Source organism: Phytophthora cinnamomi (assembly GCF_018691715.1).
Source record: "Phytophthora cinnamomi strain GKB4 chromosome Unknown Contig119, whole genome shotgun sequence".
NCBI lineage: Eukaryota > Oomycota > Peronosporomycetes > Peronosporales > Peronosporaceae > Phytophthora > Phytophthora cinnamomi.
This window is the reverse complement of record NW_027151052.1, coordinates 457,430-581,349: the sequence shown is the minus strand read 5'-3', so window position 1 is coordinate 581,349 and position 123,920 is coordinate 457,430. Positions and strand designations below refer to the sequence as shown.

Below are 123,920 nucleotides of genomic sequence, written 5' to 3'. Positions count from 1 at the left end.
TTTCTCGGCCGAGTCTTCGTCAGGTCGCTGCAAAATGCCCTTAGGCATCGGGTAACTCACCCGTTCCACCGCTGGAGGCTGCTTGGCCAACCATTGTTGGTAGAGTTCCGCCTCCCACTTGAGTAGTGTCTTGTCCCGTGCGGCAGCGTATGCGAGTACCTGCCGTTCCTTGTACTTTGCGGAAACTAGCCGCACGTAGCCTTCAGTCTTCGGTAGCGACCCGATCGGAACCCAGGCTATCACCGGGAAATGCACCGGACAATTCGCCAGCCTATCCGTGGCGTTGGTAAGTCGAATCCTGACCGGACGTCCCCTGTAGAACCTGGTGACAGTCGAGATGAACGTCTCAGTTCGGCGAATCCAAGGCACGTGAGTCGTCGGCTCGGGTTGTCGCCGCTGTAGCTTGAACTCGTCCCATTCGTGGCCCGGTACTTGCATTGGTTCTGTCGGACCGTACGCGACGTGGCTTCCTTCGGACTCGTCCATCATGTTTTGAGTCTTGATCAGCGGGATCATTCCTTCGTCGGGAAGCTTGGTCGTCGCGTTTAGGAGGTCCAGCCGGATACCGGCCGGGATCATAAAGTCGGTGCCAAGCACCACCTCTACCCCGGCGCAGTAGTCCATTATCCAGACCTCAAAACATAAACGCGCTCCCATCCAAGGGTGACTTTCACCTTCGCTCGGCGAGTCGTCATCATCTTGCCCTTGGTGATCCCTTGTACATCCATGCAACGTCCATGCCCCACTACTTCGCGGAGTTTCAGTCGCTTGGCAAGTTTCTTCGAGATGACACTGACGTTTGCCCCAGTGTCCAGCAATATCCTCGTGCGCGAGTCGTTCACGGCTCCGTTCACCAGTGCCCGCATCCTTACGCGCTTGTCAAATTTCTGCGCCGACCACCATCCCATCCGTTCTCCAGCTAAGCGTCGTACTTCCGGAGCGAGTCGTCGGCGTGAGTGTCCCCGCACTGCACTTGTCAGCCAGTCTTCAACAGTATCTTCAGTCTCTTCCTTGTCGTCTTCTTCACATAATACACCTCCACCGAGGCAGTCGCCTCTCTCCTTTTCCAGTTCCGTCGTTTTCATGTCGTTATCTTGTTCAGTCTTCGTCCATTCGCACCCGCCCACAAATGCAAAGATGCACTCTGCTTCAATTCCGGGCTCGGTTAACTGTGGCAGCCCGATTGGGACCAACCCAGTCGTAGTTGGCGGGCTGCCTAGTTTAAATGGTCCAAAAACAGTAGTTCTTGGAGCTCGGGTGTGAGGTCTTTCTTGTCCACCTTGGACTTGACGATCTTCGTGATTTCTCGGAATACTTCGCATTTTCCGGCGTCGTGCACTTGTTTGCACAGCTTGCACCGGCGCCGGCAGTAGTGCGCCGAGTGATAGAGGCCTCCGCAGGCTGCGCACGGCCCATACTGGCGAGGTTTCTCGTCGCGGTAGCCGCGGTTCTGGAACCGATTGTCCCGGCCTTGGCTGCGCCCCGCTGAGTCACCCCTGGGTTGTTGGTTGTCAGACCGGGCGTACATGCCTTCAGCGGCGACTCGGCGTTCGTTGTCGTTGGCTGCTGCAAGGTAGTGGTCGCTTCCATCTGACGAATAGCTATCACCCCAGTCTTCGCCGTAACGCTGTGAGTCGTCGCTGCCGTGTTCACTTCCATCTTCGCTGTTGCTGTCGTCATTACATCTGTGACGTTGTTGCTGCAGCTCGCTCCGAGTGTCTCGCGTGTCCCGTCCATGAAGTTCGGCTACGATGTCGGCGACAGATGCTTCGGCTAGGCTCACGGGAGGCATGTTGCGTGAGTCTTCGCGACGACACTCATTATCTCGTTCGCGTCGGTCGCGGCGGTTGTAGGCATCTCGCGAGTCGTCGCGGCGGCGGCGATCACGTCGTCGAGTGTCTTCCGAGCGCTCGTGGCGGCGCGAGTCATCGCGACGCCTGTCATCACGTCGTCGGGAGGCATCCCGAGCTCGAGAGTGAGGCAGCGACGACTCGCGGGACGAATAGCGCTCGTCAATCTTCGATATCACTTGGATCATCTCTTCCAACTCATGTATATCTGAGATGCGCAGGTGGCACAGGCGCCGTTCGAGTCCTCGGTCACCGCAAGTCTCGAGGAACCGCTTGACGTGATCGCGTGCTTTGCGGCCGTTGCTCTCAAACCGAATTCCGGCGTTCCTGGCATAGCCATTGAGCCGGTTTAGGTAGTCGCAGACATGTCCTTGTCTTCGCGCTTGGCTGAGTAGTAGCGAGTCTCCGCTGACTGGCTGAACTGGGAGCAATAGTATTTGATGAAGGCCTCACTTAGGAGGCTCCACATTCGCTTGATCTTCTTGGGCAGTTGTCGGTACCAATGCAGAGCGCCTTCCCGAAGACTCAGCTCGAACGGCATGTACCATTCATTGGGCGATGCTCGCGTCCCTTCATCTCGTAGACAAAGGCGTGAAGCCATTGCATCGAGTTCTCGCTCTTGTTCCTGGTGCCCGAGAACGCTTTAATCTGCCCCAGTGGGCGATGAGTTGCCACCTCGATCCTCGGAGTCGCGTTAAGCAGCTCGGATTCGGTCACCTCACGGATTTGACGCAGGTATTCGCCCATCTGCGCCCCTCCATCACCGGTAAAGTCCGCTTCTTCGTCCGACGAGTCGTCGGTGGACTGGTAGTGGCGGCTCTTGCTCTGTCCTGAACTGCTTTTCGTGCTCCTGGCCGATTTTGAGTCATCGGTGGTGCGCCCAGCGCGGTCTGAGTAGCCCGTAGTTGGTGGAGTCACCATGTGGGAGTCTTGGAAGTACGGGGATCGCTCTCCCGACGCGCTAAACACCCCTCCGGTGGGTTTTCGGCTGGGGTTTTCGCGGATTTCCCTCTTCGGAGTCGTCGGCAGCGGTACGCGAGCCGGGTCGACCACTTCACGAGTCGCACGAGTCGTCCGCGAGTCGTCCAGAGTGAACGAGTTCACGCCAAAGGCGCTTCTTCCATTTCCAGAGCTCCGCGTCCGCTTCGGCCAGCATCCAGCACTCCAGAGTCGACGGCAAAGGGTGCTCCAGAGGCCGAAGCCCCAATGCTTTCAGAAATCGCTCGGTTTCCGTCACCACTTGTTCGATTGTCACGGAACTCACTGGGCGAGCCAACTCGTGACACAAATCGGCCCAAACCGCTTGGCGAGTCATCGTTGGCTTGAATAGCTCACCCCAGTCGCTTTTCTTCATCTCTTCGTAGAGGCGACCGAGGACCTTGTTGGCCGTCGGCGTGTCACTGTTAAGTGGCAGCCGGTTGCTGGAGGTTGCTCGGTCACTTGAGTCGTCAGGACCGGTGACCTTGAGTCGTCGGCAGCGTCCTCAAAGTCTTCCAAATGTGAGATTGGGTTTTGACTGCGGAGTGGAGTCACCGGACCGAGGTCTAACGGCATCGAGGCTTTGAGAGGAGAAGACCGAGGTCTCCTATTGGCTACTCACATTTACCGCACCAGAGTGACAGAAAGCTAGTTAGTGACTGTGGGGCACGGCGGGTCCTAATAGATCCCCGCCGAGCCCTCCAGGTAGTCATAGTGGATACCCTTTTTGCCTCCTATTAGGAATCCGGACTTAAGACGAAGGCTCGTCCGGTTGTAGGATTAGACCGAAGGCTCGGTCTATATTAGATATTTGTATAGACATTAGGGATTAGTTATAGTCGAGGCCTCACCGCCTCTAACTATTAAATCAGAGCAGAATATTCCCCCCAAGCCATCAGGGTCAAGTCCGTCTACGGTAAGTCTAGCTAGCTTCGCTGTAGGGTCAGGATACGCTCGGCCGACGCGGGGTATGTCTGCCGGTGAGCTTAAGGTACATTGACCGAGAGTTCGCCCTGGTAAGGCCAAGAGTGGATAGTGGCCGAGTGTTGGGAGGTAGAGAGTCCTCCCCGTACGTTTGTACGTTGACCTGGGTGCGTGGCGTGGCCCCCCAGTGTGTTTGATCTTTGGCCGAGGTTTCACCTCGGCGCCCCTGTTAAAGGCCTTGACCGGCCCGGTACCCTTCCTTTCTGAGGGACCACAGTGGGTTTAGCGCGAAAGCGTTTATATTTACGCACCCCAGCCGTTGCTCATGGCTGGCGGTGCCTGTGTGTGGGCTTTACCTACCTGACCGATACTTCAACACAAGGCATATTTCCAGCCCGGTGTAAGGGATCGGACCTGGTCTTCAGGTTTAATCCCAACAATCATCGCCGACCTTTCGAGGGAAGCGTGTGTTGTTGGTAGGACTCGTCCCATTTGTCGAGGCTGAGGGACGAGGACTCGTACAATCGTGAATTCCTACACGACAACTGGTGCCGCGATCCGGGATTGGTGTGACCGAGTGTTTGTTGTTACGGTCTGTGTAGGTATTGCCCCTTAACGAGCATTGAGGAGAGAAGGAAGACAAGGGAACAAGAACAAGAACAAGAAGAACAAGATGGCGAACGGATCCAAGTCAGTGGTACCAGCAACGCCAGCAAAGTCGACGCGCGGACCCACCGAGTACTCGTCAACCGTCGCTAGCGACTTGACGTCTCGGTTGTCGGTGATCACCGAACGGTCGGTCAGCTTCGAAGAGTCGGTGGATGAAGATTCCGACGCCAAGGATGAAATGATGGACTATGATGACCTGGAAGAGAAGTCATCTGCAGTGATGCAGGAGACGGACGACCAGGAAGACGCGATGTTGTCCGCGGGACACAGCGGGGTTCCCCGCTCGCTCTCGCGAAACCTCGTCGAAGAATTTGATGAAGTGGCGGAGCAGGACCACGCCTACGACGACTATGAGGACGGCACCGAGGGCTCGAAAGCCCTGGTGCAGGTTACTAAGGGTCCTCAAGTTGTCCAAGGCAACCGACCGCCGATGAATGGCAGCACTCCAGCTGCAAACAAGGTGCTTGGACGAGTGTTCAAGCAGATGATGGAAGAAAGCGAGTGGATGCAGCAATTCCCGCCCAAGTCCATCCGACAAGCCATCTGGGTGGAGTTGAAGGGCGAGCTGACCTGGCCAGTAAACTCTATCAGTACCATACAGGTGGCCGAGGACACGGTCTCGCTCCTTCGGGCTATGGGGTGTGAGCCGCAAACTCACCCCTCGGATGCTGCGATCCGTGACTGGCCCCCTGCCATAACTGGCCGTGAGCTCCAGAAGTAGAAGCGCAAGCTCCGTCTGAGCTTTGGCACCACAGACATTGGCCTGGCTGGCCAAACCAAGGCCTCGGCGGAGCAGGAGGAGGACGACCCGTCGAAAGTCCCACTCCCGCAGACACCTCAGAAGAAACCAGAGAGCTCGACCAGACGGCAGACTACTGATGGTGTGTTTTCGGTCCGTACCGAGGGTACGCCGTACTTCCAAGATTCGCACATGGTGACTCCCCGGTCGACGAGCCGCGCGGAACGCATTTCGCGCACCGAGGGGTCGAAGCCCACTCGCAGTACACAACGCGGGAAAACAGACCGACGGTTCACCCCTCGATCGGCCTCCTCTGACGAGGATGATGACGAGGATGATTACCTGGACCACGTTGACGGCCGCGACAGTCCTAGTGACGAATTGGCCCGCCAGGTCCGGGAGGTGAGCGAGATGGAGCGCTTGAGCTCGACGCCGAGACTTGAGCTCGCGACCCACCGACCCCTCGCTCAGATCAAACATTTTTCCGGAGCCCGCAACAAGAGTGAAAACTCGATGCAGTGGCTCCGAGCTTTCGTATACGAGATGAAAGGCACTCACACACCGCCCAACGAGTGGTGCATGGCGTTTGAGTTAAGCCTTCGGGATGGTGCCCTTCACTGGTACCGTCAACTTCCGAGGAAAACCAAACGTCAGTGGAAGTTGCTCAGCGACGCCTTCATTAAGTACTACTGCTCGCAATTCAAGCAGTCTGCTAAGGCTCGGTACTACTCGGCGAAGAGGGATGGTGCCGAGCACATTTGCGACTACCTAAATCGACTGAATGGCTACGCTCGCAACGCTGGCCTCCAGTTCGAGAAGGGTGGTCTCGATGCGAAAGACCATGTGCGCCGATTCCTCGAGTCGTGTGGGGACCGAGGGCTCGAGCGGCGGCTCTGCCACGTTCGAGTGAAGGACATTCACGAGTTGGAAGACATGATTAATGACATCTTGAAGTTGGAAGAGCGTGGACAGTCCCGCGAGACTTCGGCTTACCCACCGAGAAGCCGTGAGAGTACTCGCAGACGCGATGACAAACGCCCCGAGGCTTCGCGGGACAGTTACCGACGCGATGACCGACGCACCGACTCTTCGCGTGACGGTTACCGTCGCGACCGATACGATCGTCGGGACCGAGACTTTGACCGCCGTCGCGATGACTCGCGCCATGTGCCGCGAATCTCGTTGGCAGAGGCTTCGCTCGCCGACATGATGACCGAACTCCAAGTCCGAGGGTCTAGGGGTGGCCGTACCGAGCGTTCGTCACCACGCCGACACTCGTACAGCAGTAGCGAGAGCGAAGCTGGCAACGGCCTCTACTCTGAGGACGATCAAAGTGGCGGCGACTATAGTGATGACTACAACTCCGAAGATGAAGGTGGGCACGTAGCCGCGGCGAACGATCATGAAAGACGTGCAGCGGCAGACGGGACCTATGCCCGCTCCGACCACCGTCAGCGCAAGAATGGCGACTTCGGTCGAAACGTCGACCGAGGAAATCGAAACCTCGGCCGCGATAACCGCGAGGGTCGCCCCCGTCAATATGGACCGTGCGCTGCATGCGGAGGGCTCGGTCACTCGGCCCACTACTGCTACCGTCGCTGCAAGCTATGTCAGCAAGTGCATGATGTCGGAAAATGTGAAGCTCTGCAAGCGCTCACTTCTCTCCTTCGAACGAAGGTTGAGAAGAAGGACCTCACCCCCGAGCTCCAAGAACTACTGTTTTTGGACCATTTAAACTAGGCAGCCCGCCAACTGAAACTGGGTTGGTCCCAATCGGGCTGCCACAGTTAGCCGAACCCGCGATCGACGCTGACTGTGTCTACGCGTTCGTGGGGAAGTGCAAATGGCCGAACCATGACAAGGAATGTATGAACCCGATGGAAAATGAAAAGGAGAGAGGTGGAAACCTCGGTGGAGGTGAAATGAGCGACGCGAATGATGAAGATGAAGGTGGAAGTGGCACAGAGGCTTGGGTTTCAAGCGCGGTGCCGGTAGGACGCACCAGCCCAAAGCTCGGTGGAGTGCTGAAGCTACTCCCGGGCGAGAGGCTGGGGTGGTGGTCCGCGTGGAAATTCGACCAGAGGGCTCGGATGAGAGCTCTGGCCCGAGGCGCGGTAAATGATGTGCGCACCCGAGTCCTTTTGGACACAGGAGCGAATGTGAGTGTGATCTCGGAGAGATTTGCAAAGAAGTTGCGGCTGCGTGAAATTCAGGGTCACGGCCGCTGTATGGAAATACAAGGGTTTACCAAAGGAACAATGGCTACAGAGCGCCGAGCTTTGGTCAAAGTGACGCTCGGCTGGGAGCGAGTGTACGAGTTTGAATTGTGGATTATGGATCATGGCGCCGGTGTAGACATAGTCCTCGGCACCGACTTTATGATTCCGGCTGGTGTGCGCCTGGACATGTTCCACGCGACTGCCAAATTGCCGGGCGAGGTGAGCATTCCGCTCATCAAGACGAAGAATATGCTCGATGAACGAAGTCTCGGTCCGCACATCAACAGCGGACCCGCCGAGGATTTACTTATCCCCGGTCACGAGTGGGTTGACTATCGACCACCGAGGCGTCAACCCTCGGAGGAGACCCACGAGCTGTGGATACGCCGGACCGAGACGTTGGTGCCCACGGTGAAAGCGTTTAGACGGGGCGAGGTCTCTCGCGTACGAGTGACAAATGTGAGCGATCGGCTGTTGTCTTGCCGAGCTCACACGCCTCTGCTTCTGTGGGTCCCAATTGGGGACCTCCCGTATGATGAAGGGTATACTCGGTTGGAGTCGACCAAGTACCGAGAGTGGCAGGTGGCCGCATTTGAGGAATCTCGCGACGAGGATTTGCTCCAGCGCGAGTACGAACTCTACCAGAAGTGGCTCGCCGTGCAACCACCGGCAGTTGATCGGCCGAGTTATCCAACCCCGGCTGGAATAAAACCTCGGCCGCCTGATGGCTCACCGGGCCAGGCGTGCCGTTTAAGCTGCGCCGAGCTTTGGGAACAGGAACTCGCAAGGCGCGAAGAGATGGAGCAATTTGCCGCCGACGGCTCACCAGTGGGTGATGATCCGGCGGCGCTCCCTACTCAGTGCGCCGAGCTTGAGTACACTAGTACCGAGACCTCGGCGAAAGTTACGAACGAGGTCACGTTCGACCAGCCCAGCGACGATGGCTTCGACGTGAGCTCGGAACTAAGCGTGTCTACCGATGAGGCCCCAGAGGCGGCGGAATCCACTTATTACCAACGTAAGCCTGGGCTGTCTGAAGACTCGGCCGAGGAGTCGGCGGGTGAATACTCGACGGATACCCTAGAAGCGACGTACCTGTCTGTAGCTACTGCGTTGGCGACGGAAGAGGGCGCAGATGACGGGGGCGATCAACCCTCGTCGGAGCATATGCCCAATGAAATCAATTTAGAGGACTACGCTCACGAACTGGCGTTCCTTCCCGACCTGACGGAGACCTCGGTGACAGACCTCGACTACTCGGCGCCGAATGTGCGTCTCCCAGGAGTGAGTGCGGAACGCCAGGATCGCGTTGTGGAAGTGCTCAAGAAGCACGAGAAGATCATGATCTCTAGTGGAAATGCTTTGCCTCCACCCGCTTATGGGGTGGTGTGTGATATCGATGTGAACGAACACTCGCCCATCAAACAGAGAGCTCGGCGAGTGCCCCTTCGGCACCTACGGAAGTTGTACGAACTACTACGAGGCCTGCTCAAGGCGGGCCTGATAGCGTTTTCGAACAGCCCGTGGGCTTCGCCAATCGTGATTGTGTTGAAAAAAAACGGCGAGGACATCCGGCTATGCATCGATTACAAGATGGTGAATGCTATCACCGCAATCATGGAATATGCAATGCCTCTGGTCGATGACCTTCTCACCGACCTCGAGAAATATCTGTGGTACTGCTCGTTGGATGCGGCAAGTAGATTTTGGGCGATTATGATGACAACGAGGGCTCGCCAAATCTCGGCCTTCGTGTGTGCCCTCGGTCATTTCGAGTGGCTCAGGATGCCTTTTGGACTAAAGAATGCACCGATGATTTACCAACGCATGCTCGATAATGCACTGTCGGGGTTCGTACAACCGAAAGGTGGATGGAAACACTACGCAGAGTTGATGCGGTGTGCGGAGGAGAGTGACCGAGACCTTGGTCGAACCCTCGGACGGACCCTGGCTGAACCGTCGGACGATCCGTCACCTGACCCAAACCAAACACCCACGAAGTTTGAAGCAAGCTGCGACAGCACTCGGGCCGAAGACTCGGTCGCGGAACTCATTAATAGCCCGGCAGCCGACATGTTCACAACTGGAGAACCCGACGAGTCCTCGCTAGTCCCGGTGTTTGAGCGTCGATCATTTGTGGACGATATTTGCTTCGGGGGTGAGTCGTTTGACGACTGCCTCGAGACTTTGGACCGACTGCTCGCCCGCTTCGAAGAGTGCCGTATTAGTGTGAGCTTCACTAAGAGCATCTTTGTGCAGCCCAAAGTTGATTTTTTGTCGCATGAGGTGACGCGAGAAGGCATTAGAGCTGACCCCAAAAAGCTCAAGGCCGTAGCCGAGCTTTCATTTCCTCGGTCGAAAAAAGGGGTACAAGCATTCCTCGGTGCGCTAAATTACTACAGCCGGTTCATCCAAGACTTTGCAGTATATGGAGCGACAATATACCAGCTGAAGGACGAAGATTTCACAGACGGGGGTGACCTCAGTGCCGCCAAGCGAAGCTTTGCTGCATTACAACGAAAGGTCGGTGAGGCACCGATCCTCCGACACTTCGACAGTGGCCGAGCAGTCCACGTAACACTCTTTGCAAATGAGTGGGCGCTCAGTACATCGCTGATGCAAGAACACGGTGGCAAAATGCACCCAGTACGATTCTGCGGCCGAGTCCTCAAGGACGCAGAGATGAATTATCACCCGGCCGAAAAGGAGGTCCTGGCCCTGCTCCAAATGTTGAAGGTGTGTTACACCCAACTCGCAGGCCGGACCATCCATGTCTACACGCGATTTTCAACGCTCGACTGGGTCCACAAATCGAAGACTCTGTTTGGACGAGCTACCCAATTCGCGGTATTACTGTCGCCGTGGCACCTGGTGGTGCAGCGAGTTAAGGAGAAAGATTGCGCTTTTGCGCAACTTTTGCAGTCGACCATTACTAGTTTCGTCGACCTCGAAGACTCGCTGGCCCCGGTAACCCCACCGACATGTGGTTCCCCGATTGTTCGTATGGACCCCCAGTTGCTATATGCGCGACTACCCCGTGCACACCGAGGTTTTGTACTCTCGTTCGATGGATCAGCCAAAACCGAAAAACACGGTGGCTATGGCAGTTGTGCCTGGATTTTGTGGAAACTCCCGGAATGGAATATAGTGATCGCTGCGAGTGCTTTTCTCGAGACCACGACGGTAAACCTCGCCGAGTACATCGGCATGAATAACGGCGTCTCGGCGGCCCTAGAACATGGGGCCGAGGACTTAGTTATCGTGGGAGACTCGAGACTCGCAATCCAGCAATCCCTAGGGGTGATCGCTTGTCGTAAGGAGTCGTTACTGGCACAACTGAACAAGCACAAGGAACTCACGGCGAGACTTCGCTCGGTGAAATACCTGCATGCAATACGTCAATTCAATGCGGCCGCTGATTCGCTCGCGAGCGAAACATTGGAAAAGAAGGCCTCGGTAGTAGTGGACAGTGATGAAAGGAAGCAAGAATTGATGGAGTTGAATCGAATCCGAGAAGTTATCTACGAAGGCTCGGCGGACGCTTTGGAAAACTCGGCGGAAGAGACTACACGTTCTGTCAACTCAGTCCAAGTACTGACACCGCACGACCAAAACCGTAGTCGAACTTTTTTCGATTTTGTACGGGAATCGGGATATGTAGCCGCGGTGACCAGACGCCAAGCAAAAGAGCGGCGGAAACACTGAACGCTCGGTTAAGACCGTAATGCAGTCTGTGCGAGTGTATGCGGAGGACCCGTTCCAGCAAGATTGGGATGAGATTGTGGAAAAGCTCATCTTCGCTATCAACAATTCGCATGATGCTACAAGGAAGGACACCCCATTCTATCTCGTGCATGGTTGGGACGCTCGATCGAGTCTTCGAGCGATGTCTTCGTCTCTTAAGCGAGGGCTCGGCCGGCAGTCCAACGCCTTAGCGTGGCGACGTGAAGTTAACCGACAACAAGAGATCGCCCTGGCTATGGCTAAAGAGTATCAGGCGACCGAGAAGGCCCGGCGTGCTGAGAAGCATAACGCCACGTTGAGCGGACTGGAGAGGGCAGCCATGCCTGGGTCAGTACAGGACGACGTTTCCGACGGTGAACGAGGAGTCGGCAGAACTGATGGAACCGACGAAGAGTCGGTGGCGAACTCTCTGTTCAAACCTGGAGATCGAGTGTGGCTATACATGGAGCACGTGAAACCAGGGCTGACAAAGAAACTTGCACATCGCTGGCATGGACCTTTCCGTGTCAAGAAAAAGGTCGACGAGTATGCATATGAGTTGGAGCTGCCGGATCGAAGTGGATACCGGTTCTACCCGGTGGTACATGTGTCGCGATTAAAAGCTGTGAGCGAATTCGGCGGTCGACCGAGAACTCGGCTGACCCCAGAGGTCACCGAGGGATCGAGACTTGACTTTGACGAGGAGCTGCTGCCCGAGGACAGCTGGGAGCCAGACCAGCTCGCTGGCGAGTATGAGGTAGAGGCGATCCTAGACGATCGAGTTCCACTCTCGAACAGCACCGAGCGCTCGGTCAGAGAGTTCCTGGTGAAGTGGGCCGGTTACGACGAGCCCTCGTGGGAGCCAGCCGCCAACTTGTCTTGCGGCAGCCTGCTGTATGACTACTTGCGCGAGAAACGCCGCGACCGACGGTTGCAAATGGTCCAAGTCGCTGACGAGGACTAGCTGCAACCTGTCGCGAATGATGAACTGCCGGTGGGGCGATGCTGCCCACCCAAGCAGACGAAAACGACTACTGCACCAAAAATGATTGTATATTTGCATGTAATTAGAACGAGCTTACGAGTGGAGATTACGATTGGAGAAAGGTGATGAGATACGCAAAGATGATGAAAAGACGATTAGCGGAAACCTGAGAGCTAGCTACCCTTACGCTACAATCACTGAGTGACCCTGAGCTAACTACAGCTGCAAACATGAAAGCGGAAACGAGAGACCGAGGGTTCAGGAGTCCGAGTTAGAAGCGACCCGAGCCAGTACTGTGAGGCGCGCCTCTTGGGGCTCCCCGGTTCTGGGTTGAGCCTCCGACCCTCCAGCTTCCGGAGCAGAGCCACCGACCGCGCGCTCGTCGTCGAAGTCTTCGTCGCTCGAGTGATCGGCCGGAGGAACTGCACGTGCTCCCGAGCGAGGAGTGGCAGTTTGAGCCTCATCCACGTGACCGTCGTGAGCGTCCGCAGCCTCTTCAACGGAGCCATGGGCCGACCGCTCTGTCGACACTCCGCCGCGGGAACGCGCAGACTTCCCCTCCTCAGCCTCCGAGCCCTCGGCTGCCGAGTCTCCAGCCTCAGCAGGGACCCTAGTATCCGGCGAAGCGTGGAAGCGGGTGAATTTGCGAACCCACGGCGCGGTGACCAACTTGGGGTCCAGCGAGGGATCGACAGTGATAGCCGACGCAACTTGCTGTAGGGTCATCCCACGAGGAACGAAGACCGGGACCGCTGGGTTGCAGGCGGCGAAGATGGTGTTGTAAGGATGCGCCGCAGGCACATCCACCCAACAGTTCCGCCAAGGCTCGTGATCATCCAGCTCCGTCACCTCGGTACACCAGTCCGCAGTCAAAGGGGTCCACAGCAAATTATCCACGGAGTAAATAGGAACCGAGGGCTCGAACATGACTTCCGGGGTGCAGTGGATGCGCCCGTGCGAATCCGGGTAACACCGAGGCCACAGACGGTAGAGGATCCGGAGGCGGAGACGATCGGCACGCCCATTCCGGTTGGAATGGTAGTCTGTCCAAGCCTCGAGCGCCTCGACGTAAGCGGGAGAACCCTCACCGAGCTCTTCGGCAAGTTGCTGGAGCCATCGCTCGACAGCAGCCGGGGAAATCCAATGCGAGCGCTCGTACAAGGCGAAACCCAAGTCGTTCTTCTCGGTGGGGCCGTCCGCTCGGCCGTTGAACTGTCGCCAGAACTTGACCACCAACGGGAGACCATCTGCCCGTATCGAGATGCGCTCGTCCGGCATGAATTCGGCGGCGCTGAACAAACAAGGGTCAGCAGGGAGGCTCGCCAAGAATTGCTGGTACGGATGGGCCGAGCTTTCCCAATCCGCGAAGGCAGCAATGCCCTCGGCCGAGTACTCCACCGCGATTTCACTGTCAGCAGGCCGAGGCACCCGAACTTCCAATATTCTCTGCCAGCAGGCTCGAGCACTCGGGGACGTGAAAGGAGGCTCGAGAAGATCCAACGCGTCGTCCGGCGAGGTTTTCGTGGAGCGACCAGAGGTTTTCTTGGACGAAGCCAAGGTGTCGGTCTTCAGGGGTGGCCCAGTCGTGGCATCCTTAGAAGTAGTTTGCCGGCTTTTCGTAAGCTCGCCACGTTCACGCCGGAGACTCGGTGTAGTGGGTCTAACTTGACTCACTACTTTAGCTTACACGTTGCGCAACGTGTATGAGGAAGCGTAAGTACTTAGTAATTACTTAGGTTAATTATATTTGAATACACAAATATAAGTTAACTTAGACAAGACTCCAAGTAGCTAGTTTAAGGTAAATTGAGAACTGTATTGTTTGTAAATTGATCTTCCTCTAAAATCTGCTAAAAACTGTTTATCATCTATGAAAGGGTTGGCAGCGGCTGGCTGTCAGAGCCCCGCTAATATGCATGTCTCTGATTGGTAGAAAGATGCTGCTTTCTACCAATAGGATCTTTGGGTATGTGTGGACCACTCACTGTGGTGGTCCACTTCAATGTATCCATCGGTGTGTCTTACACCAATGTGAGGAAGTATCCAAAACGTTTAACAGATAACCTATCTGTTAAATTCACAAGTGGCTTGCAGCCACTTGTACGTGTAACCCCGTTACACTCGGTGGCGGCGATGTCTTGCGCTGCCGACGTTTCTTGGAAGGAGCTTTTGAGGGAGGAGCAGCAGGCTTCTTCGCCTTGCCCGGCTTCTGCTGCTGGGGAAACCTCTTTGACAGACTCTCCCTCCAGAAATTCTCGGACGGCTTCCCAAACCGAAACCCATCTCCAGCATCACGTCCAGTAAGGTCCGTGACCTCGGGCTCCGCCCCCGAAGGTCCATCGAGGCCCAAGACGAAGTCATCGGGAGCATTTTCCTGCTCGACTGATGATTTCGACTGGAGTGAGGCCACGGTAGAAGCAAGACGAACCGGACGGCCGTCCCGACGAGGCTTGATCACCACCGACTCCTTGAATGGAGAATCCCGGTCGACAGGGGCCGACGCCTTCTCTTCGAGATCTCGGCCAGCTTCCGACTCGTCGTCCGGAGACTCCGGTGGGGCCGGAGGCGAAGTTGGAACCTCTGCGTCCTCAGGCCTAGCTGGCGAGCCGGGCAGTGAGTTTGTCGAAGAATCGGACGGATGTGGCGATGGAGGCGCGTGGACCGAAGTGTCGGCGTCGACCTCCAAGATTTCCAGTGGTGACTGAGAAAGAGAACCACTACTCGCCGTTGAAGGCCTGTCGGCCGGCCGAGTCCTCGTGCTGCCAGTCCCGCCTCCACGTAGAGGAGACGACCCGTGCGGTGGCGATGACGAGTCCTGGGCCATGGGTCGCGGAATAGCACCAGAATCTGGCCGAGACTTGGATGCTTTTGCTGGTGCTTTGGCCCTTAGATCCACCGACGGCTTACCAAGGCGAGAGGTACGTCTGACTTGAACTTGGGACTTCGTTGCCGCAAGCGTCGGCGAAGGTTTGGTATGATACGACGGCTTCGCCGAGACCTTGGCTGAACGCTTCAGACGTTTGGCTGGCGAGGCAGTAATGGTCTCGTCGTCCGACAGCTCGACCGAGGAGTCAGGTGGAATGCTGATGCGAGCCGCCTGCGATGGTCCGGAGACCTTTTGGGAGCTAGCGACGCTTGAGCTGGTCGTCGAGGCCGAAGAGATCGGGTGAGGACGCTTGGATCCCACCGCGACCTCGGACAATCGCAAGCCCAGCTCGTCGAGCTCTCCGAGCAACGAGAAAACCACAGGCGGAAGCGACGAGTCATCGGGGAGGTCGAGGCCACACAAACTGGATCGTTGAGCATCTTGCTGGCGGAGGAAGGTATTAAACCTCTCCACTGCCTTCGTGTACGAAATTAGCCCCAACTTGAACCCCTTTCGGTCTTTCTTGATGACCGCCCGAAGTTCCCTGATCGAACTCTCATACTTGGAGCATCGAGCCTTCAAGTTGTCAGACATCTCAGCGCTCTGCCGGAGTGCATTCACCGCGATGTCCATCTTGCGAGAAAGGAAGTCTCGCTCCTCCCGAGTGACTCGAAACTTTTCAGCGAGCTGGTTGCGCTCGAACGAGGCTTAGTTGCAGAGGACCTCGAACTTGCGACGCTCGTCCACTTCTCGGCGTAGCAGCGCATCACTGTACGTGAGCTGTTCTTGGTAGTAACGAACCTCCGCCCGAAGGTCAGCCATCTCTGCGTCCCAGCCGGGGGCAGGCGACGGCGCATCTGGAGCCAATGCACGGATCACCGCGCCGAGAGTTTGGGCGTCCTCCAGGCGCTGGTCGAGATCAGAGTCGAGGCGGAGCGGAGGATGACGCACCAAGCCGACCATGAGGTGACCGAGGTCTGCGAAACGCTGCTCGGTGTGATCCTGCAGCTCTCGGACCATATCCTCGGCGGCGTCCCGGACAGCGTCTTCAAGAACATCACGACGAGGGTTTGGAGGGCGCCGAGAAGGCGCCTCCGAGACCTCACCCTCCTCGAGCCGGCAGTACTGAGTCGGGTTGGATGGAGTGCCGCCAGGCTCGTCCAACCGAGGGCTCCGCGGAGAGCAGGGATGCGAACCGTTGACGCGGCCCGAACCCGCGGCCTCAGAGCTCGTTACCACCCCGCTGTGCGAATCAGAGGCGGGAGTTGGTGGCGAACGAGCCGAGGCACTGGGGTTGGACGCAGCGTCACCTCTCGGTGGAAGGTCGTGCGCAGGAAATGATGGGAGACCTCGGGGTGCCCCGCTGTGCGAGTCAGAGGCGGAAGTTGGCCCCGCCGAGGCCTCGACCAACCTAACCGTGAACTCAGGAGGGAAGGGCACGATGAAGGCATTTGGATCATACTGTGGCATGCAAAGAAGACATGGAGGATTAGCATGAGGAAACCAGCGAAGGCTCGAAGACACTACATAGCTTACCCTGAGAGCGCGGCCGAGAGCTTCCGACGTGAAGACCCGCAGCCCTTGCCGAGGGCTCGGGGGAGCAGACATGCTGGCAGCAATGACGTGCACCACGACGCTCACCACCTGGCAGGTTCGCGTCGAGGTGGGGGCCGTTGTGAGATTGGGTTTTGACTGCGGAGTGGAGTCACCGGACCGAGGTCTAACGGCATGGAGGCTTTGAGAGGAGAAGACCGAGGTCTCCTATTGGCTACTCACATTTACCGCACCAGAGTGACAGAAAGCTAGTTAGTGACTGTGGGGCACGGCGGGTCCTAATAGATCCCCGCCGAGCCCTCCAGGTAGTCATAGTGGATACCCTTTTTGCCTCCTATTAGGAATCCGGACTTAAGACGAAGGCTCGTCCGGTTGTAGGATTAGACCGAAGGCTCGGTCTATATTAGATATTTGTATAGACATTAGGGATTAGTTATAGTCGAGGCCTCACCGCCTCTAACTATTAAATCAGAGCAGAATATTCCCCCCAAGCCATCAGGGTCAAGTCCGTCTACGGTAAGTCTAGCTAGCTTCGCTGTAGGGTCAGGATACGCTCGGCCGACGCGGGGTATGTCTGCCGGTGAGCTTAAGGTACATTGACCGAGAGTTCGCCCTGGTAAGGCCAAGAGTGGATAGTGGCCGAGTGTTGGGAGGTAGAGAGTCCTCCCTGTACGTTTGTACGTTGACCTGGGTGCGTGGCGTGGCCCCCCAGTGTGTTTGATCTTTGGCCGAGGTTTCACCTCGGCGCCCCTGTTAAAGGCCTTGACCGGCCCGGTACCCTTCCTTTCTGAGGGACCACAGTGGGTTTAGCGCGAAAGCGTTTATATTTACGCACCCCAGCCGTTGCTCGTGGCTGACGGTGCCTGTGTGTGGGCTTTACCTACCTGACCGATACTTCAACACAAGGCATATTTCCAGCCCGGTGTAAGGGATCGGACCTGGTCTTCAGGTTTAATCCCAACAATCTTCGCCGACCTTTCGAGGGAAGCGTGTGTTGTTGGTAGGACTCGTCCCATTTGTCGAGGCTGAGGGACGAGGACTCGTAAAATCGTGAATTCCTACACGACACAAATCGTCATACGCTGGCCCTGGGCCATCCACATCATCCAGTTCGTCCGCGAGGTTGCGCGCCACGGAGCGCACGTCATCGTCAAGATCAACCGCGAGGTTTCGCGACAACGAACGCGTGCCCGCGCTGCGTCCCGCAGACAGCACTGCATCTTCCGGAGTCTCGGGTGTCACCACCGCTGGCGCAGGCGCCTTCTCCTCCAGGTAATCGTCATAGTCTTCATCCATTTTTTCGTCCTTGGCGTCGGATCCAGTCATCGAGTCGTCGAAGCTGACGGTCCGCTCAGTAATCGGGTCGAGGAGCGACTTGATCAGGGCTGCAGTCGAGTCGTCGCCACGCGTTCCGCCAGCATTCATTGGAGTTGCTGGTACCGCTGAACGTGACCCTTTCGCTATTTTCTTCTTTCTTCGTTTTTTTTCTTTTTCTTCTTCTTCTTGGTTGTTGCTCGTAAAGTCGATCGACCTGCAGTAGCACGAAACACAGAAGGTCACACCAATCCCGGGTCGCGGCACCAGTTGTCGTGTAGGAACACGCACTAACTCATATATTGGCACACTTTCCCCACCAACAACACCCACCAAGTCACCGAAGACTCAATGGGCTTGTTAGGGTTAGAACCTGAAGGACCAGGAACTTTCCCTTGCACCGGGTTGATGTTTCCCCTGTGTACCGAGCTTCCGCTAGTCGACCGACTGAAGACTCAGCGTCACTAGCCACGAGCAAAGGTTAGCACGCTCTCACACACAAAATATACCTCGCAGGCCCTCAGAAGGAAGGGTCCCGGCCTTTTACGGCGTGATACGAGGGTGCCGGAGCTATACTCCGGCGGGAAGAAATAAATGGAGTGCGCTCTCGCTCCTCCAGTTCCTGGCGACGACTCGTCACTACCAATACACCGGCCACTAACTCTTGGCCCTGCCAGGGATGAACACACGCTACACTAGTAGATGTGCCCACCGACAGTCATAATCCTACCTACCAGGTTTACCTTGAGCTGCAGGTCGTTCACTGCAGGCACCGGTGTCGCCCTTGCGTGGTTGGGAGGAAAAGCTGTTCTGTTATTGTTGCCCGAAGGCTTATCTTGTCTTCTCTTCAGTTTCCTATCGATCAATACAAATATCAAGTATAAACGCGTCCGTTTTTGGACCGCCAGTTGTAACTCACGACTCTTCGGCGCTTTCTCTGCGACGTGGCGGCGTTACCGACGACTCAAACGGCCGCTGAAACGCCACCGACGACTCGGGACAGGCGCCGATGACTCATAGGTTCGGATCTTGCCAGTAGGTTCGCACCGTACTTAGCGAGCTGCAACCACCCGCTCTTGACTTGGGACCGTCGACGAGTCATCGTCACCGGCCTATTTAGGCCAATCAGCGATCGGGGAGTTTAGTCCCATGACTGGAGATGGGTTGTGACTTGCCAGTTAGCGCCAGCGCCTCGAGTCTTCTTCGCCCCTCGTCCCGCCTTTGGGTTTTGGCTTCGGCTTCATTTCCCGATACCACAGAGACCACGCTTCACCACATCTTGAAAGACTCCATGTGAGATGAAGTCTTGATTTTTACCGAGATATTCACAGAGAATGGCATTACTGTTTTGCTGTTGTCCTACCTGCAGAGTTGATGCGGCCTTTGCCGTCTTCTTTCCAGCTCTCATCCTGTTCTACTCGTTTTTCGTTTTCCAAGACGATCTCAAGGCTGTCAAGATCCGCCAGATGTTCTTCCCACCCCGCATGTTCGAGTGTAAAGCTCGAAACTACGCCAGCCCCAAGCAGCTGAACATGTTCAGCACAGATTTCGAGAGCCTGTTGATCCGCAGCGCCTGGGACGTTTTCCTTAAGTTGAGCTTCAGTTTACTTACTTGCTTTCGCTGGGGCAAATCACGATGCTCTTTCTTGAAAGAGAGCGCAAAGGAACTTCGTCACCGCACCCAGTGCTCAGGAGTTTATCTAAAGATGGCCCAAGCCCGGCATTAAAATCATCTAGAAACTGCAAAGCAGTGGCGCCAATACAAGGCCCAGCCAAACAAGGTGTTGACCCATCCAAAGCCCGTGCGCACAATCTAAGGCGTAGACTTTGGACGACTGTCGGCCTCTTTTTCTTGATCTACGGGGTGGGGTGCGTCGTGTACACGCCTATTGCTGTGCATATATCGCAATCGTTGAGCTCGCCGTATCCCCAGTGTGTTCAATTTGGGTTTTTGTGGACACCTGCCACTTCAAATGAACTGTGTAAGTGTCTCGCATACGTCGATCGCGACATGGCGCCTGCCGATTCCGACAACCTCACGTATGTGACCCAGGCATTAGCAGAATTAGCTGCTGCAGGTCAGCTTCAGACCGTGCAGCTCGTGAATCGGAAGATAAACGGATCGCTCCCCAATGAGGCCAAGGACTTCGAAACCTGTAAGTTTTCAAGTTTACTTGCTTTTTATGGCTGTAGCAGGATTAATATGGTGTACTTACTACAGAGTGCTCATTCACACCGGGGTAGAAGTGTTTCCATCGTGGACATCAACCTCTTTCACCAAAATGGAGTACCTGTACGTTGCTGTAGCGTCTTACATGCCCACCTTGTATCGTACTAACAACCTGATTCCACCGCCACCGTTAGCCATATCGAAGGGAACACCAGTGACACAAATCTCGTAGAACTGCCGAGCGATCTGTTCACTTCCATGATGAATCAGCACACGATCCACCTATCCTATCACTCGAGCCTGCCTACTCTTCCTTCTCTCGTTGGTCTTCCAACTCTCGAATGTGTCTACTTCGGGTACCTAGACAATGTCAAAGCCTTCCGTTTGTTCGTTCACTCCTGGACGTTGCTCAGTACGAGAGTACGCTAGAGATGGTGTTCATGCAAGACGTACGTGCATGTTGCAGCGGGTTTCTGAGTGAAGGCGACTGCAATACGACTTTCCCAAGCTGTTGCGGGTCAGATGACAGTCCCGACAACAGTAGAACTGAGACCGCGTCAAACAAAAAAAATGCTTACGAACCTACGTACGAATCGCTATTTAACCGCAGGAATCGAAAGAGCTGTGTCTTATGCTTCTTTTAAGCTATTGGTGTGGTGTAGCAGACGTGCCAAAATCGTTAGCTTCCCACTCCCACACCAACAACACCTACGATCGTCGAGCGTAGGCTTGTCGGGTGATCCGAAGATCGCCCAGTCCGTTTACAGCGGTGTAGTGGCTCCTTCCCAGACACCTGCCAAGCCCTTCCTGGAGCCGTGCCACGAGCACACAGCACGCTCCCCTTTTGTCGTCCACCTCTTCTTCTCCTTCTACTCCTTCTTCTCCTTCTCCTCCTTGAACCCGTGCCCTCCGCCAAAGGATGGACGGCGGCTTTCGCCTTGACGGGCCGTCGGTGCAAAGCCGCACCGACCTTAATTCACTGGCGGACCGAAAACCCGCGCTCGTACGTTCGACGAGCTCCTTGCCCTGGGGGCAGATGTCCAGAAACCACCACACACTCACACACGCTTCTTGGACTTGCCGGGTGGCCGAGATCACTTCCGTCACTTCGGTAAGCCGATCTCAGCGGTGGGCATGATCTAGTTCTACGGTCGTACCTCGAAGAGTCGCCGAGTGCCGCTTGTGTTGGACCCCGAAAATTCCACTCTGTATTTATATTTGCTTTGCGGGGCTCAACGGCCCTCCCTAAGGTCCCTATACAAATGTCTAATGAAAATGGGCTGTTACGGCCTCTCCCATACTAAAACCAAGTCACTTCGCTGACCGACCCTTTAGCTCGCCGATCTCCTCGGCGAAATTCCTCGGGTCGGTGTCACGTGTACAAACTTGGGTCGGACTGGTTCTGGTCACCGAATTAAGTGCCTGGATGTAGACTCAGAGATCGCTTCACCGCACAGGCTTAGCTCGCCGACGTTGGAACATCGGCGGAATACTTGACCTTCCGCTGTAGGCAGCCTCGACGACGGGCGAGAAATCACTTCACCACATTGATCGTTATAAAATGTTTGGAACTCGTGGAGTTACATCGGCCGAAAAAAATATCTCCATTTCCTGACCCCCGAAAGCCGGGACTTTATTTGGGGCGTGTGACCTCAATATTTTTTTCAATTTGAGCGTATTGTATATTGTCGGAAAGCCCGTGTAAAAGGAAATCGAATTAGAGTTTTTTTCGCTTTCTGCGAGTGTTTTTAACTTTTAGATTTTTGTTGTCCGGTTATGTACGAATTTTGATTGGTCAACTTTAAGCGCGATTATCTCGATAACTCTAAATGGTGGCTATCACCCCGAAATTATGCTCGACGTAGGTGTTCACGGTCTCGTCGTTGAGCCAGACGAAGAAACCGGCCGGGTGGCCGTAGTGAGCGGGCGGCGCAGCCGGTGCGGCGGCGGCATCATGAAGGTGCACTCTCCCTGCAGCGACGAGAGCAGCACGTCCCTCATGAACCACGAGTTGTCGAATGTCGAAGTAGTCGTAGATCTCTGGACGACTGCAGGCGCTGATGTTTAACCGCCCTGTATTCCAGAGATGGCTGGTGTTGCACCTATGTTACTCGATGACATCCTGGGGTAGGAGAATGTTGCACCAATGTTACTTGATGACATCCGAAAAACATCCCCAAACGACAGTTCTTCGAACTGCGAATTTTCACTGAGATTCGTTAAAAAGATTGTGAAAAAGGCAAACTACTGACTCAGTGATTTGGGTGGTAGTACTATTAATACAGTAGTACTGTATCGGTACTATCATATTCTTGATCATAAAATGTGGATCGCTGGTGTACATCATTACTCCGCTCCATGCAGGGATATAGTGTAGCTGGCACCTAGCACCCAGCCTAGTCCCCACGCCCTAATCAATGTAGTGATGCACAATACGTAACGTACCGCGCTGACAAGTATGTGCCTTTAATATACATGTTTGCAACGTGCTTGCCTGTTTGCCATCCTATTGGCAAATTCGTTATTCGGATTTACTGCTTTTTAACCGAATCCGTTTCCCCCAAGTTAGTACTGACGGTAAATGACCCACGTTGGGCTGCACCAAATACATCCACGTCAGCGATACCAGTAGTGTAAATCGTGAAGTACAAATCCACAGCCAAGCCTGTCAAGCATTGCGAGGGCTTCACGATGGTTACCACAAAGCATATTCGAGCAAACAGTTTGCAATCGCTAGTATCTACCACACACCCTAAACTAAAACTAAGTGTCTACAAATTCTCAAATGGTTGTGCGAATACTAACTACAATCCTGTTATCGATATTTTGCTTGTGCTAAGCTGGCCAACTGCACCAGCTGATAGTTTTTGTCTTATTTCTCTTTATGAGTCAGTACCCCTTGTGGCCCCCCCTGTGTATCCTGTGTATCCGTGCTTCTAAAGCCAAAGCTCCAAGCAGCAATCATTCTCTAGTAGAGAGCTTGCTGCGATGAGGCTGGTCCCCACGATCGGACTATCGTACCAGAAGCCTCTTTTCTCGTACTGTTAATCGACAGTAGCGAACATTCTGGCGAGCTCTAGGCACACGTCAGGCAAAGACGGAAGCGTAAAATGGCGAGCTCTAGGCGCCCGTTAAGGGATTAATATGTCGAGTCCAGGTAGCGTCAGGCTTCACTAATAAATCACGTACGGAGACGGAATTTGCTTTGATTCCAGGACAAAACCTAAGTGGTCCAGGTTTCACTACTTTTTTTTTTTTTCAAACCAAGCTCACAACGTGTCATTACTATAGTAGTATAATTTGCAAAACCAAGAACCAACGTACTATTTTTGGCGAACAATACTACTGATTGGATTAACTTGACATGTGTATGTGAGTCCAATACTAAGGTTGATCTAGTACAAACCAGTAGTTCCAGACAATTATCACAATCTTTTTGACGAATCTCAGTGAAAATCACTGATTTATGGAAATTCCTCACAACTTCACACGTCACGTCCCATGTACAGCCCCACGAACCACCGTTTAGACGCAGCGAGACCTGCGTCGAAACATTGGCCACGCGCTCGTCTTGGCGGCTTTGACTAAAGCGGACGGCGCGATTAGTTTAACGCTGTTCGTCAAGAGAAGGAGACCAAGGAGCATGTTGAAGTGGTTTGACAGTTGAAGTTGACTTCTTGTTATGGGGCTTAATACGTGTGTGTGGGGGGGGTCCTACTACTATCCTTGCTAACTACAGCACGCTTAGGCCGACGACGTGGAGTTGCGCACGTAGTACGGCTCCGACTGGTACTCCTCGTGGCAGTACGGGAACGTGGCGCTGTCCGAGTCCGGGTTGAACAGGTTCTTGCCCGCGTAGATCATGACGTACACGCCGAGGATCGTGGTGACGACGATGATCAGCATGGAGCCCACGCGCTCGTACACGGGGAGTTTGTTCCAGAAGAGCTTGAGGTAGAACATGAGCGGTAGAACGAGACTACCGGCAGTGACGGCGGAGGCACCGGTGAAGTCGACAAGGTCGAGGAAGTGGTCGCGCAGGAAGATGGAGGCGACAACCAGCAGCGCCAAGATGCACAGACGCAGCACGATGTAGCGCAGCATGTTGAGCTTGCCCCGGTACTCGGCGAACTCGTCCTCGTACGTGACCACCACCTGGAGGTTGTCCGTGTAGTTGCACTCGATGTCCGGGGTCGCCGGCGACGCAATGGGGACGGACGAGAGCTTCTCGGCGATCTCGCCGCCTTGCTCCTGGTCGACTGCGGGTGCGTCCTTGTGCATGCCAAGCAGGAACCGCTCCGCCATGTAGAACGCAGGCATGACGATGGTCGAGAAGGCGATCACGATGTGCACGTGCATGAAGAGGTAGGCCATGATGACAGCGCCGCGGTTGGGGATGAAGCCCAGCGCGGACGTCGCGGACGGATCGGAGGTGTTGACCGCCGAGAAGAGCAAGTTACCGGAGAGCTGGCAGCCTCCGGCGGCGTACCCCGCGATGGCGATAGCCAGGAAGAAAACGGTGCCTACGCCCATGCTGACGGTGATGATGCGGGGCATCCGCTCCGGCTGCGAGTGCTGGCGCTGCAGGTCGGGGATCACAACGGCGGCGCCGTAGGCCAAAGCGAGGTTACCGAAGGCCGTCAGGACTTGGTGCAGCGAGGTGTCGGGCGTCGGAATCGACGGGTGGCCGCGCATTTCCCACTCCAGAATGCTCACGCCGACGATGTCGGCGATCAGCGTGCCGAGACAGCCGACCAGGGCGACCGAGGACGCCTCTTTCAGAGTCGGGATCATGCACACCGGCACGACCGTGACGGCCATGAAGACCATCCAGAAGATCTGACTGAACGAATCCGGGAACAGCACGTCGAGTAGCGTACTACCGAGCACAAGGAAGGCGCAAGGCAACAGCAGACACACCAGAAGCTGTGAGATCATGACGGCGTAGCGGCCGGGGGTGCCGAAGACCCAGGCCCCGACATCCGTGAAAGTTTTCACGGACGGCGGGGCCGCGTAGATGACCTTGGAAAGCGCGATGGTGGCGTAGATGTTCACGAACGCCATGAGCAGCAGCGCGATGGTTGCGTAGATCGGCCCGGCGCGGGCGTAGTTGGACGGCATGGACAGCGACCCAATGCCGCAGAAGCAGCAGAAGATGTTGAAGCTGATCTTGGCATCCTCGAGCGTGTAGAACGGAGCGGGCATCGTTGCTGGGTGGGGTGGGGGCGACCGAACGAAGAGTGAGCGGCCAGCACGCAGGCACGAAGCTCCACACCCGACTCGACTCCGAATCTGGCTGGCGTGACGCAACGAGGTGCAACCGGGGCAAGTGGAGCGACAGTCCCCGGCTGATCACCGCTCTCTTGTCCCGCGCGTGTCGGTCGCACGCGGTGTGCAGGCAGGACGCCTGCAGACCACCCGCTGCGAGATACAGATGCGTCCGAGGTGGACAAGGCACCGGAACAGTCCATCACCTCAAGGGATCTCACACATACGTCGACCTTCATCCCAACATGCTGTTTAGAGCCTGAGGAGGTGTCGGCGATCGAATTCATCCCAGCATGGTGCTTGGACGTACGCTTTGAGGAGCGACGTTGAACTGTTTTGGGGGTGTTGGCACCTAACATGGTGAACTACTGTAGATGTAGTGCAAGTCGAGTGGGGACCACCGCTGGATCCTGATAGAAATCTTGTTGGGCTTTGGTTAACATGAAAATCCTACGATGTTCTCTAACACTACGCTCAGCTCGAGGTGGTGGCGTTGCGCACGTAGTACGGCTCCATTTGGTTCTCCACGGAGCAGTAGGGGAAGGTGGCGCTCTCGGCGTCCGGGTTGAAGAGGTTCTTGCCAGCGTAGATCATGACGTAGCAGCCCACGATGCTGCAGATGATGACGACCAGCACGGCCACCACGCGCTCGTAAATGGGCAGGTCCTTCCAGAAGACCTTGAGGTAGAAAATAATGGGCAGCGCCAGGCAGCACACGGTGATGGCCGAGGCGCCCGTGAAGTCCACGAGGTCGAGGAAGTGGTCACGCAGGCCGATGGAGGCCGCCACGAGCACCGCGATGATGGCGAGACGCAGCGTCACGTAACGGAGCACGACGCCCGCGCCCTCGTACTCGGACAGCTCCTGCTCCTCCTTCTCCTTGCGTTGCTGGTCGGCCGTCAGCACGGGGCCCGGGGTGCTGGACGCGTTGTAGTTGCCCTCGAGGTCGGGCGTGGTCGGGTCCGCAACCGACAGCTTCTCCTGCACGGCGCCGTCCTGGATGGCGCTCTCCGTCGAGGTCTTGTGCATGCCGAGGATGAAGCGCTCGGCCATGTAGAACGGCGGCTGGATGACCGTCGAGAAGGCGATGACGATGTGCACCTGCATGAACAGGTACGCCATGAGCACGGCGCCGCGGTTGGCCGTGAAGCCCAGCGCGGACGGAGCCGTCGGGTCCGAGACGTTCACGATGGAGAAGAGCAGGTTACCCGAGAGCTGGCAGCCACCGGCGGCGTAGCCCGCAATGGCCACGGCCAGGAAGAAGGCCGAGCCAGCGCCCAGGCTCACGAGGATGATGCGCGGCATACGTGTGGGCTCCGAGTGCTGTCGCTGCAGGTCGGGCACCACGACGGACGCGCCGTAGGCCAGCGACAGGTTGCCGAAAGTGGTGAGCACCTGGTGCAGCGTGATGTCGGGCGTCGGAATCGACGGGTGGCCGCGCATCTCCCACTCGAGGATGCTCACACCGACCACGTCAGCGATGAGAGTGCCGAGACAGCCGACGAACGCGACGGTGGCCGCGGCCTTGAGCGTCGGGATCAGGCAGGACGGCACCACGGTGATGGCCATGAAGACGATCCAGAAGGTCTGGCTGAACGAGTCCGGGAACAGCACGTCGAGCAGCGTACTGCCCAGCACCAGGAAGGCGCAGGGCAGCAGCAGACACACGAGCATCTGGGACACGATCACCAGGTAGCGGCCGGTCTTGCCGAACACCCAGTCGCCCACGTCCGTGAACGTCTTGACGGACGCGGGTGCCACCAGCATGACCTTGGACAGCGCGATGGTGGCGTAGATGTTGGCAAACGCCATGAGCAGCATGGCGATGGTGGCGTACACGGGCCCAGCGCGCGCGAAGTTGGACGGCATGGACAGCGTGCCGATGCCGAAGAAGCAGCACACGATGTTGAAGATGGTGTTGGCATCCTCCAGCGTGAGGAAGGCCTTATGACGCGACTCGAGCGCCATGACGGTCGGTTGAATGGGAGCGAGGGAAGGCCGAAGGACTTCGCGCGAGCGTCCAGGCGGATGTTCGAAAGTGGCTGATCGAGATCGAGCCCGCGTGGATCCCGTCGCTGGTGCAGCTCGAATTTACTCGTGGACAAGAGCAGCAACGGCGCCCGCGTACGGGACATCCAGTGGCTGCACGTCGTTGTTGCACTTGTGCAGCTCTCGTCGACATAGTACCCGCCATCCAATCCGCGTGGTTTACCGGTTACATGTACTTTGAGATTTGCACGCCATCGAAGCCGCGGTTGAACTTGCAGCCGCGCTCGCGATGACGAGCCCTCGACTGTCAGCAAGCGAGACAGGCGAGTCGGCGGCCAACTTCGCGGCGTCGCCTGCGATTTCAGAGCTCGATCTCCGAGGCACAACTTGTGCTGCAACCTGCATCGTTCGATCGTCGCGCAGCTGCGGTGCAGCGCCGGGCTGCTTCAGAAGGTACGGAGCTGTCAGTCACGTCTCACTACACCAGGGATTTGTAGTAACGCAGATATTATAGTATAGTACTATTGAACAATAAAACCCAAATACTACTATAGTAATATGTATTAATAATTTATGTACCGTTAAGTACAACTGTAGCAATTCCAATTTCGGCGACGTAGTAGGCGGGCATCACGCACCATAAAGCCCGAGTACAGGCGGGTGGCCCAGACACCGCCACACACCCACGACCTTGTAAGATGTGCGCTTGGCCTCAAAGAAAGCACCAGCAGGGACTTGACCATCGCTGCTGCTCATGGTCCAAGCCGCGTAACGCGCGTATGTGTGCTATATTCTACTCAGCTAACAAGAACTACTACAGCACCAAGTGGCGACTTGGTCAACACATAGATCTACGAACTGAGACCGCTCTGCTAATCGCTAAAACCGCTGTCCTCCGCAGTCAAGGGTGACACCTATTGGGTGCGTCATCGTCACCCATTAACAAACAAATAATCAATTATTTGGAGTGTCCAGTATTTTTAGTAGCTAGTACAAGTGTAGTAGCAACCAGGTCGATTTATTACTATCAAAATAGTATCGCTTCAAATCTCTCGATATTATATTACTATTGCAATATATATTGCCGTTACAGTACCACTACGAACTAGCGGTGCACCGGAACGGCTACGGCGGCGACGTCACTCGGTTCAACTGCGACTGGAACCATCTCAAAAGCACAAGTACATGTACATGTATCGCGGGGGCACGGGGGTGGGGACGTCGATTAGAAGTAGATCAACAGGTCGCGCAGAGATACCTGTCGTGGCTCTGCCCTAACGCTCTCCTAATGCGACGGTCGTCCGCGATTCACGCCGAGGTGGACGACGACGTCGAGTTGCGCATGTAGTACGGCTCCGACTGGTACTCGGCCGCGCAGTACGGGAACGTGGCGCTGTCCGAGTCCGGGTTGAACAGGTTCTTGCCCGCGTAGATCATGACGTAGCAGCCCACGACCGTGCACACCACGATGACCACGAGCGCCACCGCGCGCTCGTACAGGGGCAGGTCCTTCCAGAAGACCTTGAGGTAGAACACCAGCGGCAGTACCAGGCAGCACACGGTGATGGCCGACGCGCCCGTGAAGTCCACGAGGTCGAGGAAGTGCGAGCGGAATCCGATAGCGGCGGCCACGAGCAGCGCCATGATCACAAGGCGTAGCGTCACGTAGCGCAGCACGTTGGTCGAGCCGCTGTAGTCCGAGAGCTGCGCCTCGTCGTGCTCCTTCTCCTCCTGCTCACGCTTGGCCGAGTTGGACAGCGTCTCATTGTCCGAGTCGTCGTTGCTCTCTAGGTCGCGCGCGACGCGGCCGGTTGTGAGGCTGGTCACGGGGACGTTGGAGGACAGCTTGTCGCGCAGCTCCTCCCAGCCGTCGTTGTCCTCCTTGTCCTGCTGGATCGAGGCCGCCGCCTCCGCGGGGTCCTTGTGCATGCCCAGGATGAGGCGCTCGGCCATGTAGAACGGCGGCTGCAGCACCGTGGACAGCACGATGACCACGTGCAGGTGCATGAAGAGATACGCCATGACGACCGCGCCGTGGTTGGGCACGAAGCCCAGCGCCGAGGGCGACGACGGGTCCGCGATGTTGACGATGGAGAAGAGCAGGTTGGCCGAGAGCTGGCAGCCGCCGGCCACGTAACCGGCGATGGCCACGGCCAGGAAGAAGACCGAGCCGATGCCGAGACTCACCACGATCACGCGCGGCATGCGCTTGGGCTGCGAGTGCTGGCGCTGCAGGTCCGGGATCAGCACGGCCACGCCGTAGGCCAGCGACAGGTTACCGAACGCCGTGAGCACCTGGTGCAGCGAGATGTCGGGCGAGGGCGCCGCCGGGTGGCCGCGCATCTCCCACTCGAGCACGCTCACGCCCACCACGTCGGCGATGATGGTGCCCATGCAGCCGATGAAGGCGACGGTGGCCGCGGCCTTGAGCGTCGGGATCAGGCACGCGGGGATGGCGGTGATGGCCATGAAGACGATCCAGAAGATCTGGCTGAACGAGTCCGGGAACAGCACGTCGAGCAGCGTACTGCCCAGCACCAGGAAGGCGCAGGGCAGCAGCAGACACACCAGCAGCTGCGAGATGCTGACGGCGTAGCGGCCGGGCTTGCCCAGCACCCACTCGCCCACGTCGCTGAAGGTCTTGACCGAGGGCGGCGCCACGAGGATCACGCGCGACAGCGCCACGGTGGCGTAGATGTTGGCGAAGGCCATGAAGAGCATGGCGATGGTGCCGTACACGGGCCCGGCGCGCGCGAAGTTGGAGGGCATGGCGAGCGTGCCGATGCCGCAGATGCAGCAGATGATGCTGAAGCTGATCTTGGCATCCTCGAGCGTGAAGAAGGCCGCGCGGCGCGGCTCGGCTGGCGTCATGCTGAGACTTTCAAAGGTGAACACGGCGGGAGCTGAGCCCGTCGACGTGGGTGCGTTCGCGGCCTGCGCTCCCTCGGGCCCCAAACAGCGAATACTCTCGTGGACAGGGCGACAGCTCGCTCAAGAGCGCGGCGGCAGCGTCTACGTCCGCATGTCACTGCGGCGCAACACCAGACTCCGGTGTTGCGTGACCAGAGCAGCTCGATTTCACGCCGCCCATAGTCGGGGCCCCGGCGACGTGACGGAAGGACGGATGAGGTGGCTCCGAAAGCTGCTGCTGGTCGGCGCTGGTGAAGGTGAAGGTGTCGGTGTTGGCAACACCCAGCGCCTTCCGTATGTCGATTAATTCAGACGTCGGCACCACCGCATGGAGCAGATTTGCAATGTCCTGGGTGGCGTTGGCTGGCTCAGCGACACATCTCGAAGAGCTTTTTGCTGCAGTCGATCCCGATTACAGTACACTCGATCCCCGATTACTGTACGTGTAGAGAGAGAGGAAGGATGCTTTCGGATGGTGCTTTCAGGCGATGTGCAGACTGCCCATTGGACTCCATCGGCGGCATCATCGAGGGTGGAGGGCTGGAGATGTGGCAGGTTCGGGGCGGCCACCGCGCTGATTGAAGTAAGCGGTGACCTCAGGACTGACCCGTGGAAGTTGTGTTTGCGCAATGTTGAGCAAAACTCGGAATATGAATCCAGGTATCCTGGACCAAGGGCTGGTATTTCACTCAACTCCCCCCCCCCCCCGTTATTAGGTGTCGTTGTCTGCAATTTCAACAAACATCACATCGAAAGCAACGTCGGTGTCGCTTGTCAGCATGAATACCACGGTATCGATACTAACTGAACCAGAGGCGAGGATAATGCCTCCATCCATTGCCAAACGCGGCGTGAGTGGCAACTCAGATTCCGGTGTAGGCGGTGTATACTCAGGAAATCGCTCAGCATTGGTAGTGGGGTTTGATCCATCGTCGACACCGTCGAACGCAGCCACATTGGCCCATTCCGACGTTCACGGAGTTCATCCTTGACTAGCTAGACGAATTCGAAGTGGGGGCCCACACAGTCATACTGCCCGCCGATCCGCCCGCTTGCTGAGTCGTGAAAGTGAAGCGTCGAGGGTGTTTCGGTCGGGGATGCCAGCGGCCAAAGCCGAAATAATCAACATACGATTCCGTTGTTGTTTGTCGCGAACCAGTTGAGCTCGTGGTACGAAGTCGCCCCAGCCACATCGTGCATGCTTGAGGTGATCTTTGATTTGACTGATGCGCGGAAGGATGGCAAGTGAAGTGGTGATCGGAGCTTTATTGTCGTCCACTGCATATAAGCTTACTCGCAGGTTGAAGATTTATTTGAGCTTAATTAACTAAGGCAACTATCATTACAGAAAATAAGGTCAAATTGCATGCTCGAGAACGCCGGGGGGTATTCCAAGTGTACACAATGTTGCAGCTCCTCCATTCATCCGGCCATTTTTAATGATTTATGAGCTGTTTGTGCTTGGAAACTGCGACTTGCGTTCATGGCCAATTCACTCAACTATGGTGTGGTGCCGACTTGCTACTGTAGTAAGCCACCACACGAACAGTCCCAACAATAATGGTATCCGATTTTTTACCTTCGTTATCCAGGGGCCAAGTCCACGCGGATTTCTAATTGGCATGAAGGATAGCTCGTCTCAAGCTGAATACAAAGCACACAGCTTTTAGAGACTTCGTCTCCACGCTATTGAAGTTCGTAGAGGCTTCATGTAACTCTTTTTTAACGTGCTGCGAAGGATAAAGATTAATAAAATGGAACTGCTTCACGAAATTACCCACTTATCACTGTAGTGTCGTTTGTGTCGAAGACGGAAACATGCAGAATGAATTGATATCGATAGTGCTATCCCTTGTGACCTACGTCTGGCCAAGCAACATGCATTGATAGACCCGACTCCGTTATTTAAAAAAATGACGGAGTCGGTCTTGCAGCCGGGATCCTACCGGATTGAGATCGGATTGAAGTTGCACGCAGACACAGCTCACTGCTGAAATGGCTTCCGGTCCCACGACACTGCTGGATCCTCCAAAGTATAAATGAAACACGACGTTGAGTCGAATCTTCAAACGAACGTCATGAATTGAGGGATTAAGTGCACCTCCCCGAAACGCTCGGATCCACCGCGGATCATCTGGGTTTACGATAGAATTCGCGCACCACGGCTTTCGAACTTTCCAGTACTATTAGGAAGAGCGGGGTTAGTCAAACACGCACGTTATGCTTTTAGCCTATACATGCTGTGAGCTACAGCCAGTGGCGGCCACTCGAGCCTTGCTTGTTTTGGTAATTGAGCCCTGCTCTGATGTTAACCGAGCATTGTGGCTCAACTGCGTTGCCTCGCGGGCTTCCGTACGGCGTCTAATCTACAACGTGTGCAAACTAGTGTGGACGTTGAGGAAGGTCAACTCGGCGACTTTAACTTCAACAACAACTTCAACAGCGGCATGTCGTTTGTTCTCTCGAACACGTGATACCTCCAAATTTCACCTGAGACCAAAACATACTCTGACTGCTGAGTATAACCATCGCGCAGCTGCTCATAGCGTTTGTGAACATTTACGCCACCATCGCTCTGTCCAAGGGTATTCTGGCGGCACCTTCGTCAGTGAAAACTTTCACGGATGTCGGGGCCTGGGTCTTCGGTCCCGCTGGTCGCTACGCCGTCATGATCTCGCAACTTCTGGACTGATCGACGTGCTGTTCCCGGACTCGTTCAGTCAGATCTTTTGGATGGTGTTCATGGCCGTCACAGTCGGGCCGGCTTAAGCGTACCACCAGCAAGTAGTAGTAATACCGGAGTATATACTTAGTACTTGAAGTCCATAACAAGACATATCAATTCATCGACAACATAACTTCAACATGCTCATTTGTCTTCTCTCATGTAATCACCTCAAGTTGGGGGTCCACAGACAGTTTCCATCCCGTGAGGCAGCCTTGTGCTAATAAGGGGATTTCTATACGACCTATACACTCTTTAAGTAATTCACCTACCCAAACAAATGTACATGTACCGAACAGCAACGGACAGAATGCAACTGCCGCCAACCTAACTGCCACCTGTCACTGCTATGAACAGAGATACAGCGCAACAAAATATTTAGCCAATGAAATGATTCCTAAATAATATTTTTAACCAATAGTCGTTGGTCTTGAAAAATGTAAATTTGTGGAGACCAGTCAGTAAAATGGAGGCAGCCAGCACGACAGAGGAGCCCCCCGACACGGCTAATGCCTCGCCCTCGCAGCTTGTAGCTGTATCGGAACTGATATCGGCAGGTGTAGTGCTGACGAAGCGACATCGTAAGCACTACACCATCAAGAAGGCAATAAAGGGCAAGACTGAACGAGAGGCTGCTCGGTCCGAGGGAATCCCGCGCTGGACTCTAAACGACTGGAGGAAGGACGAGGAGAGCATCTTCGCGTACGAGAGGAGCGAGAAAAACCTCTCGCGCGCACCAGGGCGTCCTGAGACGGTGCCGTTTAGCGGCGAGCTCATCACGTTCATGAAGGACGCCCGCCGCGATTCCGAGGTCCTGACAGCCAAGACGATGGCCTGCTATGTGCGGGACCAGTACCCAGAGTAGCTGGAGAGCTACATGGTCGGTAAGAAGGACGCTGCCACGGCTTATGAGTCTCTGCTTAGGCTGCTTAGGCGCTTTGCGTATCGCCACGGGTTCGTCTAGCGAACGCCCAGCGGTCTCAAGGTAATACGCTCTTATACTGTACTTACGCTGCTAAATCGTAGTCTTTTGCCATTAAAACGTAATATTTGCTCTTAATTTGTGTAGTTGACATTGTTATGTGTAAATTGTTGTCTTCTTTTGCACAGGAGAAACTTTCCGATCTCGTTGCGCTTCGCGACGAAGTTGGGGAGAGGTTTAAGGCAAAGTACGTCGGATACGAGGCTAGTACTGTGTTCAATACGGATGAAACGGGAATCTACTTCGATATGCCGCCGTCAAAAACGCTTTCTGAGAAGGGAAAGCTGGCTTCAATTACAGCCGACCAGAAACACTCTGCTAGGCTAACTGCCGTGTGCACGGTATGTGCAGACGGCAGAAAATTGCCATTGCTTTTCATTGTTCGAGGCGAGCCAGGCGGCACTATCGAACAAACTGAGCTTCCAACTTACCCAAAAGGTACACATTTTATTTTTTTATGCATGGAATATATTAATTTAAAGTATTTGGTTGTTTTTACTATATTACCGGTCACGTGTACACAGTTCAAAAAAAGGCTTGGATGGATGACCGTGTTTGGCTGTTCTATCTCAGATCCTTGCTGTACATTCACATTTCGGAGCCCTCGGTTTTGCTCGTTGATAACCTAGACTGCCATGTCTCTGAGGAGTCAGCGGAGGTTTTGGCCGACGAAATCCTGACCCACCTCCAGCTGCTGCCTAAAAACTCAACATCGGTCTGTCAGCCGCTCGATGTGGGCATCATGGGTCCTTTAAAGGCCAAGTTGAAGGCATTGTGGATGGAAGAACGACCGCCCCCACTAAAAGAAGGTAAAAAACGACCGAAAAAGATTGCAAAAGAGAAAAGCTGGAAACCATCAAGCGTGCCATCAAGGCGTGGGAGTCTATCGATTCTACTACGGTTACGAGGGCTTTTAACAAAGCCCTTCTGACTAACTTTTAGCAAAATATAGCTGCCTCCTTATTTTGCTTTAATTCGAATCATAATATTTAGGATTGTCAAATCTTGAAAGAAACATTTTAACCAATAGGGTTCTATGCACTTTCGTCACTGTTCAACCAAGGCTGGCAGTTACATTCTGTCCGTTGCTGTAGTGCCTGGACAGCTTATCCGTTTTTGGAAAATATAACACCAAATTTTACTGCAGCAAAAAAGAGTAAATCAATAGTATCTTTAAACTTATGAATAAATATGTATAATACAAGCCTCCCAAACAATATCAATTTCATTCTTAAAATTCAATGAATACGATTGTATTGATCATATTTCATAATATATATTAAATCGACAGCAGTTTCATAATTCCATCCAAATAACAACTCCACTTCAATAGTAGTAGAAGCGATTTTATTTGGTATATGATAGCAAGTTACATCAATTCAGCTGATGCCAATAATACTTTTTTCCATACATACAGTACCCGTAATATTGATATTATACATACATACGTTTAAACACCAATAACCTTAACTAGTGTATGAGATGTGATTGGCGCACACTTACAAATTTGACTGTAATACTGAAGTATTACATTATTATTCACATATTTGTACATATCTGCATAAGTCTGTATTATTTTTCCAATGCCCTGCAATCGTACCTGCAATCGTACCACCGGATCGGATCCGGTGGTCCTGATTGAACATGCACGCGCACCTCCAAACATCATGTTGAGACTCTCGAGAGCCACACTTCTCTACCCGCAAAGCATTTGCCCGAAACATCATGTTGAGACGAACCTGCGATCAAAATACTGTACATGTACGCCTTACGTCGTGCTCCGAACGCATCCTCCAAACTGCAGCTTCCGAGCGTTTAGGATACCTTATCTGAAGGCCTGTCTGAAGACCGTGATGCGCTCAACTTCAGACTTTAGTCTGTCAACACTTATAGTGTAGGTGGCAGCAGTTCTACTGCTGAATTTCAAGCACGTACTTGGCAAGTGCATGTATGTTGTCATTGGACGTCGTGTTAAACACGACGCGAGATCAACATGTTAAACAAAAATTGCTTGCCGCAACCCTGTCCTTCCCTAGACAGAGACGGACACGGTTGATACGCGGTTGCCGACGCGTCTAATCAAATCACAAAAAGTTTTGCGGCTTCAACTTCAACGGATTCTTCGGAAAGTCACGTATCAAGCAACAGCAATTTTCTTTTTGTTTGATTTGTACTATCGATACGTCTCGATGCCTCGGTGGCAATCTAATAGGAAAGGTGCACAATTCTATTTAAGCTTCACATTAAACAAGCTGTGTAAAGCAAAGCAAAAGTCTTGCTTCAAAATCCTAAAAAAAAAATCTGGTCTAACAATTTCCCTTTTTTGTTTATGTGGAGGTCTGAAGCCTCGTTGTTGAAGTTCAAAGCTGCCGTGGTTTAACGCGTTGCTGTCATCGGATAACACCTCTTGGAGAGAAAAGCCTACCGTTGAAGATGCACCGAGCTCCAGAGCCCCAGAGCTTCGCGAGTCCGTATATCTCAACAACGTCTGACGTGTTGAACCACAAGTGCAACTCAAACGCCACAATCAGGTGACTGTCAGCTTCACTTGCGCGCAAACCCTCACGTTGCTGAGCTAGCCGCTCACTCTTCATTTGGTCGCGTGCCCCACACAAATACGATGACCGCAATTGCAGCGCGCCGATCTCCGTTCTACACGCTCGAAGATGCCAAGATCAGCTTCAACATCTTCTGCTGCTTCTGCGGCATCGGGTCGCTGTCCATGCCGTCCAACTACGCGCGCGCTGGTCCAGTCTACGCAACCATCGCGCTGCTGCTCATGGCGTTCGTGAACATCTACGCCACTATAGCACTGTCCAAGGTTATTCTGGCGGCACCTTCGTCCGTGAAAACTTTCACGGATGTCGGGGCCTGGGTCTTCGGCACCCCCGGCCGCTACGCCGTCATGATCTCGCAGCTTCTGGTGTGTCTACTGTTGCCTTGCGCCTTCCTCGTGCTCGGTAGTACGCTACTCGACGTGTTGTTCCCGGATTCGTTCAGTCAGATCTTCTGGATGGTGTTCATGGCCATCACGGTCGTGCCGGTGTGCATGATCCCGACTCTGAAAGAGGCGTCCTCGGTAGCTTTAGCCGGTTGTCTTGGTACACTCATTGCCGACATTATTGGTGTGAGCATTCTGGAGTGGGAAATGCGTGGCCATCCATCGATCCCAAAGCCCGACATCTCGCTCCATCAAGTCCTGACCGCCTTCGGTAACCTCGCTCTGGCCTTCGCTGCGGCTGTAGTGATCCCCGATCTACAGCGCCAGCACTCGCAGCCGGAGCGGATGCCGCGCATCATTACCGTTAGCTTGGGTATTGGCACCGTTTTCTTCCTCGCTATCGCCATCGCCGGATACACCGCCGGAGGCTGCCAGCTCTCCGGTAACTTGCTCTTCTCGGCGGTCAACACCTCCGATCCGTACGCGACGTCCGCGCTGGGCTTCATCCCCAACCGCGGCGCTGTCATCATGGCCTACCTCTTCATGCACATGCACATTGTGATCGCCTTCTCGACCATCGTCATGCCTGCGTTCTACATGGCGGAGCGGTTTCTGCTGGGCATGCACAAGGACAAACCTGCGATCGACCAGGAGCAGGGCGACGTCGAGATCCGAAGAAAATTCTCATCTATCGCTGGTGCATCGCCCACGCCCGACGTTGAGTGCAACTACGTGCCAGCAAGGGACAGCGCTCTGCAGGTGGTGGTCAACTACGAGGACGAGTTCGCCGAGTACCGGGGCAAGCTCAACATGCTGCGCTACATCGTGCTGCGTCTCTGCATCATGGCGCTGCTGGTGGTCGCCTCTATCTTCCTGCGCGACCACTTCCTCGACCTTGTCGACTTTACCGGTGCCTCCGCCGTCACGGCTGGTAGTCTCGTTCTACCGATGATGTTCTACCTCAAGATTTTCTGGAAGAAGCTCCCATTGTACGAGCGTATAGGCTCCATGCTGATCATTGTCGTCAGCTCGATCCTCGGCGTATACGTCATGATCTATGCCGGCAAGAACCTGTTCAACCCGGACTCGGACAGCGCCACGTTCCCGTACTGCTCGGAGGAGTACCAGTCGGAGCCGTACTACATGCGCAACTCCACGTCGTCGGCCTGAGTGTCCTGAAGACTCATACATACATGTTAAACCATAAGTTCAACTTCCCTTCATTTCAGTGTTGACCATCCAATGCACCGTACATGATGTACGGCACCTGCGCCATGATCGTTAAACAAAGCTGCACCTAGCGCGGCCAATGTTTTGACGCTTGCTTGCTGCGTCTCAAACCTGGTGGTGTAAATGGGACGTGCCTTCGTTCCGTTCACGTAAATATTCAGACGAGATCACCGTCCAGTTTGATCGTTCCTCGAGTCGAAAACAATCACAGTCCTCATGCCCGTACAGACCAATTTCGTTCGAGCTATCTCTCATGGGTAATGCATTATGTTGCCGCAAGAATGACAATCGTGGAAGCGAAGGTTCTCGCCGTGAGAACGCGAAAAATGGAGTCGACCAGGTACAGAGCAAGGCAACAAAAACGCCCGCGTTGCAAACAGCACACGTAAGCGAAGAGAGCGAGGACTAGAAATGTACGATTCGTGTGACGATATTTGGATAGATCGTGCCTGGCTTGACGATCTCGCTGAACACGTTGTCTTCCAGCACGTCGATGGAGACAACTGTGGAGAATGCAACCCCGATTGCCACGATCTCGAACGTAGCGATTGCAGTGATTGCGGATGCGACTGCAACATAGCAAAATGATGAACCCCGTAGTTGACAATGACGCTTTTCGCTAAAGTTGAGTTGAAACCTTGGTATCTTGATCGTTCATGTACACCCAAGCCACGCTTCCTCGACCTCGACACAGCTGCAGCCAGCTGAGATTTCAGCCTCCCGCATATCGATGAGTTCTTGTGAATGCACGCACTGGACATACCCCATGTCTTGATTGAAACAAATCCCAGGGCCTTCAGACTCCGACGAGCACTCCCGGTAGAGTACACCAACGCATACGTCTTCTTCTTTGAACGCGAAGGCTTTCATGACATTCGGGCATGTCGCCTGGGCAGGATCGCAGAAGTTGGACACGTTGGCCGCGAATTTATGGAAAAAGACCAGTGTCGAGTTGGTCGCGAGGAGGTTGTCGTCATCAGGCATGGTAAGGCAGGTTGGTGGCAAGAGGACACTTGAGCTACTTCCATCCGTAGGCGGGGCGCAGCAATTTGGGAAGCTCGTGTTGCAATCGCCCTGGCTTAGAAACCCACTGCAACACGCAGGCATATCTTGCACGAACACCGTTTCCAGCATGTCTTCAAACTGCTCAACATTTGGAAGTATGCGAATCTGTGAAAGACCCTCGAGCGCTATAACTTGAATCGACGGAAGATCTCCAAATGCAGTCAGCTCTGTGATCGAGGCAAGGTAGCCCAGGTATACACATTCTAGGGCTTCGAGTTCCTCCATAGCTGGAAGACCAGATAAGTAAGCATGATAGGAGAGGTGAATTGTGTGGAGACTCATCATCGAACTGAATAGGTCACTGGGTAGCTCCATCAGGTTTATATCACTGGAGGATCCTTCGATGTGGCTAATGAACACAGTCGTAAACGATGTTAGGGCAAACTGGCATAGTTTGTAAAACATATAGCGCAAACTTACAGATATTCCAGCTTTGAAAAAGCCAAAGATGCCCATGAAGGAAATACTTCTACTCCAGTGTGAATCAAGACCCTGTGGATCACAAATACGAGTATTAAGCCTCATGATAATTGTGACGACGGCGTAAATATTCGTGACGTACAGGTTTCGAAGACCTTGGCAAGTTTGAAGCGTGTCAGGAAGCGATCCGTTTATCTTGCGGTTCACCACTTGCACAGTCTGTAGCTTCCCGGCCGACGCCAATTCTGTCAAAGTCTGCGTTACGTCGATCAACTCCTCCGACTCCGCGGGGGCTAATTCGCGATCGACGTAAGCTAAGCACCCACATACATCATTCGATGCCCCAGGGACCCACTGGTAAGCACATTGAACGCACTGCGGGTATGATAAACATGCAGCACGCGATACATGCACCGCAATAACTGCATACACGATACACCCGACACCAAAGATAACGAAGACAAAGCCAGCCATTGTTCGAAGCCCGAGCTGGAACAACCGCGTCGGTTCTGCAGCTTCAGGAAGCACTACTTCTTGTTTACCAGTGATGTTCAAAGGAGCTACAGCTTTCTCGCTTTGCTCCGCGAGTGTTAGGTGGCGCGAGGATGGTGAGCCTCGGGCCACATGAGAACTTATATGCTCGCGTTTGATCAGTAGTGTCGTGATCCTACTCCATCGCAAGCACGCCAGTACGCTGAAGCTGAGCTTGAGTAAAATATCCCACTTACTGCGAACCAAGAGGCTCTCAAAGTCTGTGCTAAACATGTTCAACTCTTTGGCATCGACGTAGTTTCGGGCTTTGCGCTCAAATACCCTCGGAGGGAAAAATCTCTGGCGGATCTTTACAGTCTTGAGATCATCTTGGAAAACAAAGAGGGAGTAGAGCAGAACGAGAGCGGGAAAGAAGACGCCAAACGCCGCATCAACGCTAACGCAACAAACAGCACAGCAAAACGAGAGTGAGTTTGTCAGAACGCAAACAAAGCATTCAAACCAACTCACATGGAGTCCTTTAAAATGTGATAAAGTGTGGGCTCGTTCCACCGGAATTGAATGGCATAAAAGGCGACAAAAGCGTTCACAGCCATCAGCGAAGCATAGCAATAGAGTAGGGACGGAGCGAGTCCTTGGGCCATGTATTCTTGCAGCGTGAGTATTTGCAAAACGATTTCTGGTACTTCCATGAGCACCTGCTGTAAATCATAGACGATCACCGTTAGTATTGTAAGATCGTTTGGTGAAGGGCCTAGTTTCCTTACCCACTCCCTACGATACTTGCCGTCGGTCGATACTATGTTGCTGTAGAGTTTGACAACCCCTCGACCCACCCACTGCACGATCATGATAATTGGCCGCTGCAAAGCTGGCTTCTTTTGCTCCTCGACTATTTTGTCTACCGTTGATATTTTCCCAAGAACTTGCTGTTTGTGCTTGGTTCCTCCCGGGCGAACACGACGTGATAGAGGTTGGAAGAGAAGTAAGTACAACAGATACCAATACACCCCAGCGATCACAACCAGTAGGGTTGTAGTCGTGGCGCGAATCGATGAGGGTGCCTTACGCGACTGCCAAAAGTGACCATTATCCAAATCCCCCGTGTGTAAAATGAAGTTCGCACTTTTGGTAGGCTCAAGGTTCAGGATGAGCAAGAGAAAACTCCATGCACTCGAAACTGAGAAGATAAGCACCATGAGGACTCCGTACCCCCACCCGATTGCGGAAAAGCGCCGTTGTCGCCATCGCCACCATGATTCACGACTGGAATTAACTCGCTCGGGGCTTCTCTTCGGGCTTTGATACGCCGCCAACGGCGTTTCTGGCGGGGTTTCTTGCGCTGCAGTCGACATTTGGCGCGATGCAACGAGAATCACAAGTATTAGCAATCCCAGCACAGCAACAATACACGCTCCTCGTCTCTAAAAACAACTTGGTGGCATTATTAGCCCTGAAAGCCAAAAAGGATAAGGATCGTGCATTGTTGGTCATCGGCACAATGCAAAAGCTAACTCCATGGAAATATGTGGTAGTGCGTAGCAACAAACTACCTCTAGGTTATTGCACTATCTCCCGATGAAGCTTGGCGTAGTCGCTCGTGCCGATAGCTCAGTGGCCATTTTCGGGTGTCGGGTGGCTGGCATCGGTAGCTGGTTGATGGCCTTGGATGGAAGCCCTCTCTTTGGTAGGCTCGGCAGCCCTGGGCTCATCGATCGATTCTGCATAGGCCTTGCTGCTTACATCGTCTGCGTCATCGTTCGACGGCGCCTTGCTGTCCTCCTGCTTCTTGGTCTTGTAGCAACTGGAAACGTTCCCCATAACTGATGATCCAAAGTATAGGGCTGCTAGAACTTCAGGCGAAAATCGGAAACTGAGCTGCCAGAAAACTTTGCTCCACGCCACCATCAATCTAGTTCTATCACTCAGTCATCGTTCGACCACCTCAGAGAGGCTGACAGACATTTGTCGAACGAGCCAGATTGACAAATTGTCGTTATTGCTCGGACGGTCGAATCGGGACGATCTCCAGCACCCCTTTCTCCATCGGCTTGTTCTTGATCAATAGCGATGGCCCGTAAACGCCCTTGCGCAGGCGCGTGAGAGGATATACAACCGTGTTCTGCTGAATCAAGGTGCACGGGTCAGTAACAGACGAGCAGCCGAGCTGGCTGCCGTCCCCCAGAATGACCCCCGCCTTCCTTCTGCCCGTATCGTAGGTGACTCCGTCCACATCAATTGTCAAGCTCGATCCTGAGAACAAGCTCAAGTTCGCCGTCGTCACTTGGTTGCCGAAATGACTCTTGAATCCACACACGCTGTCTCCACAGTACCCTGGGTGGCACAGCTCGGCGTCGTCCAAAATCACCGAGTTCTTGATTTCTCCTCTGAGCACGACGTTCCTCCCGACAACCACATCTCCTCGAATGTACGTGCCGCTCCTCAACGTGCTCCTCGCGCCAATAATCGCCGGCCCCTTAATATACACATCCGGTTCGATCCGAACGTGCTTGCCGATGTGGATCGACCCCTCCGACAGATCAAAGGTTCCTCCTAGTACATGAGCGTCTGGCAGCACAATGAGCCTCCTCTTCTCCACCTCCTCCTCTTCCTCCTGCGACACCGCCGACCTGGACCAGCCGTACGTCGGACGTCTCGCCGAGCCCGTGCTCTCTGTGGACGGGCGTCTCGCCGTCCTGCCCTGCCCTTCCTCCTCGAGGTTGATGATCTTCTGCGGGGCGAACGTGTGGGTCCGCACCCCCGGGTAGATCACGATCTCCGCCGTCTCGTTGGGGTCGAGCCACTCCGGTAGCCGCCAACGCGTCTTGATGCGCGGGTAAGACGACGAGCGTCCGCGACGCGGGTCGTCGCTGTCCTCCGAGTCGGACTCTTCCTCGGCCAGGGCGCGGCCGTCGCTGTCAAGTCGCGTGGAGCTCTGCAGCGTCGTGATCTGCGCGTTCTCGGCGCCCGACGTGGACAGCCACGCGTTGTCGGCGAAGAACTTGACCAGGTACGGGTGGATGGCGTCCAGCACGGCCAGAACATTGCTGCAGCCGTCGAAGAGCCGCGCGTGGTCGAAGTCCCGGAGCCTCTCGGGGGAGAAGTACGCGTCCAGCTGCAGTGCAACCGGCACGGTTGCGTTCTCCAGCGACTGGAGATCCAGCACCGGCCGGTTGTGCGCAGACCCGTTCACTGGGAGCGGAGATACATCGCTTTGACCGGATTCGGGGACCTTTCCGGACGTCGACTTTGCAGCTGGCTTCTGCGAGGGCGAAGAGGAATCGGAGCGATTCAAGCCTGAGTGAAGGTAGAAATGGATCAGCAGAGTGGTTAGCGCCGACGTGGCCACGCAGCAGAGCAGCACACTCGCCGCGAGCGCCGATGGCGCCGAGCCTTGCGCCATGAGATATTTGGTAAACTGTTGCGATCTTCCAGCACAAATACCGTGTACCAGAATATAGGTACGATTGTGGGTCATACATTAATACTGATGTGCGCCACACCAACTCAGGTGCACTTGGCGTTTGTATGCGAGCCGCCCGCAAAACGTGAATCGGATCGGAAAAGGGGAAGAGGAGCGCTCGTCTGCGTCTGTCGCGATGGATTCGGTGCGCGCCAAGCACGCGGCGGAGCTGGAGGCCAAGCGCAAGAAACTGGAGGAGATCCGCAAGCGCAAGGCCGCGGTCAGGTGCGTCCCTCTCCCTCCCTCTCTCTCTGCTCCGCTGCGACAAGTTTCCCCTCCCTGGCGAAGCTTGCCTTGAAAGACAACAGAGCTAACATTTCGTCTCGATGTTTGTATGGCCAACTGCACTATAATATGGAACAAAACTAATGGTAAAACCAGAGCTGCGGAGGAATCGTCGGCTGCCTCTGATAGCGTCAACCAGGCCATCGGCCAGCAGGAGAACAAGTTTGATGACTTCATCCAGAACATCCTCAAGACGTCCGGTGAGAAGGAGGAAAAAACCGGGGAGGACGACGCCAAGACCGCGGAGGACGCTGCAGTGTCCAACTCCCTGTCGCTCGCCGAGAAGCTGTCCTCCTTGTCCACCGTGGCCAGCGTGGCCGAGATGCACATCCAACCCACGCTCGTCGAGACGTACACCAAGCACACGGAGACGGACATCACGCTCGAGCACGAGATCTTCGTCAAGGAGGACGGCGCCACGGACATGGAGGTGGACGACATGGGGGACCATTCTCAGAGACGTCCAGGCAGTGTGGACGGATCCACGGGCGGCTCACCGTCTTCCCCACGCAGCCGCAACTTAACGGTGGACACGGAAATGTCCACCACCGGCACCGAGAGCGCTGCAACAGTATTGTCCGCCGAGGAAAGGACCCAACTCTTGCAGTCAGACGCCATGGAGGCGTTCTTGAGCAAGGCCTCGCGCGTCATCGAGCGCGCGCTCAACACGTCCAGCAAGTATGACATCATGATCGACTACGGCGCCGACGTGGAGCAGGACAGCGTCGTGGAGGATGCCACCGAGTCGCTCAAGCAGCAGTTCATCTTCGCAGACGAGAAGTGGTCCAAGCACCGCGCGGTCACCGACGTGGACGTGTCCCCGTTCTACCCGGAGCTCACGCTCGTGGCCTACACCGCGCGCGACTTTCTGGAGGAGGAAGACAAGGACGACGGCATGACATCGCAGTGGGACACAATGGGCAACTCCGCGACGGCGGCGCTGACAGAAGTGGCGTCGATCACGGAAGGCGTGGTGCTCTTGTGGTCGACGGCGCTGCCTGGCCGACCAGAGTACCGTTTTACGTGCCACTCACAAGTTACCAGCGCTTGCTTCAACCCGTTTGACCGTCATATTATCATTGGTGGCACGTACTCGGGCCAGATTGTCATTTGGGATACCCGAGCAAAGAGCGCTCCAGTGCAGAAGACTGCCCTGTCGGCGTTCAGCCACACACACCCGATCTACGCCATGGCTGTGGCAGGCACAAAGACCTCGTACACGTAAGTGACTTTTTGCTATGTTCTACATGCTTCGACTTAGAAACTGACAATTGCTTCTATGCTGTAGTCTGGTTTCGGCGAGTACGGATGGCCGCGTGTGCGTATGGGATATTGATCACTTGCAGAAGCCCCTGGATATGCTGGATCTTCGTATTTCGCTCTCCATTGTTTCCAACTACACTTCTGTAAACACCTCCGACAAGAAAATGGAAGCGTCGGTGACATCGTTTGCGGTCTTAGGCAAGGAAATCAAGGAGCTGTTTATCGGTACGGAGGCCGGCAAGCTATACTCGACAAAAATTGACCAGCAGAAGAACAAACCTGGAGCTGTCGACGATAACACCAGTGATGCTGACAAGAAAAACAGGAGTAGCCTCCTCGGAAGCAGCACTGGAGAATTGGTCCGTGAGGTTATCGTCGACGCAGTCTCGAAGGATGGTTCTCATTTCGGGCCAGTCACGGCGATGCACTTTAACCCGCTGATGCCGATGCACCGTGACAGCCTTTTGCTCACGTGTTCGTTGGACTCAACGGTCAAGCTGTGGAGTATTGAACACCCCGACTCCCCCGTTCTATCGTTCGAACCCTCGAGCGAATACATTAGCGATGTCCGATGGTCGTCGGTGCATCCCGCGTTGTTTGCGGTTGCTGACAGCAGCGGCACAGTCAGTATCTGGAACATCCTGAAGGACGTCGAGGTTCCCGCGGTTTCCGAGAAGATCAGCAAGAAGTCGCTGAACAAGGTTCGATGGAGTGCCGACGGAAGAAGTGTGATTACGGGTGATGCCGACGGAAAGTCTTTCATTTACGAAGTGCCTGCTGATGTAAGTACACGTGCTCAGGCTTGACGTTTGTTTTGTGCGGGATAGCTGACTTTATTGTTATGTGTGGCAGATCGCGCTCCCCCAACCGGACGATCTGTCTCTCCTGGAGGGCAAGGTGGCAACTTCGATCGCGGCAGCGGCACTCTCCAAGCCATGATGAGCACGTCACCGTGTTTTTATTCTTGGTAGACACGTAGATGCAAAGGTCGACGTTGTTGACTTGAAGGTGAATTTGAAGTCCGTGGTTTTGAGTTCACATCTTTTCTTGCTTGCTGTAGCTGTTTGTAGTGCAAAACGACTCGCGGCCGCTTCATTATATTACGCAGTGAATATTTATCCGAAGCCCAGACACATTTTGTCAAGCATGAAACTCGAGTGGGAACTCCTGCGAGTTATTGTACTTGCGGCACCACCTCTCGAAGGCCTCTCGGACGGGTGCCACCTAGATAACGGCAATGTGCGTCAGACATACAAGAACAATCACAGTACTTACGAAACATGATCGCAGCAATAACTTACCAAGTGCGGCTCCTTCACGAAGACTCGAATGCAATACTCTTCAAATTTCCGTGGACTGAACATTTCGTATGCACTCTCGGGAAGCCGGAAGCACCTTGCGCTAGCTGTAGCATTCTTCGAGTAAAATCGGATGTGCTGGAGCGGATCTTCCTTCCCTTTGCCGTAGTGCACGCGCATGAACTCCAGAATTACGTTCTCCTTCTCGTCCACTAGCGACCGGCGCTTTGAACACCGCAGCACCTCATTCAGCAGCATGTCCTCGTTCTTCTGCTGTGAATGATCTGTGATTGCAGTCTTGCCGACGAAGTTATAATACGGCTTGGAGTAAATGCGATTTAGCAGCAACCTCGCCTCCTCCAACTCGGGCGATTCGCTCTCTTGAACTTTCAGAAGCACGCGGTCATCGAAGTGCTGGTAAGCATCCATGGAGCACATAATTTCCGAGATACGCTTCCCTTTAATTGTCAAGTGGTCGTTTGCTGAGATCAAGATATCGCACAGCATGTAATCGATCGCGCGAACGCCTTTATGCTGGTATACAGACTGGTGAAGTTCATAGCGAGTGCGAAATGCCTGCATGATCTGGCCCGGCAACTTCTCAGGAAAACACACCACCATATTCTCGTCAGGATCCTCTCGATCGACCAACACTCGAGCATTGCGGATAAGCAAGTCCGTATCGCACGACATTTTTGCTCCGGTGTGAAGCGAGTCGCGCATGAAGTAGTCCAGCTTGTCCACGTCAAGGCCGCTGTGAGCGTTGTTTACGATGTCGTACAGAAAGCGCTGGTTGCGAGATGGTCTTCCACGAAGAACGCCATTCGAGTTCGGGAGAGGTCCACCCCAAACGAGCTCCTTGATGAAGATCACATCCTGCTGCGTCAACCCGTAGTCCTCGACGCAGATCTTGTTCTGTGCCAGCAGGAAGTCGAACATGTCCACGGATCCTTGCTCGTGAGACCACTTGAAGGACTCACCGATGAGCTTCTTCTTGCGCAGTTGGTCCAGGAACAATCCGTCGAAGACGTGGCTGAATGGTCCGTGACCAAGATCATGACACAGGCCTGCAATCTTGATACAGAGGACGTCTTCCTTGGTTATGGGCAGCCAAGGCTGGTGCGAGCGGATGCTCTCCAACATCTTCTCCGCCAGGTAGGCCACTCCGAGACAGTGTTCGAAGCGGGAGTGCGTAGCTCCAATGTACACATAGTTAGCAGCTCCCAGCTGATGCAGGTTACGAAGCCGCTGGAACTACAACGGTGCAGCCCACAAGTCAGTCCTCTCCACCCGTCATACTGCAGCAAAGTACAGTCACCTCACCTGCAACGTATCGATGATCTGCATGCAGATCGGCTCGAACGTCATCAGCCCGTGCACACTGTCCATGATCTACAGCACCGCAACACAAACGTTAACCAACAGCCAGCACTAGCCCAACCGCAGTGGAAAGAATCTTCTCGTCCTACTTCTTTTCTGTCGAGCAACTTCAACTTGTCCTTCTGCTGCTTCATCGTCTGCGTCTTGAGCTGCGCGTGGCTCCACTCCGCCGTCTCGAGCCTCTCGCTCTCGTCTCCAGCCACCTGCAGCACTAGAGAGCCAGTAGCAGCAGCTGCAGCGCAGTCGCGTTGCTCCTCAGCACCCAGCGCGTCCTCCTGCGACGAGAACAAGTCCGCATCCGTCAAGGTACCGGCGTCTGCGTCCTCGCTGGGCGTCGCCTGCTTGCGGCGCGGCACCGATACGTCGCCGGCGTCCTGCAGCTTCTGGCGCTTGGCTGGCGGCTGTCGCTGGCGCCCGAACGCCTTCCAGAGCGTGTCCTGCTTCCTGCTCATGGCGCCTGGGAGTGCGGAATGCGGAATGCGGAATGGGGAAAGGGTGCGCATGTTTCCTTTCGTACTTAGCGCGGACAGGTGACAATCACTCTCGCGTGACACTTGACTTTTGTATAGGATCTTCAACTTCCACGGAATCCAAGGTACTTCCCTTCCACCAGTGATGTGCATTCAATGACAAGAATCCCACGCGATATGAGCTTTTCCCACGGAGCTGTCTGCCAGATTGGTAGCCGACATCCGAGCTCAAGGCTCTTTCCCTTCATTGTTTGGACGGCTCGTCCGCACGGGGCGAGCCTCACCGGCTTGATGTCCTCGGAAACGCGGTGTAGTATTCCATGTGGTCGCTTTCTCTGATCATGTTGCAGCCGCAACCTTTGCAACATCCAGACATGTTGCCCATGTCTGTTGGAACGCGTGAGCTCAATGTTAACGTGAACTTGAGTCTCCAACAGTAAACTCACAAGTGAGCGCTGGACAAACCCTAGGATTGTAGGCAGCCCATCGATAATACAGCTACAATCAGATTCCCAAGTTGAAATCCAACCAGTTCAACCTTATAATACATGATACGTTATAATATATCGGCTATAAATTTGTGGACGAACTCGGTTAAGACGCCGCACCGCACCCGAGCCACGCTTCTTCCACGACGTCACAGGGAGGTCCCACTTTCCTCTGAAGCGCAGGCGTACATAATCGTCGTTTACCACACACATCAGCGCTTGCAAGCGGAAATTCATGCAGATGCCGAACTTGCCGCTATTAGAAGGAAACTCACAGCGACGATAAGGAACCCCGCCACAGACATCAATTTGAGACTGAGAAATGATGTCCACGATTTTGGCTTTGTCGAAGCCGGAGCGAATGCACAAGGTTGCATTAAACCGTTCGAACGCTTTTTGAGTGGCTGGAGTAGGTCGGGGAACATTTGCATCAAGGCATGACGACGACGGCACGTCAAATATTGAATTCCCAGCGCAGAACCAGCCAGTCGGATCGCAAGTGCTCTTAAACCCATTGCAGCAAACGGGGCATATGCCGGCAATCACAAATTCAACGAGATTCTGCAATTTCCCCAGGTTGGGAATTGTTTGAAGCGATTCCATGTACGGCATTACGATGTGCTGCAGCTTTGGTACTTTGTCAAGCAATGGTAGCTCTCTCACAAGGTGCTGAGTGGCGAGAGTTAAGCTTCGAAGGTTTGGCACTCCGTTGAGCGCAGGAAGGCGAATCAGATTTGGGTGCATGCCTATATGTATCATTTGGAGAGACGGCATATTGCTAAAAAAAATCGTCAGGCAAATAGACTAAGCTGGGGCGGAGCTGTTTCCCTTCGATATGCCTAATGCATGTGTCTATTGTGAATAAATCAATTCTCAGAAGTAGACACCGATGCCATTACGTACAAAAATTGCAGACGCGTCCACTCCTTCGCCCAATCTGGGAACGTCTCGGTCTCTGTGTAGATCATCGAGCTGTATTGTAATGACACATGATATGTAAGTGGAATCAGCATATGTGCTACCACTGTACAATACTACTTACAGATACTGGAGCCCTTTGCATTTCTGGAGTTCTTCTGGCCAGGCTGGAAGAGCACGATTAACCAGCTGTAAATTCCGCAGCTTACCCGCAGCGGATAATGCTTTTACTTTTCGAATACATTTACAGGGTTCGTCCATTCTTCGAACGTCTTCGGCGTGCGGTAGATATCCACGATTGTTCGGCATGGGCATATTTCACCAGTTTTCCAAAGATAAGCATATACCACGCACTCTGGATAACGAGCACACGCTGCTTGGGTACTGGATACAGCTCCGTGCGTGTAAGCGATGACTGCGGCTCCAAATGCGACGATAATAGCCACAACTGATCTAGGTACACGACGCTGTAGCCGGGATATCTCATGGAGGGTTTTCCACGTCAACCGCCCTGACTTTTGCGTTCTTGAGGTCTCCATCATCAGGATAACTACGGTGACGAAGCGGATGCAAAACGAAAAGTTCATGCTCAGACGCAACACCAGGTCGGAGTATGACAGAATTCTCAGTGGTCGAGACTTGTGCTGAATAGAGCTCGTTCCGCTGGATCGATGAACAGCCAAGCGCGATTTTCAAAACTTCCCGGTGGTAAAATCTCAATATTTACGCTGAAAAGCTTGCGGTCAAAATGAAAACTGTTGGCACTGTATAGCAGTACTAGAATCGGGTAAATCACCGCTGCTATTAAATCGAAACTACAACAATGCAAGACTGTGCGTTTAGAGCAGCATTTGTCTGCAAGCAAAAATATACAGTTACCATACAATGAATCCACTAAAATTTCGTGCAAAGCTGACTGGTGCCCAACTAAAATCGGGAACGCGACGGACAAAGCGTTCACACACAGAAATATGGCGAAGACAAGACTAACACCTTAGCTGAACCGTCTTGGAATAGTTGACGCAATATGATGCTTTGCATGGTACGATCGCCAGTCTTTTGAAGTAAGTTCTGTTTGATAGGCAACAAGAAGATGAGAGTCTGTCGACGGGTAGCTCAATCACAGTGCGCATTTACCCAAAATTTGCGGTACTTCCCACGAATTCCACCAATATCAGCCCAGTAAGTGGCAACGCGCTTGTATAGGACATGTAGAACTTTTAGCCGTCCTGACCACTGGCGGTTTTGTTCTGATTTTCCATATCTGCACAATACCAGCTTGAACAAGATGAAAAGTTAACATAAATCCACTACCGCGAGGCCGACTATGCTGAGAATTTTAAGACTATAGTCCGGGTCTACCATGAGCCAGAACTGCCCGTCTTCAAACTCAGCGGTGTTCACAAGGTAGTTGGCTGTTGCGTTCGGCGCGATCGCCAGCACAACTAACCAAATTGTCCAGGGTATTGAGATAAGAACGATAGTCACAAGTACAGGCCCAAACATTCCAAATGTATCCCAGAAGCTGATCCATTGTTCCAGGTCCCGAAACGAGAGCGAATTGAACCTGGTGAGCGATCCGACAGCAGGTAGAATTTGATCCTTTTTGGTGACCAACGAGACGTTAGTGGTGTTAGGAGCGCACTTCAAGTCGTCAGTAGAAGCCATCATGTATCCACCCCTGCCAAGCCACGTGTGAGTTCGATAGGGAAAATTGAGAACTGATTGAATGGTTAGTGCTAGCGCTCTCGCCCTCGTGGCTAGCTACAAAGTATACAACCCTGGAGTGCGTATCCTACCAGTGAACCCAATGAAGGTGATGTAGCCAACAACCCATTGAAGCCGGATGCAGCCGGGTGAGATGGAAAGATAGAAAGAGGTCTGGGGTCTTGTCATTCTCCCTCATGGCGAAGCACGCTTCAGCAGGGGAAAATGCGCCTGATGTTCACTCGCGACTCCGTCGTTCCGGTGTCCAGGATGACTGTTCCATTGTCGAAGACTGTCTTGATGAGGTAGGGCCCTTTTGCAACTTCCTCGACTTTGCCTCTGTCGCGAGCTGGAACCCGGAGCATAACTTAATCTCCAGGCTGGTAGAAGTGCTGAATGCGCTTTTGGTTTTCGCGATCGTTCTCCTGCATGATCGCCGCAAATCTTTGCTTAGACAGGAAACTCCAATTCGCGAAGTGAAGCTGTCGTGTAATTAAATCTTCTCCAAATAGCAACTGCGCTGGCGAAGCACGCAGGACCGAGTGGTAACTTGCACGAATAGAGTACGCAGCATAGTCCAGTACAACTTCGAGCTGATCACTGAGATCGGGTCTAGCGCGAATGATGTTGAGAATCTCGAGGTGGACGCGCTCGCATATTGCGTTTGCCTGAGGGTTCTTGGTCGTGATCGGCTTTGCTTTGATTGCCATCGTTCTTAGAAGAAGCTGGAACTCGTCGCCGGTAAACTCAGGACCTTTGTCGTGGATGACGAGTTTTGGTCGTGGATAGCGGCGCAAACAGGCACGCTCAAAGCTCAACGCAGTCGTGGCCGCAGTTCGTCCTCTCTGCATCATCACCTCCAACCAGCGAAATTGGCGCTCAATTGCTGTAAAACAGTAGAAGTCTCCTTCTAGTGGGCCAACGAGATCAACATGCACCACATCAAATGGACGATCCTCGTTGGTCATTGGTGTAGGCGGAAGGTGTCCGTAAGCTTGTTTTCCTCCATACAATTTTGCACGCTTGCGCTGCATGCACGCTTTCACGTACTTTTTCACAGTGCCTTCCATTCCGGGCCACCAGAAAGTTGACATGGATCGAAATTGCTTCTCTCCTCCGGGGTGAATCAAATAGTCATGGTATAATTCGACCAGATTTTCACGTAGAGAGGCTGGTACTACAACGCGCCTCTTGAAGTGAAGCAAAATGACTCCGAGGGCTGGCCGAAGGGCATAGTCAGGATCAGCTTCTTCGTTCTCCAGCCGAGAAATAATTTCTTTCGTGGTCGGATCAGCAAGTCGATTTTTTCATAACAGCGCCGTCGATAGCCACTTCTTCTTCTTCGGTAGCGTAGAGCTCTTCTTCGGTCACTTGCTCAACGTAGTCGTAGCGAAGACGTGAGAAAGCGTCAGCTCCAATATTCTGCGGCCCCGGAATGTACTGTACTGTGAGGCGATACTCTTTCAAGAGCAACTTCCAGCGCTTCACACGAAGCGAGTTTTCTTGAGGGTGGAGCTAATTCTTGTGGTCCGTGTGGATAACTACAGGAAATCCAAGAAGCATAGTTCGGTATTCTTTGAGGATCTCCACAACCGAGAGTAGTTCCCACTCCATAGTTGAATACTTCCTCTGCGCGTCTGTGAGCGATCGGGAGAAGCAGGCAATAACGCGCTTGCCTTGAACGATCACGCCTCCGATCTGGCGTCCGCTGGCATCGGCGAACACATGAAAATTACCGCTGTAGTCTGGAAAAGCGAGCAAGACATTGCATGCTAGAGCTGCTTTGATGTTGCGAAAAGCTTCTCCATCTTCTGGTGTCCAGACAAATGGTACATTTTTGGAGGTCGGCCGATTCAGACGCGCTGTGTAGTGGGTCTAACTTGACTCACTACTTTAGCTTACACGTTGCGCAACGTGTATGAGGAAGCGTAAGTACTTAGTAATAACTTGAGTTAATTATATTTGAATACACAAATATAAGTTAACTTAGACAAGACTCCAAGTAGCTAGTTTAAGGTAAATTGAGAACTGTATTGTTTGTAAATTGATCTTCCTCCAAAATCTGCTAAAACTGTTTATCATCTATGAAAGGATTGGCAGCGGCTGGCTGTCAGAGCCCCGCTAATATGCATGTCTCTGATTGGTAGAAAGATGCTGCTTTCTACCAATAGGATCTTTAGTGCGTGGACCACTCACTGTGGTGGTCCACTTCAATGTATCCATCGGTGTGTCTTACACCAATGTGAGGAAGTATCCAAAACGTTTAACAGATAACCTATCTGTTAAATTCACAAGTGGCTTGCAGCCACTTGTACGTGTAACCGTTACACCATCCCCCCATAAGGTTAGACGCGCGGGGTCCCCGCACGTCAATCTTTTGGAATTGACCATTCGTCAATTCTCCGCGTTTGGAGAAGAAATCCGCGCTCATTCAACGATGAGCGCGCCTCAGAAGAAGTCCACAAAGTCGGTGGGGAGTCATCTCTCCATCGACGACTACTTCGAACGCCAGAAGGCGAAGTACGGCGACGTCGTCGACTTCGACGACGACGATGAAGATATGGAGGGCGAGGAGGACTCGCCCTCAAAGCGTAAAGACTCAGTGTCGAGCGAATCGCTCGACCCTCACGCCAAGAACGTTCGTCCGCGTGAAGGGGACGAATCGGACGCTTCGAGTTCGAAGCGTTCGCGTACTGAGAGTGATACCCCACTCGCTTCAGCTGGGGCTCTCAGTACTCCGCGCTGCTGCTGCAGCGCGTGATGTTAAAGCTCAAGGCTCTCCGCGCGCTGCGCCTGCAGCGCGCGATCCATGGATGCCGTCCGCGTCCGAGATCGCGGACCGGTTTGGGAACTCGGTACCTCCGAATGAGGTGCCACTGTACGTATGCAGCGCCATCAAAGATGACGCTGTGGCTGCCAGCTGCACTTTGATGCGGAAACGCATCAAAGGCGCGATACTACATCGGACTCTTTCATGAGCTCCGATGGTTTCAAAGCAAGAAGACCTCTTCTCGCAGCAAAGTGCCCGAATGGCAGGCACTTTGTCAAGCTGGAACGCCTTTGTTGAGAACTTCAACAAGAGGCCGAGTGCTTACCGTGATCGGATTAAGCAAGCGCGTGATCGCTTCGAGACGTACTCGAAGCGTGGAAAGCTGGAGCAACTTCATGTTGCTGCTGAGAGGCAAATGTGCCGTGCGCTGTGCCCGAGGGCTTTCAGTGCACGAAGTGCTTTCAGGCGCGGTCCGCTTGAGCGACCGCGACCTGAACGGGTACACGTCGTTCCGTGTGCCCGAGAGTCTCAAGAGCTCTGTGCTAAGTTCTTAGCACGTGAGGGTTCGGGCGCTAGCGATGATCGCAGCGCTCGTGTTACTCCGCTGCGCCAGCGCGTACTGCTCTTCGTACGCCCTCACCATTTCCGGAACGTCCTCCAGCAAGACGTTCGGCGGCTCTATGTATCTCGATGGGGAGGAAATCCTCTCCAACGAATACGAAAACGAGCCTCTTGAGGGTTCGGTTTCGGGATACGATGGTCAACAATCCGCTCAACAATCCAGCGGGTTGAGCCGCGGGCGTCACGGATCGGCGGTGGCGGGGTGGGAACACGCCGGGTATGATCAGCCCCGGGCTGATCAGTATGCGCCTCTCCACGACCGGGTGACCGCCGTGGAGCGTCTGCAGGGCGCTGAGTTCGCCGCCCTGAAACAGGAGCTGGCGAACCAGAAGGCCCAAGTCGCGGCGGTCTCGCAGACCGCCTCGAATATCCAGGTCGAGCTGGGGACCCAGATGAAGGTTGCTCCAGCGCGTCCGCGCGCTGGAGGAGAGGTTGCTCGTCGCCGAGGCCAAGTCCTCCGCTTCTGCCTCGGCTCCTGCCGAGGCTTCGGGTCAGCCGAGCTAGATGGCTCGTGCTGCAGGTATGGCTTCAGCCGTCCGACGTAAAAGGTCGGATGGAGGCGCATGCTAGACGGTATGTCTAGCGTGTATGCGTTGCCGTGCCGTGCCAACACAGTGAACGGCCCGATGAAGCGCGGAGCAAGCTTGCTTGCTCCGAAATCCGAAACTGCATGTCTAGGCAGGTTTTGTGTAGCTAACAAAACTAACGAACCAACTTTAAATTCATTTGTGTTGCCTCTGCCCGCATTGTCTGCGTTCAGCTTCTGTTGATCAACAGAAGCTGCTATTAGTCTTGGACAAACCGAATCACGGCTTGTCTTTTGGTGATGAAACTGATTGCATCCGAGCTGAAGTCATTCAGCTCGCTCTCCGCTAGAGGCCCGGCCTCTGCGTGGTTCTGCGGTGTCTGCGCCCTGCGCAGACCCGTGGTCGTTGGCCTTGTTGTTGGGGAGTCTGCGCCCTGCGCAGACTCATGTGGTTTGTCCATTGTTGCAGCTGACACTGTGCAAGTGTCAGCGGTTTTCTGCGGCTGCAGTATTGCAGTCGTAGATCCTCCCCCACTTAAAGTGGGAGCCATCACTCCGAGTAAACTCGGTAGGCGTGGATGCCGCATGGCATTCACGTAGAACGGTGTATGCCCTGTTGAGGCATGCACTGAGTTATTGATGGCAAACTCTGCCATCGATAGGCACTCGCTCCAGTATTGGAACGAGTGAGCGTAGCTCTTCAACATATCGACGAGCACGCGATTCACGCGCTCGGTTTGACCGTCCGTCTGCGGATGATCCGCAGTCGACATGGAAAGCTGGCTCCCAAGAAGTGTAAACACTTCTTGCCACAGGTGCGCTGTGAAGCGCGGGTCTCTGTCCGACACGATGTCGGACGGCATGCCATGGTGTTTGAACACCATGTCGACGAGCAGACGGGCCGTCTGCTTCGCGGTTACCTCTGCTAGCGCCGCAGCAAGATGTACCATCTTGCTGAAACGGTCTACAAAGACCACAACACCGGTGTTTCCTTCGCTATCCGGGGGAAGACCAAAGATGAAGTCCAAAGACATGGACTTCCAACACTCCGACGGAGTCGGTAGTGATTGCAGTGGAGCCTGCGCGAATGGCGCAGGCTTCACGCGTTGGCATACCTCGCAAGCACGGATGTACTTGCGCACCCACTATACTGGTGGTGCCAGTAGAAGTCGCGCGTGAAGGACGTAAGTCTTCTCACGTCCGAGATGTCCCGCAGTCGGGGCATCATGATACTCGTACATGATCCTGAGTCGCAGGTCATGGTCATTTGGCACGACAACGCGATCCGCGTTGTCGTCGACTGCGTTGTAGAGTAGCAGTCCGTCGTGCACACGAAAGCGGTGTGCACGCGCTCGAAGGTGCTTGGGCAGCTTCTGACGGGACTTGTCAGAAGGCGCTGTGCCATAGGCCAGCAAGAGCTTCGCGTCCGCGTCGTGCGCGTACGCGGCCTTCACATCATCCAACAGAGATGATGTGGGTTTGCTCGATCGCATGGCGTCAATGGCATTGACGTCACCAGCTTCTGCATAGTCCGGCCGACGTGATAACGCGTCGGCCACCACGTTCAATCTTCCGGGTTTGTATTCGACCCGGAAGTTATACTCCGCAAAGAATGAGAGCCATCTCGCCATTCTTTGTGAAATGTGGCGACTTCACTGCGGTGCGCAGTGAAGCATGGTCGGTGTAGACCACAAATGGTCTACTCCCAAGTAAGTACACTCGGAACTTTGCGAGTGCATACTTCATGGCAAGGAGTTCCTTGTCATGCACCGGATAGTTGCGCTCAGCTGGCTTCAGCAGACGCGATTGGTAGTAGACGACACGATCACGGCCCTCGTGATCGTGCTGCATTAACGCGCATCCGATCGCGAAATCGGATGCGTCACACACTACGTAAAATGGGCGATCTTGGTCAGCCACTGCCAAGATCGGCGCCTCAGTCAAGTCCCGCTTGACTGCATCGAATGCCTTTTGGCAATCGGGTGTCCAATTCCACACAGCTTCTTTCTTAAGAAGCTGTGACAGCGGGCGGATCTTGCCCGCATAATCCTCCACGTACTTGCACAAGTACGTGGCCAAGGAACTGCCTCAGTTCCTTGACACTTGAAGGCGTTGGCCATTCATTTATCACTCTGACCTTTTCCGGGTCAGGGCGAACACCATTCTTCCCTACGAGACACCCGAGGACGGGTATCTCGCTCGCCCCGAAGATACACTTCTTCAGGTTCGCGTAGAGCTTATGCTTTCGCATAAGCTCAAGTAGCTTCCGGAGATGCACCCTGTGCATCTCTACGTCGTCTTCCGTCCACAGCCCGGCTGTGGATGAATACATCATCGAAGTAGCTCGGTGCGAAGTCGCGCACCGAGCGCAACAAGTGCGTCACGCACCTGTTGAAAGTCGCAGGGGCATTCTTAAGCCCCTGTGGCATTACTAGCCATTCCCAGAGCATGCCGTTTGGCGTGCTCACTGCCGGGAGAGGGATATCGCTCTCACGCATTAGGATTTGATAAAATCCATCTCGCAAGTCGAGAGCACTGTAAACGGTGCTCCCGGCCATCGAATCGATGATAACATCTTTTCGCGGTATCGGCGTCTGCGCCGGTACCGTCGCATCGTTCAGCTTGTTGTAGGCATGAACGATGCGCCATCCGCCCTGTGGCTTCTTGACACAGAACGTCGGAGCACTGTGCGGGGACTTTGATTCCCGCACTTGTCCTGCTTTACGACGACTTTCAAAGAAGTCGTCGATCGCTTTCACTTGCTCTCGCGGCAGTGGCCACTGCCGCGTGACACAGTACTTCGTGCCCGGCACGAGATCAATCTCGTGCTGAATGCCCTTATCCTGCGGAAGCTCCGCAGGAATGTCTTCCGGGAGTACGTCTTTGTACTCCCTCAACAATTCGTAATAGGGACTCGACTTCAGCGAGTCCCAACCTTATTCCTCGAAGCGCTCTCGCTTCGTCTTCGCACTGAGAGTGTCTTCACTCTCAGTGGTACTTCCCATGAAGAGCTGCCTCAGCTCTTCGCTCTCGCTCGCCGTTCTTTCGCTGTCCGAAGAACGCAGCCTTGCTCGATGCGTCCATCGTGCAAGTCGCGTGTAGCGCTTCCAGCTCATGGCTGGAAGCGAAGTCAACTCCGACGCCGTCGTCGGAGGACTAGCGAGTTCCATGTCACGATACTGGAATCCAGTATCGGTGCGCGTCAAGACGCTTAGCGTCTTGACATTCGGCGTCACCGCCGCAGTCTGCCCAGCAGACTGCTCTTGTTGCGTCTCGGTCCCGGACCGAGACTTGCGCAGCGATTTCCGCTTGCGCCGTCTTCTTGTTGTGCGGAGCCCGGCTCCGCACAGTTGTTCTTCTTGTCCAGGCCCGGCCGTGGACAGTCGTTCGCCGGCGGACCCTGTCCGCGGGCGCGCGGTATCAAGCCCGGCTTGACCGCATTTTCCTTCGTGCAGCCCGGCTGCACGGTAATGTGTCCTTCGCCGGCAGACCCTGTCTGCGGGCGCGCGATATCAAGCCCGGCTTGATCGCATGGCGCTTCGTCGTGCAGCCCGGCTGCACGACAGCATCTAAATTGCGTCAGTGCGGTACGTTTGCAACCGTCCGCACTGTTTGCAGCGTCAACTCCCGGAGTTGACACACCTTCGTCACCTCGACGCCATTCATTGGCGGAGCCCCTCATGACTGAGGGTGCGTCGGCTCCCGGAGCCGACGCGTCGTTGTCGACCTGACCGCTTCGGGTCAGGGACTGTCCTACACGCTTGAACGTGGGTGTTGGTTCCCGGAACCAACATATCTTTTCTTCTGACGTCGGCAGCATTGCCGACGTGGGTCTCACTTGTGCGCGCCCTCGCGCACTTCTTGGGACTCCGGGACAGCAGCATAAAGCGCTGTCTCGACTGGTGAGCCGCGCGCACCAGCAGGTGCGCGCGCTGCGGTAACAGGGCCATCGATCTCTGTTCCGCTGTCGCGTCCGAAGCGCACGAGCGTGCGCTTCTTCCAGTCTATCACCGGATCATGCCGTGCAAGCCACGGCATGCCCATTACCACGTCGAACTTATCGTCCAGGTCCAGGACGATAAAGTGTTCGACAAACACTCGTTGTTTGTACGAGAAGCGCACGTTCACGACGCGCTTCTCGGTCTTCACGATGGCACCTGTTGCCAGTCGTACCTCGAGAAGACTTCGAGGTGTATCTACCTCCTCGAAGTCAAGTCTCGACAGGCTTCGTAGTCGAACAAAGTTGTTCGACGCGCCTGAGTCTACCAATGCTCGAAGAGTCACTCGCTCTCTTCGAGTAAACCTCAAGATGACTAGGTTTGGCCTGTCATCTTGTTTCTGCAGTGAGAGCTGGTCTCACTGGGGCTGCAGTCTCAGTGTCGCGTGCCCGATGTCGGCACGCGCGACTGTATTACCAGTAGGGCGCCCCGCGCCTACTGGATGTTCGCGTTTGGTCCGCGGCGATGCCTAGCATCGCCACGACGGCCACCTCCAGGGGCATGGGAGCTGTACACTCCGTGCAAGTGACCGATCCTTCCGCAGCGGAAGCATCGCACGTTACCTCCCTGCTGCTGGTAACCAGCAGTTGTTGCGCTCGAGAGGTCCATTGGCTCCGGACCTCCCGTCCTCGCTACCGGGCGCGGTTGCGGCCTCGGTACGTTTACATGGAGTTTAGCTTGCCGCAGGCTAAACTCTTCTTGCATGGCAAGAGTGATTGCAGCTTCGAGTACTCGGGTACTCTCGGAAGAGATAGGTCTTCACAGGCCCATCTCTAAGTCCTTCATGAACGTGACGACCTTGGTCGCCTCGTCAATCGGGTTAGTCACGATATTTGATACCAAATATCGTGCGCGCTGCGCGTAAGCATGGACGTCATGCTTACCCTGCTGAAGGTCGAGGAACTCCGCCCTCGACCGGAACTCGTTTGCGGGGGCTCAAACGCTTGTTTGAGCTCCTCTTTGAACACTTCGTACGTGCTGAAGCACGTAGGATCGGAGAGTCGGCGTCCATACGCCCAACTCCTTGCGCGTCCGCCAAGGCAGGACATGGCGAACGCGACCTTCGACAGCGGGTCGACGATGCGTCGAGCCGCTATGGCTGTGTCGAGCTCGACTAGCCATCGGAGGAGAGGCTCGCCCTCTCTTCCCACGTAATTGCTTACGCTCAACTTTAATGGTTGAGTACGCGGTGTCGTCCCTGACGACGCCGTCACTGAGGAAGCAGCGTCACGCTGCTCCTTCATGATGAACCCCAGAGCAACACCATGTTGCTCCGTCGGCGATAGCGTACGCAGCATTGTAGCTATCGCCGCTTCTCCAATGACTGTTGACAGTCGTTGGAGGGCTTCCCACTCTGGGTCAGACAGGTGAGGGCAGTCTGCGCGTGCAACATGCGTTGCAGGCGTATTGGAGCTCTCCATGGGCACCTCCGTGCTCATGGGGTTCTCGGCACCGCGTTCGTACACCGCGTACGAACGTCAAGCAGTCGGTCGTTGGACGGACTACAAAGTGCTACCAGGTGTAGTGGGTCTAACTTGACTCACTACTTTAGCTTACATGTGCGCTACGTGCATGAGGACGCGGAAGTACTCAGTAATAACTTGAGTTAATTATACTTGAGTACACAAGTATGATATAAATCAAATAAAGCCTCCAAGTGACTTAGTTTAGGTAAAATGAGAACTGTATTGCTTGTAAATTGATCTTCCTCTAAAATCTGCTAAAAACTGTTTATCATCTATGAAAGGGTTGACAGCGGCTGGCTGTCAGAGCCCCGCTAATATGCATGACTCTGATTGGTAGAAAGATGCTGCTTTCTACCAATAGGATCTTTTGGGTATGCGTGGACCACTCACTGTGGTGGTCCACTTCAATGTATCCATCGGTGTGTCTTACACCAATGTGAGGAAGTATCCAAAACGTTTAACAGATAACCTATCTGTTAAATTCACAAGTGGCTTGCAGCCACTTGTACGTGTAACCCCGTTACACGCTGCCAATGCCGACTTGTTTGGCACCATCTCACGGTAGTGCGAAATCATTCCGAGGAATCGACGAAGCTCCTTCTTGCTGCTAGGCTCTGCAATTTGCTGGATCGCGTCGACTTTCTTTGATTGCGGCTGAATACCACTCGGCGTCAGTGTAAAGCCCAAGTAGTCGACCGATTCTCGAAGAATTCTGCACTTCATCGCGTTCAGCGTGACATCATGTTGGCGTAGACGCTCGAACACAATACGCCGGTGCTCAAGATCGTCGTTCTCGTTCTCCGAGAAGATCAGAATATCATCCAGATAAACGATGACGAACGGCAAGTCGCCCAAGATGCGCTCCATGCAGGCTTGTTATTCGTCGGGCGCCGTGGATATCCCCATTGGCAGGCGCTGAATTGAAATTTGCCGAAGGAAAGGCAAAAGGCAGTAGCCGCCCTACTTTGTCGAGCTAATTGCCTGGCGAAATAGCCCATGTTAGCGTCCAGCGTGCTCATGCACTTTGCCTTGTCGAGGCGCAGCAAAATCTCTTGGATTTTTGGGACGAAGTATGGGGAACGGCGAAGGTACCGGTTGAGACGGCGAAAGTCAACAAGCAGTCGGAGAGCTCCACTGGGTTTCACTAGGAAAAAAGCCGGAGCTGCTGCTTCTGAGTCGTAAATCTGTTCCACAACGTCCAGCTGCACTAGGCGATGCATTTCGCGGCGAGTTGCTTCTTCTTGACTGCGGGCAATCGAATACGGTCGCGATATTGAAGGAACGTAGTCGCTAGTCAATGGCAGTACGTAATCGGGCAAGCAAATCCTGCCTAGTCGTCCGTTGTATAAGTCGTAGTATTCCTCAAGCAATTTGAGATAACAGTGTGCCAAGGCTTCATCCAGGTACTGTGGAAGCAGGTCAGCGGGTTTCACCTCGCTTTCGTCTCCTGCAAACAGCTCATCAGCTTCATTTTCGTTGACTTCGACGAGACCACGGGCTGTAGACGTTGACATATCGTCCTCTCCGGTCTTAATCTTCATTTCGCTACCATCCCATTGCACAACACCAGCACGAAAATCAATGACAAGGCCGAGAGCAGCCATAATCTCACGGCCAATCACCATTTCATCACGGAGAGACGGCAGGACCTCGAACGTATGAATGATCACCGAGTCGCGTTTCAATCCAGGGATGCGAAAGCGAACTGTCATGGCTCCTTCACTTGATGTGCTTCCAGTAACGAGGTCGATGGACACTCTTGACGCCTTGAGTGTGCCACCTTGAGCTTGGAGGGTTTGCATAAAGTTAGTCCGGATAATTGAACGCGAGCATCCGCTATCGAGCAGAGCATGATAACGATCTTTGCCGTGTTCCAGCTTGATCGTTATTCTCATCGGGTGCGGAGTCGCCGTCGGCATGTTGTGGAGGCCCACAAACATGTACTCCTCGTCACTAGAGTTGTCAGACCGTTGGCTGCGATGCTCCACGCAAGTCTGAGGCTGTCGACGACCTCCGGATCCACGTCCACGAGCATGGTGAGCTTCATTTCGTCCGCGATTGGAGTCTGCTTGTTGATGTTCTTCGTGATGGTTATCTTGACGCAGTGCTCGACAGTCTTGTGTGTTATGCGTAGTCGTTCTGTGGAAGGTGCAGTACTTGTTGTTGTTGCTCGAGTTGCTACTGCTGTTGTTGTTCACTCTGCTGTTGTTGTAGCCACCACCTCGGCCGCGATTACCACCGCGCGGTTGGTGAGAACGACTATTTCCTCGTCCACCGGAATTGCCGCGACGGTTGGGGTGACGGGCATTGTCTTGAGCGTTATTGCGCTTGTCGTGGCCACCAGCGCGGTGCAGGCGCTGCTCACCTTGCTCGATCCTCTCAAAGAATGGGACGAGTGCAGCCACAGTTGAATAGATTTGGCCGCTGGCATCGTACTTGTTCTGCCAGTCGAATGGAAGGCCGTGCTTGTACAAGCGGCACAAGGCATCCTCGCGCATAGGCGAGTTCTCGCTTAGACGGGCGAGCGTGTGCTCATTGCGAACGGTAGCGCGAAAACGCTTGCTGTACTCTGCTAGGGTTTCGCTGCGAGTTTTCTTGATCTCCCAGAGCTCCTCCTGGAGCTTCTCGCTGTAGTCCACAGGCAGGACAACTTTGGACGCCTTGTATAGCGCGCTCCGGAAGTCCTCGTCCATGCGCACGTCATCGTCGGATATTGCAGCGTCTGCGAAGGCCTCTCGTAGATCGCCTTCCAGCAGGATTGTCGTGTTCAGGAATTTATCTTCAGCGTTCCAATGCTTGAGTTCCGCAAGTTGATTGAAGTGGTAGACCCACTCAAGAAAGTCTTTAGGGTCGCCGTCGATGAACTTCGACATCTTCTTCGTGACGACTTCTTCCTCTATTCCACGCTCCTTGTTGGCTGCGCGACGGTTATGGAGTAGGTAAGGTAGCGCTACTTGTCATCCTTCGTCAGGGCGCGGTTCATGGTGACGGGTCGGCGCGACCGGTGTACCAGGTCGCTGTTGATTTGAGTCGACTCAAAGTGCCAAGCCACGTGTGAGTTCGATAGGGAAAATTGAGAACTGATTGAATGGTTAGTGCTAGCGCTCTCGCCCTCGTGGCTAGCTACAAAGTATACAACCCTGGAGTGCGTATCCTACCAGTGAACCCAATGAAGGTGATGTAGCCAACAACCCATTGAAGCCGGATGCAGCCGGGTGAGATGGAAAGATAGAAAGAGGTCTGGGGTCTTGTCACCCCTGGGTTGGAAAAGGCTTTAGCAGCGGACAGTGGGGAAAGCTGATAAAACACGAACGGCTGAATTAACTGAAATCTATTATTGGCTTCCAACAATGACTGCTGGATGCGAAAATAGATTCCGTCATGGCTAACTTTGCCTTCTTACGGAATACATCTTACGATCAGACTCATACTGTGATGATGATGGAAGGCGTAAGTAAATTTACTTTTTCATGGGATGGTAGTACTGTTGTCAGCATACACATATATGTACTTGCAGGGCAGAGTGCCTTTGGTAAGATTTTATGCAAGCAGAATTGCCCTGTAACGAGGGTATTATATATTTGCCATAATTTTTCTTAGAAATATTTTTAAGAAAGCTTAATTGTTCTTTCAGATCGGTTGGGACTTTTTTTAGAACTTATATGCTTGAAATTAACACGTATTCATGAGTTCATCTTTGAATAGTGACGCGAGATATAGCTGAACAACTTCTTAGCACCGTCTTAATGAATCCAGCTTGATCTACCCCCACAAAGATCTCCACGACTCAATAAAGACAGCCTCCTTGTAGAGGCAATTGGCAAGCAACGTGGTGTTACCCATGTGAAAGCGCGATGTAGGATTGCGGCGACTACTGGTCCCAGTTTTTTTACGTGCTATCCGCACCCTCCTCCAGCACTGCATCCACCCCCGCCACCACCGAAACCTCCTCCACATTCACCTCCAAAGTCGCCACCCCCGTCGTAGCCTCCTCCAGTACCTCCTCGTGCATCTTCTTCCCCTGCAGCATTTCGTTTGGAAATTCTACCATAGCCTCCCCATCGATAACCTTGATAGTACCTGCCTCCACCGCTTGCACATATGCTAGAAGTCGAGATTGCTGTCGAAGCACAACTGGCGCCACTAGCATCAGTCTTCAGCTTTTGGGGGGCTTTTAAATCATTTGTCGCGCCTATTTCTTGCTTGACCCGCGGGAAGCCTCTCGCTCTCAAACACTCGCAATTATCACAGCACAACCTGGACCATGGAGCATCGCTGCTTTTGATTGCGTTGACATCGGCCCCCTTGCAACAACCCGATGCATTCCCCATACCCAGATTGCAGATGACGACTGAAAGCGCTCTTAATGTTAGAATGAGGCAAACGGAGAAGTGAGCAAGACGAACAATGCTGATATATTGCTGTAGCCATGGCGTGAATGGAGCCACAAAGTCGCTCAATGATTGGGTGAGAAGGGATTAGCAGGTGTATCGCGAGCTCGGGCTGCTGCCTGACGATGCACCCGAACTCAATTTGGTACGTGTAATACAGTTCATGTTCGTCGGTATTCATTTTCAATATTTTTTTATTAGCGAGGCTTCAAATAATAATACTGATCCGCACGAAAATTCGATGTGCCATATCTCGTTCAACATCGTCCTTGAATACGCCAGCCTCCGGGTCCTCTGCCCCCTGTCCCCGCGCGACGTGCGTCAACTGGATGCCCGCAACCAACCTAACCATTTTTCCACATGTGCTGACCCCGAACTCGATCGTGTTTCCTCCCAAGTCCTCCAACCAGGTGCTGCGGCTTCGTTGGAGCGTGTCGGCTTCAAGAGAAGAGCAAGGAAGGAGATCACGGCATGGCAGACCCAGGTGAACTCTCATGTGTCCAAGCAACTCAACCACCACCAAGCAAACGGACATCAAGCTTCCCAGAAATGGGCTTCAAGTTCACTAGAAAAAAAATCGGCATCAAGCCCTCAAGAACAATGCCCACCATGGCCAACTAGGCAGTGCCTACGATCTCTTCACCATCGATTCGATACGGGATACGTCTTCGTTCTTGAATACATCGACATTTTTCGTGTATTACGTTCTATCCAAACGCTCTTCAAAGGCGGTTAAGCTCGAAACTCAAGCGGATACACTTGTGAATGATTAAACTTGCCACACCACTTTTCAAACGCCTCTCGGACTGGTGCCACCTACAAGCCCGCACACACATATCGTCAGGCTCAATCTAGGGCATACATAGATCTCAAAACAAATACGTGGCCTTACCAAGCGTGGTTCCTTCACGAAGACTCGAATACAGAACTCGTCAAACTTGCGGGGACTGAACATTTCGTACGCACACTCGGGTAGGCGGAAGCACCTCGCGCTAGCTGTAGCATTCTTCGAGTAAAACCGGACGTGCTGTAGCGGATCTTCCTTCCCTTTCCCGTAGTGCACATACATAAACTCCAATATCACCTTGGCCTTCTCGGTTTCAAATCCACGGCTTGTGGAACATCGCAGCACCTCATTCAGAAGCATGTCCTCATTTTTCAGCCGGGAATGGTCTGTGATTGCAGTTTTGCCGACGAAGTTGTAGTACGGTTTTGAATAAATACGGTTTAGAAGCAACCTCGCCTCCTCCAACTCGGGCGATTCGCTCTCCTGGACCTTCAAGAGAACACGGTCATCGAAGTGCTGGTACGCCTCCATACAAGACATGATCTCCGAGATGCGCTTCCCTTTAATTGTCAAGTGGTCGTTTGCTGAGATCAAGATATCGCACAGCATGTAATCGATCGCGCGAACGCCTTTATGCTGGTATACAGACTGGTGGAATTCAAATCGAGTGCGAAAAACCTGCATGATCTGGCCCGGCAACTTCTCAGGAAAACACACCACCATATTCTCGTCAGGATCCTCTCGATCGACCAACACTCGAGCATTGCGGATAAGCAAGTCCGTATCGCACGACATTTTTGCTCCGGTGTGAAGCGAGTCGCGCATGAAGTAGTCCAGCTTGTCCACGTCAAGGCCGCTGTGAGCGTTGTTTACGATGTCGTACAGAAAGCGCTGGTTGCGAGATGGTCTTCCACGAAGAACGCCAGTAGAGTTCGGGAGAGGTCCACCCCAAACGAGCTCCTTGATGAAGATCACATCCTGCTGCGTCAACCCGTAGTCCTCGACGCAGATCTTGTTCTGTGCCAGCAGGAAGTCGAACATGTCCACGGATCCTTGCTCGTGAGACCACTTGAAGGACTCACCGATGAGCTTCTTCTTGCGCAGTTGGTCCAGGAACAATCCATCGAAGACGTGGCTGAATGGTCCGTGACCAAGATCATGACACAGGCCTGCAATCTTGATACAGAGGACGTCTTCCTTGGTTATGGGCAGCCAAGGCTGGTGCGAGCGGATGCTCTCCACCATCTTCTCCGCCAGGTAGGCCACTCCGAGACAGTGTTCGAAGCGGGAGTGCGTAGCTCCAATGTACACAAAACTGGCAGGACCAAGTTGGTGCAGATTACGAAGTCGTTGGAACTACCAAAGCGTACCGATTAGACCGTCAGCACCGATCGTCAGTACTGATACTGCAGCTAGGGGTGGCAGGGATGCAAACATGACGTACTTGTAAGGTGTCGATGATCTTCATACAGATCGGTTCGAATGTCATGAGCCCATGGACACAATCTTTAATCTACAGACACAACACCAATCTCAGAAAAAGCAGGAATTCTACCCAAATACCAGTCCCATCTTGTTTACGTACCGCTTTTCTCTCGTGGAGCCTTAGACCTCTCTTTTGCGGCCCCATTGCGTGCTCTGTGAGTTTACTGCTCCAACTTGTTGACATCTCGCTCGTCCTCTTCTTCTCGCCTGCATCCACGGGCGAATCAAGGGCTTCCTGGTACGAAAACAACGCGTCCGTCATGCCACCGGTGTCGTCGCTCGATGATCCATCGCTCAAAACGTCACGTAGTTCCCCTCTAGCTTCCAGCTTTTGCCGTTTGGTCGGAGACTGCCTGAACGTCGCGTTGACCTCTTCTTGATTCTTCTTGGTCATGTATCGATGTTCGTGCCTTCTTCAGTAAAAATTCGGAAATGGATAGTAGAAGCTGGAAGCGGCAAGCTTTCGACTCGGCTATTCTGCAAATCTACCCAAATTGATGTTTCACTTGCTGGCGTGAATGCAGACTGGGGTGTGGTGAGTGCGGAGAGATTGCGAGGACGATAGCAACTGACGCATGGCTTTCGTACCTAATACAGCAGGTAGTTGGTATACTTAGCTTTTGTATGATTTTCAGCTTTATCTGTCGATGGACTCCCAACTGATTATAGGACGACGTTGGATGGCGTGGTGAACCTTTAGATTTGCGTGTTGTCGGAGGAGTTCGTCTAATTGTCTAGTGTACGCCAACCGCAATACTTCCAGGGGGCTGCAAGTATCCTTTTCGTCTTTCCCTGAATCAGCGTGAAGTTTTGCATATTTAGGAGACGTCCAAGTCGCGTGGTGTTACGTGACTAATATGCTTGAAGGTCTTCACCACGTCTCCGAACTCGAATAGTTGGAGCTCATGCAAGCGGTGCTTCTAGTTCGGCTTTTGGGCTATGCGTGGTTTGTGCTCAGGGAAAATAACACTGCTCCAAATGGAAATGAAAACAAAGACACAAGGTACGGATCACTAGATGAAAAAAGACTTGACCGAGCGATTTTACAACAAAAATATTATAATTACTTCACGCAGTGACTCATTACGATCCCACTGGCCAGCAGCTCGGGCGGCCATTCGACCCAACAAGCGATGTCTTCACCGCTGCTGGCCGTCGAGTTGGTGCTTCGCCACCAAAACGAAGACGCTTCCTTTGATCACCTCATCGCCGACTACCTGGGCCAGACAGAGACCTGCGACTCAGTGACACCTGCAGTTTTGGATCCACAACGCTGCTGGACTGAATGTGGGAATGCACCCCCACCTCTGCTACCGACAGAACTTTCAATTGGTCGCTGATGAATTATCTCCTGTTGGACCGTCGCTACTGCCAGTATCAATTCTACCTATCGATATTGAACGCTGGCAGTAGTGGTAACCTGCCAGTGATCAAGTGGTTGATGAAACATTTCCCGGGCTGTGTGGTACTGGTACCAGTAGTTGTGTTGCAGTGTCTGCCAATCGTCGAGGCAGTGACAATCCCAGCCGCTGGAATAGGGAATTGGATATTGGAACGGGTGATACGGTGTCAACAGCACACCCCTACAGCTTGGAAAATGGCAGCGTGATGGAGTGGGGAGGGCATGGCAAGCTGTATGCTGCAGCTCGGAAGCACTACGACATCGTTCGGTTTCTCTACGAAAACTGACTTCATGGCGGGTATGATGCCCTATACGGTACAATCGCAGCCGTTGCTCGAGCTGGAGAGACGGATCTTGTGAACGTTTTGTTGCCTCCTGGCCAGACTGACTTCGAGTTCGAAGAGTACAGTGTATTCATCAGACCTCGTTGTGATCGAGCGTAGGCTAGACGTTGGCCTACTGGACAATGCGGTGCTCGCTGGAATCGCACTGAAAGAAGTCGCAGGATCTGGACGCCTAGACCCCTTGCATCGAATTTGGAAGAAACACGAGCATCTCCCTCCTACTGCACAATTGGATGGAAGGGATGTCAATGGCGTGCCAGAATGGAGATCTAACCATTTTGCAGTGGATAATGGAGCACGCTTTGCGTCGAGCGACGATCGAGATGTTCAAGATGTACGCATATGGCTTATCTCGTTTCGGTACGCAGCAACGAACGGAAACCATGTTGATGTGATGCAATACATCTACGAGCAAGGCATCGCTGTTGACTATGGGGAACCGTTACTTTGTGCAATTCGCATGGACAACACGGACGCTGTAATGTGGCTGCTGGAACATTTCCCTCCGTCGAAGAAACTACCAGAATTTTGTGTACTACATAGTACCAGTGCAATCTGCGAGGCTTGAGCGTGTGGGGATGCTGCAGTATTTCTAGAATGTGGAGGAACTGGAGGTGCCTGGGTTTCCTGGCTCAAACCCGTTGTCAATTTGATATTCACGAACTGAAGTCTCTTCCCTCGTGTTGGCGTCTGGACCCAATACGCACTCAAAGCAGCTCATACCCGATCTCGGCCCTCAAGCTGGCAACCGAAAGACGCCATGGATCACGCCGCAGTAAATGGACAACTGGAAACAGTCAAATGGCTCCACACAAATCGACCCGATGGGCAGGCCTCTACCAATACAGATATTTCCCATATTTCTCAGTAAATACGACCTCGTTTGAAGAGCAAAATATGGGAAATATGGTATTCAAAGTTTACCGAGCGATTGCAGGTCATCTACGAATCTAGAGTAGTTACACGGTGTCACTGCTCGTAATTCAAGCGCTAGGTCAGTTAGTGAAGCCCTCCAATTCGTTTTCTCACCCCCAATAAGTGAGACGTCTTACTCAACAAACTGTGGCAGTGTTTGGGAAGAAAGTGGCGATACTCCCACAGAAACTTGTAAATATCGGGAACCTGGAGAAAGCTTCGGCGAGTTCCCACATTGCCTGAAAGCTGGCGAGACGATGATCAAAAACTGTCGATCGCCGCACGAAGCGGCTTGTTACTGGTGTTCTCTCTGCTGAGACTCTTGAACTCCTGACCAATCTTGTTAATACCTTCCTCTCCATAGTATTGAAGAAGTCGGTCGTGACGACCTTCAATTGTCGCTGCGAGCTCCACTATCGTGCTCGTCGCAAGGTCTTTTGGGGTCACCGGCGGCTAATATCCATTTGTTTTTAGTCAGAGCGTGAATCTGTGAAAGCACTAAAACATACGTTATCGCAACTGCGTTGACCACGGTTTTCGTTTGCCCTTCTCAAAGTGATTTTAGATATGTGCACACCTACAGGTCGAGATTGATCACATAGGTCGTTGCAGCCGTGTGCGAAATTGCGAAGCTTCCGCTGATTTAGTATTCGTTGGTGTCGAGCTCTTCTATTGTGTTCTGAAAAGAGGGTCCATGCACGCGTACGTCATCTAAGGAAACTTTAGCAACTTAGCAGTTTTTGCATGCACCCAGCAAAATACGCAATTCGTTTTCAAATACTAATGAAGTTACCAGCGTATTGGCCGCAAATGTTGTTAGTATACCTATGCTCAAATAGGCCATGCACTAGTAGAAACAGAACTTCAACACTGCACGGATATTGAATAAGCCTATACATGCGAAACATGCACGAACACTAGCAGCGCTGATGCGTTTAGTCGCAGCTACTAGAACCCCCACCGTCGTAGCCCCCTCCCGTGTCGTACCCTCCCCCAACATCATAACTCCCACCAGCGTCATAAGATGGCCCGGAGTCATAACTTCCCCCAGCGTCATAAGATGCGCCAGAATCATAACTGCCACCAGCGTCATAGGATGGTCCAGTGTCATAACCCCCACCTGGGTTGTCGCCTCCACTGTCACAGGCCCCAGTGTTGTTGTCGTCGTTTCCTGGTGCCCCATCGGCGTAGTAGTTGTTACCGTTGCAGTCATTGTTGTAATCACTGTTGTGATAGTTGTCTCCAGCGCAGTTGTCTCCGTGGTGGTGGTCGTGGTGATGATTTTGAACGGTGTCGGGGTTGTCGTAATAGTAGATGTTGTCGTATGTCCCGTAGTATCTGTCGTTCGTGTGCACCGATGTGGCGTCACTACAGTATCTTCTTTCTTGGTACGTTTGCGCGCGGATGGGATTCTGTGTCGACCTCGCAGGCATTTTTATTGGCAACGCCGTTGTCGGTCTCACACCACGGAGATGCTGAGTCGAGGTGTCTAGTTGTTCGTCCTCAACGACGTCGCACAGAGCGGCCAGGGTTTCGTCGATGGGGGTAAATGTCTTGCCATCATAGTAGCCATGGTGGGGGTCTTCGTGTTCAACAGCGTCATAGACTCCACCCAGCGTGTCATCTATTGGCACCGTGGGAACATAGTTCGGCATGTACTTGGTGAAGCTCTCCTTTCTTCCCTTCCTTGGCTCTGTAGAGGTGGGTCGCGTTTTCTTCTTCCTCCGCTTCTTGGCCGATGAACCTGCTGCCTTGACGGTGTCTTCACGTTGGTTGGTATTGCCTTTCTTCTTCATTTGTCCGGTTGACTTGTCACCAGATCTTGCCCCACCTTGTTTCTTGCTGCCATCCTTGGCCGATTGCTTGGTAGCTTGATCCGGGGAAGCGAAGAGCCCTTGATGCATCTTTTCCACCATCTTGCGGGTATTCGAGTCGCTGTGCCTGCCGTGCCGCACGGCGTTCCCCATGGTTGTTTGCGGTAAATTGGTGACTGGATCCACTGCGTGTTGGTCCACCACAATGTACGCACTTGAACACTTGAAATACCAGCAGAATCCAAGGCACATGGATAAAAATGGGTGTAGTAAGTTTCAGTTTGTGTCATGTCCTGGTGCGTTTTCTGTTCGTACTCGACAGATGCAGGTCACGAATCGTTGCATACGATAATCATACGTGTAATATATCAGGCTATAAAATCCAAGACGGAATTTTGAGGACAGCAGAAGGTGTACTGTAGACTCGCTACCCCGTTGACGCAATGCCAACTCTCGAGATTCTGGAGTACAGAGTAAGTTCGTTGAAAGACAACGTGTTTCAGATAGAAGCGCGTGGATTTGATACTGTTTTCGCCAAAAGTCGCTAGGTAAGTGGCTGGCACGGCTTCAGTAGAAATATCGATTGAGCACGTATTCATGTGCTGGTACGATTGGGTTTTATCTTGCGGTTCCGATTTCTTGCAAGGACTCGTCGTCCAGCAGGCCAGCGTTGAACAGTATCTCGATCACCATCGGGTCGCAAGAGGGCAACCAGTCCTCTAGTCGTCTTCAGCCAGCAACAGCGCCAGAAGACTCCTATCGTCAGTGTGCAGCAGGGTCTCGATACTGCTGCATGAGTCACTTGGCGGATCGTGCGGCGTGTTCTCGTAGAGAAACCGAACGATATCACGTCGCCTCCCACCCAGAGCCCTCACCATACTGCGACCGCTCCACTTGACCACGTTACCGCTAGAGTCGGAACCAAGATATCGTCTGTTCCAGTTTCAACTTTCCTCTTCTTTCGACTGGGAACCTCCTGATTTTCTCGACTAACGGCGTGCTCCAGTAGAAAGCGTAGTATATCCAGTCGACCTTTATCCGCGCGATCTCCACCACAGCTGCCGGCACTTCACACCTCGGGAAATGCTGCATCAGCCACTCCACCACTCGTAATTCCCACTTTTCAACAGCGACCGATATGGACTTGTGGAATTGGTATTGGTAGTAGTGCGGGTCCGACCGAAGATAATTCATCAGCGACCAATGGGAAGTTCTGTCGGTACTGAAGGTGGGCATCCTTCCCACATCCAGTCCAGCAGCGAAGTGGATCCGAATTTGCAGGCGTCACTCAGCGGCAGGTTCCTGTCGGGACCCAGACAGTCGGTGATGAGGCGTCCGATATGTCGAAACTGGCATCTTTCTGGTGGTGGCGGAGAACCCGCTCGACGACCTGCAGCGGAGTAGATATCGCTGCTGGAAGGCAAGTTGTCGAATGGCACGCTTCGGCGGATCGGAGTCGAGTTGTTGACCAGTCGTCGTATGATAATGAGTCATTACGCAAAGTTGATGAAGTTGTTAAGAAATAACCGATTGTGCGAGGATTTAGTACGTTAAAGGTCAGGTTTAATAGCACGTCGCCCTTCCTTCGCCTACATCCACTTGTCATCAACAGAGGTCGCTGATGGGTCTATCCGATAGCCCAGGATTTTAGCTTTCTGAAAAAAAGTTTAAGGTTTTGGTCGTCGGGTCTTGTTGCCTCGGGCAATCGGCCGTAATTTCTCTTCTACTTCGAGTTTAGATGTCCTAGAGGAAGCCAAGACGCCGCGCTTTCGCCCAGTTGTCGTCGCTGAAAAACCTCAAAACCACGATAGTGCTACATTTGACGACTGCTTTTTCCCCACATCGGAAGAAAGCAAACCCAGGACAGGCGGGTATACTAATAACCTCTATACCAACCCGTACATACGCCATAGTTCGCAACCAAAACCGCAGAGTGTATTTTTCAAGATGAGCCGGGTAATGTTCTTCCAACCAGCATGGAAGGTGTGCCAACAAGCCATGACATCTATAATAACTACTGTTCCTTAATTTCTGCAAAAACCATGGTGGGAGCACGTAGTCGTCACGCGAATGCAGATAAAGCAGCACCTCGAGAGCGTTCGCAGAATCCCATGAACTGCTCATAGGCGCTAGCTCTCTATGATGCTCCAAATAGTCACCAATTTTGTAATCGGGGATCCGTAGCTGCAGCCAACACGCCACATGCAAATGGCCCGATCTAACGGCTCGGTCGATCGCCATGCGTGTATGAGACCTCGGACAATTTTCATACAGCCACTTCACTGTTTCGAGATGCCCGTATTCTGCAGCACCGTACATCGCAGAACTGGTGCATCCTTCAGAACGATTACAGTGCAGCCACTGCACAACCTCCAAGTGACCGTGGCGCGCGGCCCAATCCATCGCACGCTGTGTGCACCCCTCGGGTCGGTTCAGGTGAAGCCATTCCACCACTTTCAAACGACCATAACGTGATGCAATATCCATAGTGTCGGCCTCGCACTTTTGCACGCGGTTCGCTTGAAACCATTTGAGCACTTCTAGATGGCCACCTCTTGCAGCCCAGAACATAGGGTCTTTTACAGAAGACCACCACGAATCCGTTCGATTGAGCCGTCTACGTTTATCTCTTTCGGCTTCGATTGACAAGCTCCAGTCATGAAAAGCCCTTAAAATCTCGAGATGGCCATACTCGGCACATTTGTCAATTGCTCTGATCTTTGGTATAAACTTGTCATCATAGGAGTAAGCGCTAAGTAACCACTTGACAGAGCTGACCTGTCCTCCTTCAATCGCTGCGCGCATAGCGGCATAAAATCTGCAAGTGAGGCCTTGTTTGTAAAGGAAATCCATCGCCTCCACATGACCTCTCTTCGCCGCTACAGCAACTAAGTCGCGGATTGACTTTTCTTTCGATAGCTGATCCAACGCCCCCCTCCCCAGGGGCTGTTCTACAAGCCACTGCAACATCGAAGTGTTCCCACATGTGCCTGCCTCGTAAATAGCGTGAGCCCAATAAGTTTTCCAACGCTCACCATTATCTGCAAGAGGGGAATGAAGAAGCAAAACTTGCTGCGCGAGACCCAAACTTCCACTGGATGCCAAACCCGGCAATGTCGAGGCAGCTAGTTCTTCATCGCGCCGCAAATATCCACAGGTCAGCATCCATTCAATCATTTCGACCCTTGGACAACCAGCACCATAGTCTAGCAAACATCGACCGCTGGGGAGCATCCGTTCTGCAACACGAAAGTCCCCGACACATAAAGCATGCTTGATAGCAGTTATCCGAGACGTGTTGTCCAGAGGTAGTCCTTCGTTCAGATATTCAACGAGCTCTCCGTTCTCGATGGCTTTTATTATTGTTGCACTGGCCCAGAAATTGGTAGCACCATTGAAGTTCACTGTGCCCTCATTTTTAACAATAGGATTGCTGCCTTGGCATCGAGACAGAGATCTATGGGCCAACAAGCAGTGCAACACACGGAGATAGCCGTTCTCTTTCGCTCTGTCGGCCACAGTTTCTGGGGCTTCACATCCCGGAAAGTGGGCAAAAATCCACTCCACCATTGGCAAATCTCCTCGACTGGCCGCTGCTTCCAGTGATTTGGCGAACTGCCAGTTGCGGTAATGCGGGTCCGATCGCAAAAAGTTCGAGAGAGACCACCCGGGTGCTCTGTCGGCAGGACGAGTGCAGCTAGCATCCCAGATCCATTCCAACAGCGCGATGGAACCATACTTGCACGCATCACTGAGTGAGAGATACGGTGACGGACCCAAGAAGTTGGAGATAGTATGGGTACTTTGCTCCACGGCGGCATTGGCGGGGTGATAGCGCAGCACGAACTTCAAATTAGTGAGCATTGCTCCAGAAGATTTTCCTTACGGTTTCTTGTGCAACGTACAACAGGAACTGAGAGAAAGAGCGAAGTATCGGCTTCGCAATTTTCTTGGTCCAAGAACCTCAATCTGAGTGTAACTTGATAATCTGATCAAGAAATTCAAATTTCAGCATAGAATGTAGCAATACATCTGCAAAATCAGTTTGTGACGTGATCGACTAAAAGTGTCCCCAGACGTCCCCCTAGAACCACCGCTTGTAGCCGCTGCGGACCTCGTAGGTGCAGGTGTCCTCGCCCGTGAGGTGGTTCCTGCGCTCGAACTTGACGTAGAGCTCGCCCGAGGGCAGGTGCTCGTAGTAGATGCCCCCGAAGTCGATGCGGACGCTGTCGCCGTCGGGCTGGTCGGGCGCCTTGCGCACTTGGCGGTTGAAGCAGTCCTCCTGCGGGAGCACCCCGAGCAGCTTGACGCTGCGACAGCCACTGATTACGCATCCGGGCTGGGTGTAAGTCTCCAGCTTCACGACGGCCGAGAGTCTGGCGGGCCGCTCGGCCGCCTGCATCACGAGCGTCGCGTCCGTCGACACGTCCACGGGCACCACAGTGTAGCCATATTTCACGTGGCTCACGCAACCGGGGGAGCCGTCGGCGCAGCGGTCCGCGGCGTGCGGGTCCAGCACCCACTCGAAGGCGGAAGGTTGGCTCAGTTGGCGCAGCCCTGAGGCGCTGCAGACCGCGGCCAGCGACGCCAGGAAGAGCAGGACGGGCGCTGGCATCTTTTTGATTCTGATCGCGCAAAAATCCGAGATGATTGGCAAAAATCCGACATAATCCTGAATTTCTCAGTTTTTAGGACTACAAAAATACAGTATTGCCTGATTAATACCATATAGATTTCAGCATGGTTAGGAATCACGCAAAGGTAGGCATCAGTACCATTGTTTCTGATCGTTATGAGAGGGAGGGAGGGAGGATATAGAGCGTTGTGTGAGCTGGTCGAGATAGGGGCATGTAAATGGAATTGACCCCTCCGCTAACACGGATCAAAAACCCAGAGAATTTCAAGCGGAAACAACGCTTGTCGTTAAAGAAGCCCGGATCTCCATCCGGGACAAAGCGGCCATGGCTGTGACACCCGTCCCCTTTAATTAAAACCCTACCCTAGTTGGCTCTTTTCCTGAATTGAAATTCTCTGGGTTTTTGATCCGTGTTAGAGCATTCCCACCGGTCGGGTCAAAACACCGACCAAAAGTCATTTTTAACTATCAAATAGCTTTTGGATAGTTTTCGCGCTCGCACCGGTTCGACTAAAACCAAACCAAATTTCATCAGCGGCCATCTTCCAGCGATCTTTCTGTCAAATATTGCAAGAGGATAGCTGGGGGATGATCGCTTATCAAGCGTCGCTTCAGGTAGTGGGGCAGATTCGAAATGGCACAGGAAAAAAATCGTCGGGGGAAAAGCTATCAGGACCTGGAGAATCTGGAGCTGGCTAAAGCGTATGTTCACGTGTCCACAGATGCATCAGTTGGAAGTACTCAGTCGGCAGAAACCTTCTCGACGCGCATTAAAGACAAGATGGAGAGCTCAGAGGGCATTGCCAATGCGATCGCAAAGGATGTCCTGAAGCCACGAGCTCGGACGAGCCTTCAAGCCCGGTTCGGCGTGATGCAGAGGTCTCTCGGGAAGTACATCAGCTGCGTGACCTTAGTCGAATCTCTGCGAGAGTCAGGATCATCTGAAAGAGACATGATGAAGAAGGCGCTGTCCATGTATCAGGAGCGCCACAACAAAGCTTTCACCTTCCTTGAACCCTACGACGTGCTGGCGAAGTACCCCAAGTTTCAAGCCTCGATTGAAAATAGGAAGAAAAGCCCCAGCATTAAGAATCGGACGGCGACAGAGGGTACTCTGGAAACACGTCCATCCGATCCCATCCCGGCAGTACCAGCGCAAATCGACACAACTGAAGAAAAGCGGCCACCAAAAGGTGCCAAAGCCGCCAAACGTGCTAAGTTGGAGCTATCCATGGAACACCGCACCGTTGTGGCTCAAGAAACGTTTTCAAGATCAATGACATTGAAAGTTGATGTCCTGAAGGAGCAGATTCGCGTCAACCAAGCACAGCAGCGCTTGACGGAAGAGCAGGCGCTTCACCGAATGCTAAACGACCTTTTCAAAGTCGAACCCACTGGCCCAATACATGCCGCCTACATTGAAAAGCGTCAACAGAGTTTATTGCGCCGCCTGGATGCGCAGGAGAACGAATCCTCTCAGGGGCAGGCGGCAACGCCTCAGAGTGTTATGCAATCTGAATCGAATGCAAATGCAGCACCGGCCTCAAATCGCTGTGATGCGACTGACTCGCAGTCCACAGCGCCAACTCCCGACACGTCGTTTTCTCCATCATTTGAACCTTTACCAGCTGCCATGCCGGTGGTGCTGGGCCCTATCACGAGCCTTACGCTTTCAGGGACGCAAGACTCATCGGTAACTCCGGGCTTTCCTCCCCTAGCGCAATCATCACCTGAAAGCGCCTCGATTCCTGATGTACAAAATGGTGAAGATGCCGTCGACTTGTGATGCTAATGCCACACCAAAACCATCAAGCACAAGCAAAAGAAAAAGTGCAAGAAAAGCAATACATTCCAAGTCGTGGACATTTGTTCGTAGTATGCATACTTTGCGATTTACGGTTTATTCCTCTTCCCCCAAAACTCTCCAAATGTATTCCATTACGTCGTGCTGCAGCTTGAAGTATTGCTCCTCATTTTCAATTGAATGGATAGTTGCCCCAAGCTCACTAATTGATCGTGGACGAAGTCCACTCGGCCGTGAGACGCGTAGCTTGTACAAGTGTTTAGTTGTTTTGTCCTTGAACACATAACCGTGCTCATCAACGTTCGAATATCGGTTCTCCTCACAAATCATATTATGCAAGATAATACAAGCCCGCATCACCTTGTTCATGTCCAACCGGGAATGTATTTTGCATGGAATGGCTAATATCCTCCATCGAGCTTGAAGAACACCAAACGCTCGCTCAACATCCATTCGCACGCTTTCTTGTCTTTCAGCAAATTTCTTGTGATTGTTTCCGAGAGGTTGCGGTAATGACAATGAATACAGGCCATTCAGGATATATTCCATCAGCTAAACAGTAAGCCATGTTATAGACATGTCCATTGACCTCAAACTCAACGCGCGGAGCAGTCCCGTTCATTAACCTGTCAAAAACAGGAGAGCGGTCAAGAATGTTGAGATCATTTAAAGACCCCGGCCACCCGAACCTTGCATGCCAAATCCATAGGTCCCGACCGGCACAAGCCTCCAGCACGACAGTAGGTTTCTTCTCTTTGCCCTTGAACTGTCCAGCCCGTCCATATGGACAATTCTTCCACTCCCAGTGCATGCAGTCAATACTGCACCACATGCCCACAAAACCTCGACTAGCATTCATTTCTAGGAGTCGCAGCATGTCTTCATCCGTCGGGGAGCGAAGCTATTCAGCCCCAAACAGCTTATCAATCGCCTCTAAAAAGTGCCTGATGCTGTCGTACACAACAGTACTCGATATCTCCAGATTCTCATCAATACACACTGCGGGTACACCGTACGTGAGTACCCGCAGAGCAGCAGATATCTTCATGATAGGGTGTATTCCTAGCCGCCCTGCTGCGTCTCGGCGCTGCTCAAAGTACTTGCTAGGCTAGCCGAGCTTTTCTAGCAAACATCCAAACTAATTCATTCCGAAATATACCTGGTGCGAGGCACCACTACAAGGAGCAACCTTGTTCAGGATCAAGTGAGCTCCCTTCAGGTTATGAGCCCAACTGGCTCGCCTTCTGCCGCGACTAGTGAAGCCTTCGAAGACTCGCGAGGCGATCACGAAGACCTTGAAGAATACTCGGATGCACGAGGTGCTGACGACGCTGACGAAGAACACATAACCCGACGGAATACTCGCTTAGGACTACCAGACGACCTGCACTTCGACCCCTCGGACCAAGAGACGATGGAGGAACACAACCAACTGCACCTAATCCTTCAACCGCGGTCCGAACTTGCAGAGTTGAAAAAACAGCTCGCGACGCGAGCGCCCCGTGCCCTGTCCATGCCAGATACTAGCATGGAAACGGCGCCTCCATCTCCTAAGAAACCTAAAATCAAGGACGTACGCTGCTCAAACTTCAAGGGAAACGAGGTATACCCTGGACTAGGAGCTGGCTTCGAGAATTTCATCCACGAGTTCGTGCACGCAATTAGGACGGATGAGCTCGTGAACGGATCGACATGGACCGATGACATCAAAGCATCGGTGATTGTCAACTTCCTCGAGGGGAAGGTGTCCAGGTATTATCACAAGAAGAACTCGGAGTGGCAGTGCCGCCATGATGGTATCAGCATGCCGTATTCAGATGTGAAGCGCACGATGCGTGCAGAGTTTGGCTGTAAGCTAAGTTAACTCGAACTCAGCACGAAGATGCAGTGCCACAAGCGAGAATGTGACTCATGGCATGACTACCTGGAATACCTGAACTTCATCGAGAGCCTCATGGAAGGTGATCAGACCAAGATGGTCATGGAGGTATTCGGAAACAACGCGTGCCCCGAGTTAGCGCCCACGCTGCTGTCATCGGTCTTCGACGATTCAACCGACTATGTAGTGGAATCTGACCGCATGAAACGACTACTGTACAAGCTCAAAGGTGACGGTCGTAGATGTGGGGCGAAAAGCGATGAGCGCAAAACTCGCCATGGGGACCACCGAAACCCGAGTTCACATAGTAATCGCAGTCACGAACGTGGCAACCGCCAAAATAATGACCTCCATTGGCGCAATCAGCAGAAAAACAATAGCACGTCGGATCGACGTCCGCAACAAAAATAATGGTCAAGCTTACGCTGCCACTGGGAATCGAGGTGAAATTCGCTGCCATGTGTGCGGCCAGCCTGGACACAAGATCTTCACATGTCCACTCGTCGAACAAGCAAAGAAATTAGTCGCCAGTGGAAGTGCGAACATCGCTGCCACAGACGATAGCGAAAACAGCGCATCCAGTGATTCTGATAACGAAGCCCACGTTTGGGTCGCAGCCCTCGACGCTGAGCGAAGCACTGCTACCTCGACAACAAATGTTTGGACTGTGGACTCTGGAGCTACTCACCACCTTTGCATTGACCGTAAACAACTATTCGCGATCGAGCCAGCTTTCCTTTTGGTGCGAGTTGCAAATGGAGATCTTGTCGCCGCCACTGAGAAGGGAAAGACTGTCATCACGACGGTGGCGAAAGGAGCGCCACGTACAGTCCTACTAGAAAACGTGTACTACGCAAAAGGCATAGATCGCAACCTAATTTCAGTGGCCCAACTCACCACGCGAGGATTCACTTGCACTTTTGGAAAAGTGCAGTGCACAATTACGGCTAAGACGAGCAAAATTGCAGCTGAAGTGGGAAAATCTCCCACAACTGGTCTCTGGTCGGTAGGAATCGAGCAAGGTTCGGCCTCGTTTGCAGCAATGACGACCTCTACGCTCCAGCAGTGGCATGAACGGTCGGGTCACGTGAACTACCAGGACCTAGTACGCATGATTGACAAGAACCTTGTTGAAGGCATGGTTGCTTCTAATCGCAAGGTGGATTTCTGCATGAACTGTGCTGAAGCGAAGCAAGCTCGACGTGCGAAGAATAAACAGGATACGTCCACATCTGCTCCAACGGATGAACCTGGTGCCACATTGTGCGCAGACTTGAAGACAGACATGGCCCCTGATCGTCTTGGTCACAAGCACATCTTGACAATTGTGGATCACGCTACAACTACAACCACGTCTACCTGCTCCGTAAAAGGAGCGACGCTGAAGGACATCTAGAGGATTTCGTAAGTGAGTATGAGCGTCAACACAATATCAAAGTAAAAGTGATTCGCTCAGACGGTGGTGGTGAATTTGGTAGCACCAGACTCGGCCAATTCCTGCGTAATCGAGGTATCCTCCGCCAAGAAACTGGAGCGGGTATGTCGTCGTCTAATGGAAAGGCAGAACGGTTTTATAGGACAGTTATGGATTCGGCTCGAGCAATGCTATGGGCTTCGGCACTACCCCAGCGATTTTGGGGCGATGCTGTTCGTTATGCGAGCTACATTCGCAACTATGTGCCGCCTCGAGCGAACGCCGACCACGCGTCTCCCATTGAGGCACTCTCAGGAAAAACGACTTAGTGTTTCGCACATCCTAAAATTTGGCTCAAAGTGTATGAGCCATGTTGTTCATGCAACGAAGCGATCAGCGCAGAAACGTGCTGAAAAAGGAGTTGTTATCGGTGTCGACCTCAAGAAGAAAGCGTACCGTGTTCTCATACCGCGAACCATACGGGTTATCTCGACAACACATATCCGGAACATCGATCGTCTGGACTCGCGCGCTGTGGGGCGATACATGGACATTGTCGACGCAGAAAACAATGTCGCGGAGGAGGAAGCTGATGGTTTGCAGTACGAAAACATCAGCCCACTGGATGGTAATGGTTTGCAGTACGAAAACATCAGCCCACTGGATGGTAATGGTGGGACCACACGATCTTGCAGCCCTGAGGAGCAGCATCAACTGACGTTTCGTGCAATTCAGCGCATCTTTGGCCTGAGTCGTGGTGCGTGAGCACTGCCCCGCGATGACTTTCATCTTCCTCAATCTTTCCTTGATGAATTTGCCACGCCAGCCTCCGCTCTGTTTACTATCGTACTCAACGAGGGTACAGCGTTTACAGTTCAACTGGAGCGTGACGAGATTAAAGAACCGGTAACAGTGGAGGAGGCCATGAACAGCCCGTATTGGCACGGGTGGCGGCAGGCAATAGAAGAAGAGCTCCGGGCGATATCAGAGAACGCTACCTGGGAAATAGTGGACACCCTACTGATGGAAACCTGATTAGTGCAAAATGGGTATTTAAGATCAAGTTCGACAACAAAGGTGAATTGGAACGGTTTAAAGCGCGGCTTGTGGCTCGCGGCTTCACTCAAAAGTTTGGCATTGATTTCGCCGAAACCTTTGCACCCGTACTTAAGATCGCAAGTCTATGATTCATTGTAGCCCTCGCATCTCAGTGGCATGCCGCCATTCGACAAGGTGATGTCCCTAATGCACACCTACGAGCAGACCTCGACCGACCCATTTACATGCGAGCCCCCGCCGGACTTCAAATCCCCAAGGGCACATGTCTACTGCTGCGAAAAAGCCTCTACGGCCTAAAACAAAGCGGCAAGCTGTGGAACGATACTATTCACCACTACTTGCTAGAACTTGGCTTCAGAAGGAGCCAACTTGACCCGTGCTTGTACTTTAGGTGGCATGAGGGCAAACTAACGGTACTAGGCCTCTATGTCGATGATGTGGTGGTCGTCAGCCAGCGTGAAAACGATTCCGACTGGACAATGCATAAGCTCGCCGACAAATTCCAGATCAAGGATATGGATCCAGCGAAGAAATGTTTGGGAATTAACATTGAGCAAAGCGACCGAGGCATCTACCTCCACCAGGCAACTAATATTGACGGTTTGCTGGCCAAGTGTGGCATGGAGAATAGCCGCCCCGTGACTACGCCGATGGAGTCGACTAAGGACCTGAACGGAGAAGACAGTGAGCCCTTCTACGACACAAGCAGCATGCGGGAGACGATCGGGTCTCTACTATGGAGTAGCAACTGCACTAGACCCGATATTACCATGCCAGTGAACTACCTGGCACGCTTTGTAGCGAGGCCCACGGCGGCTCATTGGACTGCGGTCAAACGTATCCTGCGCTACTTGCGAGGATCACGGGAGTTGAAGTTGTACTTTCCCCGACCACAAGCACCACGATACACTATTGAAGCAGCCATCTTCAGCGATGCTGACTGGGCCGGGGGCAAGGACGCAAAATCGACTTCTGGAGGATTGCTCACCGTCAACGCCATGCCCATTGCGTGGTACAGCAAGAAACAGTCTACCGTCGCACTCTCTACAGCCGAAGCTGAGTACATCGCTGGGGCGACGGCAGTACAAGACTGCTTGTGGGTGAAGCAGCTCCTGGATGAGCTTGATTTACACGGCAAAGATAATAATATCGACTTGTACATCAACAATCAGAGCGCGATCAAGAACATGGAGAACGATGTGACGACTGCACGCATGAAGCACACCAACATAAAAGTTCACTTCATTCGTGACGCCATCCGCAAGAAGCAGATAACGGTGACCTACTGCCCTACCACATTGATGAAGGCCGACATTTTCACGAAGCCACTCGGCAAAACGCTGCATGAACGCAACCTAGTCATGCTGAAGGTAGTCGACCTGCATACGAACAAGCTGTAGTAGACACGGGTCATCTCGGCCGAGGAGGACTGTTGGACATCGCAAGTGCTGGCGCCACCTGCGATGAGTGCAGTGGCGACGATAACGACCTGCGACGACTACAGTGACCCCTCTGGCTACAAAATACGAAACTACTCATGCATGCTAGGCTAGCCGAGCTTTTCTAGCAAACATCCAAACTAATTCATTCCGAAATATACCTGGTGCGAGGCACCACTACAAGGAGCAACCTTGTTCAGGATCAAGTGAGCTCCCTTCATGTTGGCATTGCTCCAAAAATAAAATCCTTTGAGTTATAGGGGTACCCTATAACTCCACTGAAGCTAAGTATTGGGCTATCCGCCAGAATTTTATCCGTAATTTATTCAAGATTATTTTAGATTATCTAAATTTTATGGAGCTCCAACTCCAGAAACTACAATGTACAAACTGTACTCTATTGATTCCGAGGTGGGACATCGCGACCATTAGTTATACCACTGGACTTGAGCATCGGAAGTCCAATTTGGAACATCCGCGGGTAATTTATCCATAATTTATCCGGATTTTTATCCAGTTGTTTTAATTCCAAATGATGACTCAAGATCCAAAGTTTATTTATCCAATATATGTGAACGTTATTCAGCAGATATAAAAAACTACAGGATTTCTACCGAACGAGTTTCCAAATAGGTACTTGGTACTCGTTCGATAAATATCCTGTATTTTTTAATACTTGTGTCCACCCTTCTACCGCATTAGTTTTTCTTGAACCACCTCGACCAGCTACCTAGGTGCAAGGTCAGTTCCACGAATCAGCTGAAGTGGACACCCCACGTCCGCTACAGCTCAAACTGCTAGATCTGATATAGCTTATCGAGCTCGGCTCTCTTGACTGCAAGAAGGTTTGCTGTCGATGTCAACCGGGCCGCCGCCATCGCCGTCGCATTGAAGAACAGGCCGCATGAGGCCTGCTCTGTTCATCTGGCGCACGAATACGGCTACAGTATACAGAGTGTTGGACACGGACGGTATTCCACACACTGTATAAGAAGCCTCATCTAAGTCGCAACAGACGAAAGTTTGCTTGCTACCAATATGTTGCGCTCAGATAAGCACTAATGATGCGACGGTTCCGTCAGGAACCACATGTCCGCAGGGCACTGCAGTCTTGGTCGCATGCTATCGAAAAGTGACACCGCAAGAGATACGGCGAGTCCAAGAGGCAGTGCTGGTTATGGTGCACCACGACACAATAATTAGATTAATTATCTGGATTTTATCCAGAGTCCTTAGGCGGATGCCACTCAGGTGCCATTCTTCTCCAATCGAAATACCTGTAGAATATTATTCATTCGGTTCGATCCAACAGGCGTATGACTGGACTGATGTTGAATTACCTGTGCTCAAATCAAATTATGCTGGTGTGTTGGCCCATCCGGTTATTATTAAGTAAAAAAAAACTATTATTTCAAATATCTTGTACTCGAGTGTAATACCTGTGAGTGGTAATTTATCTGATCACTCGAGCGACTTCCGCGTTCAGGCAACATGCAGTCCTCGTGGGTCGCCTCCGTTCTTCATCTACCTTCGACGGCTTTTTCGTACATTGATTATGATACTGGGAACACCCGAAGAATGGGGGGGGCAGTCCCAACGGATTAATTGCGTGATCGTAACTTTGTGACGCGTAACCTGGATCAACCTTCGTGCCACCCTAGAGAACTTTAGTTTCTGGAGTTGGAGCTACATAAAATCTACGTGATCTGAAATAATCTGGAAATAAATTACGGATAAAATACAGGGGATAGTCAATACTTAGCTCCAGTGGACCCCTATAACTCCAAGGATTTTACTTTTGGATCATTGCCAAAATAGCTCCAAAACCCGAGATAGCTCCGGAAACTAAGGTTCTCTATTATCCAGGCTAGTATGGAATCCTCTTCAGCAGGAGAGATCGTATAGTGAGCTGTGGCACGCAAGATTTTGTGGGCAGCCATGGCGTTCTGAGCCAAGTATCAAGTAGTGGATGAGTTGCTCAAGAGCGCAGTGCTGTCTCAGAAGGCCATCCTGCCCGCGTCCAAGGGAAAAGAATCCTGCTCATCCCGAAAATGCTGTGATTTTCCTAAATTTTTATTGTTGTTAACAAACTAATGATGTTAAGTAAATAAAATATTAAGAGGCGAAAGAATAGCGCATCAATGCCGTGGACATGGAAGGTAACCTGATTATGGCGGCACGCCTAAACTAGGTAGTCTACGACTTGGCTGGGAACCCCTGTGTTGTGATTCACCCATGTCACGGCAATCTGTATCAATGTCAGCAGCTGCACTTCACAACACAGGTGTTTCCAGCTAAATCACAGACAACCTAGTTATATATCTTTCGGCGATAGACTATCGCCGACTCAAAAATGGCTGATAAAAGTACATCCGTTTGACAGTCAAACCGTAAAACTTTGGCTTGCGAAAGAACACCAATGATGATGACGACCTCAACGACAACAATATACGCACGCGTATCCGTTTCTCAATCTTCCTTGCATCCTATATTATCGTGCAAGCACAGCTTTGGTTGCCTGGGACTTCGACTTGGGGGCCATAGCGCTCTTGCGTATTCTACATCTATTAGCAACAAGCGGATTCATAGCTGAAACGAACAGCCCTCCCGGTTTCAGTGACAGCGATCTAGTGTTAGCGCTACGCTGTATCATATACTTCTTTTCGCACGCTCACAGCAAAATTCAGAGCTGTTCTGAGCGAAGCATGGCTTTGTGATATATTCATTAGTCACAGGTGTCACAGTTTTCATCAGCTAGTATGAATATCTGTAGGATAAAATATCCATCAAACTCGCGTGACGCACACAATGTACCCATCGTTCGTATATCAGTTTTCCCCACTATCAATACAACCGCCGGGAGCCCGTGGCAGCACTTGCACTTGCACGTGCCATGAAGAACCTGCTGCAGCTCTCGGTGGTGCTGCTGGCCGCGGCGCTGGTGCCGCTGACCTGGTACGCGACGCTCATGCCGCGCTGGCTGTCGCAGTCGGGCGAGCGCGGGGACACCGTGTACTACTCGCAGGGCATGGGGCTCTGGCTCAACTACACGGAGCACGTCGGGGACCCGAAATTCGACCCGGGCAACTCGCTCTGGGTGCCTCCGCAGGAGAGTGGGGTCGACACCTACAGCGCTCAATGGTGACGTAAACAAAAAAGCAAAAAATATTATAAATTATGTGGGGATTTAAAAAAACTTTTCACTTACTTTTATTTATTATGTTTTTTTTTAGTGCTGCGCAGCAGACTTTTTGCGCAGATGCGGTGGGGGAGCTGCACAAGCAGTACTGCCAAGTGATGGAGGTGTATTGCGGCGCGGCCATGACTTTTTTGCAGTCGACCATGTCGGTGATGGCCGGGGTGGCTGTGGTGGTCGTGGTCTGGGCGGTGCACCTGATCACCACGACGCACAACACCGTGGCGGACAAGTACCTGATGCACCTGTGTGTGTTCAACGGGGTGGGGTGTCTGGCGGCGGTCATCGTCTGGTACTTCTTCGTGTTCCGGCTCATCATCGACTCGACGTTCTACAAGGACCAGTACAACCGCTGCTCGGAGAACGACTCGGGCCGCACGTGCTGGCAGATGGGCTGGAGCCTCTACTGCCTCATCGCGGGGGGAGTGCTGTACCCACTTCTGGCGGTGCTCGTGATCTCGCATTCCACGAACAAGTTCCGGCGCTTCCAGCGGCTGCTGCGGAGGGTGTACGAGACGGCGGCGGTCGTGGAGGTGCCGGTGCCCGTGGTGGACATGAAGTCGCAGGTGCTGACAAGCAGAAGGAACGAGACTGTGCAGTCCGCGGAGGTGGCGCTGGATGTCGAGGAATACCTCGAGTCGACGAAGCTGGCCCCGTTGAAGAAGCACCCGTCCGCTGTACTCTCGCGAGACGTTCTCAAGGACGACGAAGAGCAGAAGGAGAGTGAACCTAAGACGAAGCAGCACGAAGAGGTGTGATCGGGTCGGGGTCGAATGTAAGGTTCGTAGATATTGTGCTTAGAACGAGAAGCTTTGGAGGAGTGGTGGGGGTAAAATCGCTAGTATACATACATTATTAGACTAATTCAGAAGCCTTCCCAGTTGCCAACAGGTTTGTGCTCCTTCCAAGACTCGAACTCGGCGAGCTCTTCCTTCGACACCTGCGGGAAATACTTCGTGTCGATTTCACTGGTGACGTCAGGTATCCAGGGCGTCGGCATGGTTCTCTGTGTGAAGGATTCCCAATCGAAGTTGGCGAGCCACTTCTCTTTCCGTACGTCAAGCAAAGACCCAGCAATCATCGACGCTCGCTTCTCTGGTTGGCGCTGAAGCAGAGCTTGGACGATCGCTTTCCAGTCGAGATCGCAATCTGCTGGGAACGAAATGTGGCCCTGCAAGATGTTTCGGCACACGGCGAGGTGGTCTTCGTCGGGTGATGAAAAAGGCGAGTCGCCCACTACCATCTCGTAAATGAGAATGCCGAGACCCCAGCAATCCACAGCCACGTTATGTCCGATACCGAGGATGATTTCCGGAGCCAAGTACTCAGGTGTTCCACAGAGTGTGTACGTCTTGCCCGTCAACTTCTTGGCGAAACCGAAGTCCACGAGCTTGGCGTAGCCACTCGAGTCCAGCAGGATGTTCTCAGGCTTCAAGTCACGGTAGATGAAGTTGTGCTCGTGCAGATACTCGAGCGCCTTGATGCAGCACGCCGCGTAGAACCTTGTGCTGGGTTGTGAGAGCAAAATGGGCAGTCCTGAGGGCGTCACTATTCGTCGGAAGAGCTCGCCGCCGACCAAGAGCTCCGTCACGAAGTAGATTTTCTTCTCGTCTTGCAAGGTGGCGTAACACTTGAGAAGAAACTGCGAGTCAATCTGCATCAGCAGCTTTTTCTCGCTGTAGATGTGGTGCGTCTGGCGCAACTTCTCAAGCCGAGACTTCCACATCTCCTTCACGGCCACAAATCGGCCAGTTGGTACATGTTCCGCCATGTGCACGACGCCGAAAGAGCCCATGCCGATGGCACAGACGTACTTGAGGCTGTCCAAAGTGATGCTGTGCGCGAAAAGCTTGTCGCTGCTAACGATCTCCTTCTGCATTGCCAGGTCGTACAGGTCCTCTTTCACCGACTCGAAGATGTTGTCGAAGTCGCGGCTAGTCAAGGCGAAGCACTCCACCTTGGTGCACGCAATGATCGAGGCAGGTTGGCAACGGCGGTCCAAGATCGCTAGCTCACCGAAGGTGTCACCTGGCAGGATGCGAGCGACTTCGAGAGAGGGAAGAGGTGGCGAAGAAGGCAACTCGACAACACCGTTGTTCAAGGGGACGATCTTGTGCATTGGGGACGACGGACTGGACGAAGACGAAGCTGTAGAAGACGACCGGGACTTGGGCTGCTGTAGCATTTTTGCCTCACCTTCCTTGAGGATGAAGAACGTGTCTCCTTCATCCCCCTCGTTGAGAATGGTTTCATTCGGCTCGAAATGAACGATACGCGCCGAGTCCAGCAGCTTCTTCTTCAGAGCGTATGGAACCTTTTTCATCACGGTAATGCTCTCCAACGTGCGCAGCATTCGGTTGTAGTCCAGGACCTGTTGCAGTGGGCCAAGCAACGAGGTGAACGTCGTTTGGTCGAGTGCAATCACGCGGGCATCAGTTTGCGCGACGACGGTAGCGGAGCGTGGCTCAGCCGACAGCAACGCGCGCTCTCCGAAGTAATCGCCTTCCCTCAGCTCCACCTTGGCTATAGCTGCGGTCGCACTTCCGATATCGGTGCACACCACAGTACCCGCTTGAATCATGTACATCACACGACCGGGCTCTCCCTTGTGCACGATGGTGTCACCTGGTTGGTACTGCAACGAGTACACGGAAGCCGCCACGACTTCTAGCTGCTCAGCCGTCAAGCTACTGAGTAACTTTACCTTCTTGAGCGCGTCCAACGAGCTTTGGTACGTTTCGAGAGATCGCTGAGCCGCCACGTATCGGAAGTATTTGCCGGGCAGTGCAAATAGTGAACCGGGAACCTTAGGATCTGAGACCACCGTAGCCGTGCGCTTGGCTCGGTAAATTAGCCCCAGCTCACCGAAGGTAGAGCCTACAGCGAGGCGGTTGATGGTGTGTCCGTCGCTTGCCATCACGTCGAAGCGCCCGGAGCGCACCACGTAGAACTTGTCGCCGATTTCGCCTTCAGTGATCACGGTTTCTCCAGCCTTCACTACCTGCACGGACATGCACTTGGCCAGCGACTGGAGCTGCTCGGTCTGCATACACGAAAAGATCACGTTGCCCCGTAGTGCAGTCACGACGGCCTCTTGTTCTCCAGGTGACAATTGCGGACCATCGGTAGCACCACCCTGCTGAATCAACAGCGTCACCTCCTCACTATCGACCACGTCAAACCCAGCCGAGTCGCGGATATTCGGTCGTCGGAAGCGGACCATCTCGGACAACACACCTTCGTGCACTTGGGCCACACTTGGCGTCTTGGCGAAGTGCACGGATTGGGAGGACGACATCTCGCCCGCTTCTGGGTTCTCGTCGGCCAAGTGCCGCTGCACTGAGCTAACACAGCCCATTGTCAACGGATGCGGTAGGGGACGGAGCTTGTCGCAACGAAAACGTCCGCGGAGCTTTCAAGCTGGAGCTTGCTTGTTCGTCGCCGAACGAGTGAACGCACGGTTGGCTGGATGAAGCTGGAAATTCGACAATGGCCACCTCGTTCCCAATCGATGCTCAGCTTAGCCCATCAAACACCCACCGAGTCCGAGTCATTGACGAGCTCAACGTGGATCCGTTTCGTGCGATGTTGCCCTATTTCAGGGGGTGGTTGGTGATGAAGGTAGCGGGGCATCGCATCGGAAGTGCCTCGTCGCATTAGCTCGTGGCCGTTCCGATCCAAACGCAGTGGTCGCGACTGCGTATCTCCGACCGAGTCGCTCGATCCCTCCCATCGAAACACGTCGAGAGCTTTGGTTGGGTCTGAATTGGGGCCATGCATCGACTAGGCGTCCGGCACGCAGAGGTGGCCGTGATCAGCGATGAGCTCATCAAGAAGGTGGCCTGCGCAGACCTTGACCCGGCCAACAACAGCGCCATCAACGAGGCCGACCAGAGCGTGGACTTCATCAAGCTGCAGACGCTGTCGCTGTCGTTCCAGAACGTCTTTAAGATGGAGAACCTCGAGACGCTGCGTCACCTCGTCAAGCTGCAGCTGGACAACAACGTGCTGCAGGAGATCGACGGCATCGGCCACCTCGTCCACCTCGAGTGGCTGGACCTGTCCTTCAACAACATTTCCGCCATCAAGGGGCTGGAAAACCTCGTCAAGCTCACGGACTTGAGTCTCTATAACAACTGCATCTCCAAGCTCGAGAACCTCGATACGCTCAAGGAGCTCCAGGTACGCCGACATGACCCAAAGAACCGGGTACTTGGCGCTCGCTGACTTTTGTGTGAGCAGGTATTATCCATAGGGAACAATATGCTACCTTCAACCGAAGGTCTACTCTATTTGAAGTGTCTCGAGAAGCTGCGGGTGTTGAATTTGAGTGGCAATCCTGTCTGTTCCGACCCGGAGTATCGACCGTAGGTATTCACATCGCGTTGAACTTGAGAGGTCAGGTGGCGCTAATACGGGTTTGAACTGATCGTGCAGCTTCCTGCTGGCTCATTTGGAGAAGCTCCAGTATCTGGACTACGCGCTCGTGGACGAGAACGAAACAGTACAAGCACGAGAACAGTACCAGGACGAACTGGAAGAGCTCAGAGAAGTGAAGGCCATTGAAGACGCCGCACTCGCTCGAGAAGCGGAACAGCAAAAGTACTTGAATATGCTCCGAGACGCCAACGTGATCATCCTTGAGGTACAGCGCCATGTGCCATACTCTACTGAATGTTTGGATCCACGAAGGTCTGACGAAGCTTTGCTTGCCAGACTTTGCTTACGGACATGTTCAAGGAGGACACTGAAATGAGCAAGATCGAGGTCTTGCCGGGACTGCGCAACATCATAGATGACTATACCGAGAAGGCCAAGACAGCAGCAGAAGACGTGAAGCTCGTTCTGCTGGAAAAACACTCTGCCTTGACCAAGGAGGTGGACGGGTTCAAGGCGACGTACGAGAAACTCCAGGCCGACGCTCAGGAAGCGAGTATTCGAGCAGTGGAAAATCATCGTCGGACTGCTAAACAGCTTCTGAAGCAGGCTGCAGCTGCCAACAGTGTCTCCAACTCGGATGTCGACGGATCTGGGACTGCTGCAAGTCTTCAGCTGCTCCACGACGCCGAGGTTTCCAGTGAAAAGTTGCATAACGAGCTCATGAATCTCGAGTCCGACGTCGTTGAGACAGCGCAAGAACTAATTACTGCTATGGAGAGTTCCATCGAGGCAGTAGGCTCTGAGGCGCGAGACATCGCCACCGAGCACTTCAGGACGATCGAGGTGCTGGAGAACAATTTCTTCGAGAACGTAAGCCAGTTAGCGGTAACGTTACTGGAACGAATGGCGTCTGATGATGGCGAGGACGACGACTACTTGACTGATGAGTGCCGCGCCATCCTGAACGACCGAGACGCACTCAACAATGCCATCAATGGATCACACGATATCCATATCGGCAAGCTGCTAGCTCAAGAAGACGCCATGCGCGAACAGAGTCTCGCCAAGGTGGCCGAGATCGTCAAGGGTGCGAAAGAGCAGGAATGGTCTCGCAACCGCGCTCGCATTGCCGAGGTGCTGCACCTCAAGGACAAGCATCTTGGCGAGATCAACCGTGTGCGCGACGAGATCAACCGCGTGGAAGAAGAGTTCTACTAACGATCTAGCTTGAAGTATCTAACAGTAGTAGCCCAGCAAAAACGTAGCAACGTAAATTTAACCGTTCAAGCGACACCCACCAGCAGGCCTTACCAGTTCACACTTCTGCTCCGCTCGCCAAAGTTGCGCACCATCCACCACCGCAAACCTGTAGAATTGAAATCTAAAAGTTGTGGGGGACACAAAACAGGACGATGGTCGCTGGAAATCTCCCGTGTTGTTGGCAACTTGGACATCCATCCGCTCAGGCGGTGCACTGCACGAGTTAGCGCAGTGCGTGTTGTCTACTCCATTCTAAGCCGTCTTGACGTCAGTGTGCGCGGACACGACGCAGCCGGGCACCTTGAGGAACGAGTCGAAGTCGTACTTGACGTCCTTGGGGCAGCAGCTCCAGTACTTGCTGGCGTCGTGGAAGACGGGCGCGCCGGCGTGGTGCCTGCACGACGTGTCCGTGTTGTCGGCCACCACATATTCCTGCTGGCAGCCGAAGTTGACGCAGTTGGCCTTCCCGTCCGTGCGCTTGGGGGGCGACGCCGTCTGGTTCTCCTTGGCCGCCGAGACGGCCGTCACCGCATTCGGGTTCTTCTGGTTGTAGTCGTCGATGGACTTGAGAGCGGCCGCCGGTGGGGCCGCCGTACCGGCAGAGTTGGCGGCGCTCTCAGCCGCCGCCACGGTGGGCGACGCCGCGAACTGCTCGTTGGGGCCCACCACCGAGTGGCGACCCACGACGCACGGCTCGATCTTCTCGAAGTCGTCCCAGTCGTACACCATCTTGGTCGAGCAGCACTGCCAGCCCTTCTTCATGTCGTGGAACAGCGGCGGCAGGCGGTGGTGGCGACACGCCTGGTCGTTGTTCTCCTCCTCCGAGAACTTCTTCTGGCACCCGTGGTTCTTGCACTGCAGCAGCTTCTTGTCCGCCGTCGCGGGCGCGATGCTCTCTACGGGTAGCAATGGTGCAGCGATAGTAATACAATGACGATTAGTAGTAGTAGAGGTATCATACCAACACAAAGTGTTACGGTAGTATACTATCCGTCGTACTTTGCACCTTGACGGGCTTGAGCGTGCTGGCGCCGGCCTTGAGGAACAGGTCGTCGTACTTCTGCACGGCCGTGTGCAGCAGCTCGTCGCCGAAGGGCGCGTTGTTACCCTTCTTCTCCAGGTGCATCTGCGCCTCGTCCAGCGCGTTGTCCGGCTTCTTGTTGTTGTAGTGCTCCACGAAGAACTGATACCGTAGTACAATCCGTTAGTAACGACGAGTACTATCATACTTTCAGAGTGAGCCGAGAGCCGCACCTGCTTGAGGTAGTCCACGGTGTGGCCCGCCCACTTGGAGGGCAACGTCATCTTGAGCGTCAGCGTCTGCGCCTCGCTGCCCTCGTCGTAGTGCATGTACACCTTCTTGGGCACGGCGCCCTCGATCTTGGCCGGCGTCGCCATGTTCACTCGATGGCAACTGACGCAATGAGTGGCGGCCGCGACTTAAGCGGGGGTGGATACTTTATCGAGAGAGCGTAAATTTTATTTGGAAATGTGTAGGCTATCTGAAGTTCTGTGTGGGGCAATGCGGATGCAACGCGCATGTTTTGAGTTCTGGTTTGCTAATGCGGGTTTCGGTTAAGTAGGAAGAACTGCGATCTTCTTCCACCAGCATTGGTTCCCGTGTTTAGTCGCTGGTGAACGGGGCGTTCAGGTACGCTCCATTACGGGGGCGAAGTCGATGCTCAGACATCTCGGATGAGCTCAGCTGTGGCACGTTCAGCGTAGCAGTTTCAAAGATTAGCAGAACCATCAAGGGTCCAAGACGGTTCTTGATGGTTGGTATGTACTCAATCGAAGCTACGTCTGCTCCATGGAGACCATTAGATGGTTCAGTGGGCTTTAAAATACTTCGAAGCATTGCAAGAATCGACCCGGGAAACAGGAAATACGGCACGAGTACCCCCCCCCCCCCCTTCAGATTTTGGAAACGTCATTTCTGGAATGTATTTAAGATTCGAGACTTGGACTCCAGCAGATGAATTTTTATTCCGTGACATGCACAGCTAACTGCGTATTACGCTACAACACAACATATTATCAGCCTGGCATGAATGGATCACTATTCGCGATAAACGCCGACCAAATCGAGATCTTATCCACTAGGTTTTCTGATCCATGAGATTCGTAAATGCCACCGTTCCGACGCCAGTCTTTCCGAACCTTCTTTACTCGAGTTTAAGAGGCCGAAGTTTGCGTCGTGTTGTTCGCCCCAGTTCCAGATCCGTAGGCTTGCTGGCTCGACCTTTCTTGCTGCTAGTGCTGGATCCAACCGGATGTAGACGCTCAGACCCCGGACCGAAATGAGCAAAATGAAATAAGTGTGTTGCCACACTTACACTTTGATTTGGGTATGTCTTGCATGTTCTTCTGAAAAAAAGAGAATGTGACCTAATAACAAAGTGTGGCAGCACCCATGGGCACCCATTTCCTCGGTGAGCGCCTCATAACCGCCCCCGACAGTTGATGTCTTGCTCGTTTGCCTCAACAGCGTTTAGTCATCGTCACCTCGCGTGATATAGAGCGTTGTGTGAGCTGGTCGAGATAGGGGCATGTAAATGGTACTGTATGAAATTGACCCCTCCGCTAACACGGATCAAAAACCCAGAGAATTTCAATTCAGGAAAAGAGCCAACTAGGGTAGGGTTTTAATTAAAGGGGACGGGTGTCACAGCCATGGCCGCTTTGTCCCGGATGGAGATCCGGGCTTCTTTAACGACAGGCGTTGTTTCCGCTCCCACAGGGACCCTCTCCCTCCCTCCCTCTCATAACGATCAGAAACAATGGTACTGATGCCTACCTTTGCGTGATTCCTAACCATGCTGAAATCTATATGGTATTAATCAGGCAATACTGTATTTTTGTAGTCCTAAAAACTGAGAAATTCAGGATTATGTCGGATTTTTGCCAATCATCTCGGATTTTTGCGCGAATCAGAATCAAAAAGATGCCGGCGCCCGTCCTGCTCTTCCTGGCGTCGCTGGCCGCGGTCTGCAGCGCCTCAGGGCTGCGCCAACTGAGCCAACCTTCCGCCTTCGAGTGGGTGCTGGACCCGCACGCCGCGGACCGCTGCGCCGACGGCTCCCCCGGTTGCGTGAGCCACGTGAAATATGGCTACACTGTGGTGCCCGTGAACGTGTCGACGGACGCGACGCTCGTGATGCAGGCGGCCGAGCGGCCCGCCAGACTCTCGGCCGTCGTGAAGCTGGAGACTTACACCCAGCCCGGATGCGTAATCAGTGGCTGTCGCAGCGTCAAGCTGCTCGGGGTGCTCCCGCAGGAGGACTGCTTCAACCGCCAAGTGCGCAAGGCGCCCGACCAGCCCGACGGCGACAGCGTCCGCATCGACTTCGGGGGCATCTACTACGAGCACCTGCCCTCGGGCGAGCTCTACGTCAAGTTCGAGCGCAGGAACCACCTCACGGGCGAGGACACCTGCACCTACGAGGTCCGCAGCGGCTACAAGCGGTGGTTCTAGGGGGACGTCGGGGGACACTTTTAGTCGATCACGTCACATACTGATTTTGCAGATGTATTGCTACATTCTATGCTGAAATTTGAATTTCTTGATCAGATTATCAAGTTACACTCAGATTGAGGTTCTTGGACCAAGAAAATTGCGATGCCGATACTTCGCTCTTTCTCTCAATTCCAGCCAGTTGTACGTTGCACAAGAAACCGTAAGGAAAATCTTCTGGAGCAATGCTCACTAATTTGAAGTTCGTACTGCGCTATCACCCCGCCAATGTCGCCGTGGAGCAAAGCACCCGTGCTATCTCCAACTTCTTGGGTCCGTCGCCGTATCTCTCACTCAGTGATGCGTGCAAGTATGTCTCCACCGCGCTGTTGGAATGGATCTGGGATGCTAGCTGCACTCGTCCTGCCGACAGAGCACCCGGGTGGTCTCTCTCGACCTTTTTGCGATCGGACCCGCATTACCGCAACTGGCAGTTCGCCAAATCACTGGAAGCAGCGGCCAGTCGAGGAGATTTGCCAATGGTGGAGTGGATTTTTGCCCACTTTCCGGGATGTGAAGCCCCAGAAACTGTGGCCGACAGAGCGAAAGAGAACGGCTATCTCCGTGTGTTGCACTGCTTGTTGGCCCATAAATCTCTGTCTCGATGCCAAGGCAGCAATCCTATTGTTAAAAATGAGGGCACAGTGAACTTCAATGGTGCTACCAATTTCTGGGGCAGTGCAACAATAATAAAAGCCATCGAGAACGGAGAGCTCGTTGAATATCTGAACGAAGGACTACCTCTGGGCAAAACGTCTCGAGTGATTGCTATCAAGCATGCTTTAAGTCTTGGCGACCTCCGTCTTGCAGAACAGTTACTACGGAGCGGTAGATGCTTGCTAGAATATGCTGCTGGTTGTCCAAGGGTCGAAGTGATTGAATGGATGCTGGCCTGTAAATATTTGCAGCGCGATGAAGAACGAGCTGCCTCGACATTGCCGGGTTTGGCATCCAGTGGAAGTTTGGGTCTCGCGCAGCAAGTTTTGCTTCTTCATTCCCCTCTTGCAGATGATGGTGGGCGTTGGAAAACTTATTGGGCTCACGCTATTTACGAGGCTGGCACATGTGGGAACACTTCGATGTTGCAGTGGCTTGTAGAACAGCCCCTGGGGAGGGGGGGGGGGGGGGCGTTGAATCAGCTATCGAAAGAAAAGTCAACCCGCGACTTAGTTGCTGTAGCGGCGAAGAGAGGTCATGTGGAGGCGATGGATTTCCTTTACAAACAAGGCCTCACTTGCAGATTTTATGCCGCTATGCGCGCAGCGATTGAAGGAGGACAGGTCAGCTCTGTCAAGTGGCTACTTAGCGCTTATTCCTATGATGACAAGTTTATACCAAAGATCAGAGCAATTGACAAATGTGCCGAGTATGGCCATCTCGAGATTTTAAGGGCTTTTCATGAGTGGAGCTTGTCAATCGAAGCCGAAAGAGATAAACGTAGACGGCTCAATCGAACGGATTCGTGGTGGTCTTCTGTAAAAGACCCTATGTTCTGGGCTGCAAGAGGTGGCCATCTAGAAGTGCTCAAATGGTTTCAAGCGAACCGTGTGCAAAAGTGCGAGGCTGACACTATGGACGTTGCAGCAGAACACGGGCATTTAGAAGTGGTGAAGTGGCTTCATCTGAATCGGTCCGAGGGATGCACGGACGAGGCGATGGGGTTGGCTGCGAGCAACGGCCATATGGAGGTTGTTCAATGGCTGCACTGTAATTGCCCTGTAGACTTCCCTAGTAATCCGATTCCGATATTCATGGCTGCGAGATACGGACACTTCCAAACAGTGAAGTGGTTGTATGAAAAGTATCCGACGTCTGTCTCACCCAAGGTGATTGACAGAGCCGTAAGATCTGGTCATATGCGCATCGCATGTTGGCTGCAGTCACGGTTTCCCGAAAACAAAATTGGTACCGGTGTAGAACCTTACAAGTATCTGGTTACTGTGAGCGGCTTATGGGATTCTGCGAACGCTTTCGAGGTGGTGCTTTGTCTTCACACGTGCTACAAGTACGCGCTCACTAAGCTGCTTGTATGCGAATTGCGTGAAAGTATTTCCGATGAATGGCAAAAGAATCTGGAGTTACTGGCTCGCCTACAACACTGGTTGGATGAACACTATCCAGCTTCATCCTGAAAGAAAAAAAAAGAAAAACAGCAGCTTTGGTGGCCAACTAGCCGCCACTGTTCTGCATATTTTTATTGGACGATTATTTTTTTTCGGATCAAGGAATTCTGTTGGAATTTAATTGAAACGCTGCCTGACATGCCACCTACCTGAAACGGCGGTGTCACAGGTGAATACTTGAGTGACCCGCTCATTCAGTGCCCGAATATATATATATATATATATTACAGCATTTCCTCTCACCGTGGAATTGAAGTCGAGAAAGCGCTAGCCAGCAACCATTTTCGCGTCGTGCTCTGCTGTTTTGAACACTTTCCTCCACGTTTTCCCAGTCTAGGTAACATTTCCAGCCGTCACCTGTTTGAACCGCTGCTGTTTCTGCGCGAGCACTACTCGAAAAGGCCCACGATGCTTCACGTGACAGCACTGCAGGAGAAAGCGAGATCATGTGCTCCAGCGACGATTCCCTTCATTGCTAAGTGGCTGCTTCCTTGGTCTCGGGGGCGGGATTTCTTCAGCTGTGATAACAGCCATCGACTATATCGGAAATTACGGGTTCATTCCTTTGTTTGAGTGAGAAAATTCTGGTAGCAAATTTGAAGCTAAGATGCCGGAGGTGTCTAAACAGCAATGCTACCGACTCCATAAAAGATATCTATGATTCGTGGCACCATTTCATATACTATCGAGGTATGTTGCACTCAGCCAGGTATCGTAACGATTGTCAGCAATCCTGTTGTATTTTGCACTCAACGGTTACCCACCATGCAAGATGAACTTTCCACCATACCTCGCATTGCAGCACAATTGGCAGTCGTTCACGGAATGGGATAGATTTTCTGCATCCACGCGTGGACATCCGATGAGCAGACGCATGCAATATTGCGACAAACTTCTGTGGTGAACGCCTTCGGCTCGTGTGCATGCAAGAACAAGACTATCTCGAAACCCCTGATTGTATCCTTCTCGACATCAAACGTTTTGTGCTCTGGATAATGAGTTAGCAACCATGACGCCAATTGCAAATGCCCCTTAATCAGCGCAAACTGTACGGCATTAGATGTACAACCTTCCGATCGCTTTGAATGCAACCACTTCACCATGCCAAAGTGACCATGAAGCGCTGCACCATCCATGGCGAGTGTGGTGCACCCTGCTGACGTGTTTGTATGAAGCCATTGCACCATCTTCATGTCACTATGTAAAGCAGCACTATCCATTAGGTCAGGCGTGCAAGCCTCCACACAATTTGCATGCAGCCACTTCACCAAGTCAAGGTGGCCGAAGTGTACTGCACCCTTCATGGCTTCTTGTGTAAACCCTACAGCGTGGTGTTCATGTAGCCATTGCACCATGGTCAAGAATCCCGAAGAGGCAGCCCAATTCATAGCTTGGCCGAGCTCCAGCGAAAACTGCTCGTTGAGACTGATGGACCGTCGCTCCTGCCGCGGACGCCCGTGAGCATACACACTACAAAAAAATGGAGTCAAGTTGCCATCCGTGGATGCGTAGGAAAATTGAGCAATCAAACACTCAACGAGCCGCAGTTCTCCTTGTTTAATCCCCATAATGAATGCTTCCCCGCGAACATCCGATACACCTTGCGAACAGAGATATTCCACCACATCCGAAAGCCGCCACCATAAGGATATTATTTTCCCTTTTCGGCACTGCTTGCCCTTCCGGGCTCTTCATTAGCCATTGCACCACGGCAAGCCGTCCATTCCTGTATGCATTAGTGAGGGCAAAACAATCATCGCTTAGCCACGGGTTTCCATTCGGTGATGATTGGAAGCAAATATTCACAAGTTGTCGAAGTAACGTCAGTTCACCACGACCAGCCAGTTTATCCACCGCAACGCGTGCATCCTGCATAGACGGCACTACCCCTCGACTCAGCTCCCATGCAATTGCATCCGGCTGTCCAGTGACAAAGGCGTAATCTGAAATGTACTCGCATCCCGGAGGTTGTAGCTTCCGCGAAAGCGCGAGCTCGTCTTGGGATTGGGCTTTTTCAACAACGATATTCATTTTCCTCCGTTTGTTTGCATCTGATGTGTATTTATTGAGCCATCGTGCCACTTCATAATGACCGTTTTCAACGGCTTGGACCATGTCATTTCCTCCCCAGTTTACGACAATGTTTTCGACTCCACTCGAGCATTCAGGGTCACCAACAGCGCTACGCCTTGCACGACATTGACGTTTTCCCCGATTCCGTTGTGCATCGCGAGAGAGTAAGTACTGTAGAACGCTAATGTGACCATTTTTTGCTGCCATCCGCACCACTTCTTCGTCCACTTCACGATGTGAAAAGTGCGTAAAAATCCACTCCAATACGTTTAAGTGCCCCCGAGCAGCGGCTTCTTTGAGACACTTCGAAAATTGCCAGTGATTGTAATATGGGTCAGACCGCAAGTAGTTGGTCAGGGACCATTCAGGCGTTCTTTCAGTCGAGGAGGTGCAACTGATACTCCATATCCAGTCTAATAGTGACAGAGACCCGAAGACACATGCATCGCTTAGCGATAAATCCGGTGCTAATATATATATACAACTGTTGATAGCATCAACAACGTGGAGAAGGGCTTCAACTGCTGGAAAGAGATGCAGCACGACGTCCACGCTGTGCAAAAATCGAAAAATGGTTCAAAGGAAAACTCACGGTGAATCTATCAGTATTAATCAATCCAAAATCCTCACATCTATCTTGCGATAACTATTGATGGCTGAAGGATTGGTCCTAGGCATGTATGATGGGCACCTGGAGATTAAAAGTGTGTGTATCGGCGTCACTCGAGAGTCATCTCAAAAGTCGATCCCGTGAAAATACTCCAAAATCTCCAGTTTTCCATGCGTTGCTGCTGCTTCGATAGTATCACGTGCAGAGGGGCCTTTAATTAAAAATAACAGGTAGTGTTCAAGTAACCACACTACGCAGTCCATGCACCCGTTTTGGATCGCAAAGACCATCGCTGCACGATGAAAAATTACGGATTCACCTCACCTTATCCGCAAAGATACTGCAGCACCACACCAAAATGATGTTGTCTGGCTGCCCTATAGACAATAGTCGAATGTGAGTGAAGACCCTTGTTTACAGACACCACACGTCCGACGGTTTGCTCCGCCAACGACTTCACTATCGGTAAATTCCCGCGGTCAGCAGCCTTTCTCATCGCGTCAGCCCAGCGGCCTAGCCACAAATTCACGTCAATGTTCTCACGAGCTGAAGCACAAAATCCCTAGACCTCCTGCATCAGATCCAGTCGATCTTAGAATCAATAAAAGCCACGGATAAATGTCTTCATCCGGTCGAAGATATTCGCACGTCAGAATCCACTCGATGGTCTGGACGCTGGGATTTTGTCCGAGCGAACTCTAGAAAACTCCGGCCCCCGGCACTAATCTCTCGGCGAGCTCCGTGCTGTTCTCCCACAAAGCCGCGCTGATATAGCTCGTCACTTCGTCGCCTTCGGGTGCCCGCGGTGTGCTGTAGATCAGCCACCGCGCAAGTCCAAAGTGTTGATATCTGATAGCGAGCAGAATGGATCGGCTGCTCCATATGACAGCGTTGCCTGTTCGTGATGTCGGGGAATCCACTGGATAACGGAGTGGTTTTGCTCTGGGCCTGCTTCAAATGAGTGGCGAATCAACCGACGTCACATTTCGGGCGGCGACTTCCACCACATTCGCAGGTGCGATGCAACACCAAAAGTGGGTGAACAACCACTGGACCGGCTCCAGATTGCCCTTTGCAGCAGCGTAGTGCAGCGCCTCCCCGAATTGGTATCGATGGGGGGCATTTTGAAGTCCTGGCTTCGATGGTGTGCAACTGGACTCCAAATCCAATCTAGCATACCGAGGCGAGTTAATTTACTGGCATAGCTGATTGAGGGAAATCGGCTCCGTCCGGGGAAACTGGCGATGGGATGCTCGAAATGGGGGAGTGTTATGTAGTAATGCACACACGATGGTAAATTGAGGAATGACATTAAGTTTTAACTGTCGCTAGCAAGTTGCAGCACTACCCTGTTGTAGCTACGTTCGCTAAACTAATGACAAAAAACTTCTTCTCAACTATCATTGGTCAAATTATCAATTGACGTGTACACCAAATGTACCAATTGACAGTTTACGTATGAAGAATTTGACGAATCATGTATAGTTACATGAATCCGTCACATGACCCCCTCAAAAGAAGGCTTACTTCTTGGTGCAATTGGGAGCAATATGACCCGGCTCCTTGCAACGGTGACAAATGGGATTTGCCTCCCAGTCACGCTTCGGTAGTGGAGCCATCACACCTGAGTGATCGAAACGAAGCGCCAAATCCATTGCTTCATCCAAATTGCTGGGATGATGTTCACGCAGATGGTTCGAAGTCGCCGGTTTTAGCCCCTGCTGAAAGTAGAAGCGCAGCTCTAGTGGCAAGATTTGCTGGGTGCACTGAATCAGCAGGTTTTGAAACTCTGCGATGTAGACGTGCAGAGTCCCTTTTTGGTTGAGTGTCCACATGCGCTCGCGAAGCACAAATTCGTGATTGGGCGGCAGGAAGCGGCGACGCATGGCGTCAGTCGTTTCATGGAAGGCTCGCAAATGGTGGGTCCACGATCGGACGCCACGTTTATCAGCCAGCACGCGGCATCGTTGATACAATGTGCGTAAATGTGCCGCCTTCGGTGGGGTTCGGTGCAATTGTTGCCGTATGATGAGTTGGCTATCCCCAACGACGTGGATTGGCCTCAAATTAGAAGTTTTCAGAGCATGAAGCAGCCCTTGAAGCAGGCCCTTGTATTCCGCTTGATTGGTCGTAGATTTGCTACAAGTTGTAATGATGCCTTTCGATATAACGGATTTCACCGAATAGTACCTGGGTGACTATTTACTTTTGCTCACAACAAGCAATCACATTTGGGAGGGAGGGGGCTTCTAAACCGTGTAGAGTTACTAAAAACTCCGGCAAGTGCCTTGATTAGAGGCACTCTTAGAGAAATAACTCAAACTCGACAAGAATACATTTTTTCAGATTCACTCCATAACAACTGCAGGAAAATTCCTCCGCTACAAATGTATCGGGTTAGAATGTGCTATTTCGCAATATTGACTGTGCTACAATACTCTAAATATCGTGTGTATTATCTCGTCGAGCACAGTGCTCCTGCGATCATAAGAAAAAGGGTACATCAAAGCCCGTTCTGTATTACGTCACGTTATAAACGAAATGCATATTCACCCTGATCGTCGACAATTTCGACGTCGTCAAGTGCGTTACTGAGCTCCTCAATCCACTGGGTTTATATTTGTGCAGGGCCTTTATTTTCTGATCCAAATTTTAAAACGTGATCGGGTTTCTATTTTGTGAAGGATCTGTAATCGGTAGCAGTCTCGTGAGATATTGTATACGTTACTCGGAACTAACAATTTCCCTGATGTACTACTAGCATCATTTATAGCATATCAATTATGGGGTTACTAGAGAGGAAATCAAATATCTCCAGGCAAAAGACTCATTCAAGTTGAATACTTTGAAGTGCTTCTGTCGAGCAACTACTCGAAACCAGGACAAGTGTCATTTCCCACGGAGTCGAGCCACTCGTAAATTATAGCGTCGGTTGATCGTCCTATCATAGCGCCCGACGAGAAGCGGGTTCCTTGCGAGTGCGTGTTGTCTGTAGCGTCCATTATAGCATGAAAGTATTTGGTCCCAGCAGGAGGATTTGAACACGGAATTGACCTAGGAAAGCCCGGAACTTTCAGTGCCACCGCGCACTGGAACCACTGCAGCACTATCAACCTCCCATGCCTCACAGCTTCCACTAATACGCAAAAGTATAGGATCTTCTCTTGAAATAGCAGTTTTATTACTGGCAGACGATGGACCCAATTCAATATCATACGGTATTGGCGGATCGCTGGCTATTAGCATCTCCTCGAACCAAATACAAATACACAGTCACCGTCCCCCCGGAGCCGCTCGTACTTCTCCCAGCTTGTTTCATGAAGTCCAAGTGTCCACATCATGCATGCTTCTTCAGTCCGAGTTGCTCGAGGGTAGCGCCTTCCTTCTGGTGGCGCAGCACCAAACTGACGACTAGCAGTGGAGAAGACATCGCTGCTTGAAGGCAAATTGTCGAATGGAGGGATTCCAGTTGACCAGTTGTAAGGTAATTAATCATTTTGTGAATTTACCTCGGGAAGTGTTCCTGCTCTTCTTGTGTATCAAAAATGGGAAATTTGCAATTTGGTCAGGTGTTTGATTGGGAATTTGCAATTCGGTCAGGCGTTTGCTATTCGGTCAGAACTTGCGAAACTTAGAATTATGACACTCCTAAAAATTAGAATAGCTAACCTGCAGCCTTGCAACCGACGCCCATCCGCCACTCCACAACATATCATATAGCATGGAAGTCATGGGGCTACCGGAAACCTCACCCGCATCATTGCCGCTGGTAAGCAGTCCCGCGTATTGCTCACACTGCTCATCAATTTGCTCGCCAAGGGCTACTCGAGCACAAACGCGAGAGTCTCAAGGGGACTGTGGCGGTCACTACTTCATCAGCTAGCTGCCCCTTATGCATCAAAAATAATAGACCATTCGATTGGTCGACCCCGGCAACGGTTAAGGGGTTCAGTGGAGCAGTTTTGATTAATGTATTTCAAGTAGAAGTAAATGCGAAGCTAAAGCTACCTAGGGCCCAGGTGACGATGTAGTTCCAGTTGTTGTCTTCTTTCGCAGGTCCGAATGTTGTGACCCCTTTCGCGACAGCGTGAGCAGACGATCGGCGAGTCGTCGGGTATACATTCTCCTCGGCTGCGTGCCCGTTTGGTTTTTATGGGCGAGTGGATCTACGGTATGATTCGGGACCTTCTGTCGTGCCATCACCGATTGCCGACTCGATATCTATAGGGATCATCGAGTTGGCGAAGATGGCTTGTAGGCATCCATAGCGATAATAGGGTGCAACTGAAGTGAACACCGACAAATGCATATTTTGGAGCACAGCACAGCCATGCACGCATGGGTATTGATACTCCGCCCAAAGACCACAGGTGCAATGATTCGCATCCAAGTCAACTATCCGATCCAAACCATTCGTGCGTTGAACAGCAAACTTGCCGTTTCCCAGATGCACCACCATTCGTTTGCGTCTTGCTTTCTTGTTGACATTCAAGTTAATCAAACATCGTAGAGGCAATGTAGAGAGTACCATTATCCGCTCCACGCAAATGACATGCATCTAGAGCAATTATTGGCAGACAATACTGGAGCGTGTCCGTATAAATGCCGTAAATGAGACACAATCGTTTGAACTTGTTATTGTGGGTTCGCTCGAAAGCTACAATCGTTCCGGGGTTATGTACGACGAACATATCCAAGTAACTTTAAAGGATAGCTGTGTTGTAGGCTGAGAACCGATCCCTCCTGTAACTGTTCCAACACACGCCAAGCCGCATGGTAGAAGTCGTTAGCCCATCAGCACTGCGCGCCCAGTTGGCAACCAGCTTCAGACTCTTCCCGTCTCGGTTACACTCCATGCAATCTCGAGCAACTTCAACCAAGAATGCCTGGCTTACTTGAGATTGTAGCCGCTGATGTAGATCCGTGTGCGCAACGTGGGTGGCAGAATGAGTTTTGTCCAGATAGGTTATACGCACGACCGCTGTTTTCGATCCGCGCAGCTGAAAGGAACACTCGGCATGTGATGAAAAGACCACTTTTATGAAGTCGCGTCGATTTGAGGGCTTATTGTGCTCAAAACCGTGAACAACGCAGTATCGCGCAACGCTAGCCTTCAGCTCCTTGATGCTGGGGAATTCCATGCCAACGGCAAGCTCCACATCATCGTTTGCGTCCTCCACCACTAGGACTTCTTGAGTGGAAGCGAGTGGGGCGTCGGTTGTATTGCTGCAGGTTAGCTATTCTAATTTTAGGAGTGCCATAATGCTAAGTTTCGCAAGTCCTGACTGATTAGCAAACGCCTGACCGAAATGCAAATTCCAGGTCAAACACCTGACCAAATTGCAAATTCCCCATCAAAAATCTTGCTAAAACAGCTGTAAAACAACCTTTCGCGATATGGCAACGAAGTACTCACCGCCGTGGTATCGTTTCGAATAGGCGGCAGGGAGCTTCTCAATTAAATTCCAACAAAATACCTTCATAAAAAAAACAATAATCCTCCATTGAAAATATGCAGAACAGTGGCGGCTAGTTGGCCACCAAAGCTGCTGTTTTTCTTTTTTTTTTCTTTCAGGATGAAGCTGGATAGTTTTCATCCAACCAGTGTTGTAGGTGAGCCAGTAACTCCAGATTCTTTTGCCATTCATCGGAAATACTTTCACGCAATTCGCATACAAGCAGCTTAGTGAGGGCGTACTTGTAGCACGTGTGAAGACAAAGCACCACCTCGAAAGCGTTCGCAGAATCTCATAAGCCGCTCACAGTAACCAGATACTTGTAAGGTTCTACACCGGTACCAATTTTGTTTTCGGGAAACCGTGACTGCAGCCAACATGCGATGCGCATATGACCAGATCTTACGGCTCTGTCAATCTCCTTGGGTGAGACAGACGTCGGATACTTTTCATACAACCACTTCACTGTTTGGAAGTGTCCGTATCTCGCAGCCATGAATATCGGAATCGGATTACTAGGGAAGTCTACAGGGCAATTACAGTGCAGCCATTGAACAACCTCCATATGGCCGTTGCTCGCAGCCAACCCCATCGCCTCGTCCGTGCATCCCTCGGACCGATTCAGATGAAGCCACTTCACCACTTCTAAATGCCCGTGTTCTGCTGCAACGTCCATAGTGTCAGCCTCGCACTTTTGCACGCGGTTCGCTTGAAACCATTTGAGCACTTCTAGATGGCCACCTCTTGCAGCCCAGAACATAGGGTCTTTTGCAGAAGCCCACCACGAATCCGTTCGATTGAGCCGTCTACGTTTATCTCTTTCGGCTTCGATTGACAAGCTCCACTCATGAAAAGCCCTTAAAATCTCGAGATGGCCATACTCGGCACATTTGTCAATTGCTCTGATCTTTGGTATAAACTTGTCATCATAGGAATAAGCGCTAAGTAGCCACTTGACAGAGCTGACCTGTCCTCCTTCAATCGCTGCGCGCATAGCGGCATAAAATCTGCAAGTGAGGCCTTGTTTGTAAAGGAAATCCATCGCCTCCACATGACCTCTCTTCGTCGCTACAGCAACTAAGTCGCGGGTTGACTTTTCTTTCGATAGCTGATTCAACGCCCCCCCCCCCTCCCCAGGGGCTGTTCTACAAGCCATTCAACGCGCGCCCCCTCCCCAGGGGCTGTTCTACAAGCCACTGCAACATCGAAGTGTTCCCACATGTGCCAGCCTCGTAAATAGCGTGAGCCCAATAAGTTTTCCAACGCCCACCATCATCTGCAAGAGGGGAATGAAGAAGCAAAACTTGCTGCGCGAGACCCAAACTTCCACTGGATGCCAAACCCGGCAATGTCGAGGCAGCTCGTTCTTCATCGCGCTGCAAATATTTACAGGCCAGCATCCATTCAATCACTTCGACCCTTGGACAACCAGCAGCATATTCTAGCAAGCATCTACCGCTCCGTAGTAACTGTTCTGCAAGACGGAGGTCGCCAAGACTTAAAGCATGCTTGATAGCAATCACTCGAGACGTTTTGCCCAGAGGTAGTCCTTCGTTCAGATATTCAACGAGCTCTCCGTTCTCGATGGCTTTTATTATCGTTGCACTGGCCCAGAAATTGGTAGCACCATTGAAGTTCACTGTGCCCTCATTTTTAACAATAGGATTACTGCCTTGGCATCGAGACAGAGATTTATGGGCCAACAAGCAGTGCAACACACGGAGATAGCCGTTCTCTTTCGCTCTGTCGGCCACAGTTTCTGGGGCTTCACATCCCGGAAAGTGGGCAAAAATCCACTCCACCATTGGCAAATCTCCTCGACTGGCCGCTGCTTCCAGTGATTTGGCGAACTGCCAGTTGCGGTAATGCGGGTCCGATCGCAAAAAGGTCGAGAGAGACCACCCGGGTGCTCTGTCGGCAGGACGAGTGCAGCTAGCATCCCAGATCCATTCCAACAGCGCGAGTCAGATCCATTCCAACAGCGCGGTGGAGACATACTTGCACGCATCACTGAGTGAGAGATACGGCGACGGACCCAAGAAGTTGGAGATAGCACGGGTGCTTTGCTCCAGGGATGCGTTGGCTTCGTACTGGTGTAGCACGAATTTCACGACAGTTAGCATCGCTCCGGGATTCTGCGAAGAAGAAAAACTGCGAGGCCAAAACATTGTGGGGTCGAATACTCTCACTCTCCCCCTGACCAATCGCAACAGTAACGCAACTCGTTTTTCTCGTTGTTGTTGTTGTTAACATGCATTCGTATAAGCATCCTCTGCAGGATGGGATCGTTAAAATTGCTGCACCTTGTCGGCTATCGAGACTGGGGTCGGTTTGCCGAACTCCAATTTCTCCAATTTACTCCACTCTATCATCACTCGTGAGCCTGGTCTATAGGCAGGCATTGCGAATACCTTCACCCGATCATCTCGTACTTGGAGCTTTCTCGTCCTTCGGCAGCTACAACGGTCATCATTGGTCGGCGTTGCATCGGACATTTTTACAAGTGGTAGTCTATGCCCGTGTACTCCTCCGTATCTTGCCCAACAGACTGTGAGTTCTCCGTGCTACGCTGCCGCAGATTCGACGAAGACCCGCTGTTCGCGTAGTGCGAGTCCAAGGGGTTGATTGCTACCAGTTCCGAGGATGCCAATGACCGGATGGACTGGATATTAAACTGCTGATCCACTTGCTGCGTGTCAACATCCATGTGCGAGTTCTGCTGGGTAAACAGGTCAAGGTTGGCATTGTCGCCGCTCACGAGGTCCTCCACACCGAGAATATCGGCCATCTTGAGCTGGAAGCGCGCCTGGTACAGCTTCGGTGGGATCGCAGATAGTCCATCGCCGTCCACGCCCTTGAAGGCAATCTTGAAGAATCGCTCCATCCGTTTCTGGAATGTCCAAGTCTGCAAAATATCGATCACACCAAGATGGTAGTACGCAGGGCCAACTACGGTGTTAGCCATGCGCATGCCTGAGCGCGGAAGACGGCGTCCAGACGAAGATGTGTTGCTCGCGGTTCGTCGTCCATTGCGACTACTCGAATATTCACGCGGCTTTGAAGCCTTTCGCTGCATCACTGGTTCGCCGAGCGCTGATCGCGCGTTGTAGGATCCCACATTCGAAGATACACTTGCGTGGTGCCGAGCCTTTGACGACGGACCCTGGACGGGCGGTGGCCCCTTCGACCTGGCCAAATTCTGCACACCACCACTGCGTGGATCCATCATCGATTTTTCCGTGAACGGGTTGTATACAGAGGATCGTTGCTGGTTATGCCCAGCTTTCATGCCTGGGGAACTTGACTGAGTCGGTGTGTTTGCATCGGTCTCGTCGTCCGTGCTATTACCACCTTCGTCCACCACGTATTCCACTTCGTTGATGCCCATCAGGAGAGAGTAATCCATGATTCCAAACGAGCACAACAGTTGCGAGTCTGCACAGAGCTGCTGGTACAGCTCCAGAGCCACGTCCCGATCAAGATTCAACTTCTGCGTCAAGTCCGAGTCCTTCAAGACTACGTTTGGTTCGTGGCCGCCCAACCGGACCGTGCAGTTAGCGTTCTCCGGGGCCGAATTCTGGTAAATGTACTTGCGGTTGCAGTGACGGCATGTAACCTTCTTACCACGCTTGGGTAGATCGCCGTGGCGGTTTACCCACGATCCCTTGATATCGTAACGCGAGTGGATCACTTGATCGGTATCGAAAAGGTTAGCCATGACGACGAACGAGAACTGCTTGCCGTACAGCTCGAGACAATGACAACCGTAGAAGCGCAGTAGCAGCGAGCGAGGGTTAGCACACAGGTAATCAGCGTAGTCTTGTGCGATGCTGCGGAGGAAGGAGCATTCTTCCTTGCTGGTACTCTTCACGATAAGAGATCCATCAGCCGAGTAAAACATGAAGGCTCCACTAGCACCTTCACTCAAACGCTCCTTGGCTGTGGCCGAAAGTGCCTGCAAGTACGCTTCGTTGTTCACTCCGAAGCGTTCACGAATCTTCTTGAACGCGTGTGGCTCGTAGTCGTGGAAGGTCTTGGTACGCGGCGAGTTCTTCGCCACACGCATGTTCTCATCAAAAGCTCCAGCGCCGTTTGTACCTTCACGCTCCGCGCTGTTCGACTGTTGTTGCTGAAGGTAGGCAGCGTACGCGGCCGACGGATGCGCAGCATTCCCACTCTCGCTGACAGGAACCGCCGTGAATGCCGCGGCCGTCGTGACGTTCGTGGCCTTGGTCTGCGGCAACAACGCCAAGTGCTGGATGCGCTGCGACGCAGGCAGCCGTTCTGCCGCTTGCACGGCCTGAATAATACCTGACGTAGTGTAGAAAAGCACTTCACGTCTCAGGGCTGCGTTCACCTGCGGGTTCAGATCCACGTCGATCTCGCCGGTATTTTCCCCCAGACAACGCGTGAAGTGCGCGACGTGGAAGTCGTTGAGCGCGAACCAGATGACGAGGTCCAGGTAGCCCTTGCCGGCGATCAGGAAGTTCAACAGCTCGCTGCTCTTGTCGGGCTTGGCGCGGTCGCGCGACAGGAACTTGATGTAGACGATGACCACAATGATCCAGTAGAAGGTGACGGCGAAGACGTTGAACCGCGCGCGGTTGATGCTCTGCACGCGCACTGCGTAGGTCTCGGGCATGCCTTCGCTCAGGCGCTTCCAGGCCCAGACCCAGACGGCGATGCCGAAGATGATGAAGAGCCCCATCCAGACGTAGAAGAAGAGCCAGCTGATGATGTTGGCGTTGACGGCCTTGTAGTCGCTCGTGAAGTTGTCCGTGACCTCGTAGCCGGCGGGGCAGTTGGCCATCTTGTCGGCCTGCAGGTTCTTGAGCGCGTTGGTCCAGCACACGCCCAGGTCCGAGTAGCCGGCCCAGTCGTCCGTGTTCATGAGCAGCAGCCCGAGGATGAGCGGCACGAGCCACGAGCCGAGGTGGAACATGCGCGTGTTGCGCTTGAAGTCCGTGAAGGGGTTCGTGAGGCTCATGAGCAGGTTGGCCGTCATGCAGAAGAACCAGCACTCGGAGGCCAGCAGCGTGAACTCGAAGAGCCCCGCGAAGACCTCGCACGTGGAGCCGGCGCCGCTGTCGGTGCTGCAGCCGCACTGCAGGTTCGTGCTGCTGCAGAGCGGCACGCAGTCGAAGAAGAGGCAGCGCACGAACTGCTGCGCCAGCAGCTGCAGCACGAACACGGCGTCGGCGATGGTGCGCCAGAAGACGAGCGGGTTCGGGTGCTGGCGGTAGCTGGGCACGCTGGCGTACGACAGGATGACGAAGAAGACGGAGAAGACGGAGAGCAGGCCGCCCCAGATGAGCCCCGGGCTCAGGTTGGCGTAGCTGCTGGCCATGGCCATGACGAGCGCCACCACGAAGGCGAAGAACATGACGAGCTGGAACCAGCGCGTGGTGGACGCCAGGCACGTGCGGAAGGCGGCGGGCGGCACGTCCAGGCTCGCCGCGCTCTCCTGCAGCATGTTCACGTCCGGGTCCGACAGCGTCGAGGACGAGATGCCCAGCGAGCGCGACGACGACGCCGGACGGCTGTACGGAGGCCGCATCTCGGCGCGCGGGGACTGGAGCAGCGGCACGGGCGGGGACACGCTGCTGCGGCGCGGCGGCGGCGGGGACGGCGGCGGACGGATGTTGCCTGCTGCTGCCTCCGGCCTGCCTGTGAGGAGTGATGGTAGGGTAGAGGCGGAAGAGGAGAGCAACGAGGACGCGGACTTAGCACGGAGACGTACGGTACGGTGAGAACGCCCGCGTCTGACTAGTAGGGGTAGGGAGCGCTATTTTCGGCCTATTGGGAGAAGAGACACGGCGCACAGGCTGCTATTCGGGCGAAAGCAGTACGGAGTGACGGACGCCATGTGGCGCGCGATAATTTAGGTGCACCACTCCACGATCCGAGATCATGCGCTGGGCACTTCAACTTGGCCAGTAGCAGCAGCAGAAGAAGAGCGTACCACAAAGTACCACCAGTTTGGCGCTAGCACCGTACTGTAGAGCACGCAGCCGGTGGCGAGGGGGGAGCTGCGGGCTCCGTTCCACATTCCGTGCCAGCTTCGGACCTCTCAGCCTTCGTGAGCGAGATCGAGCGCCACGGAGTGCCCAACTTTGAGGTGCTGCAGTAGTACGCGTCGCAGTGGGTGAAGCAAGAGGCATTGAGGATCGGTTGTGTATTTTTCTCAGGTGACGGAATTCGCCCAGCCGCCCCACATGATCTTCTTCGACGGGGATCAAGAGGTGGTGCGGACCATCGTGGTGTCGCCCTCGTGGACCGGGTTCGAGCTCCGAGATCTCGTTCTGGAGAATATGGAGCGCTAAGCGTAACATTGGATTTGTCTGATAAGGTGCTAGCATTAGTAGAAATTCCTGTCGATTGACGAGTTGAATTAAAATACATGAAAAAGTCTCGGCAGCGTGATGTACATTTTTTGAGTAGACGAGAAGGGTGACGGCTAGCTCTGAAAAGCAAAACGTTCCGGAGTGCGTGGACAGTCAAATTTTCTAGAGAAGTAGTTTAATCAACATTTTTTCTTCAATCGGATTGTGTGGATGACCAGCGTTTTGAAAGCTTGAAATGTTACTACCAAGTTACCGCTGTTTGCGACTGTCAATATCTTAGCTCTGTCACCTCGATACCTTTACCGTGACCTTCACGGCACTTGACATGATCTTCGAGCCATTTTGCCATGTGAGTGCGCTCAGTCGTAGAACCATACTTCAGAATGAATCGTAGTGTGTCCGAAGCAAAGTCGGGGGTGACCAAGTGCGGGTAGTGAGCATTTTGGAAGAGCAACGACTCGAAGTTGTCCTTGTTGTAGGTGATCCGAACTTTCCCAAAATCTGCTAGGACACACGCAGGAAATTCTTTGTGAAACCAGTAGGCGATTCGCAGCGGCCCGTTAATTGTAGCATCTTCCACCATCGAAACGGTACATGTGCATCATTCCGGTAGGTTTTTGTGCAGCCATTTCACCACGTCTACAGTAGATGCCGAAAACCCGCTGCCTCCCACATCGTACGCTGCCGGCAACCTCCATATCCATTTTTGTGAAGCCATTGCACCACGTCGAGATGCCCGTTAATCGCAGCTAAGTGCATCGCATCATTGGTGCACCCTTCGTCCCTATTCGCATGGAGCCACTCCACAACATCAAGGTGTCCATTCCTAGCGGCGCGGTCTGATGCGTCTGTTCCGTTATTTCCCACATAATTTTCGTGCAGCCACTTGACAACATCGAGATGTCCTTGGGCGGCTGCGCAGGATATCGGATCGTGACATTGAGACCACCAATCACTCGTCTGGTGTAGCGCTCCTCTGGGGTGGAAGACGAGCAGAAACTTCAAAACGCCCAGCTGTCCGCTTTCGGCGGCAACGTCCACCGGAGGGAAGTCTGGACGACGCCCAGCGTTCAGGAATGCCATCACCATAACTTCTACGCATTTGATGTGGCCATTGCGGATTGCAGTTCGGAATGCAGCCGTGTCGTCGTGCAGCCAGAAACTGCGACGATCGAATTCGTTCGTGGCCTTCAGCCGACAGAGATGCTCCACAATTTCCCAGTGACCGGCTCCAGCCGCCAGTACAAAGGGGTTACGGCGATAGCGCAAAGTATTACTGAGCTGCCACACACTGATTTCTATCGGGTATTCCATGAGCCATTGGAGAGCATCCAGGTCTCCGCACTCGCATGCCTTACCCAGTGCGTCGTACCAGTGGTTTGCCGTAACCAAGCTCGAATAGCCTGTAGGGAGAGGAGAGTGCAGCAGCGCAATCTGCTGCATTAAATCTAAACGCCCGGTGTTCGCTAGATCTCGTATCGCACTTGAAGCTAGCTCAGCATCCCGACGCAGATACCCGCAATCCAACATCCCCTCGATCACGTCTTGCCGCGGGCAATCCGCAGCGTAATCCAAGACACATCGCCCCGGAGGAAGCAGGAACTGGACGAGGTCTTCTTCTCCTGCGCGGAGAGCGTCTTTAATCACTCCGTCGTAGATACAGCCCGTTTTATCGTGAGGAGTAACCTCGCACAGCCATCTCACAACGTCAAAATGTCCGTTTCTAGCAGCATCCAGCATGGCACCATCTCCCCACAGAACGACGTCGTCGTCCCCCTCGCGGTGGTTGGTACTTCCATCCCTTCCTTCAGCACGAATTTCACCATCCATAGCAAATATTTTTTCTCTTCTTTGTGTCACTGTTTAGACAAGTATGTGCCCACAGAAATTTCAATAGATGGAGGTGGCCCTTGCTCGCTGCCGCTCTAACCACAGTTTTGGGTGCTTCGCAGCCGGAGAAATGCGCAAAAAGCCACTTCACGATGGTCAAATCACCTCGCCCAGTGGCGTCTTCTAACGCCTTCGAAAACTGGAAGTGACAGTAGTGGGGATCCAAGCGGAGGTAGTTCGTCAGCGTCCATCGAGACTGCCTGGATTCAATCGAAGTGCAACTGGATGCCCAGATCCAGTCTAACAACTTGATGGAGCCGAGAGAGCACGCCTCAGAGAGTGACAGGTTTGGTGACGGGTCAAGGAAACACGAGATGGCTCCTGTGCTACTTTCAACATCTCGACACGCTGGACTCGCGCGAAGAAGGGCTTCCACGCACGCAAGCATCTTCCCAAACTGCTGCAGAACTAAAACCAAAGCTAAATGCCGTAATGAACTTATATTATTTTTTATTTTCAACCTCTTGATTGATCCCAACCGACCCAGAATTGATGCCATGGCCTATCATTTTCGATCTCTCATTTCTGAATAGCCATAGGTGGATTCTGCGCTGCGTTTATGCCCGAGCTTCGAGCTCAAACACGCGAACGATATCTATGTTGTTTCTCGAGTCTGTTACTCAGCGAGGCTTGTAGATTCAGAACAGTTGCAATGTTGGTCTGGATTTGGGCCGAGAGATGTTTGTCCATCGAAGACAGAAAACCGGGATGGACGCTCACTAATTATCTGCGATCCGATTCACATTACTATCGCTGGCAGTTTTCAACATCTTTGTATGAAGCTGCTGTCCGAGGTGACATCACGATAGTGGAGTGGTTATTTGGGCACTTCTATGGTTGTGATGCTCCAGGGGAAAGGATTGTTGAGGCTGCTGCAGTCAACCAGAGCGCAATGTGGGTATCATGTGAGCGACTGCAGGCTGCTATGCTGTTTGCAATGAACTGACTCGTGAAAACACCAGGATAGTGTACATGGAGGAGCAGCAACAATTCGAAATTGCTCGCCACATACAATAATTTGTCTCCCATGACAAGGGGACATCCTGGGTATTCCTGTCGAATCCAATGAGCAACCCATGGCAAACAGCTTGGACGATGGTATTCTTCGTACAAACTGCCAACACATTCTCACGCAGCCACTTCATCACGTTCAAGTGACCACCCGCTGCAGCGATGTCCATCGCATCACTCCAACAGTCAAACTCTCTTTTCGAGCACCATTTTAAATTCTTGTCAGTGATATTCGCCACACATCCCTCAGGTAAACTTTGGAGGAGCCACTGCAAAACCTTTATGTGACCATTTCTCGCTGCGTACTCGATGGCTCGTGTAGTGTAACCTTCAGATCTGTGTATGTGGAGCCATTGAGCTACGTCCAAGTACCCATTTGCGGCGGCTTCGTCTAGTGCATTGGTCGTGCAGCCCTCTAGTCGGTTCTCGTGTAACCATCGTAGAACTTCCAGCTGCCCACTAGCCGCGGCTTCGTCCATCGCGTCTGTCGAACGTCATTCCGAGCGGTATGTGCACAGCCACTTAGATACTCGTAGATGACCGTCTGTCGCCGCTACCAGTCGAATCTGATCCCGCCTATATTTTTGAGGCACGGCTTTATCTTCCTGCGGTTGGTTTTCTCGTTGCTGCCGTGAATCTGTAGAGACAGGGGAAAATCCCGGAATGGTTGCTGGATCCAAACTCTGGAAATACTGAAGCATTTCCAGCCGCCCGTGCCTCGCAGCTTCGACCAGCACACAAAAATCTGGCATGTGCTCGGACTGCGGGAAATGCTCGACCAACCATATCACAACCTCCATCTTGTCTGTTCGGATCGCGCCTAGAAGTGCGTCTCCGAAAGTATCTACAGCGCCCTGATCATGTAGATACTGCATCACTCTTGTATGCCCTCCTTCGGCCGCAACAAATAGAAACTTGCCCAGTTTTCCAAACTGACGCATCTCTTTGGTTATTCTGCATCCCAGAGTAGCCACTGGATTATAAGTATGTTATCGCACGAGCACGCAATTATCAGTGCCTCGCTCCAAGCACCGTGCCACAATGAGCTATCCGCAGATATATGGTGCTCCTCGGCAATCCACTTCATTAAACCCAACCTCCCGGCAAGAACCAAATCCCGAACAGCGCTTGCAGAGGCGTATGGGCCTCTCTTAAGATATCCACAGTCGTATCTCCACTCGATCAGCTCCGGTCTAGGCGAACGTCCCGCATAGTCTAGGATGCACCTCCCCCGAGGCACCAGCAGCCCCGCAAATTGCATGTCGCCCCACTCCAGTACCAATTGAATAGCTGCCTCACGTCGCTTATCACTCATTCCGGTGTGTGTATTTTCAAAGAGCCACCGTGCGACCTCCGGTCGTCCAAACTGAACGGCAACCTCGAAACTGCGACCGCCCCAATGGACCACATTCCCAACATCAGGAGAGGCACGTGCATTCTTGGTACAAGGATCACGCCCAGCGTCGTGAATGATCAGAAACTTCAATATGTCCAGGTGCCCCGCTCCGGCAACTGTTTCCACCACTTCCACGGGCACTTCACACCCCGAAAAATGCTCGAAGAGTCACTGAATAATCGCCAAATCCCCACGACCCGCAGCAATTTTCACCGCCTTCTCGAACTGGTGGCGGGAGTAGTGGACATCGGACCGTAGGAAGTACGAGAACTCGGGTCTCGTCGGCACCAGAGTCGAGCTTGGGGTCTGGACGCAGCAACGTAGAGTAGGAGGTGGTGGCCACTTGAGCTTCAGATTGGGAATTCAAAAGTGAGTGAGGTCAAGTTGTGTTGCATCGGGGAAAGCCCGCAGGCGAAAAACCCCTTTCGGTACTCAGTGACTACTTCGGCTTGCTAGGCGAGCAAGAGAGGACCAACGATGGCCAGGATCCATCCTTCTCTCTCATAGTCACAACCACTCGCAACTAGTGTTCCTTTTCATTCATTGGTATATAACTGGGGTGACACTAGCATCAACGGACCAATCTACTGCTAACATGTAGAACTCCTGCCGTCGATGGCTCGTAGGAAGTTGGTGAGGGACCACTTGGATTTTCCGGAATCGGACGAGATATCCCAGATCCAGTCCAAAAATCCGATAGAGCCGAAGCTGCACGCGTCCGCCAATGAGAGAGTCGGCGGTGGCCCCAGAAAGCTGGAAATTATCGGGCCAATGTGTTGGAGGACAGCAGCGCTCTGGTGCCGGCGCAGTATCAGATCCACACGCTGCAACGACGGTCGCGACATCGCGAGATCTTAGGATCCGGTGCGAAAGTGATTAGCAGAACGTGGCTCACTTCACCTTGCTAGTTACTGGCTAAAATATAGATGATGGATTTTTAACAAATGGAAAACCCTAACATGAAAGAGCTAAAACAAACTGATGCTCAATCTAACTAGACTAGTTTCGCCACTGAGATAGTTTTCATCGAGCCAACCCTGAACGATCCGTTCAGATGTCGATCTTCTGCATTTTCCTTTGGAAAAACCACGTCGCTATATGAACGCTTTAATAAAAGAACTGTAGAAAAACAACACCTCCAGCGATTTCTCGTTATGCCAGTCGACCACTTATGCTCAAGTGGCACATGAAAGCAGCTCAAGGTAACACCCGGGGACCGTTATTGCTGAGCCCATACGGATATGCTAGCGACCACACTGTACGACTCTGACATTGGCGAGTGATGTATCAGAATACCAGGAAGGAGTCAATTTAGATCGAGGCAGTTGTCACCAGTGGGAGAGTTACCATCAAGTCAACCCAAAAGCTGCAGGATCCATGCGATTTAAAAACCGCGCTCGAAGCTGTCGAATAAACCTTGGCCTGAACACACTTGGATAGCCGAGTCTTGGAAGGAGTAACGGCGTCAGTGAATAAATATCCTCAGCTAACATGTCGCTTGCTGGCTCCCTCATTCTAAAACCCCGGGAGTTTTTGGCCGAGCCACTGTGCGATGCGCAAGTGACTGCACTGCTTAACTGACGTGCGAGACTCCGTGCAATTGCCATACGCATCGATTTAAAAGACCGCCGTGAGCTGCACCGCAACTGCCGTACACAGTTCAACGTCACTACTGTTCCGAATCGCAAGCCTCGCTAAGCAAGAGGTTGGGTGGGAGTCCAGGAAATGTGTTGACAAAGCGCGAAATCGACGCAGGTAGTCATTGTTTGTCATACTGGAAAAGATGCGGCATGAACAAGCTCGTGTGGTCTCATAAAACAGGACCCCTTTCCCAAAGAAAATAAATAAAGTCCGATAATAATGGTGTTGCTTTGAAGTCTATCCATTAACAGCCGAATTTCTGCTTCGACAGCTGCCAGATCCCTCCGCGTCTTTGAGACGCTGCCGCTCCCGATGGACAATTTAGTGTTTTGTCTCGGACATCGACCCTCGTGGTCAGAAGAAGTTCTCTCGCTGCCAGTTTTCAATGTGATAGACTGGCGCTGAGTCGTGAACTCAGATCTTTTGATACCGTGCCGCCGTAGATTGCCGTAGAGCGCCTCTACGAAGGTCCGTTGGAATAGTGAGTGTCCACGAACAGCAGCATTTCGAACGGGCTGTCATTCACCCTGTGTTTTCCACAATAAATCGAGCACATTGAGGAGACTGTAACCAGCACGCGATTCGCAAGGCATCGAATTTCACGGCGACATCAATCGCGCGAGGCGTTCGGAACTCTGGGCAGTTTTCACAGCCATTTTACCAAGTCGAAGCTATCGGCTGCAAATCCTCTGCACAGTAGATCTGGTGGACAGCAAGCACCCTGGCCAGCTTGCACGTGCTCTTGACAAAATGCAGGATATCTAGACGTACACGAGGAATGGAAGTGGAAAACTCGCGAGACATGATGAGAAGTGACCCAACAACCAATTCATGACATTCTCTCGCCCTATGAGTACTGCAGCCCTCATAGCGTTTTTGTATCCTGCAGCGGCACCTTGCTTATACAGGTACTCCATCACTTCCCATGTGACTATGTTCGGCTGCGTCAAGAAGAAGAGCGATATTATTCACTGAATTCCACATCCAGTTCAACAACGGGATCGACCCGCTTCTAAAAATTGGCGATGGGTTGAAATGATTGACGTCCTGTGATCCAGCGGCGCACGCTGGACAACAACGTAGCGGAGAATAAGAGAATGAGTGTCACAAGTATAACCCGTGCCCGCGCAATCGCAGACAAGAATGCACTCAGCACAGTCCCAACCAGACAAGAAACATACGCGAGGCATCGCACACACCTCGCCTCGAAACTCATCGCACAAGAATAACTACATCTTTATCTACAACTAGCCGTAGTCAGCCCTAACTCTGCGCTGCCGGCGCCTTTATAATGATCAGTCTTCATTTTTCCTGCTAGTTCACAAGCTCCTAGTCAAGACTCAAGTCTCGCTCCACAGAGTGCAAGATAATTTCGAAATTAGAGCGAACCTCTGTTCAAGATACTTTCAAGGAACCGTACTTTATTTACTAAGTACGATCTTCATTAAGTGCACCTGCTAAGTTTGGCCACGCCGCTGGGCCAGCTCAAACGCCAGCTCCAACACCATCACAGACCGATCACATCATTTCTGGAGTTCGTGCGAATGATGGGAGTGCGGCAGGCGGTCATTCAGGCCAGTAACGAGCAGATGCAAGCGTTTATGGCGCAGCAAGCCAGTTCCAGCGGGTTATGGACGAGCAGCAACTTCATGCTAATGACCAGAAGCAGAAGGCTAATTCTCCTCGGTTTTATGGCCGCCAGGATGACGATTTCGAGCTGTGGCTGTTCCACATTGAAGAGCACTTTGCAGTGTATGCAGATATCAGAGATTGCGATGACTCACGATTTGTAGACATGGTAGTCCCATTTTTGGGCACCGATGTCATGTCCGAAATGCACGAGGTGGTCAAGCGCTGGTTCTACCAGCAAAACCTCAGAGCCGACACAAACGCCTATGTCTCGCAGAGCATACCCGAGACTCTACAAGATACGATCGAGTATGCTCAGCGTTTCGAGGACTCCCAGAAGCGGGTGCGCCTGAAACAACAGCCGGCTCCCAACCCCACGTCGCCAACGCGCTCCAAAGGGTGCAACCAGAATCGCTGTGGTAGAGCTCATGGAGGCGCCTCGGGCTCGAGGGTAACGACTGCAACAACTCCGGCGACCAGGGAACCAACCGGTAATTTACCGACGTTTGTACCCACTTGTCATAAATGTGGTGTACTCGGGCATACGTCGCCAGACTGCCCCACTCGAGGTGCTGGCGCAATTCCAAAAAACTAGGTGTCTCGGCGGGCTGGCGCCCCGCCGAGAATGCCGTTGCTACTACTTACCATACGGTAGTACGGCCAGCCGCCGGCAGTCGCAGGCGTTTGGCTCATATCAAGGTCAAATCTGGGACTCCCAAATTGTATGGTTACTTATACCAACCGGCCCGTGCAAACGGCCGTGAAGTCTCGACTTTTATCGACTTCGGCGCCTCATTCAACGCAATTACTCCGGAGCTCGCCAAACACCTTAGTCTTCGCGTCGTCGGGCGACAACGACCTCTCAAAATTACTCTGGGCGCAGGCAAACAGTGCTTGTGCCTCGTCGAGAGACTACTATTTCAATAGCGTTGCCCAACTTTCCTGTCTATGAAACGCACGTGATGGTGATGGAGGTACCTGAAAGCCGCGATATCCTACTAGGTATGCCTTGGCTAGTAGGTATTAATCCGAGCATCAACTAGGCAGCTCGCACTATCTCGTGGCGGTCGCCCACGCACCACGCCGGGAACAAAACCGTTATTTCCTTCCACCCCTGTATGCCTGCAAATAAGTCTCGCACAGTCAGAGGACGTCGCGTAGCCAATCTAGCACGACGACACACCGAGGACGGCACACTACAATATTACTATCAACACGGACATCACGGTGGATGCGGTGCGACTCGCATAGTCGACGCGCGCAAACTTTTGAGACTCCTTCGCGAATCAGACAACGAATTTTGTTTCATTATGGCCAACAATCCATCAGAGGATAAGGCAGACGCAGCCTGGAAGAAACTCGAAGGGACTCCGGTATGGCCACTGTTGTAGCAATACCGGACCCGTGTATTTCGATCAGAGCTGCCGGATGTACCACCGTCGCGTCAAAATGCTATGGATGCAACTATAGAGGTGGCCGACTCCATTCCGGTACATCGCAAGCAATTCCCGCTGTCAGCGGAGCAGAAAGAGGCGATACAAGCATGGACAAAAGAGATGCTCCGAGCTGGCATTATACGACCTTCCTCTTCACCCTACTGCTCTCCAACTATTTGCGTGCGCAACAAGAACGGAGCATGGCGCATTGTCCATGATTTTAGAGGCCTGAATGCAAAGGTGCGAGTTCCTGCGAACCCGATTCCTAGAAAAGATGATATTCTACGTGGCATGGCTAGCGGTCGACTTTCTCCTCAATGGACCTGCTCTGGGGATTTTCCAGGTGAAGGTGCGCGAAGATTCGATCCCCTACACAGCGTTCGCCACTCCAGACGGTCTCTTCGAATATCTAGTCACGCCGATGGGGGTGGCGAGTAGTCCATCCTGCTTCAATCGTCTCGTACAGTCTACCTTCTCTGACTATGGCGACTTTTGCAAGACCTATTTCGACGATTTGTTTGTCTACACACCGTCTGATGATGTGGACGAACACCTCGCTGCCCTCGGGAAAGTTCTGCACCGCTGTGCTGTGGAGCAATTATACATCAAGATCGAGAAATGCGTGTTTTGCTCTCCCGAGATCTCTTGTTTAGGGGATTTTGTTGGACGCGGCGGCATCCGCATGGACCCCGCCAAGTCTGAGACCATTCGCAATTGGCCTCTTCCTACAACCAAGCGCGACCTCTAGTCTTTCCTTGGAGCATGCGTGTACTTGATGCGCTTCTGCAGCGGATTTCATGATCACGTTGCTCTGCTAACAGAACTTATTAAGGGCAAGAGACCACGCGATGCCGTACAATTCAATGAGCAGCAGTTATCAGCATTTACAGTACTCAAAATCGAGCTTGCTGCACCCCCGGTCCTCGCCCACCCCGACTTCACCAAACCTTTCCATGTCAGCGTTGATGCATCTGACTTTGCTGTCGGCGGGTATCTCTTTCAACTTGCAGACGACGGGACAGAACGGATCATTGCCTATGGCGGACTGAAGTTATCTCTCGCCGAGCATGTTTACCCCACGCGAGAGAAAGAGCTACTTGGAGCGCTATACGCTATGAGGACCTGGAAGTCTATTTAATCGACAAGCCGTTCTTTATCAACACCGACCACCACACTATTGAGAATATTCTGCAACAACAAACCTGCTCACAACGACTCGCGCGCTGGCTCAATGAATTAGCCCTTTTCCAGCCTCTATTTCGCTGGGTAGCAGGCGCGACCAAGGTAGTGGGTGACGCTATGTCGCGGCGACACGATTGGGACGATGGAACCAGCCGAGCTATCAGCCTCTCTGCGCTGATTCATTCCATTGTGTCACCAACTGATGCGGAACCTGGTAGTTTGCTGGTTCACCAAGCCACGACTCTCGATATCCCTACTCTATATCGTCAGAATTACGAGGCAGACCCCATCTTCGGTCCGATAATCCGCGATCTTCGCGAGGGAAATGCAGCGGACACGCGACGTCTTCGCCGCTTTAACTTATCCGACGGGCTGCTGTACTTTCAAATTTACCCAAGTGCCCCAAGACGCCTCTGTATCCCTGACATTCCTGACCTGCGAAATGGAATTCTCTACGAGGAGCACGACGCGCTCTCTCGGGGGCACCCCGGCCAAGGGAAGACCTTACTCCTACTCCTTGCAAAATATTATTGGCGCGGGATGGCTACAACGGTGGAGAAATACGTGTCGTCTTGCGAGCAGTGTCAGCGCAACAAATACCTGCGCGGAAAACCCGCTGGCCATCAACAACCGCTTGATATTCCGGATGGGCGATGACGGGACAAAAGTATTGATTTCAAAGGACCACTTCCTACAACTACAGACGGTCACAACGCTGTTATGGTGATCGTGGATCGCCTTACA

General features: G+C 52.8%; 19 protein-coding genes across 23 annotated transcripts; 6 read left to right on the top strand and 13 right to left on the bottom strand.

Moving 5' to 3' along the window:
- Positions 1-23,735: 23,735 nt before the first annotated feature.
- IUM83_16788 (Amino Acid/Auxin Permease) lies at positions 23,736-25,196 on the bottom strand (the record flags this gene model as incomplete). The annotated part of the gene is made up of 1 exon (XM_067941697.1): positions 23,736-25,196. The coding sequence occupies one exon, from the start codon at positions 25,194-25,196 to the stop codon at positions 23,736-23,738; it is 1,461 nt and encodes a 486-aa protein (XP_067781231.1).
- Positions 25,197-25,733: 537 nt separating this feature from the next.
- On the bottom strand, positions 25,734-27,227 carry IUM83_16787 (Amino Acid/Auxin Permease (AAAP) Family; the record flags this gene model as incomplete). Its single annotated transcript, XM_067941696.1, has 1 exon — positions 25,734-27,227. The coding sequence occupies one exon, from the start codon at positions 27,225-27,227 to the stop codon at positions 25,734-25,736; it is 1,494 nt and encodes a 497-aa protein (XP_067781247.1).
- A 1,329-nt stretch (positions 27,228-28,556) lies between these two features.
- Positions 28,557-30,119, bottom strand: IUM83_16786 (Amino Acid/Auxin Permease; the record flags this gene model as incomplete). Its single annotated transcript, XM_067941695.1, has 1 exon — positions 28,557-30,119. One exon carries the CDS (start codon positions 30,117-30,119, stop codon positions 28,557-28,559), a length of 1,563 nt encoding a protein of 520 aa, XP_067781246.1.
- Positions 30,120-33,349: 3,230 nt separating this feature from the next.
- On the top strand, positions 33,350-37,976 carry IUM83_16785 (Amino Acid/Auxin Permease (AAAP) Family; the record flags this gene model as incomplete). Its single annotated transcript, XM_067941694.1, has 5 exons — positions 33,350-33,724; positions 33,848-33,868; positions 33,994-34,303; positions 34,390-34,674; positions 36,502-37,976. The coding sequence occupies 5 exons, from the start codon at positions 33,350-33,352 to the stop codon at positions 37,974-37,976; spliced, it is 2,466 nt and encodes an 821-aa protein (XP_067781249.1).
- Positions 37,977-39,517: 1,541 nt separating this feature from the next.
- On the bottom strand, positions 39,518-40,864 carry IUM83_16784 (amino acid auxin permease family; the record flags this gene model as incomplete). Its single annotated transcript, XM_067941693.1, has 5 exons — positions 39,518-39,593; positions 39,664-39,814; positions 40,250-40,449; positions 40,524-40,714; positions 40,781-40,864. The coding sequence occupies 5 exons, from the start codon at positions 40,862-40,864 to the stop codon at positions 39,518-39,520; spliced, it is 702 nt and encodes a 233-aa protein (XP_067781248.1).
- A 1,145-nt stretch (positions 40,865-42,009) lies between these two features.
- IUM83_16783 (Bifunctional GlmU protein) lies at positions 42,010-43,416 on the bottom strand (the record flags this gene model as incomplete). The annotated part of the gene is made up of 1 exon (XM_067941692.1): positions 42,010-43,416. One exon carries the CDS (start codon positions 43,414-43,416, stop codon positions 42,010-42,012), a length of 1,407 nt encoding a protein of 468 aa, XP_067781252.1.
- A 196-nt stretch (positions 43,417-43,612) lies between these two features.
- On the top strand, positions 43,613-45,963 carry IUM83_16782 (Cytoplasmic dynein intermediate chain; the record flags this gene model as incomplete). Of its 2 annotated transcripts, none has more annotated exons than XM_067941690.1 (4): positions 43,613-43,701; positions 43,891-44,982; positions 45,050-45,806; positions 45,877-45,963. In XM_067941690.1, 4 exons carry the CDS (start codon positions 43,613-43,615, stop codon positions 45,961-45,963), a joined length of 2,025 nt encoding a protein of 674 aa, XP_067781250.1. The 2 variants fall into 2 exon arrangements, with proteins under 2 accessions (XP_067781250.1, XP_067781251.1); XM_067941691.1 differs by having other exon boundaries at positions 43,858-44,982.
- A 201-nt stretch (positions 45,964-46,164) lies between these two features.
- On the bottom strand, positions 46,165-48,154 carry IUM83_16781 (Deoxynucleoside triphosphate triphosphohydrolase SAMHD1; the record flags this gene model as incomplete). The annotated part of the gene is made up of 4 exons (XM_067941689.1): positions 46,165-46,248; positions 46,326-47,576; positions 47,646-47,714; positions 47,792-48,154. The coding sequence occupies 4 exons, from the start codon at positions 48,152-48,154 to the stop codon at positions 46,165-46,167; spliced, it is 1,767 nt and encodes a 588-aa protein (XP_067781254.1).
- A 16,401-nt stretch (positions 48,155-64,555) lies between these two features.
- Positions 64,556-64,816, bottom strand: IUM83_16780 (uncharacterized protein; the record flags this gene model as incomplete). Its single annotated transcript, XM_067941688.1, has 1 exon — positions 64,556-64,816. The coding sequence occupies one exon, from the start codon at positions 64,814-64,816 to the stop codon at positions 64,556-64,558; it is 261 nt and encodes an 86-aa protein (XP_067781253.1).
- Positions 64,817-65,789: 973 nt separating this feature from the next.
- On the bottom strand, positions 65,790-67,723 carry IUM83_16779 (Deoxynucleoside triphosphate triphosphohydrolase SAMHD1; the record flags this gene model as incomplete). Its single annotated transcript, XM_067941687.1, has 4 exons — positions 65,790-65,873; positions 65,950-67,200; positions 67,289-67,357; positions 67,430-67,723. The coding sequence occupies 4 exons, from the start codon at positions 67,721-67,723 to the stop codon at positions 65,790-65,792; spliced, it is 1,698 nt and encodes a 565-aa protein (XP_067781263.1).
- Positions 67,724-70,925: 3,202 nt separating this feature from the next.
- IUM83_16778 (putative cdc2-related protein kinase 1) lies at positions 70,926-71,957 on the bottom strand (the record flags this gene model as incomplete). Its single annotated transcript, XM_067941686.1, has 1 exon — positions 70,926-71,957. One exon carries the CDS (start codon positions 71,955-71,957, stop codon positions 70,926-70,928), a length of 1,032 nt encoding a protein of 343 aa, XP_067781268.1.
- A 3,931-nt stretch (positions 71,958-75,888) lies between these two features.
- Positions 75,889-76,419, bottom strand: IUM83_16777 (Acyltransferase family; the record flags this gene model as incomplete). The annotated part of the gene is made up of 1 exon (XM_067941685.1): positions 75,889-76,419. The coding sequence occupies one exon, from the start codon at positions 76,417-76,419 to the stop codon at positions 75,889-75,891; it is 531 nt and encodes a 176-aa protein (XP_067781261.1).
- A 10,509-nt stretch (positions 76,420-86,928) lies between these two features.
- Positions 86,929-87,989, top strand: IUM83_16776 (uncharacterized protein; the record flags this gene model as incomplete). Its single annotated transcript, XM_067941684.1, has 2 exons — positions 86,929-87,176; positions 87,269-87,989. The coding sequence occupies 2 exons, from the start codon at positions 86,929-86,931 to the stop codon at positions 87,987-87,989; spliced, it is 969 nt and encodes a 322-aa protein (XP_067781262.1).
- Positions 87,990-88,096: 107 nt separating this feature from the next.
- Positions 88,097-90,589, bottom strand: IUM83_16775 (AGC/PKA protein kinase; the record flags this gene model as incomplete). The annotated part of the gene is made up of 1 exon (XM_067941683.1): positions 88,097-90,589. The coding sequence occupies one exon, from the start codon at positions 90,587-90,589 to the stop codon at positions 88,097-88,099; it is 2,493 nt and encodes an 830-aa protein (XP_067781269.1).
- A 416-nt stretch (positions 90,590-91,005) lies between these two features.
- On the top strand, positions 91,006-92,829 carry IUM83_16774 (Leucine-rich repeat-containing protein 48; the record flags this gene model as incomplete). Of its 3 annotated transcripts, none has more annotated exons than XM_067941681.1 (4): positions 91,006-91,413; positions 91,474-91,598; positions 91,669-91,783; positions 91,948-92,829. In XM_067941681.1, 4 exons carry the CDS (start codon positions 91,006-91,008, stop codon positions 92,827-92,829), a joined length of 1,530 nt encoding a protein of 509 aa, XP_067781239.1. The 3 variants fall into 3 exon arrangements, with proteins under 3 accessions (XP_067781239.1, XP_067781241.1, XP_067781240.1); XM_067941682.1 differs by having other exon boundaries at positions 91,669-91,876; XM_067941680.1 differs by having other exon boundaries at positions 91,471-91,598; positions 91,669-91,876.
- Positions 92,830-93,123: 294 nt separating this feature from the next.
- Positions 93,124-94,269, bottom strand: IUM83_16773 (chord family protein; the record flags this gene model as incomplete). The annotated part of the gene is made up of 3 exons (XM_067941679.1): positions 93,124-93,767; positions 93,871-94,054; positions 94,126-94,269. 3 exons carry the CDS (start codon positions 94,267-94,269, stop codon positions 93,124-93,126), a joined length of 972 nt encoding a protein of 323 aa, XP_067781237.1.
- Positions 94,270-95,815: 1,546 nt separating this feature from the next.
- IUM83_16772 (Acyltransferase family) lies at positions 95,816-96,346 on the top strand (the record flags this gene model as incomplete). The annotated part of the gene is made up of 1 exon (XM_067941678.1): positions 95,816-96,346. One exon carries the CDS (start codon positions 95,816-95,818, stop codon positions 96,344-96,346), a length of 531 nt encoding a protein of 176 aa, XP_067781264.1.
- A 12,798-nt stretch (positions 96,347-109,144) lies between these two features.
- On the bottom strand, positions 109,145-112,204 carry IUM83_16771 (phosphatidylinositol-4-phosphate-5-kinase (PIPK-D1/GPCR-PIPK); the record flags this gene model as incomplete). Of its 2 annotated transcripts, none has more annotated exons than XM_067941676.1 (1): positions 109,145-112,204. In XM_067941676.1, one exon carries the CDS (start codon positions 112,202-112,204, stop codon positions 109,145-109,147), a length of 3,060 nt encoding a protein of 1,019 aa, XP_067781265.1. The 2 variants fall into 2 exon arrangements, with proteins under 2 accessions (XP_067781265.1, XP_067781266.1); XM_067941677.1 differs by having other exon boundaries at positions 109,145-111,757.
- An 82-nt stretch (positions 112,205-112,286) lies between these two features.
- On the top strand, positions 112,287-112,970 carry IUM83_16770 (uncharacterized protein; the record flags this gene model as incomplete). Its single annotated transcript, XM_067941675.1, has 3 exons — positions 112,287-112,383; positions 112,707-112,765; positions 112,836-112,970. 3 exons carry the CDS (start codon positions 112,287-112,289, stop codon positions 112,968-112,970), a joined length of 291 nt encoding a protein of 96 aa, XP_067781238.1.
- Between the last annotated feature and the right edge of the window lie 10,950 nt (positions 112,971-123,920).